The sequence below is a fragment of the Peromyscus maniculatus genome, chromosome 6 (assembly GCF_049852395.1).
Source record: "Peromyscus maniculatus bairdii isolate BWxNUB_F1_BW_parent chromosome 6, HU_Pman_BW_mat_3.1, whole genome shotgun sequence".
NCBI lineage: Eukaryota > Metazoa > Chordata > Mammalia > Rodentia > Cricetidae > Peromyscus > Peromyscus maniculatus.
The window spans coordinates 132,643,704-132,765,599 of NC_134857.1; the positions used below are offsets into that span (position 1 = coordinate 132,643,704).

The following is a 121,896-nucleotide window of genomic DNA, read 5'->3' on the forward strand; positions in this document are numbered from 1 at the left end:
GTATGCTGTGAATGTGTTACTCTGATTGGTCAGGAGACATCACAAATGGATAGTTGGGTTCAAGGGACTGTGTTTTAGTCAAACATGTGCCACTTGCCAGAGAAGGAGGAGATAAAGAGGCAGTCGAGGACCAGTGATGATGTGAAGGGAATGGACAGCAGCAGAGGGTACCAACTAGTGGATGCTGGTGGAGAGCTTACCTTGGGAGACAGTATTATAATAAAACATAAGTTATGGGGAAGCTTGAATGCTAGAAATGTAGATTATATTGGAGTTGCAATTTTTGGTAATAACAAGGTCTAAGACTTTGCATAGAAATGACTGGCTCACATAAGCTGATGGCTACAGTCATGAAGGAAAACAGGCATAGGTCTTAGAAGTTAGGGGACAAGACAGCTCACCTGCACAGCTATGACAGCACCAAAAGTTAAGTTAGCAGTAGTGTTGAAATGGTTGTTTGTCCGTTAGAACTGAAATCTGTGGGTAATTGCAACAAGAAAAGGATATGGCTTGCGCTAGTTAGAAGAAATCATATTCAAAGTCATAGTCTCCGGGAGGAGGGAGGAAATCCTGGTCAGAAGGAAGGGGGCAGCCTCTCATGCTCTGTTCCACTTGCAGGTTTAGTAGTTCAGGGATAGAAAAACAGCCACCACGTGGAAGGGCCCCAGAGAAGAGCTAGGCTTACAGTAAAGCAGGAAGGTGAGAGAAGAGCCTATGCAAATAAGATTCACTGATGATGGACCATGAGCTCTAGAGGGCAACGCCTCCTTCCTCACCCCTGCTTTTGGCTGAGTAGAGAGGCTGTCTTAGGGTTATTATTGCTGTGATGGAACACCAGGACCAAGGCAACTCTTATAAAAGAAGATATTTAATTGGGGTTGGTTTACAGTTTTAGAGATTTAGTCCTGTATCATCATGGTGGGAGCATGGTGACATGCAGGCAGACATGGCGCTGGAGAAGGAGCTCAGGGAGTTTCACACTGGATCCGTAGGCAGCAGTAGGAGAGGGGCTGGGCCTGGCATGGGCTTTGGGACCTCTAAGCTCACCTCCAATGACACCTCCTCCACCAAGGCCACACCTCCTAATCCTTCTCAAGTAGGGCCACTCCCTGATGACTAAACATTCAAGTATATGAGCCCACAGGGGCCATTCTCATTCAAACCACCACAGAGGCTGAGGACAAAGCAATGCCCTTTCAGTGGACATGAATGTTCCAGGTTCAGCAAATCATGAATTTGTGTTAGCAGACTGCTATAAAATGCCTTTGCACCTCAAGGCTGAAGTACTTTGCTATGAGAAGCAGTCAGAACTAATTCCCACATGTGCTATAGGTTCCCGGTAATGAAGGGAAGGGCCTCATCGGAAACAGAGGAGGCCGTGTAGAGGGACAGCGACATTCTTTGATCAGGACTGTTTAGTAAAGAGTTGGGCAGAGCCTTCCTGAACCTCTCATTAAGCCCTGGGTTCGGAAAGCAATTAACGCCGAGTTAGATGAGTGTGTGGGTTCTGGGGACCTTTGGTGGCGCAATGCGGCTGAATTTCAGCTACTCTGCTGAGCGCAGGGTCAAGGTCAAGACTACGTCTTACCCAGTTTCTGCTACCCTCACTTCTAAGTATCTGTTTTCTGAACAGGGTGCTGAGAAAACCAGGGTTGTACAGGTCTCCAATTGATTAATTCTGGCAGTTCTTGGCACAGAAGTACCACGCCACTCTCTTTTTTCTTAATAACTATTCTATGACATTAATACAGAGTGGCAAATGGAGCTAGATTTTCTTCATAATTTTTTTAAAGAAAATATTAGGCTAAATCATCACTACGCTTCACTTATCTTCTTCAGCTGGAATAATGTAATGGATTTTTAAAATCGTTTTCTTCCTTGATGTTACATTTTGGGGGTAAAAACTGATCTTCTGTCCAAGCAATTTCAAAAGCATTTTATTGATTTGTTTCAGGAAGATTTCCATTTTTATATTCTTAGAATAGAAATAAATGATATCTGACTCACTTAGGCAGTATATATTATATTTACTATCTTTCCTAGCCATTACCAGGAAAGCAATAATGAAAATCAATTATATGCAATAAAATGCATCTTTTTTTTTTCTGTTGGCACCCATAGCCTCATGTATAAACCTATGAGGCCATTACATGTTACTTAGGCACAATTTTATCTTCAATTTTTAAAGGACTTTTTGGTGCTTTTATTGGCTCGTATCAAAAGAAAAATATTGTGATTGTTCAAGAATCAAAACTCATGTGGTCAAGGTTGAGGTCAGAGGTGGGGGAGGAGCAGAGGCTCCAGCTGGGGCTGGGCTGGGGCACTGTTTGCAGAACACCCTCCTAGCATGCATAAGGCCCTGGATTCCATTCCCAGAACCCCATAGTCCCCGCAAGGCAGCACATACTTGTAATCCCAGGGTGTGGGAGGTAGAAACAGGAGGATAAAACATTCAAGGTCATCCTCAGATACATTACGAGCTTGAGGCTAGTTTGGGCTACTTGAGACCCTGTCTGAAACTGCAAACAAACTTTCTTTCAAAATATCCAAAAACTCATACATAAAAATAGTGACAATCCTGTTTTTCCTACAACTGAATTTCATTTCATCTCTATCTTGCCTTTGGCAGAAAGCTCTGTCTTTTTGCTTGACGTAAAGGCAAGCCAACACAGTCACATCTCTATCATAGAGGAGTGAGTCCAGCATGCTCTCCTTTCTCCCTTCTCCCCAGAATGGAATGTCATGTTGGGCTGGAGGAGCCACCCTTGGCAAGGTGGCTCAGGTAAGCAGAGAGGCCAGTGTCAGCTCCTGGAGTCAGCTGACGGCTGCACACGCACTCAGATCCACCCAGTCCACGCTGGGATCTCCAGATACGGTCTCTTTGAAGAACTAGGAGACCTTCGGACTAAAGAGTCTTCCTTTGTGCAATTTAATCACTTATGCAAGTTGTGGTAATGGGGAAGTTGGCAACTGTCCCTTACCTTTCTTGTCTTGAAGGAACTCCAGGCTGCTACTGGACTCTGTTCTGTTTCTTCATCTCAGAGAGGCACTAGAAACTTCTGTGAAGCCACTATAGGTTTTCTGCCCCAAATAATAATTTTCTCAGCTGATACATAAGCCAGATCAAGCCAAACTCAAAAGATGTCTCAAATTCATTTTTCAGATCTTGGAATGTTTCTTTCATCTGTTTAATTGTTTTTTCTTGGCTTGATTTGATTTCTTCCCATTTTTTGTTCGTTTTTTTCTTCCATTTCTTTAAGAGAGTTTTTTATTTTCTCTTTAATGGAGTTTTTCATTTCCTCTTTAAGGGAAGTTTTTATTTCCTCTTTAAGAGAGTTTTTCATTTCCTCTTTAAGGGAAGTTTTTATTTCCTCTTTAAGGAAGTTTTTCATTTCCTCTTTAAGGAAAGTTTTTATTTCCTCATTGAGGGAATGTTTTATTTCTTCTTTAAGGGCCTCTATCATCTTCTTAAAGTCATTTTTAGGGTTGATCTCTTCTGTTTCTTCTGTCATGGTATGTTTAGGTCTTGCAGGTGTAGAATCACTAGGTTCTGATGTTGCCATATAGGTCTTTATGGTGTTGCCTGTATTTTTGCACTGGCGTCTACTCATCTTTTCCTCTGTGCGGTGCAGGTGGTGTCTGTGTCTGAGAGTGCCTCTCTTGTTCTAATTTTTAGTCTTGGTTTAGTAGGGGTTCTTGGTTAAATTGGTGCTATTGGGCTGTTTCTTCAGGGACAGCTGATTTCAGTCGGTGAATTATATACTTATGATTCTGGTGATCTGGTTTAGTGACTGGGTAGCGCCTTCTTCTGTGTTCCCAGGTCACGTTTTGTTCATTTGTCAACTCCTCAGCTGATCTTGTTTCTTCAGACTTCAAACTGTAGGCATCTGAATCCTCTCCCAGATGGGTTTCAGCTGAGCAGGGTAGTCTCACCAACACCTCCAAGTTGTTGGGTTTCACAGGATCAGCAGTTGGGCCCTGGGTTGTCCCCAGACTGAGTGTCCAGACTCGCCCTGGTTCCGACCCACAGAGATAGCCTCTTCCCCAGGTGTTGGGGCTAGGGGCGTCCCCGTTCCAAGCTGTGTCCGCCCCTCTCCGTCCCCGGGCCTGTCCACCCCTGTGGCCTGCCGCTGCAGGCCCACCTGCGTCCACTTGTCTCTGCTGCTGGGCCTGTATGTCCCTGTCAGCTGCCGCTGGGTCTGTCTGCCTCTGCGGGCGGCCAACGGGCCTGTACGTCTCTGCTGGCTGCCGCCGCGGGCCTACCTACCTCTGCTTGTCACTGCTACCGGGCCCATCCACCTCTGCAAACTGCCACCGGGCCTGTATCCAAACTCAAAAGATGTAATGACAGTTTTATTGAGGGCAAAGCAATTCCTGGGTGGATTCATTGATCTCAGGGATCAACCACAGAGAAGTCGCATAAGGCAGGGTGGTTTTATAGAGTGTAGGCAAGGGGTGATGATGTGTCTGCCACAAACTGGGTTTTTGCCCAAGTATGGTCAAAAGCTGAGCACTTAGATGGGGACTTGGGCGTCATCTGGGGAGGAAGCTGCAGTGGCCTCCAAGAATTCGGAACTGGGCTTTTGGTGCCTCTCCTTTGTTCAGGGACTCTCTGAGGGGGCGGGGCTTGGAGAGAGAGGGAGACAGGAATGGAGGCTCCAACTGAACAGCCATATGTGGTTTGTTTCCTGAGTTCCAGAGTGGATTAGACACAAGTCTCCTCTAGAGGGCCCTCTTCAGTTCACAGCATAGTCTGCCATCCTCTGAGAGACCAGCTCTTAGAGGGCAAAGGTCTCTCTTAAGACCTTGCTTCCTCTTGGAAGTCTCAGGGGATGACAAGTAGGTGCTGCTTTGGTAGTTTTGGGAAGGGCTCTTGCGTCTCAACTCAATCTAAAACTCAACTGTTTAAAACTCAGGACCAACTGGTTTCTAGAGTCTACTGCCGAATCTGAAAATGGACACTGACTACTTCTCTTTTTAATTTTTATTTACGTTAGACATGTGTACCTCCTTGGCTGCAGGTGTGCCACTTATGTGCAATGCCCACAGACACCAGAAAAATGCATCAGATTCCCTGGTCTGGACTGACAGGTAGTTGTGAACTGCCCAATGTGGGTACTGGGAACTGAACTTAGGTCTTCTGCAAGAACAGCAAGTGTTCTTAACCAATGAGCTATTTGTCCAGCCCTGTTCAATGATTGTGGTGAGATTCTATTTGTGCACCCCAATAAAGCTTATCTGAGGATCAGAGAAAGAAGCCATCCACTATATTAAACATAGAAGTTAGGCAATGGTAGCACATGCCTTTAATCCTAGCATTTGTGAGGCAGAGATCCATCTGGATCTCTATGAGTTCAAGGCCATACTGGGAACAGAGTCAGGCATGGTGGTGCATGCCTTTAATCCCAGCACTAACCATGGAGGTCTGGAAGACAGGAAGTGATGTAGCTGGGTGGGGAGAGGAAGTGAGATGGCAGGGACAGAAAGGCATATAGGTGTGGGTATACAGGAAGTAAGGCCTCTCTTTGGCTGAGGATTTCTAGTGGTAAGAATGTGGCTGGCTTCTTTCTGCTTCCCTGATCTCTCAGTTTTTTAACCCAATATCTGGCTCCAGGTTTGTTTGTTTGTTTTAATTAATAAGACCATTTAGCAGTTCATCTTACGGACTATTTCTTTTGATAGCCTGCTACCCCCGAAGTCAAGGGGTGCCTTGACCAAACAGAGGGGTCCTGAGTGAGGAAGGATGAGGGAATGCTCCAAGGAGGGTCTGAGGAGAGGACTGGAAGAAACCTTGGTCGTGCCTGAAGCCGTTACCCACAGCCTCCACTCTGAGGTGGCAAACGCTGCTGTTTCTTGATTCCTTTTGGAATTCTGTGATAAAGCCTGTCATGACTTTCTTCCTTCCCATGTCTCCACCGTCCGTCTTAGCTTCCCCCCTCCTCTTCCTCCATCCCTGCTTTGCACCAAGCAGAGAAGCTTCAGTTTGGGCTCCTGACTTTTCTTCCCTGCTGGCCTCTGCTCCTCTGAAATTCCACACCTTCCTACCTTCATCTGGAGTATCTGTAGATAGTGGCTGCTGCAGTTCTCACCTCTGCCTTCATACTCCCATGCTGCGGACACATTCCTGCTTGGAGTGAGCACACCTCAAAACAAGACGCCCACAAAGACTTCATCTTTTATTCATGTTTCAAAACCTGCCTCACCTCTCTCTTCACCTCTGTTGAAGGTACGCTCCATCTCCCAGTCACCGTGTCCAACATCCTTTACCATCTTGACTTCTGACTGTCTGAAGCCTATGCCTTATTCCTTTGCAAATGTCTCTGATTTCAACCGTCCCTCCACCTGCTGCCTACCACAGTTTTCTGAGAGTGCTCCCTTTGATGTAAGAACTCCTTGGCTCCCTCTCCGCCTGCCCTGTCCTTCTCCTTTGATCTTTAGCTTACCTGATTTAGCTTTGGGCTTTAGCTCCCAGATTCCATCTGTTTCTTAGAGGGGTGAACAGAGTTTGGACATTATGACGTCCCTCTGACTCTGAGTGTCCTTCAGAATTCTGTTATTCATCCTGTGACCTGGTGATGAAAATTCCGCTTGCCAAGGTTCCCATCTCACCTCTGTGTCACTGGGGACGGGCTTAGATCAGCTTGCCTTGCTGCTTGCAAGCTTGCGCACATGATCTTCAGGTTAATGATTATTTTGTTCTGTTTACTTCTCACTTTCTGGTCCTCAGGGATTCCTCACTGTCTACAAGAGAAGATTAAATACATTGATCCGATTTGAGCCCCTCTGCATTCTGTCAGCCTAGCATTCTGGCTGCATGGCTAACCACAGTCTTAAAAGAATTATGGAGTAAGGAAATGGTCAGTAGCTCCAGGCTCTCATGTGGTAGCATGCATCTATAATCTCACTGCTGGGGAAGCAGAGGTGGGAAGACTCTGGAACTTCCTTTCCACTTAGTCTAGCCACATCAGTGAGCTCCAGGGTCCACGAGATTGTATTAAAAAAAAATAAGGTGATAGAGAAAGAGTAAGATACCTGATGTCCACTTCTGCCCCACCCCATGAACACTTGTATGGATACATGTAACACACACACACACACACACACACACACACACACACACACACACACTTGCAGAATCCTCAGTTATCCTTCTACATGTTCTGATTATTTTCTCTCCAGCACTTCTTGCTTTTGGATATACCTTCTAAGACATCTGAAATAGCATACGCTTGCTTGCACATTCACTCTTGGAAACATACCCTTGTTTAAATTTGAGCTTAAATTACTTCCTGAAGATTTCTCACTGGCTTATTGGTTATTTTTCACTGAAAACACAAATCAATAATAGGAGGTAAAGTAATGGTTTATTATAGTCCTATGGAAGCAGCATGAGATGCCGTGGCACCCTTACAGACCAGCTCCATGTAAGTTTATCATTTGCTACAACAGTCAGTTTGTCAAGATTCTGAGAGGTTTCCGTGAAAACATAAAGATGTTTTTTTTTTTTTTTAATTGTAGAGCAATGGTTGTAAAGACTTCGAGTCCCCAAATTTCCTCCTTTCCCTCAAGTTTCCCATTCCTTGAGTCTGTTGCTAGCCTTTCTCTCTGACTTTCTATGAACCTTGCAATTCTTTGCTTAGCGTCGTCATCAGCCATCCTGTGGGCTCTCTCCTCACCGCATGCTCCCTCTAAGCCTGGCTTTCTATTTCCGTGACCAAACCTAGTGTACAGGTGCTCCCTGAGTGATTCACCACTGCCTTCAAGGGTTCACTTATGAGTCCCAACACTGTTGCCCACTTTTAACCCTTCTGCTAGCTGTCTCATGCAAGAATGCCCAACCCAAAGCCTCTGGGCTTCGTGCAGCCAAGAATATGAACGCAACTCAACAGTAACTCAAAGCATTAAAATTGCGTCGAAAAATTTTAACTTAATTTTCCCATTCTTTAGCATTGTCTACAGATGACAGTACTGTTCCCCAATGTTAAATGGTTGGACACATCTGGTCAACATATGCTTATGGCTTGGAGACTTTCGGTAAGTTGGACTTCAAATGTTCCAAAGTGAATTCACTGCTAGTCTTCACAGTCGGGATTTTCCTCTTCTGTATTCAGCACTTGCAAAAGAAGCTGCATTTTTTCAGCCATCCACTCTGCAATAATCCTCAGCTGCTCCTCCATTTTCTCAGCACCTATTCACACCCTTCCTGAGACCCTTGCAAATCTCATTACACTCTGAGTGATCTCAGACAACTTTCCCATGCTGCTACAAGTCCTGCAAAGTGACTTCTGCTTGATTCTCCAGCCTCAAGTCATGCCACCATTCTCTTCCAAATTCCTCAACTCTAATAGCTCAATTTCAAACCTTATAACACGTTAGGCTTATTGGAATTCTTCACAGCTTGGCTCAGAGATCACCCTTCACAGTCACAATTTGCCCAATTATGGTAGCTTTCTCTCGGTTATTTCCTATTGTTCTCCTCATACCCATTCTTTCTTGCTTCATTCTATTGAAAGAATGGTAGAATGTGCCACTTTGGAATAAGTGTAATTCTGAGCCAACAGCACTTAAAGAAGTAGCAGGTGTAAGGCTCCTTTGATTCCTCCTGTCTCTTCCTGGAGGCCAGAGACAACTCCACTATGAAGGCGCTTTCCCTGTACTTGAAGGGAAGTGACAATCTTAGCTTTTAAAAATTAAATTTAACTAATTGATTTAGTGTGTACATTTTGTGTGTGTGTGTGTGTGTGTGTGTGTGTGTGTGTGTATGTACGCGCATGCGCAAATGGGCATGTGTTTTCTCTGGCCCATGTGTGGATATCAGATAACAACTTGTAGGAGTCAGTTTTCTCTTTCTACCATGTACGTCCTGAGATTCAAACTTAGGTGGTTAGGCTTGGCAAGCAAGCACCTTTCCCACTGACCTGGCTCACCCATCTGGAAAATAATATTTTTGTTATCAAGGACAGGAAGCTTTGGTAGTTAATCTTGATGGCCAGCTGATAGGGTTTAGAATCAGCCAGGTGTGGTGATATTGTGTTCCCCAATATATCAGGCATCCCGGGGTCAGAGAACAGAACAGCCACTAGACAGACATAGAGGCCAGAAAATGGTGGCACTCACATCTTTAATCCTAGCATTCCAGAGGCAGAGATTCACCTGGGTCTCTGTGAGTTCAAGGCCACACTGGAAATGGCCAGGCATGGTGACACACATCTTTAATCCCAAGAAGTGAGCCTTTATTTCCAGGAAGTGATGGCAGAAAGCAGAAAGGTATATAAGTCGTGAGGACCAGGAACTAGAGCTGGTTAAGGTTTTAGGTCTTTGAGCAGCACAGTTCAGCTGAGAGGCATCCAGTCTGAGGAAACTGGATCAGCTGTGGAACTGGCAAGGTGAGGAAGCTGTGGCTTGTTCTGCTTCTCTGATCTTCCAGCATTCACCCATATAACTGGCTTCAGGTTTGATTTTATTAATAAGACATGTTAAGATTCATGCTACAGCCAGGGGACAAATCTCTTGGTATGTTTGTGAGGGTGTTTCCAGAGAAATTTAAATGAGGAGGGAGGACCAGCCCTGGGCTGGAGCCCTGTGCTGAATAAAAAGGACAAATGAAGAGGATCACCAACTCCGTCTGTTGACTAACTGTGGGTAACATACGAAAGTCACCTCATGCTCTTGCTGCCCTGTATTTCTTACGGTCATGATGGAATATGCACATCAACCCAAGAGCCAAAACAAACTCTTGTTTAGATTGTTTTGCTGTGGATACCACTCTATATAAATAAAACACTGATGGCCAGTGACCAGGCAGGAAGTATAGGTGGGACAAAGAGAGAGAGGAGAATTGGGGAAACAGGAAGAAGGAGGAGAGACACTGCAGCCGCCGCCAGGACAAGCAGCATGTGAAGACTCTGGTAAGCCACGAGCCACGTGGCAAGGTATAGATTTATAGAAATGGGTTAATTTAAGATAAAAAAACAGTTAACAAAAAGCCTGCCACGGCCATACAGTTTATAAGTGATATAAGCGTCTGAGTGATTATTTTATAAATGGATTGTGGGACTGAGGGGCTTGGGAAACCTGGAGAGAAGCTCTCCAGCAACATTGTTTCTGTCATGGCAACAAGTAATTGTGGTCAGAAAACTGTGCTGAGGAGGAATTGTGTTGTGATTTGAAAGAAAATGGCCCCCAAAGGGAGTGGCACTATTAGGAAGTGTGGCTTTCTTGGAGTAGGCGTGGCCTTGTTGGAGGAAGTATGTCACTGTGGAGGTGGGCTTTGAGGTCTCATATATGCTCAAGCCACACCTGGTGTCTCAGACCACTTCCTGTTTCCTGTAAGATATGGAAATCTCAGCTTCCTCTCCAGTACCATGTCTGCCTACATGCCTTCATAATCCCAGCCGCCATGCTCTTTTCCATAATGATAATGGACTAAACCTCTGAAAGTATAAGTGAGGCACTCCAATTAAATGTTTTTCTTATAAGAGGTGCCATGGTCATGGTGTCTCTTCACATCAATAGAAACCTACCTAAGACAAGTTGGTTCTTAGGAGTGAGGATGTGGCTATGGTGAGCTTGGCCAGCTGGTGAGGAGTGAGGCTGTGGCTATGGTGAGCTTGGCCAGCTGGTGAGGAGTGAGGGAGGCTATGGTGAGCCTGGCCAGCTGGTGAGGAGTGAGGGAGGCTATGGTGAGCCTGGCCAGCTGGTGAGGAGTGAGGGAGGCTATGGTGAGCCTGGCCAGCTGGTGAGGAGTGAGGGAGGCTATGGTGAGCCTGGCCAGCTGGTGAGGAGTGAGGGAGGCTATGGTGAGCCTGACTAGGTAGTTCCTAGGCCTTTGGAACTGGTTTAGGAGAGGCAGATGGAAGAGTTTGAGGCTGCCAGCAAGAAAAGCCCAAGAATACTGTAAGGAGAGAATACTGGAATGTTCCAGCAGGAGTGCAGAAGACTGGAATGCTTAGCTTGGAACATTTTGAAGGGAAACAGGACTCATTGGGAATGGTAGCAGTGGCCATTCATGCTACATTCTGGTAAAGAACATGTCTGCGTTCTATACCTGTCCTGAGTAACTGAGGCTGAATTCAAAAGTGATGGACTAATTTACACAGTATAGAAAACTGCAAGACAAGATAGCACTCAGAGTGAGACAGACAGACAGACGGACAGAGCCAAAGACACAAAACTGTGAAGTTTGCTGAGGAAAGGGGAGTGTGTGAGTTTAAAGACGCTGACAAGGTGGGCAGAGACAAAGCAGCTGGGCTTGCTGAGGAGAGCAGTGTCTTTAAGGAGAAAACTCACACTTAGCCCTGGGCCACTAGGAAAGTTGGCTTCAGGGCCAGACCCCACCCATCAAAGACCCCAGCTTGTAAAATTTCCAATTCACTTGAAAAGTGAGAGAGTAAACCGAGAATGCTCCAGAGGGGGTTCACTGCTCTAAAAAAGCTGTCCAGGGAATTGCTTCCAGCTTCAGCAGCTGAGATGCACAAAGGGCATTATGACTGAGGCAAAAGGAGCCCAGGTCACATTTGTAGCTAGCAGTAGAACTTGGTAACATCATCCATGTGGTTTTGCAAAATGCAGGCTTCTGAGGCCTGCTGCTGAGGCCAAGGCAGTGTGTGGCAGGGTCAGATTCCCCGCAAGGAGGTCCTGAGAAGCCACTGTGTGAAGCTGGAGAGGTACAGCTCAAGTACAACAGAGACCCAGGCTCAGGCAAGCTGCAGGAAGACAATGGAACTGTCTCAGGAGCGGATACACATGCCTCCGGTGGCAGAATTGGAGGGGCAAGGCTACCCGAGGTTGCGGAGCCCAGATGAGGCCAACTAGAGCCCCAGGCACATGGCATGGAGTTGCAGGGTATGGTGGGGTGCTTATTCGTTTGTTTGTCCTGATGAATTTGGTCTTGCTTTGTGCTAGCCAAAATGGTGAGCTCTAAGTTCAGTGAGAGACATTAACTCAAAACACAGGTAGAAAAGAAATGAAGGAGACTCCTGATGGTGCCCTCTGGCCTTTGTACATGCATGTGCACACAAGGGCCGCAACCCCTCATTTTTCCTTAGTCTACCTTTGCCCGGAATTCTTCCCCCTTCCAAACTAAAAAATTCTAAGTCCTTTTCTCCATTCCAATCCACCATTTCAGTGAAGTCTCCCTCTAATGATAATTATAGCAGTCCTAGGAGAATAATGCTTTATTTATTGAGCCCTTGCTGTATGGTAGACACTTTCCTGAACATTTTTTTTTTAAATACAATTTAACCTTCTTTAACAGCCCCACAAGGAACTGATATTAGTCTGCATATACAAATAAAGAAAAGGGGTTAGAAGGGTTAATGGGATGAACAATTTCTTTGGACTCCAGCAGTTCTCAGACATACCTCCATCGTGACTATAACTCTGTTTCACAGTTACTTATTTGAGTAGTGGCTGTCTGTCTTCCTCCCTGCAGAATGCAGCTAAGACCTGCAGTTTTAGCCTTACACCCACCCTTGATGCTGGCGCAGCATGCTTAGGTGGAGGCTGCTTTTCTCTGCCAGACATGGGTCTCCCCTAAAGTGTCCCAAACCAATTTTAGACAAATTTTCTAATATGTCTAACATTCATCTTGGATCCTTGAAAGTTACTATGTCTGGTGTTTGGGAAATAAATGATTTTAAATTCCTTTTAAAGAAACTATAGAGACAACAATGGTGCATGGGGATGTTGAGATTTCTTTCAGCTATTTGAAAAATCAACTTTGATGTGAAATGATCAAAAGCCTCTACTATAAAGGGAAGCAAAGTATAAGCAAATTTATATTCATTCTATGGCAATGGCACAAAAGAGAAGGAGTTAAAATGCATTTTATTCTTAAATTGATTCTGAGATCTCTATACTAAATGATGCCCCTAAGAATTAAAGTACTTTTTATTTTGTATTATTTGAAACAATGAGGCTGCAGCTTTAGGCATTTACTAACAGAATGACTCTACACGTCTTCCACTGATGGCTCCTTCTCTGTTCAAAGCAGTCTGTTTTTATTGGCAAAAAGCTTCTAAAACAACATATGAAAAAATTAGACTTTTTAAAAAATTATCAATGCTGACAGATAAAATTATAAATTCTATTAAAAATGTAGCTTTGTGAAAATTTTTAGTTTATTTTCTTTCCAGAATATGCCTCTAAAGAGAAAGATGCCAGGTGGTGGAGATTATAAATTAACTATTTTACTATTTCCATGGATTGAAATATTACAACATAAATTGTAGATTTTCTTGAAGTTATTGGGGAAATAAGAACAATGAAAATAGATCCTTTGTGAGTTAAATGAGACTTAGAAGGGCAGTGAAGAGGATTTTGTAGTACAGTTATTTGCTGGACCACTATGGTGAATTTTGTGCCCATAAGCCTTCAATACAGTATTCTATGTGACAGTGATCAAGCTGGGAACCTGCTAAGGATGGGGGATAGGAATCACAATTGAGAATAAAACAAAGACAATATTCACAATTAGCATTAATTGAACGTTTGTGTATCAGATCTGAGGCTTTCTCATGCATATTAACAGGATTTCCTTTAAACCCACAACAATTCCATGGAATCAGCATTTCTGTTATCTCCATTTTCTATGCAGGAAAACCAGAGCAAGGAAGGACTATGTAACTTGTCCAGGGCTTCTCAGGTAGTAATGGCCATGCTGAGAACTAAACTCATGCTGTCTTGACTGCAGGGGCTGCAGACCATCCTGTAAATGACTAGAGACCCATTAGTCTATGGATCTATATTTAACAACTACTAGTAATTAGAAATTTATGATGATCCACAGAAAGAAATTTATGGTGGCAAAGTACAATTCTTGGGTTCAACTTAATTCATGCAACAAACTGGATATCAAGGAAAACATTCTGATTATGGTTGATGACTACTGGTCTTGGAAGGTTTGCACATCTCAAGTGTGCTATTTAGACAATAAAAGTAAATGCACAAGTAGCAAGGTCAAGACCTGAATGAAAAACCAGGAGGTGTTTGGCACAGTGGAGGAAGCTGTGCTGTGGAGATGGTAAAGAAGACACAATCTTTGCGATACTGTCAAAATCTCCAGAAAGGATAGTTTACAGATTCCACAACAACATCACAGTCATTAAAGTTTTCAATGTTTAACCTAAATCTCTCCAATTTCCCTAATCATAAATGATTTATACGTGTTCAAGAAGTGTAACTCTGCAGGGAAATGGTGACATTTGGGTAATTAACTAATTAATCAGAGTAATTCATGGCAAATTTTCTAGGCTAGAGCAGCTGATGAATCTTCCCAGTTTTAAGGAAGAGCCAACCCTAAAGGTCTGGGTCCGGATTACACACTTGGATTCTTCATGCCCATTAACTCTATCTCCCATGTAACTGTTGTTTCTTTGCAACTATTTGTTAGTAAACGTGATCATGAATATTAGTTAGGCACTGAAGCAGAATTTCTTATTCCATCATCATTCTAAAACAAACCATGATCTCATACTTCATGTTAGAGTCCTGTATCCATTATTTCCTTTTTCCTTGATTTAAAAAACTACCATGGCCAAAAGTGACATGAGGGAAAAAGAGTTCATTTTGGCTGACTCTTCCAGAGGGCTAGTCTAGTGGTCAGGAGGACATGTCATGCTGCTAGGAGCAGGGAGGCTGGTTATATTTTTCATCTATACACAGGAAGCAGAAAAGGAGAAGAGGAAGAGGGTGATGTTACAAACCCTCAACACCTTACCCCAGTGATGTACTTCCAACAGCAAAGCTTTACCTCCTAAGGGCTCCATAACCTCCACAAACAGTACAACAGTACCCCCACTGGAGACTAAGTGTTCAAACACATCAGCCTGTGGGAGACAATTCATCTCCGTGCTCTCAATAATCTCTTGGCCTTATCTTGATACAAAATGCATTTAGTTCTCTCTCTCTCTCTCTCTCTCTCTCTCTCTCTCTCTCTCTCTCTCTCTCTCTCTTTCTTTTACTGCGTGTGTGTGTGTGTGTGTGTGTGTGTGTGTGTGTGTGTGTCTTGACAGGGTTTCTTTGTGTAGTCTTGGCTGTCCTAGAACTAGCTCTGTAGACCAGGCTGGCCTTGAACTCACAGACATTGCCTGTCTCTGTCTCCTGAGTGCCAGGGTTAAAGGTGTGCACCACCATGACTGGCCTCAAGGCAATCTCTTAATTTTGACTCCCTGTGAAATTAAAAAACAAAACCAAACTATTTATGTATTTTCACCATACAAAAGGCACAGACACATTACCATTCCAAAAAGGAACAATGGGGGCATAGTGATGGAAGCCTGGACCAAGATGAGACCAAAGTGGTGTAGGACAAACACCATGTCTTGTGGCTCCATGTGCTGTATCTGGGACTTCCGTTTCAAAGGCCTGGATGGTTCTGCCTTGTAGTGGGTATTTGTTCCATCTATGACCTTGGGGTACCAGCTTCTAGGGTGTGGCCTCTTGGCTAGAGTAAAACCTGAAGAGCATGTACAAGGGACCCCTTCTCTCTCTCTCTCTCTCTCTCTCTCTCTCTCTCTCTCTCTCTCTCTCTCTCCTCTCTTTCTCTCTCTCTTTCTCTCTCTCTAGTTCTCGAATGGTGGAGACTGACTCAGGCAGCAGAAAGCAGCATGGGACCAGCTCTCAGCTTTCCAGGACTCTGCGGCGGGTTTGCCCTCTCCTGTGTTAGTGAGTTTTTCTCCTCAATATAATCCCTTAATGTATAATTCCTTTATCAGTTATCTGTGGACTTTCTGCATAATCTGGCACCCAGTGTGGGACAGGTCCAAGATGAGATGGTCTCATTACATATTACACTTTTAGCCAGAACTTCAGATAAATCTTACCCATTACTCTGAGACTGGCTACGAATGTTACAGCTAGTCCTAATGATACTTAACCATTGTTTTAGTTTTTTCACAGGTTCCTACTGAGATATTGGCAACCCCTAGACATCAGGAAGCAATTCTAAGAAAATGATGCCCCCTCTTCCAACAGGTTTTGTTTTCTCAGGGTTATGGATAATTGTCATCTGTTAGGGGTTGGTTATAAATTGTAATAGGGTTGGGGGTGGAACAATAAAGTTAAACTCAGGAATCTCTTTAGGGAAAGAAAAAAGGGGGATAGATAGTATAGGATATTAAGGTAGATTATTGTATCTACTTGTAAACTAATTTAGCAACTATCAGCTTTAGATTTATATGGATTCTTATATACTGATACAAATGTAAGCTGTTTTTCTATTTCTGTGTAAGTTAATTTGTATACTGATACATATTAAGTATATTGCCGTCATATTGTACTATACATTTCTACCTCTGACTAAGATATTTTTGTATATTGTCACAATTTTGAGGTCATTGTCCTTATACTGTACATCTGTTTACAGATAGTTTATTTTTATATAGTGAAGCCTTAGTCCTTGAGTTATTTAGGTTGTTAAGAACTACAGGTTTATAGTCAATCATGCTTATAATAAACATAGTCATGTAGTCAGGTTATCCAGATATACAGAAATGTGTGTCAGATGGATAGGTAATCTTGAAACACTTCATAGACATAGAGAATATGACATTTAAATGTTTTGATAACTTAGAATGCTGTTGACATGAGACATGATTACTCCTGGCAGCACTGATCTACTCCCAAGAGAATGTTGGGCTTCAAAAACACTCCATATGGAAGTTTGTCTTCCTCTTGGCAAAAAAAAAAAAAAAAAAAAAAAAAAATTGGCCTGCTGGGCAAAGAACCACCCTTGCCTTGACTGCTGACAATATGCACACTGTCTTTTCTGGATGAGCAGGACACAAGGAAAAGCAACTGCTGAACCTTGCCAAGACAGGGTAAGACAGTCTTTCAAAATTCCTGTTTCTGAGCCAGGCAGTGGTGGCGCATGCCTTTAATCCCAGTACTTGAGAGGCAGAGGCAGGTGGATCTCTGTGAGTTCGAGGCCAGCCTGGGCTACAGAGTGAGTTTCAGGAAAGGTGCAAAGCTACACAGAGAAACCCTGTCTTGGAAAACCAAAAAAAAAAAAAAAAAAATTCCTGTTTCTGAAAATTGTTTGTTAGATGTTCTAGGCCTATAGCCAAAAGTGAACACCCAATGGTGCTGAGAAACAGAAACATTAGGTGACTATCAGGTGCCGTCTCTGTCAATTCTTGCAATTTTTCAGAAGTCACTGCTTGCACTTCTTGTTTACTCAGGTAATATTATTTTCCTTCTCAGGTCATTGATAGGGTTGAAGACTAGGTAGTTACAGTTACAATCCTCTTGTTTCTTAGCTAAGAACATATTAGGTACTAGAATTAGACTCTTCAGGATAGGACAGCTATTGGAGTAATCTCCATAATTTGCCATCTACCTATGGTCTGGACATTTAATATGTGTTTCTAATTTGATGTTATTCTTGTTGGTTGTATTTCCATTTTTGTTATTATGTTATTACCTTTCCCTTCTTCTGGACAATACTTGATAATCATCCCTGTTGTATATAGTTTTGTATTAGATTTAGAACTTTCTTATTTAGATAAAAGGGGGAGATGTAGTGGGTATTAGTTCTGCCTATGACCTTGGGGTACCAGTTTCTAGAGTGTGGCCTCTTGGCTAGCTTAAAACCTGAAGAGCATGTACAAGGAATCCCTTCTCCCCCCCACCCCCCCAAGTCTTGAATGGTGGAGACTGACTCAGGCAGCAGAAAGCACCTTGGGACCAGCTCTCAGCTTTCCAGGACTTTGTGTCAGATTTGCCTTCTCCTGTGATAGTGAGTTTTTCTCCTCAATATAATCCCTTAATAAATAATTCCTTTATCAGTTATCTGTGGACTTTCTGCATGACTGTAACTGCCTCTCTGGCTTGGCTGCCTGTAACAGAACTGTTCTTGGGTTTGTTTGCATTGTGTGGGTTTTGACAAATATGTACTAAACTGTCTTCACAAATGTATTATCTCAAATCTTCTCACTCCCTAAAATTCTCTCTGTGCCTTGCTCTCTCATCCCTCCTTGCCACTGATCATTTTGTTTTTTGTTTTTGTTTTTCGAGACAGGGTTTCTCTGTGTAGCTTTGCGCCTTTCCTAGAACTCACTCCGTAGCCCAGGCTGGCCTCAAACTCACAGAGATCCGCCTGCCTCTGCCTTCCCAGTGCTGGGATTAAAGGCATGCTCCACCACTGCCAGGCTATTTTTTTAGAACTTCATACCACTGGAATCACACGGTATGCAGCCTTCCCAGTTTGACTTCCTACATGTAGTAATAAATGTTTACGACATTCTAGTAAGCATGAAGAGAATTTCCTCAGCTTCTGCAATGACAGATGAGGTGAAATACTGCTGTGGGATGTTCTGTATGGCAAATGTGTTGCTTTGATTGGTCAATAAATAAAACACTGATTGGCCAGTGGCTAGGCAGGAAGTATAGGCGGGACTAACAGAGAGGAGAAAAAAAAAGAACAGGAAGGCAGAAGGAGTCACTGCCAGCTGCTGCCAGAACAAGCAGCATGTGAAGATGCCAGTAAGCCATGAGCCACGTGGCAAGGTATAGAATTATGGAAATGGATTAATTTAAGCTATAAGAACAGTTAGCAAGAAACCTGCCATGGCCATACAGTTTGTAAGCAATATAAGTCTTTGTGTTTACTTGGTTGGGTCTGAGTAGCTGTGGGACTGGTGTGTGACAAAGATTTGTCCTGACTGTGGGCCAGGCAGGAAAACTCTAGCTACAAAATACCTTTCCACATGCTCACCTGCTGTCAGTTACGGTTGGAATCTGAATCCCCCTGTAGGTAGACCTGTGTTCTGAAGCTAGTTTCCCAGTGTGGGGAGACTGTGGAAACTTTAGGAGGTGGAGTCCGACTGGTAAAAATAGGTCAGTAGGGCAGGTCTCAGAAGGCTGTACCTATCCCTGACTCCAGCCTGCCATCTCTGCCTCCATGTCTCTGCTGTGTAGAGAGTTGAGGCCTCACGCTCTGGCCACAGGGGACTGCTCTGCCATGCTTGTTCCACGTGAGGAATGAAAGCCCTCTGAGACAATGAGCCACAATTAAACTTTATTTCATTTTATATGTATGAGTGTTTTGCCAGCATGTATTTCTGTGCACCACATGCATGCCTTGCATATAAGGACCAGAACAGGGAATTGAATGCCCTGGGACCAGAGCTACAGGTGGTTTTGAGCCATCATGTAGGTGTTGGGAATCAAACCTGGGTTCTCTAGAAGAGCAGCCAGTGCTCTTGACAGCTGAGCCATTTCTCCAGTAACTATTCATTTATTTTGGGAGCAGTGTTGGGATTTGAACCCATTCTTTTGTCTGCTAGACAAGTGCCCAACCAATGTGGTAGTTTGAATAAGAATGGCCCGATAGGCTTAATAATCTGTGAATGCTTAGTCACCAGGGATGACACTATTTGAAAGGATTTTAAGGATTAGGAGGTGTGGCCTTGCAGGAGGAAGTGTGTCAGTAGGGAGTGCATCAGGCTTCAAAAGTCCTCTCCAGGCCCAGTCCCTCTCTTTCAAGGTGCAGATCAGGATATAGCCCCCCCCCCCCACTGCTCCAGTACCGTGTGTGCCCTTGTGGTCCCTGCTGTGATGAATATGGACTAAGCCTCTGAAATCGTAAGCAAACCCTAATTAAATGCTTTCTTTCCTACAAGTTGCCTTCATCATGGTGTCTTTACAGCCACAGAGCAGTAACCAAAACATCCACTAAGCTTCTTAACTAAAATGAAGTGCTGACATGGTGGTTCAGTGGTTAAAGTTGCTACCACATCTGGCAGCCTACGTTCAATCCCCAGAACCCACACAGAGGAAAGAGAGAACCAGCTCCTGTAGGCTGTCCTCTGACCTCCACATGTAGGCCATGGCATCCATTCACATGAATAAATAAATAACAAATAAATAATAAAAGACATTTAAAATAGAGTGATAGAATAATCAAAACATTACTAAGTGAGAAAACTAGAAAATTTTGCATAGAATAATGTTTTAAAAATAAGAAATCAACTATGAAAATGTGTTATTTCCTATTTGCACACAAAAAATATAGGCATTCCATTCTCATTCACTCATGTTATTCATTAGTTATCTACTCTGGGCAAAGAATGTTTTAGGAACCAAGAACACAGGAAGAAATTGATAAACTCCCTGCTCTCACAGAACTTCTAAGTATTGCAGAGAAGGCAGCTATTAAACAGACAATCGCATGGATTATTAATTAATTACATAATGATGAGTTGAATAAAAGGCGGGTACAGGGTGACATCACCATGTGCCAGGGCAGTCTAACCTAGGTCAATGCTTCCTTACAAGCCTTAGCACGGAGCTGAAAGATGAGTGGGAACTTGCAGGGCAAAGACAGGAAATAAAATTTCTATGAAGAGCATATATCATTTTCATCGGAAGATGGCATTTTGAACTTTTTCAAAAGAAATAACTTACATCTCTCCACCCCTTTGTACCTGCAACCCACAGCTGCACGGCACCAGAAGTTTCTTCTCTCTGCTTGCTTTGTGCAAATCAAGTTCAGTGATCAGACATTTTCCTCTCACATTCTAATCCATCAACTGAATGAGGCAGTTAAGATAAGAAATTTAGACTGCAGAACAAAAACCGTAAAATAACATCATGATTGAAGAGTCTCTTTGCCTGGGGCTTGTGTTAGGGAACAGATTTGTGACCTTTGATAGTCAATCCACCAAAAGCTTGTGACATAGCCTTGCTGTTGACCTCGAGGAGAAGCAGGGCCACTGTCTATTCTGGCTGAAGTTCTGTTTTTATAGGTTCAAAGTTAAGGACCACAACAAATGAACAAAGGACAGAGGACAAGAATTATTTTGAAATCCATATAACATGTATCAATAATGGAATTTTCCTCAACTTTCATGAATGAAACAGCTCTCACTGGATGCCAAGGAGTAAGACTCCCCTGTTAAAAGTATTTTATCTCTTTGAAACACTTTTGCTACTGATTTAACCAAGACGTGTTGGCAGTCAATATTTTTCTGAGTGTTAGGAATACAAGGTGAACGAGTTGTTTGCTGCTCTTGGCTTCAAAGCCTTCAGTCTTAGTGCCTTAGGTGCTACAGTAGAAATACATGTGAGATGTGATGGTGTGAAAGTGTACAACTTCTTTGGAATTGCACCTTTGGTGAGGATGGAAGAGGAGCCACCTCCACAACCAACATGCACCAATGGTGAACTTTTTAAAACTTCATTTATTGATATTATTTGTTATTGTTGATGGTGGTGGTAATCGTGTGTGTGTGTGTGTGTGTGTGTGTGTGTGTGTGTGTGTGTGTGTTCTGGTGCGTGCCTGCCCTGATGTAGAAGTTAGATGACAGCTTTCAGGAGTCAGGTCTTTCACTGTAGGTGCCGTGGACTGGTCAGGTCATCAAGTTTGTTTGATGAGCACTTTTGCCCACAAAGCCATCTCATCTGCCACATTCATGAGTTTTATAAGAAAATTTAGAGAGACTATCATCTCTAGGAAAACCAAGAAGAAAAAAAAATAACTAGGTATATTTAATACTTAACCATGCCATGAAAACAATCACCAGATATTCAAGGTGTAAGTACTGTATATGTTTCCTATTGTTACTTAAACAAATAAGCACAAATCAAGAGGCCTAAAACATATGTCCTGTTCTATAGCTCTGTAGTTTAATAAAAGTCCAAATTAGATTGGCAGGATGGCGTAACTGGAGGCTTTGGGAGAATCCAGTTCCTTCTTCCAGAATCTTTTCACAATCCTTGGCTCACAGCCTGTCCCTCTGACTACGGCTTCAGTCTTTGCATGGCTTTTTATCCCTGTTCTTCATCTTTAAGGAGCCCTATGATATGAGTTCCCTCAGTGATTCAATTGTGTCTCCCCTTCTCAATATGCTGAATTTAATCACATCACAAAATCTCCTTTCTCATGTGCTATGTTCTCAGGTTACAGGATCAGTACATACATCTCTCTAGGGAGCCATTGTTCTGCTTGCTAAGACATCCTTACAGCAATTTTCTACAAAGAATGCTCATTCCTCTGTCCCTTCTCCCCCATGTCCTCCTGTGAGGGTGTACTGTTGCTTTTCACTGCTGTTATAAACACACCATGACCAAGGCAAGTTATAAAAGAAGATGGTTTGTGGCTACAGAGGGAGAATCTGCAATGTCAGGGAAGTCATGGCAGCAGGCAGGGGGGACCCCAAACAGAAGCAGAGAGAGCAAACTCTCAGAGCCTTCCCCACCAAGGGGCATGCTGCCTCCAGCAAGGCTGCACCTCCTGAAGATTTCATATCCTCCCCAAATAGCACATCAATTGGAGATCAAGTGTTCAAATACCTGAGCCTATGGGGGCATTTCTCATTTAAACCACCACAGAAGAGGCATTCAGGATGTCTTATAGTTCACAGGACATGGTGTAATTCAAAGAACTGTTAAATGTTCCTGAGATTTCTGAGACTTGCAAAGGATATTTAGAATATGTACAACTGAATAAAAACAAATTAAGAAAAATAAATTGCAGCTGTAGGGAATTCTCAGCTCACGGAGAACTGAATTTTCCATCAGTCACCGTTGTGTTGAGAGAAGTGGCGGCGTCCTGGTTGACATGGGAGGACTTGAACCATTTTCCAGTTGCTAAAGAGCTTGCCATGACTTTATGACCAGGTCACTGTGGCATTTTAGTAGCAACACAAGGTTTCAAAACAGAAGATTTTGAAGGGCAGGTGATCTCCTTTTGCATTATAGTTCAGTCTGCAGCTAATGAGAAGGTCAGATGGAAGTGGGTTATGGCGGAATCACAAACCACTGTTTGGTAGTGCTTTGAAAAGATGGGGGGAGCATTTCAGGCCAAGACAAATGGAACCAAAGCTGATTCACTATCAAAATCAGACTGAGAAATGGTGCAGAACCCAAGCCTGCTTTATTTCTGTTTGCATTTTATTGTATATGTATGATTTCCTTTTATTGGATTTCCTGCTCAAAGAAATATTTTGGCTGTTAGATATGACAACCTTTAGCTAAATACTTTTTATTCTGATTATTATAGCAAATAGATTTGCCTGAGGCAATTAAACTACATGGTAAAAAGTACATTGGAAAATTTCAGAAATTGAGATTGCTCCTTCCTGTGGGATGGTCTTTCTGTACGCTATAAATGTGTGGCTCTCATTGGTTGATAAATGAAGCTATTTTGGCCAATAGCCAGGCAGAATAAGTTTAGGCAGTACATTTAAACTAAAGACAGCAATGCAGGAGGGTGTAGTTGAGAGATGCCAGCCAACCGCCCAAAGAACAGTAAGCCAGGGAACCAGTAAGTCATGGACCATGTGGCAAAAAATAGATTAATAGAAGTGGGTTAATTTAAATGTAAGAGCTAGTTAGTAATAAGCCTGAGCCATTAGCCAAACATTTATAATTAATATAAGTTTCTGAGTGATTATTTGGGAACTGGTGGGCAGAAGATAACCTTCTGATTACAGGTCTTGATTAAACTTATCCCTTCCATACATTTACTTTGTAATGTTTATTTAGTAGTCACAAAAGTATTTTTAATGGATGTATGTGCATTTGTCTTCCAAATTGCTTTAGGTAATATTTAACCCAGACTTTACCCACTCTACTTCCTGTGGTCTCAGTGTTGAAAGAATGGTAGGATGATGCATTCATTTGGACAGGCCAGATAGCCAAAAGATATTGAGTCTTCTCTTGACCTGAGTTTAGTCCCCAGAACCTACATAAAAAGCCAGGTGTGCTGGTATGGTTGCAATCCCAAATGCTGAGAGGCAGGGGCAGGCCGATTGCTGTGGCTGACTGACCAGTCAGTCTATCTAAATTGTCCAGCTCCAAACCAATGAGAGACCCTGTCTCACAAAACAAGGTGGCTCCCGAGGAATGACACCTGTGGATTTTGTCTGGTCTCTGTTACACATGTACATACATGTGCACATGTATCTCTTGCTGTGCACCCACAGACATACACTTGCACAATTACAAATGGATGTATGCATGTGTACCCTTCTAAAATTGGCCTCTCTCTTGTTCCAAAATATAACCCATCACTATGTTCTTTTGGTTGCAATTTACTTTAAAGCCCTTCTTAATTCTCACCATTTTCCATTACCTCTACGTTTAACGCTCTTGTCTAAGCTACAGTTGTCTGGACTGTAGCAGTGGTATTCCAAATGCTCTACTTGTAACCATTCTTCTTTTTGGAACTGGTATGATCACCCCCATTCTGAAGGTTTTCAGGCTCACAGGATACACATCAGAACTCACCCTTGGACCCTCAAAGCCCTGAGGACAGGTGACACAGCCTCCTTAGTAACAGCCTGTGTTTTGTTCTCTGGACTGGAAGTCTGATGCCACTCTAGTAGTCCTCTGCTAAGCTAAACTCCTTTCTACTGTGGAGTGTGCACACTGGTTGTTGTACTTGTTCTGACACTTTCTGTACACATATTTGCTACATTACCACATTAATCTCAGCTTGATTCTTTTCCACTGGGAAACATACTCTGGCTTTTCTTAAGTGCTTAGATCTTCCTCTAGAAATGCCCACCAGTCTTTTATACTCAGTTAAATGCTTCTGTCATCAGTGTCTAGATCCTCTAGGTTGTGAGGTCAGGAACCTGCTCAGTTTATGTTCTTTCTTGTGTTGCCCATGTCAGGCACAATGTATGGTACATAGCTGATGCCCAGTAAATATATTTTGATAGAAAGAATATTACAGCCACGTCCATTATCTACCTACCTACCTGCCTACTTGGTGTAAGTATGTGCATGCATGTGTATTTGTATGTGCATGTACAGGTGTGTGCACACTGTGGAGGCCAGAGGAGGACATTATAGGTCTTCTACCACTTTCCACCTCATCCCCCTGTGTGGTGGTATTGTGTTCACCAAAATATTGTGTACCTTAATAAACTTACCTGGGGTCAGAGAACAGACAAGCCACTAGTTAGGCAGTGATAGCACACGCCTTTAATCCTAGCATTCCAGAGATAGAAATCCCTCTGGATCTCTGTGAGTTCAAGGCCACATTGGAAATAGCCAAGCATGGTGACACACACCTTTAATCCCAGAAAGCCAGCCTTTAATCCCAGGGAGTGGTGGTAGAAAGTAGAAAGATATATAAGGCGTGAGGACCAGAAACTAGAGGATTTGGCTGGTTAAGCATTTGGCCTGGTTAAGCATTCAGGCTATGGAGCAACATAGTTCAGCTGAGATTCATTCCGGATGAGGACTCAGAGGCCTCCAGTCTGAGGAGACAAGACCAGCTGAGGATCTGGCGAGGTGAGATAGCTGTGGTTTGTTCTATCTCTCTGATCTACCAGCATTGACCCCAATAACCTGCCTCAGGTTTGATTTTAATAATAAGAACTTTTAAGAATCCTGCTACACCCCTGGGACAGGGTCTCCCACTGAATTCGGAACTCACTGTTTTGGGCTAGGCCAGTGACCAATGAGTCCCTGAGATCCTTTTCACTCCCCACTTCTTACCCAATGCTGGGGTTACAGGTACATGATGCCTTTCCCAGCTTTTTACCTGGGTGCTAGGGTCTCAACTTAAGTCCTTGTGCTTACACAGCAAGTGCTCTTGCCAACCGAGCCATCTCCTTAACCCCACCGTCATAGTTTTTGTCTTAGTCAGGAATTCTATGGCTGTAAAGAGACACCATGACCATGGCAACTCTTATAAAGAAAAACATGTAATTGGGTGGCTCACAGTTCAGAGGTTTAGTTCATTGTTATCATAGCAGGTAGCATGGCAGCACACAGGCAGACATGGTGCTGAAGAAGAAGCTGAGAGTTCTACATTTTGACCCACAGGAAGTTGTCTGAGATACTGGGTGTAGCATATATGAGACCTCAAAGCTAAGGTCCCACCCCATACTGACAGACTTCCTCCAACAAGTCTATCACTACTCCAACAATGCCATACTTCCTAATAGCACCATTCCCTATGAGCTTATAGCACCAATTACATTCAAACTACTATATTTAATTCCCTGGCTCCCATAAGCTTGTAACAATATCACAATTCAAAATTCATTTAGTTCAACTTCCAAAGTCCCCATAGTTTATCATAATCTCATTAATGTTTTAAATCCAAAGTTAAAATCTCTTCTGAGATTCATGTGATCTCTTAACTGCAATCACCTCTAAAATCAAAGTTAAAAAAAAAAAAGATTGTAGTAGGTCAGACCCATATGGTTGAGGAAATTGGCTCAAACCAGTTGTCAAGGCATGCATATAATGTATTTCCTTATGAGCCAACCTGGAGTCTGCCTGAGGGCCTAGCAACAGGTGCTGTCAGAGTTCCTGATTATCCCTAGCTCATGAGGGGCAACCATGCAATGTCACCAAATTGCTGTCAGGGTTTCTGACCATGTCCAACCAATGAGGGACAACACACAATGTTACCAGATTGGGACACAGCCTAGGTGCTGGGAGGAGGGTATATAAGGCCTTCCCCATTATTGAATAAACAAGTCTGCTGTTTGCCTTCACCTGATTTCTGGTGTCTGTGCCATTGACGCTACACCTTCTCACTTTCTCCACTGAGGGAGCTGTTAGGATCCAGAAACAACAGATCACATACTTCCAACATATAATGACACAGGATATATGTTACTATTCCAAAACTTAGGAAAGGGAGCATAGTCAGGAAATACTGGACCAAAGCAAGATTGAAAACCAGCTGGAAAACTCCAAACTCTGCATCTCCATGTCAAAACGTTCTTCAGATCTCCAACTCCTTTCAGCCTTGTTGACTACAACACACTTCTCTCTCTGGGGCTGGTTCCACTCCCTGTTCACAGCTCTCCTTGGCAGGTGTCCCATGGCTCTGGCATCTCCAACATCTTGGGTTCTCCAAGGCAATCCAGGCTTCAACTTCTCAGCTTCACACAATGGCCTCTCTGAGCCTCCATTCAGGGACATCCCTGCCACATGCCTGGTCACAGTGCCTTTCCTTAGTTGTGGAGGCAAATTCCATAGCCTCTTTCTTCTATCCTTAACTCCAGAACCACCTGGTCCAAGCTGCCAAGTTCTGCTGCTTATTGGGGCTGGAACATGACCCCTCATTCAATTACATCTTCACCAACTTTCTGGTGTTTTTTTTTTTTTTTTTTTTTTTTTTTATAGTTTCTTTCACTGTGGAAGCTTGGCTGTCCAGAAACTGGATCTGTAGACCTGGCTGGCCTCCAACTCATAGATCCATCAACCTCTGCCTTTTGAGGGCTGGGATTAAATGTGTGCACCACCACACCCAGCTCTGAGTTTTTCTTTCATTCCTTTCCATAAGTTGGAAATTTAGCTAGGCGGGATCTTGCCCTGAGATCACCACTCCCTTTATTCCATTTCTTAATCTTTTTTTTTTTTAATCTCTTTGAACACAGGACTTATCTCCATCCCCCTTCCTGGTGCTTCTCTTCTCAAATTTCACATTTTTAATTTTTTTCTTGCTCAGCTTGCTCTTGTTCACTATAAATCTGCATATAAGAGTGGACACTAATAACCATATGACTGAGTCTACACTAGGCTGTTTTGAGATTTCCTCTGTCAATGTAATTTATCCAAATCTCTTCACTTTATCCTCAGGCAGGCTCTTGGGACAAGGGCAAAAAGAAGCCACATTCCTCACCAAAATATCACAAGAACAGTCCCTAGGCAACATACTAAAATTCTTCTCCAAAACCTCTTGAGCCAGGACCTATAGTTTATCAAATCACACTCCGCGCCACTGTCTTCCATGCTCCTACTAGTCTGGCCCATTAAGCAGCACTTAAATCATTCAACTGCTTTTCTAATCCACAGTCCCAAGGTCTATATTCCTTCAAAGAAAAACATGGTCTGGCCTATCACAATAATACCCCAGTCCCTGGTACCAACTTCTTAGTTAGGGTTTCCATTGCTGTTAAGAGACACCATGACCACTCTTATAAAGGAAAACATTTAATTGGGTGGCTTACAGTTTAGAGGTTCAGTCCATTATCATCATGGTGGAACATGGCAGCATGCAGGCAGTCATGGTGCTGGAGAGGAAGCTAAGAGTTCTACATCTTTGATCCACAGGCAACAGGAAGTGGTCTCAGACACTGGGTGTGGCTTGAGCATATATGCCCACCCTCACAGTGACACACTTCCTCCAAGGCCATACTTACTGAAAGGATAAAAACACAGCAAGAGGGGTACCTCCTGGGGGTCCTGCCAAGGTATGCCCCTAAGAGAACATGCCGCGTGAAACAGACTTAGTGTAAGAGGTTTATTGGGGGAGCAGGGCAGGGTGGGGAGGGGGGAGTGAAAGAGTGAAAGCCCATCTAGGAGTGGGTCCATGAGAGAGGTAGACGGACAGACGGATAGACAGATAAAACAGGCAAGAACAGAAAGGCAAGAGAAGGAAGAGAGGACTGTGTCACACACACACTTTTAAGGGGTGTGCATGTCACATAGCCGAAGGTGGGAAGGCACCTGGGGACAGGTGATGGTGTAACCACTTCAGTGTGGAGGCAGGCTGGCCACTGCAGTGGGAACTAAAGCCTACTCCAGCCAAGCTACACCTCCTAATAGTGCCACTGCCTATGAGCTTATGGGGAGCCAACTATGTTCAAACTACCACAGTCTTGATGCCTAAGTAAGAGAGATATATCCTGTACTTGGAAAGCAGAGGTTTGATGAAAAAATAAAAATAAAAATGGAGACCTTCTTCTTCTTCTTCTTCTTCTTCTTCTTCTTCTTCTTCTTCTTCTTCTTCTTCTTCTTCTTCTTCTTCTTCTTCTTCTTCTTCCTCTTCTTCTTCCTCTGTATCTGGTCTGTTTGAGATGCCCCTGGCAGTGTGATCAGCATCTATCCCTGGTGCATAAGCCGGCTTTCTGGATCTCCTTACCTATGGTCGGACACCTTGCTCACCTTTGAGGCAGGGGAGAGGGGCTTGGTCTTGCCTCAACTGAATGTACCAGGCTTTGCTGTCCCCCCAAGGGAGAACTTACCCTTTTGGAAGAGGGGATGGGGGGTGAGTCGGGGGGAGGGTTAGGCTGGAGTGGGGGGAGTGGGAGGAGGAATGAGATGGGGGGATCTGTGGTTGATATGTAAAATGAAAAAAATTTAAAATAAAAACAATGTGGTGATAAACCCGCTAATTTTCAAACAAAACAAACTAGTAACTGCTGCTTCCTACTAATATTACTAATTAATCAAAACATAAAACATGAAAAAGAAATGGAAGAAAACATACTGTAGAGTCAAAAGGCAATTCATGGATTTTTATTAAGACTAAAAAAGTAAAAACAAGTGACAGGAGACTACTTCCTAAATATAACACCAGTAGCACAGACACTGAGAGCAACAATTAATAAATGGGACCTCCTGAAACTGAGAAGCTTCTGTAAGGCAAAGGACACATTAAATAAGACAAAACGACAGCCTACTGAATGGGAAAAGATCTTCACCAACCCCACATCTGACAGAGGTCTGATCTCCAGAATATATAAAGAACTCAAGAAACTAGACATCAAAATGCCAAATAATCCAGTTAAAAAATGGGCTACAGAGCTAAACAGAGAATTCTGAAAGGAACTATCTCAAATGGCCAAGACATCTAAGGAATTGCTCAACATCCTTAGTCATCAGGGAAATGCAAATCAAAACAACACTGCGATACCATCTTACACCTGTCAGAATGGCTAAAATAAAAAACACTGAAGACAGTTTATGTTGGAGAGGATGTGGAGGAGGGGAACACTCCTCCACTGATGGTGGGAGTGCAAACTTGTACAACCACTTTGGAAATCAGTATGGTGGTTTCTCAGAAAATTGGGAATCAATCTTCCCCAAGATCCAGCTATACCAATCTTGGGCATATACCCAAGGAATGCTCAATCATACCACAAGGACACATGCTCAACAATGTTCATAGCAACATTATTTGTAATAGCCCAAAACTGGAAACAACCTAGATGCCCCTCAACTGAAGAATGTATTAAGAAAATGTGGTGCATATACACAATGGAGTATTGCTCAGCAAAAAAAAAAAAAAAAACAAAAAACAAAAAACAAAAACAAAAAACAATGATATCATGAAATTTGCAGGCAAATGGATGGAACTAGAAAATATCATCCTGACTGAGGTAACGCAGACTCAGAAGGACAAATATGGTATGTACTCACTCATAAATGGATACTAGATGTAAATCAAAGGATAACCAGATTACAACCTACAACTTCAGAGAAGCTAGCTAACAAAGAAAACCCAAAGAGGGACACGTGGACCATGTTGGGAAGGCGAAATAGATCAGATTTCCATGAGTAAATTGGGGATGAATGGTGGGCAATGGAGAGTAGGGGATGGAGGATGAAAACATAAGGGAACAGGATGGTTGACCTTGAACAGGGACGGAGTGGAAAGGCAATGAGAGAGATACCATGATAGAGGGAGACATCATGGGGATAGAGAGAAACCGTGTGCTAGGGAAGATCCTAGGAATCCCCAGGAATGACCCCAACATGGATTACTAGAGATAGTGGAGAGGGTGCCTGAACTGAACTGGCTTGCCCCTGTGATCAGATTAGTGAATACCCTGTCATCACAGAGCTTTTCTCCAGTGACTGATGGAAGCAGATGCAGAGATCCACAACCAAACACCAGGCAGAGCTCCAGGAGTCGGGTCAAAGAGAGAGAAGAGGGATTCTATGAGCAAGTACATCACAATCATGATGGGGAAACCTGCAGAGACGACCAAACCAAACTAGTGGGAACTCATGAAAGTTGGATCAATGGCTGTGAGTTTGCATGGGACTGGACTAGGCCCTCTGCATGGCAAGGCAGTTGTGTAGCCTGATCTGCTTGAAGGGACTTTTTGGAGCCCACTACCTATGGGACACCTTGTGCAGCTTTGAGGTCGGGGGGGGGGGGCTTGCCTTCTTAGGCGGGGAGTGGGGACTCGGGGGACGGGAGGAGGAAAGAGGAGGATCTTTGAATGGTATGTAAAATGAATGGAAAAATTTTCTTAATAAAAAAATATAAACAAGTGAAAGTTTTAATAACTTTTATTGTCAAGATAATGAGGCAATCTTTATTATTAAAATAATGAAAGAGGGGCTGGATAGATGGCTCAGAGGTTAAGAGTACTGGCTGCTCTTCCAGAGGTCCTGAGTTCAATTCCCAGCAACCACAACCATCTGTAGTGAGATCTGGTGCCCTCTTCTGGCATGCTGGCATACATGCAGGCAGAATACTGTATACATAATAAATAAATTAAAGTTAAAAAAATAATGTAAGACTAGTGGGACACAAAAGAGAACCTGTACATCTGAATGCATAATGACTATTATAGATGTGCATATGTATTTATTACATAATGAAAACAGATCTAATAAGGATTTTAATAGATGTTGAAAACACCTAATTATAGCTTAATTTTTTCTGATAGTTTTGTGACTATTAAATTTTTAATCACTGATTAGAAAATACAAATAAATAAGACACAGTTTCATATGGAAAATATATTTTAAAAGATGTCATTTTTTTCTCCACGTAATTAATAGATTTTTTTTTTTTAAATGACAACAGTAAAACTACAGTTAGCATTTCTTTTCTGATAGCCTGGGAAAAGTTACAAAATTCGATGGGAAAAGCATTGGTTACAAAAGTTTCTGTGAGGAGTGAAGAGATGGTTAAGAGTGTTGGCTGGTTTTGCAAAGGACGGGGGATTTAGTTTCTAGTACCCATGAGGTTCTAAAACTGTACCATCTGTAACTCTAGTTCCAGAGGATCTGATGTCCACTTCTGACCTCTGCAGGCACTGCACACACATTGTAGGCAAAACATTCATACGCATAAATAAATCTAAAAGTAAAAGCTTTGTGTGTTTGTGTGAAACAAAGGATACTAAAATACTTAGGTCTCTGAGTTCAAATCTAGTCTAGCTCTATACAGCTAGTTTTAGGTCAGGCACGGCTACATGAGACCCTGTCTCAAAAAGACAAGTTAATATTCAAAAAAAGAATAATTAAAATAGCACAGTACTAACCGTAAGATATGTATTTTTATAGAGAACAGAATGACCAGAGATACTGTATTTTGCCCCATCTGTATGGTGTGTGTGTGTATTGCATGGGCCCACTTAGGGAAGGTAGAGGTTGATGTCAGGTGTCATCTACCTCTTTCTGCTGGGATCTCTTGAAGCACCATCTCTCACTGAAACCACAGTTTGTTTGTTTTTTGTTTTTTTTTTTTTTCCCTGCTAGGTTGCGCAGTCGTCAAATCCCAGAGATCACTCTATCATCCTTCGATAAAAGCTTGTTTCATATATAAAGAATTGACAACACCATACAAAAGGGAAATAGCAAATTTTGTGGATTCACAGTTTCTCGTCTTAACTTTAAAAAACTTTCTCCTCAAATATTGTGCCTTACTTTATAAACAAACCTAGAAACACATCTAAGTAAACACTCATCAGTTACATTGTCAAAGCGTTTCTGGAACGAAAAGGGAGGAAGGTGCACGTGTCCTCGCAAAAAATCAAAAACAAAACAAACAAACCAAAAAACCAAAACCAAAACAAAATAAAACGAAAAAAGACTGCTACAAAAACAAAACAAAACAACAAACAAAAAACGACAAAACCAACCCACGCACGCACGGCAGCGCGCTGCTTTACGGCACTCGCCCCGCCCCTCCGCAAGGACGGGGCGTGAGAAGCCAGCAAACATGGCGGCCCCCTGTCTCCTGGGCCTGCCGGTGGCTACCCTGGCCGCCTTGGCGCTCTTGTCCCTCGGCAGCTCCGCCGCTGGTCACGTCGAGGTAGGCATCGGGCCGGTGAGGAGTGAGCCCCGGGAGGACGGTGTGTGGCGGCTGTGCGCGCTCGGACGACCCCGGTCCCGCGTGTGGACTGCCGTGGGGGCGGGCCGGGCCCCCTGACCGGGGTGGGGGACCCGATCCCCTCGGTCTCCGGGCGGTGTCCTCGGCCCGCCCTCCCTCCCCGAGGCCACGGGCGCCCGACTCCTTTCTGATGCAGACCGGCGACCCTCCCACGAAGTGATTTGGAGTTCCAGCATTATTTTCAGAACACTGTCCTGCTGGCCCGGGAGCCCGGGAGTCGGCATTTGAAAAACGAACGCCACGCCAGGGTTTATCTCTCACCTATCTTGCAGCTGTTCCCTAACTGGGCCCGGAGTTATCCCGGCCCTTACTTTGTTCTCTAAGCTGTGGTAGGAATAACTTTTAAAATGCTACCCTGATCGTGCCTCTCAGATGTACCTTAACATTGTCACGACCCACGGGGTCCCCCTTCTTGAAATCTCTTGCTCCCCTCTTTAAATGTCAAGATGTATTAAACTTCAGTTTCTCAAACCATTGGGACCCCTTCCTCTATTGGCTCAGATTTTCTTTGTCTGGATTTGTCTTTCATCTTTTTTTATCCTTTGGGTATTCACCCCAAATGTCACTTAGGTAGGCAGATATTCCCTGACAAAGTCATATCCTCTTGTTACAATTAGACCACATTTGGTGGCTTTGTAGATTGTGTGGTGGGCTCTTTGCTAATGTGTGACTATTCAGCTGGGCAGTAATCTGTTTAAAACAAATAGCCCTGCAGTAGACATCTCCTGCAAGAATAGCTACAGTAATTGAAAACTTGAAAGAAAAACTCAGCGGTGTTTATGGGTGTTTTAGCACATTTTCTTCTTCTGACTGTTGGTATTTAATGTGGTGACCAGTATTAAAGAGTGGTCATATTGCAGAGACCTTAGAGAAGCAGAGGTAGTGTTCTTCGGGTGACCTGGCCAGGGTTAAGGAGAATGGCAGAAGCGCAAGGGTGCTGACTCTGTTTTGGTTGAGGAAGTAGGGAGATGATGTGGTGTCTCATACTTAGGATCAAAGCTATCTTCAGGATACTGTTATCCTCAAAGTGGAACTAAATGTTGAGAGGTTCTTGGCATTACCTTTTCACCTTATATTTTCATTGCACAGAGAGACTATTTTAATAGAGAGATTATCAGAATATAACCTGAATTTTGAAATTTAATGATTTAGTTACAGGTTTTGCATATGATTCTTTTTTATTATGAACTCATCATGAGGCTTCAGTTTCCTGTGAGATACTCGAGCTTTCGTCACTGGCATAAAGTCATGTGAATCATATATTCATTTATTCAAAAATATTTAATCACAATCCACTCTATTCCTAGTTTGGATTACAGTTGTGCATCTACTTGATGAAAGGCCCTATGCCATTGGAACTTAAATTCTGCTGGAAGAGGGGGTTGTAATGTACACAGTAAGTCATTGGTTCTCAAGAAGATGAGAAGCACAGTGGTAAAGAAAGTGGCGGTGTGAGGCTGTGGTTTTAAATGATAACTTGGTTAAATGTTTTAAACAGACAAAGCCCATTCAGAAAGAGTCAAATGTGACTTCTTTGTTTAATTAGTGTCTCAAGCAAGACTGCAGCTTTGATCTCCAGATTTCTAGGTTAGGGCTTTTTTTCTCAGCATCTTAAACTAGGGCTTTTTGTGCTGAAACAGTGTCTTTTAGAAACTACATGAATTAGCATTAATTAATTAACATTAGTTAATTAATTTGTGTTTGTTTATCTGTGTGGGTGTGTTTGTGCTATGGGATGCTGTGGCGGTCAGAAGACAACATATGGGAGTCAGTTCTCTGCCACGTGAGTCCGGCATTGAATGTAGGTCCTCAGACTTGGCTGCAAGCGCCTTTGCCTGCTGAGCCATCTTAAAGTAGTTCCTAGTTTATATTTGGTCATTTTGTTCGTAAGGTCAAATACAATGTCTTCATAAACTGATCGTGACTGCTGTTACAGTTAAAGTCCACGAGTGGCTGGAGAGATGGCTCAGTGGTTAAAAGCACTGGAAGCTTTTCAGAGGACCTAGAGGACCCAGGTTCGGTTCCCAGTTCCTGCGTGGAGGTGCAAAGCCAACTATTACACCAGTCCCGATGCTATCTCCTGACCTTTGTGGACACTAGGCATGCACTTAGTGCACATACATACAGGCAAAACACACATACACATAAATCTAAAGATTATAATAAAAATGCCCATGAATCCTAGATATCGTTTATCACTCTTTATTCTGGGAAATTGCATGTTTTTTAAAATGTGTGTATGTGTGAATCATTTTGCCTTTATTTGGCTTGTAGGATCAAGCAGAACAGTTCTTTAGAAGTGGCCATACAAACAACTGGGCTGTTTTGGTAAGTATGCTCTTTAAAGATATATCTTGCTGCTCATATTAGATATGTATCTCAAAACCTTTGTGAATTAAAATTTTGAAAATTTTGTCTTTTAAAATAAAAATTTTGATAGAAAAAGAAAATCCTCCCCCATCTCCCTCTTCCTCCCTTTCCCATTCTCTGTTCTCTCCCACCCCACCTTGTCTCTCTTTGAGATGGAGTCTTACATAGCCCAGGCTGGCTTCAAACTCACTATGTACCTCAGGCTGGCTTTGAACTGGTGCCTGTGCCTCGCTTCCTGAGTGCTGGGTTTACAGTTGTGTACTACCATATGTAAGTCAGCAATTCTTTTTCTTTTTTTGACTTTTTTTTTTTAAAGTTGACAAATCACTAATATTTCTTACTTTTAATTTTTCTTATAAGAGGTGAATTGTAAGTAAAGACTGCATTTGAGGTACTGTTGTTGAAAGAAACGCTTGCAAAACATAGAATTATTTTAATACTTGAAATGAATAATTCAATTTCTCTGTAGTACTAGTTAATACTCTCCTTAGGATGATTTATACTTGATTTTATGTGTGCAAAAATGATAACTAGAAAATTGAAATCATACAGAAAGATTTAGAAGAAGAAAAGGAGACAGACTAAATACACGTGTGAATTTTACCTCGGCTGACAGGGAGGAATGTTTTCGTGCCCCATATTCCAGAATCCCTATTTAGTGGTACACCTCTCTCTTCATGGAGAAAAGAGAAATATATAGCATAGAGATATATTTTTCTGTATTTATCTATTATTGTTTCTGTAGCTGGGGCTATCCTTAGTTTGTTCTTCTACATTGCCTTGACATAGGCTCTTTCCTTGTTGGTGGTTATATAGGTTTTTATCTTTTCTAAATGCTGTAATGTTTCCTGTGTTTCAATATATCCTTTAGTTTGTGGATGTGAGATACTAAGTTTTTATTATTTTGTTAAGAGTTATGTTGGATGTTTGTTTGTTTTTGAGATTGAAGATCTCACTCTGTAGCCCAGGATGGCCCCAAATGTATATCAGTCCCGCCTCAGCTTTTCCAAAGCTGGGATTGTAAGTGTTCATCTGCTTGAGTGTTCTTAAACATGCATGTTTGTGAGCTTGACTGGGTTTTGCTCAGGAGGATAAATCTCTCAACTTCAGAGTTTGAAGTTGCTTTCCAGGAAGGCTGGGCTTCTCTTTCTGAACTCAACTTGTATTTCATTAGCTTTTTTGATTGCTGGGCTAGAAATTAATGTATGAATTTGCATAGTTTCATTTCTGGACAAGGTTTGCTTCCTGGCCTGGTTTTTCATTACCTTCCATCCCTTGCATAGTGTGAATTAATATCTTTAATATATATGGATTTATGAGTTTGTGCTCTTTATTCCCTAAATAGAATCCACATTTTTAGAACTTTAATAGAATCCATACTTTTTCTGTGCATTGATAATTTTTACTACCAGAGTTTCATTTAACGGCAGATGACTAGGAAAAAGACCAAGTGCTTCGGCAAAAAGCAGAGGCTGTTGACTCTAGAATTTCTGTTGCCGTGAAGAAAATCTGAGGCTAAGTGCATAGAAGAAACACAGGTTTGTTTAGCTCTGATCTCTGGAGGCTGGAAAGTCCACGCACCTGGCGCCAGCCTCTCTGCATCTGCCAGGGCCTTCTCACCGCACCTTTATCCAGCCAGGGACATCACCTGGTGAGGCTGGAAGTTGGCCAGGCTGGATCTTGTTCTTACGAAGCCACGAATGCGTGGGGCCCCGACCTGATGACCTTAGCTAGTCTTCATTACTGCCCAGAGGTCCCACCTCCAAATCTCATCAGTATGTGAAAATGGGGGCTAAATTTTGAATGCATGAAATCTGGGGATCGTTTTTAAATGCTAGCAAGGAACAACTAAGAGAAAGGGTAAGAGGAGAGCGAGGACAGGAAGGGCCAAGAACGGAGCAGAGGCTGCGTCACCACCGTCACCGCATGCTGAAAAAGGAGGAGCACTAGGCACCGGGACTTGTGGGAATCCCGTGGGACTGTAGTGGAGTTGGAGAAATACATCCAAAGTGTAACATGAAGAGAAGGGTAATGGCTTCCCCTCGGCTTCCCAGGGAGCTTGGGCAGGGCTGTTTCCTAAGAGCGTGGGGTTATCTACAGGTCCCTAGAAGTGAAGTGCACTAGTGGTGAATGTTGTGTAACTGCAGTTTTAGTTTGTCCTGTAGAAAAGGATAGCATGGGCTAACCCTGAGAATGATTGCCATCTCAGGAGACCATGGAGGGACTGAACAAGAAGATGTTGAAGACAGAAGAGAGGTTTTCTGTGGCTGCAGAAGCGACAGTTACAGAGACCCAGGCTGTGACACACCGGCCAGACATAAGAGACCACTGGCCAGGAGAGCAAGGCTCTTCAGGAGTGATCCTGAGCAGAGTTCTTGGATGAGGACTGGGGAGCTGCCAGTGTGCAGACAGACCCTCGACGGGCACACGGCTCCCCTTAGGACTTAGAGCTCTTAGCTTAGGCTACACACGCATTCAAGTCTCAGTGACTTGGGTTCCAGATGACGATCAGGGTGACAGAGAAATTCTACTGCACTAGGGAGACCTCAATAAATTGTACTTTCTAAATGAAAAATTATAAAATTTGCCCAGGCCCCATTGAGAGTACCAGGTAGGGGGCAGGGAGATGGCTCAGTTGGTAAAGTGGTCAGATTCCCAGACCCACACAAGAACTGGGCAAGGCAGGGCACTGGGGCTGGGTGGGGGACCAGTATGTCCTTGAAGCTCCCTGACCAGCCAGGTTAGCCAACTCCAGATTCAGCGGGAGGCCCTAATCTCAAAACGTAAGGCGGAGAATGATGGAATGTGACACCTGAACTTGACTCTGGCATGTGACATCTACAGGCCACATCCACCTACTGCACATCTGCCTCTCCATGAACCGCCCCCCCCCAAGTATAAGAAGTGCATCATGCTAGTGCTGTTACTCGTATTTTCCCAAGTCCGTATTTGTTGCCAAGTTTGAGTTAATTTGCTTTTAGTCTTGAGTAGAGGATGAGACAGACAGAGGAGGAAAGTGGGATGCTATTTTGGCTCTGATCTGTTTGATGTAAACATTTTTGCCCCCTTTTGATCAAACAAACAGTGAGGCATTTCCTCCTCACAGGGAGGGAAAACAGTGCTGAAGGATCCAAACTGAAGTCACCCCCACCCCCCACCCCCTGTCACCGTTGCCCTGTAGTGCCTGTGTAGTTCCTTTGTGTCCTTTTAGAAGTTCCCAGGAGGTGCAGTCACGTTGTATTCCACTTCCTCTCTTGAAAAACAAACGGTTTATATGTACACCCATTTGCCGCATGTCATCATGCACTCCAGTTGGTAGATATTTGATAATAAATGGTTTATACAGACACCCCTTTAGTGCATGCTGTAGCTAGAGTTTTCCTGCCTGGCCCACAGTCAGGACAAATCTTTGTCACACACCAGTCCCACAACCGCTCAGACCCAACCAAGTAAACACAGAGACTTATATTGCATACAAACTGTATGACCGTGGCAGGCTTCTTGCTAACTGTTCTTATAGCTTAAATTAATCCATTTCCATAAATCTATACCTTGCCACGTGGCTGGTGGCTTACCGGCGTCTTCACATGCTGTTTGTCCTGGCGGCAGCTGGCAGTGACTCCTTCTGCCTTCCTGTTCTTTCTTTTCTCCTCTCTGTTAGTCCCGCCTATACTTCCAGCCTACCCATGGGCCAATCAGTGTTTTATTTATTGACCAATCAGAGCAACACATTTGCCATACAGACCCTCCCACAGCAGCATGTCCTCATGCACTCTGTTTGGTGAATAATTTATATGAAAAAGTTAATAAAGTTATAAAACTTTATATTATAAAGTTAATAATTTATATGAAATTGGTATTTCCTTGTCTCTATTTTTTCCTGTTAATGTTCTTTATATTCCCTGTTGATTTTCTATTCTCTGATAATTTGCTATTGAAGGTGAGGGCAGTTTCTTACATTTATTAAATAAAGAGCTGACACAAATGGCCTTTGGTTCTGCATAAAGTGCAGTAGAAATATGGGCCTTCATTGTGGTTAATTTCTTATAAATTGTTGTATACATTTTTTTTTTAATTTAAAAACTCCAGTTAGGGAAACAGTTGGCTTTTGCTAGTGATTTTATCTATCTTATTTTGTTTTCTTTTTTTCTTTTTTCTTTTGCTGAGGAATGTTCTATTGGAAAAGTCATGAATACATACCTAAAATGAATGTAAATATGTACATTTTCAGACATACTGAGTTATATATATTTTAATATGGTCAGAAATTTCAGTCTTTTTGTTGCATTCTAGGATGAAAATTCACTCTAAGTATTAAAGAAACCACAACAGCTGTGTAGAGGCAAGAGCTCCTACACTACCTTCATATTTGTTACTTCTACTGTGGTCACAGGCATGTGGCAGGAGGCAGGAGTGTGCATGGGAGATACACTAACTGACCCTAATCTCTCTGTGTATCTCCTAGGAACTAGATTTCCAAAGCTTAGCTTCTGAGCTATAGTTAGATTTCCCTAGTATCTTAAAAATGATTTTTTCTTTGTGTGTGTGTGTGTGTGTGTGTGTGTGTGTGTGTGTGTGTGTGTGTGTGTGTATGGTTTTGTACATGAGTGCACTGCCCATGGGGGCTGGAAGAGGGCAGTGGTTCTCCTGAATCAAGAGTTACAGGTGACTGTGAACTACTTTCCCTGGGTCATGGGAACTGAACTTGGGTCCTCTGCAAGAACAGTAGGTGCTCTTAACAGCGGAGTCATCTCTCCAGACCCTTTTTAGTACCCTTGATATTTCTAGTGATCTTTATTTTAAGTAAAAAATTTGGTTGACTCGTTTGTAGTTTTTGTTCAGTGACTTTATAACAGCTCTTTTCGTGTGTTTATGAAGCCGTCTCGTAAGTTTTCTTTGGTGTCTGTCTCACTTCCCACAGTGAGGGAAAGAATTAAATTGAGAAACAGATACTACATCCTGGAGGGCAGCTGGTTTGTGAGGAGATCATAGGCATTTTCTCTGATCCTAAAGAATTGAATCTTTTAGAAATAGGGATGTTATAGAGGCACAGAAGTGGAGTTGAACTGTGTTTATTTGGTATTTGGTTATATTCTGTGCAGATTGTTTTCTCTTCAGCTGGGTGATCTTTTTATTTAATATGTTACAAAAGCCTCTCTTTAGGGACATTGGTTTTATTGACTGTTCTTTGATGTTTCTAAGCCTGGCTGAAATGCTTTTTTTCAGGCATTTCCATATAGACTTCAAGGGAAATAATCCTGTAATCCACAGTTTGACTCATACAATCATGTAATCGTGTTTTTGTTTTAATTCTAGGTGTGCACATCCCGATTCTGGTTTAATTACCGACATGTTGCAAATACCCTCTCTGTTTATAGAAGCGTCAAGAGGCTAGGCATTCCTGACAGGTAAGCCATCGCCACTAACTTTAACTTGAAACCCAGGGAACACAGCTCTCAGGTGAGTTGCTCTTGAAAGAGGTAAAGAAACCGGATTTCATTTGTTGTTGTTGGCCCTACTGTCCAGTGTAGAGTAGATGTTAACTTAGGACCATGGTGGCAAGTGCACATGAGAGCTATGAAATACCAAGGCAATAGGATTTGATAAGTGTGGTTGTTTAGTGTTGTGTATTAAATGCTTTCCTTAGTATTTTTTGTTTGTTTGTTTTGTTTTGTTCATTTTATTTTTTTTGGGGGGGGTAGGTTACTATTTTTAATCTGAAATCAGAAAAAGGACTGATTGAAAGCTTATTGATTTTTGTTTTGTTTTGTTTTTTTGAGACAGAGTTTCTCTGTGTAGCCTTGGCTATCCTGGAATTTTTCCTGTAAACCAGGCTGGCCTCAAACTCACAGAGATCTGTCTGCCTCTGTCTCTTGAGTGCTGGGATTAAAGGTGTGTGCCTCCACCCAGCAAAAGCTTATTGATTTATTCACCAGATTCTTGGGAAAGCTATAGCCTTAGCTAATGAGGAACAAGAAAAACCAGATAGTAGAAAAGGAAACTAAAAACCCTGACATGAAACTAGTCTGGTGACAGATGCCATGCTGTAATTGCTAGTTCTGGCTCTGTTGTGCTGCTCGGTGGCAGGGATGGCCGTGGGTACTTCCTGTTGCTGCCGCCGCCACCGCCGCCGCCGCCCGCCCGCTGCCCAGACCCAACCTTGGCATTCTCTGTTTGTGCTGTTTCGTGGGAATGCCATGTTGGTAGTAGAGCTTAGATCCACTCTCTGTGCAAGCTGCAAGGACTGTCGAGAGGAGTGTGTGGCGTTGTGTTTTCTCGGTAAAACAGTGGGCTCTACTTTTGCTGGATACCCCTAAAGCAGGACATTTCCTACTCGGAGGGAGGCAGGTACCTCTACCAGACCATGGCTTTGCTTTATTATGGTTAGTTTGGCTTCACTGCTACCAAAGGAGTGACCACAGAAGATACAGCTGTCTCATTTTAAGGCAGATTGATTCAGTGCCCTCGAGGGAGCGGAGCATGTGATGAGCTTTGTAGTGAGACAGGAGTTTGAAGCCTGGCTTTTGGGTAATTTTGTTTGTAACTTCACCAGACAAAGCAAGAGTTTTCCTCATTTATGACATAGTGCTAATATCATGGGACCAGTGCAGGATTCAGACAAAAGAGAGAGATAGAATAAAGCACTGTGGAGGTATAAGGGACACAATACATGGCTCGGGAGACAAAGCTGCTGTGTTCTATGTAAACATCATTTTAGTCTGGAAAACCACAAAAACACACCTCAATACCTGCCTGTATTCCATCTAGAAGTCAAAGCAACCAGATGATATTACTATTTTTAAATTAAGTCTGGAAAGAAGGTTAGCTTATGTAAGTATGCAGGTGTAATTCTTTTTTCTGTCAATGGGTCCTTCTCAGGTAGTCCTTTGGTTTATAACTTTCCCTCTCTGCCCTTAGACTCACTGTGCATGGATTCACCCTCTGCCCAGAGACTCACTGTACATGGATTCACCCTCTGCCCAGAGAGAGACTCACTGTGCATGGATTTACCCTCTGCCCAGAGAGAGACTCACTGTGCATGGTTTCACAGTAGCCTTTACTTTGGAAATATACAGTCATGTTGTGTGAGTCAGTCATTAGGACATGTTGCTATGGTTTGAGTAAGATTTGGAGGGCCCTTGTAGAAATAGAGGATACGCATGTATTTATCTGTATACTGAGTTTGGCAAGTTTGTCCTTGAGTTTCTGAAGGATTTCTTTTGAAGTTAGTTCTGTTTCAGATGCTTGTTTGTAGCTCTATTCATGCAGCCTTTGTTCTAGACAAGAATTGGGGGATTCAGACAATTTTGGTTTCATACTGTTTATTTATTGAACAAAGAGAATTTAACACAAAGATGGTTTTGTCTTTAGCTTAGTATGGTAAATGTTCCTTTATAGTTACAGCATTTATAGTTAGAATTCTTTTAATGTATATTATCTTGCTTTATTGTACAATACGCCGTAGAGATTGGTATAATTATGCATATGATTTGAATACCTAATTAAATCCTAAAAGGTATGTCTGTGTATTGAAAACCGTAACTAGGTGGTCATGGGAACAGTATGAAGTATAACCCTAAGGAACGCCTCTCTGGTTCTGCCTTTTCTCTTTACGAAAGGCTGCTGCTGTCTGGTTTGTCTCTCTCTCTCTCCTATGCCTTCCTGCTGCAGTGTCTCAGCAGACTCTGTAGATGCAGTGCCTGTTGCTCTAACCCCCAAACCTGAAGTCTCCCAAGATCTGACACTTTCACATATTTCCAGAGGGAACTTCCGCACTTGACCTCATGTGATAGACTGCAGGTAAAACACGGGCGTCTATGGAGCATCAGTGGGTTTCCTGTGCAGACCGGGTCCCGTCTACAGGATACTGCAGTGTGTGTTCTGAAATTTGAGCCACTCTCGAGTATTTCCTACTCAAGCTTCACGTGCCTCTGTACTGTGGTAGCTTTTGTTTGTTCCTGCCTCTCATCTCTTTCCTTTCCAGCTCATCCTACACACAGCTGTTAGCTGCCTTCCTCAGACACTGCTTTCATCATTGCCCTCCCACGAGCACTGTGGTGAATCTGTCTGTCTAACAAACCTGGACATTTCTAGCTTCAACTGTTGCTTTGTTAACTCTGACTCACTGTGTTCAATTTCTTAACTTGTTTTGCTCTTTCCGGCCTAATATTTGGTCTTTCATTTCTAATTTTGACCATTTATCCTACCGAATGCCCTGTGTTCGCTTCCCTATTTATATAGTTTTTTTCCCCTTTGTGTAGAGTATTCTATATAAGAAGGTGACTCTGATTTTTGATAATTGACTGATATGCTAAAGCCATTCTAATTAGTTTATAAAAAATTAGTCAATATGTTTATAGCATTAAGTTTTTGTTCCATGATTAGTTTATGCTTTTATTTTATTATGCAGAAAATCATCAGTTTATAATTTTGCGTTATTTGTAAGGAACAAAAGGAGTGGAACTATATAAATCTGTTTTGTAAACAGTTTCTAACATGCTGCCATAGTTATGATCACCATAATTAGCTCATGCCTGTGAATGTTCTTTCTCTTGTCTCCTGTCACTTTCTAACAGTTTTCTCATGCCGCCCTTAAACATGTAAATAATGATATTTGAATGTAGACACTCTACATTCCGAACAATCTGTCCTTCCATTCCCACGTTGGCAGCTGATCCGTCTCACACTCTATGTGATATTCCTGGTGGAGCAGTGTGTAAGATCTTGGGAGGAGCATAGGAAACAGAATGTGCTTTAAGGAGAAATGACCCAGGTAACAGGGACATTTTAGCCACTACCTTCATATTGTTGTGTTTAGAAAATAAAAAGGATCAGTTTGCAAGCCTCAGAAGGGTTTTGTAGAGCACAAGGGAACGTTCTGTCTTGATTTGTAGCTAGATTGACATGTATTGGGTGCTTATTCCTTCACCAGTACCACAGTGTGTCCATTACTGCCACTGTCTTCCCGTCTGGTAACCTGATTTCCTTGCCTTTGTTCTTTAGGATCATCTATTGGTGGACCTTGTCCTTCACATGCTCTTTTCTGTGTGTGGTAATGGGGATGGTACCCATGGCCTGGTAGGCAAATGCTACATCACTGAGCTGTATCTCTCAGCCCTCCTACACTAACTTATTTTCTAAGGGAAGCATAACTATTCAAATAATTCTCTCTCTCTCTCTCTCTCCCCCTCCACCCCTCACCCTCACTCTCTTTTTCTCTCTCTCTGACACACACACACACACACACACACACACACACACACACACACACACACAATGTATTTTGATCCTGTTCAACCCTGTATTAGATATTGTTTCTCTTCCCCTCCCACTGAACCCTTTCTTCCTCAGTAGCCTCCCCCAAATCTACTTTCTTTTTTTGTGACACTTTGAGTTTGATTAAAGTGGCTTGCGTGAGCCAAGGTGGAGGGTTCTATACCAAAGGATGGATCAGCAACTCACCAGTGGCTGTACCATTTAGTAGAATGTCTCTTCTTCCCTCAGCAAACATTCCTAGCCAGTAGTTCCCCAGGGAAGAGTGGGCTGCCTGAGCCCTTCCCTAACCATGACAGGATACTAACAGACTCAGATAATGCAAGGAACTACAGCTTCTGTGACCCAGAAGACAGCAGTTCATAGTGCTCCTCCTCACATCTGCCTCTTACATTCTTTGTCCTTCTTCTGTGATGATGTTCCCTGAGTCTGAATCTTGGAAAGGTGTTCTGGTTAGGATTTTTTTTTTTAATCAAGAGTCATCTGGGAAGGAGAACTTCAATTGAGAAAATGCTTTAATCAGATTGCCAATAGACATGTGTGTAGGATGTTATATTTTCTTTATTAGTAATCGATGTGGGAGGGCCTAGACCACTGTGGGTGGTACTATCTGGGTGAGGTTCTCGGTTGTATAAGAAAGCAGACTGAACAAGCCATGGGGAGCAAGCCCGTAAGGAGAATTCTCTATAGCCCAGTTCTGCCTCCAGATTCCATCCTCGGACCTGCCTCGGCTCCCTCATGATGGACTGGGAGTTGTCAGCCAAATAAACCCTCTCTTTCCCAAGCTGGTTTTGGTCAGTGTTTTATCACTGCAGCAAAAAGAAACTAAAACAAAGGGGGTGATAAAGATGTCCTGTTTAGGGGTGAGCACCCCATATTCACAGATTATCTGCACATTCATCCACTATGAGTTTCTGCAGTGGGTGGTGCCACATAAAGAGAAATTTCCTCTTGGAGTAATTTAAATCAAGAATTAGCCTGACCTTGTTCTGTCAGCTTCTCGATGTCTTCCATCTGTCCTTGACAGAGGGCTTTGTGCTATATTTATTCAATAGCAAATAAAACATGCCTTGTAGTGAACTGGTAGATTAATTACTTCAGAGGGATTTCTGAGTGTTGGACCCTTCCATGCATGAACAGACTTATCTCCACTTAATAACTTGTGGCATTAATTTAATTATGTCTCACAATTTTCAGTTATTTTCTCTTAAGCATCTTTGATACAGTGTTTCTTTCTTGTTCATATTATGAACAGTACCTTTCTCCAAACATGCTTTTCTGACTTGGATTACCATGTGTGCAGTTTGGCTTTTGTGTCTTGTTCTAACAACTTGCTAAACTTTAATGACTTGATGATAAATTAATTTCTGAAAACTATACACAGCTTCTTCCTTAAACATCTTTGTACCTGGGGAGGAAACAGGAGGGATGGAGATGACTGAGTTGGGGGAGGGATGGAGAGGGAGAGCAATGAAAGAGGTCTTGATAGAGGGGCCATTTTGGGTAAGGGAGAAACCTGGTGCTTAGGGAAATTCCCAGGAACCCACAAAGATGACCCCAGCTAAGACTCCTAGCAACAGTGGAGAGGGTGCTTGAACTGGCCTTCCCCTGTAATCAGATTGGTGAATAACCTAACTGTTATCATAAAGCCTTCATTCAGTAACTGATGGAAGCAGATGCAGAGATCCACAGCCAAGCGCTGGGCTGAGCTCCTGGAGTTCAGTTGAAGAGAGGGAGGAGGGATCATATGAGCAAGAGGACATCAAGAGCATGATGGAGAAATCTACAGAGACAGCTGACCCAAGCTAGTGGGAGCTCATGGACTGACAGCTGGGGAGCCTGCATGGGACTGAACTAGGCCCTTTGAAAGTGGGTGACAGTTGTGTGGCTTGATCTGATTGTGGGGCCCCTGGCAGTGGGACCAGGACTTATCCCAGGTACATGAACTGGCTTTTTGGAGCCCATTCCCTATAGTGGGATACCTTACTCAGCCTTAATGCAGAGGGGAGGGGCTGGGCCCTGCCTTAAGTTGGTATGCTAGACTTTGACTACCCAAGGGAGGCCTTATACCCTCTGAGGAGTGGATAGGGGTGGGATGGGGGGAGGTGTGAGGGCCGGGAGAAGGGGAGGGAGGGGGAACTGGGGTTGGTATGTAAAATGGAAAAAAAAATTTAAATTAAAAAAATCTTTGTACCTATAAGTTAAAAGAAAAAAAAGAAGAAAATCTTAAGAATTTCCAAAATTGAAACTTTGGAGTAAAAATTGTCTTTGAAGCCCTCCGAATTTATAGTCCAGTTTGAAATGCTTTTATTTTGAGAACATGTGTCCTTGAGAGGGAAAGTGATTTTTGAGGACAACAGACTGCATGTAGTGGGCCTGGTAGTAGGAGCTGAGCCAAGTGTTTTAATATACCCTGTTGCCCAATTCGTTGTCCAGATAGATGAAGCAATAAAGACGAAGACTAAGTGAATGCGATTAATTAATGCTACAGAGAGATGCTGGGAGGGCTTATGAAGTTCGTGTTTGCACAGACTTGATTTGCTGTCCTGAGCAAAAAAACCACGAAAACTTTGGCTGCCAGTCTTAGGAGCTTTGCTCTGTAATAAACTTTCTGCATGGTTGGCTGCTTTTTCAATGAGAACAACTCAACAAATTATTTTTGTTTTCACTCTGGTACAGTCCTGCTATTACCTACTGGTGTTTTATATCAGTGTTTTAACTTGGTTTTCAGAGCATTTTAATGATCCTATTAAGTAGCCTTATATGATGTTTATTTAATGATTTAAAAAATAAATTTAAGCTCAGAGTTTCCAACTATGTAAAGCTAAGGGTGATATAAGCAGTGAGGCAGCTAGCAGGTGGTTGGGGTTTAGACCCTAGTGTCCAGTGACTTGTTCCAGTTGTTGCTCTGTTAGTGAGTTAGGCCAGACTGGAAAGTGGTGAGCAAGGATGATGACTTTTCTTCAGCGTGATATAAAACCAGCAAAGAGACAATGCAATGAGCATGTGAGCCAAGGAGACGAGCGAGTGGCTCACAGTTCTCGCTCCTCATTGCTCACTGTGGTGCGCAGTCAGCAAGCACAGTGAGAAGTCAGGTTGCACCGAGGAGACCCAGCAGTCCTCAGGAGGATTCCACCTGTCACTTAAGGTAATTCCGTGCTGTGTCTGCTCTAAAGATGTTTCTTAAGTTTCTTTCTTCTGACAATATCATCAGGCTTCAGCGAACCTGGAAACGACCTGTGGATCATGTTTAGTCTTCTTTCATCTTGGGCAAGATCTTCTCTTTCTGTCTTAGTTCCTCATGGATATTGATGGGGTGGGCACTTTTGGTTACCTAAAGCCCAGTTCTGTTTTTTTCTTTGAAGTATCTTGGGTCAGCCTGTCATGTTTTCTAATATAATTGCATTACTTCAGCATTAACAGACTTGGCACTGAGTAATTTAGTTACATTATTACTTTTGGAGTCTTGATGTTGAAGGAAAGGTCATGAAAAGGTGGAAGGGTTAAGCTGTGCTGTTTTCAGTGATGCCTGTTGCCTACTTCCAGATGTGACAGGAGTGTGTCTGTGTAGGCGGCAGAGAGAATATGGAGTAACCACGTCACGTCAGCCCCCAAGTGGAGTCTGATGTTCCACCAACTTGTGTTGGTATAAAAACTACTCTGAGTCCAAATCCCCGCAAGACTTTATTCTTTGTGTACTTTTCCTCTCTGGTGCCAGAGATCAAACACAGGGCCTCTCATGTTCACTAAGTACCCTGTGGCTGCACCCCCATGCTCAGTAATCACCTTGAGACTGCACACCTCCCCGATACTCAGTAAGCACCTTGTGACTGCACACCTCCCCGATACTCAGTAAGCACCTTGTGACAGCACACCTCCCCAATACTCAGTAAGCACCTTGTGACAGCACACCTCCCCCAAGCTTAGTAAGCACCCTGTGGCTGCACACCCCCGTGCTCAGTAAGCACCCTGTGGCTGCAGCCCCACATACCTTGATCTTGATTTCCACTAAGTTGTGTCACATTTTTATGTTTTTCCTTTCCCCATGAATGGATTTCCTGATTCTCTGATGTGTGGTGAAGAAGAAAAACCAGAGCTTGGCTTGTGCTTACTTTCTGGTTATTGCTCTGGAAATCTGTTAAAGGCAAGGTACTTTCTTCATGGTAAAGATATATACTTAATTATGTGACTATAATTAGACTGAGATATGGAAATGGTAAACATTGAGAGGAAAGATAGTGTCTTTGAGCTTCTTAGGGTCATAATTTTTGAATTTTGTTTCTTCGTTTTAAGAACCCAGAAAGCTTACATCTAAGGAATTGTTACATAGGATGTCAGCTCCATCCATGGGCCATTAATGGTTTAAGTGAAAGTGAATGTTCTGCATACCCAGTGTGAACCTTAATACCTCATCCCTGAGCCGTCTCCTGAAGGACCAAGGAAAATAGTTTTGGAAGATTATAATTTCTCCTCCTCTTCCCCTCCATCCCTTCCCTCTCTCCTTCTCTTTCTCCTCCCCACACTTCTCTCTCTCTCTCTCTCTCTCTCTCTCTCTCTCTCTCTCTCTCTCTCTCTCTCTCACACACACACACACACACACACACACACACACACACACACACTCGTGAGTGCTTTCTCACTGGCTCATTCACATGGGCACACATGTGTCTGCTGTCAGCGATGACTAGTGGTCCTGTGTGCTCGGAGCCTCTGCTATTTACAGTGCAGTCTGTAATTCAGCCCAAGTGGGCATAGGTGGCAGGGAGGAGGTGGGGAGTAAATTACAGTCCTTCAAAGGACCTAGGCTTTGATGGAAGTGATGGCAGTGACTCAGAATAAGTCAGACTACCTTGACATGTCACCGTAGAAAGTGGTACTAATTATTTCTAAGAAATTTTGGGGGATTTTTCCTGGAGAATTGATGGCATGTTCTTTTTCTGGCATGTTATATCTGACACTTTGGAGCATTGGGAGGATAGTGAGATTAACATGTATGAATATAATTTGATCTCCTCAGAGCAAAGAAAGATATTTCACAAAATTTTATGTTAATAGTTTCTAAGAATTTGAGTATGAATGAGAAGATATCAAATCATTAGATGTCCTGATGTTAAGTTCTTGTGCTAATCCATTAACTCTCATTTAAATTGTGTCTATGACCAAGGCTTTAGGTCAGGGGATTACTCTGGAAATACAGATTAATCAGCTGTATTACTCTGGAAAACTCCGTATGAATCAAACTTAATTCACTGTGAACTTGAAACTCTCCTGCCCCTGCATTCCTGTTCTAGGCTTGCTGGTGTGCTCTGCACACCCAGATAACCCCAGTGTGCTTCTGAAGTGTAGAAGCCGAGGAAATAAGATCTTTAAGGGATGACTCACTAATATGTTCTTGAAATTTCTTTTCAGAAGAAAAAAGTTCAACCTCATTTTTAAAAATACATATTTCAGCTAATTCTGTCTATATTCCTCTGCTTGTTATTATGCTAAGTAAAGATATTCAAAATACTGCTTTGATTGACTGATCAAGACTTCTGTGTAGTAACTGTACTTACTCAGGAAAGTCCTTCAAGTCCCAGGGATAGCTCTGAATATGAAAGCACCCCAGTGGTGACTATCCTATTTACTGGGCTTTACTGTGGCCAGGCTCAAAGTGTGTCCAAGTGCCTGACCTAATTAGTGTTTTCTAAGCAGTGCAATCAGGAGACTTGTCCAGCTCTTCACCCACAACTCTACTGTCTCTTTTATTTTTAATTTGGTTTATTACATTCACTGTTCAGGATCTTATTAGACGATCAAGATAATATTTGTTTCTCAACTTAAATCAGTTTTCTCTTTTACTGCCTGGAAATAATGTACAGTAGTTAATTGTATACTCTTAGTTCCATTTTTATGCCACATGTAATCCAACCTTTCTATACTCTTATTAAAATGGGGAATCCAAAATTGATAATTAGGATAAAATTTTGTAGCAGTGCTGGAATAAATACTGTGGGATAGTTATGTTACATTCATGTCTATGAATATAGTTATATCACTTAAAATGTTTTGTTGAGTTAACATTTAATTGGAATTAGTCTCTGTCGGGGTTCCCATTCTATATTGTTCCTGCTGAATTTTCTTCTACTTGACATGTATTGTTACATTGACCAGCAGGTCAGTGGCTCAGTGTCCTTCATCTCTAGTGTTTTCTGTATTCTGTCTTATTTAAAAATTAATAAAAGAAGCTGGGAGGATGGTTCAGTGGTTAAAATACTTGCCATGGGACTGGAGTTCAGATTCCCCGGAACCCACATAAATGTGGGGTGAGCATGGTAGCCCACCTGCAATTCCACATGCATGCACACATACATGCTTGTATACCTACATATAGATGCTCGGGTATGTGCAAACATGCACATCTCACACAAATACACATGAGAAGGAGAAAAAGATTTTTTTAAAAAATGATGTGCTATGAGAAGCAGCTATTGAGACTCTCAGCATCTTTATACCTAGAGAAAGCCAGGAGGACCTCTGGATTTTCTTGCTGTTTGAGAATAAAAACAATGACTGAACTCCTGACTTTCCTGCCACCACCTCCCCAGTGCTAGGATGACAGGTGTGTGCCACCATGCCCAGCTTCAGTCTTAGAATAGAGAGTTTGCTAAGACCTGTGGATAGTTCCACTTAGAATTTCAAGGGCCTACATTGTTTTCATTATGTGTTGTGAATAAGTAAACGGTGATAATGAGTATACATCTAATGTAGTCATCTGAGTCAACTAAGTTGTCAATATAAGATGAAACACTTGTTAAATCTTTCTAAATTCAGTTAACAGAATTTCAGGATATTGCCAAGTTGTTGTGTTCACCTTAACCAAATTGGCGATTGACTTAAACTGCTTTCTGGCTGCATGGCCCATGCATGCTACTTAACACTGTAGCTTCGAGGCCTTCAGTGGGATGACAGCACAGAGTTCAGAGAACAATGGACTTGTATTAATGCAGTGCTTGAGGTATACCAGGCACCTCATGAATGCTTGCTGTCGTCTCATTAAACTAAACTGCATTATGCCTTGATCATAGATGAGCATGGAGCTGGCTTGACCCTCATGATAGCATGTTTGCTTTCTTTCTGATACTAATGAGATCCTGTCTGCCATGTGTTTTGAGACTCTCCTTTCTCTCTCATTCTCTGTTTCTCTTCCTCCCCTCTTAAGTTTTCTCTTTCAGAGTCTCTTGTAGCTCACAGTGTCACTAACTTGATATGTAGCTGAGGATGATGTTGAACTCTTGGTTTACTTGCCTCTACCTCCCACATGCTGAGGTTTCGAATGTGCTGCCACGCCTGGCTTTACATTCTTACTTCTAATACTGTCAGTACAAAATAGCTGGTATTATACAGTCTAGGAATGCAAGTAATTCAGAAGAGCCTTGGTGTAGATGTAACCATCTTAATTAAATAAGGAACACAGAGCCAAATGCAGAGTTAAAAGCCCAAGAGGTCAGAGCAGTAGCTAAGAGCTGATACTAAAAACCCTTTCTTACCCTTCACTGCCGCTGCTGTCTTTCCCCTCCAAAAGAGGCCTACTTCCTGTGTATCTGTCTTTTTATTGACTTTCTATTCTGCCTTCTCATTGGTTGTAAACCCAACCACATGACCTCCTCGTCACTGCCTGTCTATACAGACCTCTAGGTCTCTATGATTGGTATTGAGATTAAAGGCACGTGTGCCACCATTTTCTAGACTCTGTATCTAGTGGCTGTTCTGTTCTCTGACCCCAGATAAATTTATTAGGGTGCACAATATTTTGGGGAACATAATACCACCACAGTCTCGGTTGTTAGAGCCATGTTATATTGGTGCTAAGAGATATTAGTTTGGAGATTCTTTATGGTATGGAGGGGGAAGAAAAAACATGAAAACAGATACTTTGAATTCACGCTCCCAAACTGCTGATTTTTAAGTGTTCTAGCAATCATTACACTGAGCTGAAGTGGAGTGCCTGAGTGATGGCCTGTGGGCCAGTGAGCTGGATCAGAGGGGGCTCTGTGGAACCATCAGCTCTTATTCCAGCCCCAAGGAGTAGTGTTGAACAGAACCCCAGCTCCAGTGCTTACAGATTCTCTCCAAGGAAGTACTATTTGATTGTACCATGCCTATAGAATATAAAGCAATTTTAAGGAAAACATTCCAAATAATTTTGAACAGTATCAATTATATGTTTCATTCAGTGAAAACATTTTAATAAGGTAATACCAGTCTATTATAAATAAAATTTTATGTTTTTTTAAATTTCATACTCATATTCCAGATTGATCTGTTTAAAATGTCATTTATACCCATTGGTTACTGGTTCCATTTGGGCTGAGCAATGCTTTCAGTAAGGAATACCCAGCTACCCCAGCAGGACGCACTGGTCCAGTGTCTGGTGAATATAAGAGCAGGAAAAGCACTATTTTAGGTCATCATCCCACCACCATGTTTGTCAAGTTGGATCTCTTCCTTTTTTTATAAAAGAAGTTTTAAAATTCAATTTTATATTGATCATGATTATTAAAAAGTCTACATAGCTTCAATCAGGGTGTTCACTTTAGCTGAGACCAAATATGGTCAGGTCAGAGGTTTCAGAAGTTCACCTTGTGTTTTCCTTTTCATCTGAACAAACAGAAGTCTTGTGAGTGTCAGGCACGGAAAGGCACAAGCACACCTGCTGGCAGGTGAGCGGATGTTATGAAGGTCCCTCAGAATTCTGATTTTACTGACCAGAGAACATGGCTGTAAAAAGCAAAACAGGTCCATCCATTTGCCTGCAGATTTCATGAGGTCATTGTTACTTTACTAATTTCCTGATTTCCACAGTGGCTGTACAAGTTTGCACTCCCACCAACTGTGGAGGAGTGTTCCCCTTACTCCACATCCTCTCCAACATAAGCTGTCATCAGTGGTTTTGATCTTAGCTGTTCTGACAGGTGTAATATGGTATCTCAGTCATTTTGATTTGCATTTCCCTGATGGCTAAGGATGTTGACCACTTCCTTAAATGTCTTTCGGCCTTCTAGATTCTTCTGTTGAGAATTCTTCGTTTATATCTGTACCCCATTTTTTAATTGGATTATTTGGTATTTTGACGTCTACTTTCTTGAGTTCTTTATATATTTTGGAGATCTGGATGGAACTAGAAAGAATCATCCTGAGTGAAGTAATCCAGATCCAGAAAGACAAACATAATATGTACTCACTCATAAGTTGATATATTAGCAAAATAAAGGATAACCAGACTACAATCCACAGCCCCAGAGAAACTAGGTAAAAAGGAGGACCCTAAGAGGGACACACATGGAGGGCCCCAGGAAGGGAAAATAGTTAAGATTTCCTGGGTAAACTGGGAAGGGGGTGTAGAAGGGATGGGGGATGGGAACAGGAGGGACTGAGATGGCCCAGTGAAGGGAAGGACAGAGAGGGAGAACAATGAAAGAGATATCTTGGTAGAGGGAACCATTGGGGGATTAGGGAGAAACCTGGTGCTAGGGAAATCCCCAGGAATTCACAAGGACAACAGCAACTAAGACTCCTAGCAATAATGGAGAGGGTGCCTTAACTTACCTTCCCCTATAATCAGATTAGTGACTACCCTAATTGTCATCATAGAATCTACATCCAGTAATTGTTGGAACCAGATGCAGTGATCCACAATCAAGCACTGGGCTGAGATCCTAATTTTCAGTTGAAGAGAGGGAAGAGGGATTAAAGGAGCAAGTGAAGTCAAGATCACGATGGGAAAACCAGAGACAGCTGACCCAAGGTGGTGGGAGCTCATGGACTCTGGCCTGTCAGCTGGGGAACATGCATGGGACTGAACTAGGCCCTCTGAATGTGGGTGACAGTTGTGTGGCTACATCTATTTGGGGAGCCCCTGGCAGTGGGACCAGGACTAATTCCAGGTGCATGAAATGGCTTTTCGGAACACATTCCCTAGGATGGGATACCTTGTCGGCCTTGACACAGCAGAGAGGTGCTGTGGGATGTTCTGTATGACAAATGTTTTGCTCTGATTGGTCAATAAATAAAATACTGATTGGCCAGTGGCTAGGCAGGAAGTATAGGCGGGACTAACAGAGAGAAGAAAAGAGAGAACAGGAAGGCGGAGAGAGACATTGCCAGCCGCTGCCATAACAAGCAGCATGTGAAGATGCCAGTAAGCCACGAGCCACGTGGCAAGGTATAGATTTATGGAAATGGATTAATTTAAGCTGTAAGACCAGTTAGCAAGAAGCCTGCCACGGCCATACAGTTTGTAAGCAATATAAGTCTCTGTGTTTACTTGGTTGGGTCTGAGTGGCTGTGGGACTGGCAGGTGACAAAGATTTGTCCTGACTGTGGGCAAGGCAGGAAAACTCTAGCTACAGGGAGGGGCTCAGCCTTACCCTCTCTGAGGAGTAGATGGGGGATGGAATGGGGGAGATATGGGGACGGGAGAAGAGGAGGGAGGGGGAACTGGGATTGGTTTGTAAAATGAAAAAAACACTTTAACAACAACAACACAACAGCTTTTTCTATAAATAACCTCAATTTGCTGACTTTCTCTGCCACTTGAGTGCTCACTTTTCTTTACACTTTTCCCACATTACATATGTTTTGTTTTGTGAAGAAGGGTTTGCGGGGACTAGAACAGAGTCAAGTATGAGAGTCGAGTCATCACATGTGCCAGCAGTGACTTCCAAACTGTGAGATGCATTCTCCTGGAGATTGCTTATGTTTGATGAGTTTTGTATTTGTTTTCATAAGTCATAAAGCTCCTTGCTGCTCACAGAAGCTGGTCTTCAGTGTAAATATCTCTCTGTGTCTTGGACCCATACTGGTTGATCTTACTGATCCAGTAAGTGCAGGTTTAAGTCTGTGCTGTAATGCTAGACTGGCCCCAAAGAAAGAAAGACACCATAAGGAGTCAACAAGTCAGCTGTCAGGTTACAGCTGTCACTCAGGGATGCTGATGGGCAAAACTTGCCTGAATACACACCTTGATTGTCCTGAACAACAGGCACTGAGGATTCTTAATTACATATTCTCTAGTAGATTTGTGTGGAGAGACACTGCTATATCATCAAATTATATTTGTAGAGTAGTTGTCCAAATAAAGCAAAAATGAAGTGTAGAACCAGACCTGAAACACCTGTGTTGTTCAGAACACCAGCTGTTTTGTTCCAGGAAGTAGTGTCCTCATCCTCCAAAAGGATTGATGTTTTTAGAGCACTGTTAGTGTGCTGTTCTTCTTAGGACTTAATTCGAAGTTTCCATCTTTAGCCTGTCATTTTATAGGAATTGTAAGCCCAAGTAGTCCATATGTGTGGTTAAATAGTGTTATATAGTCTGTGTGTGTGTGTGTGTGTGTGTGTGTGTGTGTGTGTGTGTGTGTGTGTGTGGTTAAGTGTTGTTATACAAAAGATCAAACACCTGGACTAAGGAAGGATTTTTATTTCATCAGAAAAACAGTTTTGAACATTTTCTAAGCTCTAAGAAACAGTAAATTAGAATGTGTAGTTATACTTCTAAATCTTTGTAATCCATTGTTTTTCAACTTGTTACTCATTTATCTACATTATTGCTACTAAAATTATATTATGATATATTGATTATATTTAATCAATGGTCATAGTATACACAGGCTCAAAATTAGCTCTAAGAAAAACATGGATTAAATGTACTGTGATTGAAATGGCAATCATTTCATTTCATAGACATTAACTCTAAACAAAGCATGGCCTAAAGGAAGATTCACTTTTATATATTTATGTATCAGTTCTGTCTTGTTTAACAAAAATTATGTGATTTATTAATAACTTAATGTAAACTAATGATCTTCCTAAGTTATAAGGAGAAAGAAAACATAGTTTCTACTTTAGAGGAGTAACAGGTGAAGGTCTGTATTTGAGCATGTAGGATTGGACCACTTCCAGAGCAGAAATCCAGCCAATTTTCAAGAAAAATCACAATGTTTCAGTTTTGAATTTTAATGCATTTGGAACATATGCAGCAGAACATTTTCTTCTTGCTGTCTCCTGCTAAACTAATTATGTATACTACCATGCTGGTTTCCCTGTGCTGGGGAGCTCAAGTATACGTAGAACAGAGAATTCTCCTGGTTCATGGTCCTCATTCAGTGGTGGGACCAGTTTCCTCTTCGGTTTTTCAAAAATAAAAATGCTTGGCTCATTTAAATTATTAAGTAGCGACTGTGTATTCCAGGCCTGAGTGTGGTAGCAACCAGGACAGGTACAGATCCGTCTTCTGGCGGCTTGTGTTCCCATGGAGTGGGGACAGAGTGTGATGCAGGTTCCTGATGCATTAGTGTCCTGGAGGCAATAAAGCACACCATGAGATAGAGTGCTGTATTGGGGACCAGAATGATTTGAAGTCTCATTGGCCAGTGGCCTGGGAGGTGTGAAAAGATCAGAAAGGCCAGTGAGGATGAAGCGTTAGGAAAGTGAGCAGTAGGGGTTGAGTCCAGTAGACATTGTCAAGAGCCTCCACTCTAGTCATAACTGGAAGTTTTTAAGTGGAAAGTTTTGACTAATTCATGGTCGGTCACTCTGGAGACTCCACGGGCAGTGAAACAGGGTCGGTTCCGGCAGGACTCCAGAAAGAAGGAGAACCCGGAGGAGACTCATCCCAGCGTCTAGTGGAGAGAGGATGGCGGCTGGAATTCTGGAGGGCTGGGAACTGGCGTGGTGCAGTTTGAATGGGCTCTGTGCCTGGCCACACTGCTTGTACAGGCTCCTGGATGACAAGATTTCATGCTAACATGGCTGAAAGTTCAATTCCTTGAAAGATCATACTTTAGTGAGGACTCTTCCTGTCTTGAGGACGTTAGCTATTCTGAAAAGTTAATGGGCTGGGGGGAAGGGGAGGGGGGCAGGAAGGGAGAGAACAAGGGAATCTGTGGCTGTTATGTAGAACTGAATAGTATTGTAAAATAAAAAAAAAAGTTAAAATGTTTGTCTGCGATAGCTCCTTTAGCTTCTTTTTGTTACATGGAAAGTGCTGACTTAGCCCAGGTTCTGTGGCAAGTTCATGTTTAAATGCCTGTTCTCTGCTTTGAGTTTACCCAACTAATGTATACTATAATGAGAATTAGTTAAGGTTTTTTTAACTGCCTCAATGAAAATTCATGTTTTTTAAATGAGGAAAGGTTGAATAGAATTTCTCTTTGCTATATATGAACTATATGTATTGAACTTTGGGCCTTGTGTAAAGTTTGGGTTTCTGGAATTCTTTTGCTAGTCACATTGTCCTGATGCTTGCCGATGATATGGCGTGCAATGCTCGAAACCCCAAGCCGGCCACAGTGTTCAGCCACAAGAATATGGAGCTCAATGTGTATGGAGATGATGTGGAAGTGGACTACAGAAGCTATGAGGTTCGTTGTCAGAAACTTGGGAAATGTGGTAGTCATCTTCTTTCAACCCTAGCCTCGGTTGTATTGAACTTTGGTGGAATTACTCTGCTTTTGCAGTTCCCACTATGGAAGTAGTGACACATGAGTAAAACTCTTAATGCATAACGTCAGTGACAGTTGTGTCAACTTTTTAACAGGAAATTTCTGGTTTTCATACTTGATCTAAAATGTCAAGTTCAGCATTTTTATTAGGTCTGTGAATTGAGGAAGAACCCCATGATTAATGAAGACGCCCCCTATTGCCCAGTGGTGGACTTGTCCAGTCTGTGGCCTGTGGGCCTTTTTTATCCTAGGATAGTTACAAACATAACCCAACACAGGACTGTAAACTTACAGAAGCATTTTGAGACTTTTTTCTTTTATAAACTCTATTGCAGGGTTCCCAGGCCGACTGTGTAGATGACAGGGTTGTGTTGCAGTGTAAAGGTTAGGCACACACACCTGTTTGACATGAAACCACCTCAAATAAGCTCCCACTGTCTTACACTTACCCAGTTAGAAGTAATCTGCTAGCTAAGACAGGTATTATACTATATTTTCATTCTTAGAAACTTAGTTTTTAATAGTTCAAGACTGTTTGGAATTTGAAGCTGTCCTAGAGAATCCTTTTTTACCGAGCCCACGGAGAGTAGGACACCATCTCTTGTGTGTAGAATTCTTCCACCTCAGTTGTCAGATCACATCTGTCCCAGGCTGCGAGTCCTTTAGACCACATCTTTTGTCTGCGTGTCTTACGTCTAGTGAGACTGCTCGGAAATATCTGTGGATTGAATGTGTATGAATGTTTGACTTCTTACTTATTTGATCATCTGAGAATGTAAAATGGTCCCCTACCTTGTTAGCCAATAAGATTCTATTAAAACCATCAGCATTTTGCTGTATTCTGGGAAAGATTGTAAGCTAAACAGCTTGTGCACATATGTTTATACATGTTTCCCATTCATGATCTAGGGAAAAATCTATTGAAAAAGCTGACTGGATTTTCTGCTTTTTATTTTTTATTTTTGGTTTTTCAAGACAGGGTTGTAGCTTTGCGCCTTTCCTGGAACTCACTTTGGAGACCAGGCTGGCCTCGAACTCACAGAGATCCGCCTGCCTCTGCCTCCCAAGTGCTGGGATTAAAGGCGTGCGCCACCACCGCCCGGCTGATTTTCTGCTTTTTAAAATAAGTATGGAAAATAGATGACTTAGCTGTTAACTTCATATCAGTATTTTTCCCCTACAACTTTAAACATGACTTCAAAGAACCTCAGACACCTAGAAATTCTAAGTTGGGAAGATCTGTTCCAAGTGTGTTTTACAGTTGAAGACATTGCTATGGAAATCTAAGTGACAGGCGCATCCAAAATTAAATATGCATGATTTGGCAGGGGTGGTGGTGGTTGTGGCACTGTCCTCTTCTGTGATTAACCTGTAATTCACTGAGTGGTGGCATAGGCTAGCTGCATGATTGACTAGTTATTCACAAATGTTTGTATTTCATCTCCTCCCAAAGAATTGCCTGTATAAATAAGTCAGTAAACTTTGGGGTCAGTTTTTAACACATAATTGAAAACTCTAAATTGGGAATTAAATTATTTTGCTCCAACATAGCTTTCCTTGTTAGTTTTTAGTACTTAGACTTTTCTTTAGGTCGTGTCTTGCTGTGTAGCCCAGTCTAGCGTTGAGGTTACACTTCTCTTGCCTCAGTGTCCTGTGCCCGCACACCCCGCTCCCCATGCCGGGTCACAGGCACACATACCACATCAGGCCATCTTTTACTTTTAGGAGCAGAGTGACATGAAGGTGCATGCTTAGCTTTAGGAATCTAAAACAAATTGCATAGTTTGTTTTCTGTTTCATTTTCACTTTATGCTTAGTGTAAATGGTGGCAGAGCCTTCTGTCCCGACTGACCGGTCCTAAATAAACCACAAAAGCTTATATTAATTACAGAATGCTTGACCAATAGCTCAGGCTTATTACTAACCAGCTCTTAATTTAAATTAACCCATTTCTATTAATCTATGTATTGCCACGGGGTCTGTGGCTTACTGGTTCTCCAGCATCCTGCTTCTTGGGCGGTTTTGCATTTCTATCGATTCTGCCCCCTTCCTCTGAGTCCTTAGTTGGATTGTTCTGTCTAACCTTATCCTGCCTTGCTATAGGCCCAAACAGTTTTATTATCAACCAGTGAAAGCAACACATATTGACAGTGTACAGAAGGATCATCCCACAGCAGCTGAGTAATACATAGATAGGAGGAATGTTGAGTTTTTTCAGGTTCGATTTCATCAGATTGCTCTTTTTTTTTGAAAAAAAAAAAAAATTCTTATTTTCTTATTTTTTCAGGTAACCGTGGAGAACTTTCTACGGGTATTAACCGGGAGGGTGCCACCTAGTACGCCTCGCTCAAAGCGTCTTCTTTCTGATGACAGAAGCAATATTCTCATTTATATGACAGGTATTTCAGAACTTCAAGACTCCATAGTAGATTATGTTGAAACATGTTGAAATGAAACCCTGTGTACAAATGCTAAAGTTTAACTTTAGCTAAAGTAGTATGGTGTGTAGTTATTTATTCTCATGATACAGAACTACTTGAAATGATATTTAAATGGGATATGGGTTGAGGATCTTTATTCTAGAGTCTGTAATTGTTGCCAACCTGTGCAAATGTCACAAGTAGAAAAATTCCCATCTGATGTCATGTGGCAGGTGAGAGTCAAAATGCAGCTTTTCTCACTGAAAACGGACAAAGTTACCTTCAGACTCTGTGCATAAGAAACCTCAGTTAATTTCCTGTTTATACCTGGGTTCTAGCCCCGGAATGTCTGACTGTGTGGAAACAGGTATTCCATAGCCAGCAGCCTCCTGGTCTCCCACTGTGGATGAGGACAACACACGTTTGTTCGGTTTGTGTTGGCTCCTTGCTCTACACAAAGCTCTCTGTTCTGTTTCCTTTCCTTGCTCTCAGACCGTCGCACCCCACTTCTGGTTTTAGGCTCCTCTTGGTCCTCGTACTCAAGTACTTAATAGAAATTGCAAACCTGTCCCTTCTCTGCTGAACAGTTATAGTCCCAGGTTTTACTGCTGAAGGATTCACTTAGTGTAGAGCTCAGACTTCTTTGTTTTGGTCTGGGGTAGGGTTCGTGTAGGTGAGCATGTTCCCCCAATGTTGTAATTTGTAGGCTAGCCTCAGTTAATGTACTAAACCACACAATTTAGATATTTTACATTTCTTTTCTGGATGTATTGCCATTTTTTGAAAATAACTCCAGCCTTGAAGGAAATTCCAGTGGTTTTAATGTAGAGTCTGAGGCCTTCCTCTTCTGAGCTGCTGCTGCTTGCGTGGGGAGCATGGTTTTTGAGGGTACCATTGTCTCCCTTTGTTCTTGTGTCTTCTGCCCTGCTTTCCGCTACAACAGAAGTCTAGCAGTTGTGGCAGAGAGAAGCAAGCTCACAGTGTCAACGTTTCTGTCCAGGCTTTTACAGGGAAAGGTTGTGGACGTCTGCCACAGAGTGGGATAGCTGTTAGGATTATGATAATTCGATGACGACAGAGCTGATCTCCTGGAGGCTTCTGTACACGTGAACTGTTTTAAGTCACTGCCTCTGCCCCCACTTTCCTCCTCCAGCAGCCGGGGGATTTCGGTGCTGCCGCCCAGAGTCGCCGTGTGGGGTTGTGCAGATCGTCATCCTGGGCACACGGCACTTGGCTTGGTGTTAAGGGGACCTGAGGTCTAGTGTGTTCTGACTGACTTGTGTCGTCTGCTGCAGGGATGTCTCATGGGAAGGAGATACACCTTTACCCGCCAAGGCTTAGTCGCCACTCGCTCCTGTCCCACGGGGCTGGAACTAAAATAGGCCTTTCCTTCCCTCATTGCCCAGAGGAAGGCACCTTTAACAGTCTGCACACGGAGCTGCACCAGCTGGTAACGCACGCGCTCCCTTTATGACTGAGGAAAACGAGGCAGAGATTAAGTTATTTACCTAAAATAGCACAGTCTGTAAGTGGCACAGCGAGTGGCTGAGTCCAGACAGACTGGCTCTTTCTTGTCACCACCCCCTGGTCAGCTCTAATGGACTGTGTTCAGTGTTCAGGGAGAAAAACATCAGTTTTTAGTTGAGAACTGCACTCCCTAGTAATAATAGCATGGAGTGTACACTGAATGAACAGCGCACCAGGGACCAGGCAGTGTTTATAGCTTCTTTCTCACAAAAATGTGAACCATTTTATGGGTAAGATAAATTTCAGACATAGTGGAGGCCAGTGGGCTTATGTAATTGAATAATAGAAAAACTCTTAAAGAATTATACGTACTGTTCTTATGCAGTCTAGCACTCCTTTTTTAGTTTACAGGGAAAATTAAATTTGTTTTCCAGTCTCGATTTTAGGTAAGAAAATAGTATTAAAACATTGCAATAAGTGATGTAACTGTGTATATCTGGATGCATTTATTACTGTATGTATTTCTGTATGTACTAGGAAATATGTGAGTATTGTCTTTTTGGCTTTCTTCAAGGTCATGGGGGAAATGGTTTCTTGAAATTCCAAGATTCTGAAGAAATCACCAACATAGAGCTTGCGGATGCTTTTGAACAGATGTGGCAGAAAAGACGGTAATCAGCAAGTAACTCTTCACTTTATTATTTAACATCTCCCGTATTTCTCCTGCAGTGTGAGGGTTGAACCAGGGCTTGGGCACACCAGGAAAGTGTTCTGGCCTGCGCTACACACCCAGCCCCAAATAAATGACTTCTTATTGCAAGATGCACTAGTAATCACATTTTCCTGTGCGAGATGTATAATTATTTTACATGATTTTCAAATGATTTAGCTTGCCCTAATCATTTCTTCTACCATGAAATTTGTATTTGTTATTTCATTGAACAGAGCCTTGTGAAAGAAAAATTCAGTTATTATTTAACATGAATGAGTTGACTTGAAATATTTTTTATTTATTCAGTTAGTGTTGTGTTTATGTGTGCATTTGTGCACATGCATGTGTGTGCACATGTGTGTATATGTCCTTTTACTGTGTGGGTTGTGGGGACTGACTGAACTCAGGTTGTACATCTTGGTCAGCAGAGTCTTTTCCTGTAGAGCCCTCCCGTTGGCCCTGGCTTTTAAGATGACATTTCATGTCATGTAGCTGTAGGGTGTTCTTGCCGCCCCCACTCCTTACACTCACGACCTTCAGCTTCCTGAGTAGCTGAAGTTACAGATGTGTGCCGCTCGCTACATTAGTTCATTATATTTGGTTCAACCTCACTAAAGTTTCAGAGCACAGGCGAATGCCGCCAGATTCTTCGCCAGAATACAGGTGGAACGTCTTTAGTTCCTGGTGTTCTGAGACCTGATGAGCACAGACTTTCTTGTCTGTTTCTGTCGGCATGCTGACCTTCTGCTCCCTACAAGAGCACTCTGAGGCTTCTCTAGGCCACAGCCCCAAACTCTTCCACACTTTTCCCCCATGTGGCTCTACCTCTCAGTGGCAGGTTTCTTGTTGCTAGGACACGAGGCAAGAATGTTCGGGGAGGAGAGGCTTACTCTGGCCCTCAGTTCTGGAAGGGACGGTCCATCTTGGTCAGGGAGGCACAGTGTGTGGGGCGAGTCGGTTGTCAGTGGCAGGAGCCTGTGGTTGGCCTGTTCGTATCTTGGAGGATGAAGAAGTGGAGACAAGAAGCCAGTACCACAAGTCCCTGAGGGCAGCATTTCTAACTGGTGGCCCTGTGTTGAGAGGCTAGGACCCTGGGCACTGTGGCTGAGCTAACAGAAACAGCTCCCTGGGGTGGACTGTGAGGGTGGCGGCAGGATTTTGATTTGGCCAGTGCTTTCAGATTCTGAACCACAGAGATTTAATATGTCACAGGCTCCTGCCACCACGGATGGAGCCAGTCAGCCACCATGCCTTCCCTTCCATGGAGTGGAATGTAAGTTAAACGGACGCCCTTCGGTTGTATCTGCTGGGATTTTATCCCAGGACGACAGCGACGACAGCGGTGGCACAGACACCTGTCTCAGCGCTTGTCTCCCTCCTGAGTTACAGATCTGCTTTCTGTACATGGCCTGAGTGTGGTGACTGAGGCATACACGCGAATATAGGAAATATGGGCATCATCAGAACCTCTCTACACATATGTGCTGACATACAGAGTTACAGCTCTGTGTGTATGTGTTAAGTTTCCAAGAAAACTTTCATGTCAAGAGTTCTTGAATATCTGTCTGAGTTCTGCATCCTGTGGCCAGGATCAGAGGGCACACAAATGGACACAGCTGCCCTGGGGTGTGCCCAGTGTGCCCTTCTGGAGTGTCTTCATGAGCAGCATTCTTCTTGTAACTTAGCTAGTGAGATGACTCAGGATTACATCATTGAATTATTGGAGAAATGTTAGTGTGCAGTTAACAGTGTGATTCATGTCAGGTTTTGTCACTTTTCTTTCAGCTACAATGAGCTGTTGTTTATTATTGATACTTGCCAAGGTGCATCCATGTATGAGCGGTTTTATTCTCCCAACATCATGGCTTTGGCTAGTAGCCAAGTGGGAGAGGATTCGCTGTCAGTAAGTGTCTGCCCGTTGCTGTTTCTCAAATCACTTCATATGTTTTATGGGTAGATGTGCTGTCCTTGGACTTTATAAACAGGACATTTCGGTATTTTAAACCATGTGTTAAGATGATCCTGTTTGACAGATCCTTTCCCTACTTTGACAGCATCAACCAGACCCTGCCATTGGAGTGCATCTTATGGACAGGTACACATTCTATGTCTTGGAATTTTTGGAAGAGATTAATCCAGCTAGCCAAACTAACATGAATGACCTTGTAAGTATTCCATTCACTTGATTTCAGCATGTTGGTGTGCTAGCTTTAGTGTGATGTGTGCAGTCTCTTCTTCCCAGGATTCCAGGGGTGCTGTCTTTGCATCATGGTGTGGCCTTTTCAACTGTTTTGAATCTACCTTTTTTTTTTTTTAAATTAGTATCTTCTTCCTTTAAAAACCTTCAAAATTATGCTTATCTGTTTGTGTGGGTGTGCATATATGTGTGCATGTATATGCATGTGTGTGCATATGTTTACATATGTGTGCATGTGTGTGCATATGTGCATGTACAGAGGCCAGAGCACAGTCTGAGGGAGTCAGGCTGTGTCCTTCTGTCATGTGGGTCCTGGGGAGGGAACTGAAGTCATCAGGTTTGGTGGCATGTGCCCGTACCTGCTAGGCCATCTTGTTGTCTCCCAGTGTGCCCGTTAGCACGCAGGGCCACAGGCTTTAACCCTGTCACCCTCTTTTCCTGAGGTACTTGGCTACTTGGTTTCATTTGTGTATTATCTCTTACCTGCTAGGTCTATTTAAAACCTGTCTGTTCACCTTTTGAAGTTCTGCCCATTCTGAGTCAAACAATACTCTTCCAGGAAAGCTACCTGACTTCTTCCTTGGAATTTATTTTACCATCTCAGAACTTCCATAGAACTTAATTTCTCATTTGTAACATTTACCACAGCCTGTCTTTTGTTGATTTCAGGCAGTGAGTGAAGTCTTTGTCATTTAATGCGAAGCTCTTGGAAGAGAGACCTTATCCTACATAGTGTTTGTAGACTATAATTCCTAGTAGAGTCTCTTAGTATAACTTGAGTTTAATTAAAATTTCCCTTCTTTCCTGTGCTGATGGGGCCATTTCAATCACAGCAGCTTGAAGTTGCTGTTGAGTTGGCAAAGTAAGAAGCTGCAGATGGTGGTTGTGTGATGACGTCACTCTGTCCACCTGCTTACCCTGTGTCTGTAATTGAAAGTTTTCCTGTGCCCACCCGGCTCTGGTCCTCACGGTCCTGCAGCCACTCAGACCCAAATGAACACACAGATAATAAAGCCACAGAACACATGACAACATATAGATAAAGAGAAATGGACTGAGTTTAAATGTAAGAGCTAGTCAGTGGTAGGCCTGAGCCAATGGCTGAGCAGTTTTAATTAACATAAACTTCTGAGTGATTATTTTATGAGCAGCTGCAGACTGCAGGGTTAGGTGGGACCTGAGGAAAACTTTTAGCTCCACGTGTCTGTTCATCTGCACACACTCGCCTGGTCTTCTTGTCCTGCCCTCCCTGTGCCAGTGTCCTGCCCGCTGTGACCCCTGGCTTAGGACGCTCCTTCAGTGTTCGATCAGTGCCGTCGCTGGCTGTGCACAACATGGGGCGGACACTGCTTCCGCTTTCCTGGAGCTTAGGAACAGAGGGTGACCGAGCAGATGGCTCTCTTCCTACCCTCTGCACTGGGCTCTCTTGAGCAGAATCCTTTGGAGTGAATTTTCAGTATTGAAGGAGTCCTGCCAAATTCTGAGAGCTGCTGCTGTTGGCTGCCAAGTGTGACAGGCATACTTGCTAATACCAATTTGAAGATTGTGTATTTTGATGCTTGTTAAATCCTGATAGGAACTTGAATATTTTTTTTTTTTTCCATCACAGGCAATTTATTTTGTTCTATTCATTCACAGTTAATACAGAAAATACTTGGAAACATTTCCATATAATGTTTGACACAGAAATCATCAAATAGAAGTATACAATGTTGACAGGAGGCAGTACATTTATAATTTATAACCCCAAATGTATTTATAAATTAGAAATGGAAAGATCCAGAAATGAAATTATGAAGGTTCACCAAAGTCATTTAATCTGTCAGTTTCTCATTCATTTTTATGTCTTAATAATATTCTATTGTATGAATAAGCCACATTTTATTTCTCTCCAGTATTTGATAGCTATTTGAGTTGTTTTAACTTTTTTACTATTAGCAACACACTGCTGTAAACCTTCATGTACATGTTTCATAGGTGCACATTTTCAGTAGTTTGAGGATATATTCCTAAGGGTAGAATTGTTGAGTAACAGAGTAACAATGTTTTGCATTTTGACCAACCACCAAACTGTTTTGCCAAAGTGGCACACCATTTTACAATCTCACCAAATCCTTGTTTTTAAGGCTCTGATTTTTGTACAAAAGCATTCAATCATTCTGTCAGACCAAACCAGGAAAAGTAAGCTATAGTTCAGAGCTGTTCTATTCCATTTACTATGCAAAGCCATTCTTGGCGTTTGCAACTCTCAGCCCTTTTGAGTATTCTTGCAGTGTTCACCTTTTCCTCCACCACTTTTTTTTCTTCTTTTTTTTTTTTTCTGGTTTATTTCTATCTATTACAAATGTATAAAAAATCCTCCATCAACCCTGCCGATAGAAGCAGAACCTTGAGAAATATACCTTTGGTTTGCCTCAGAAAAGGAACACATATTGCACTGTAAAGTTTATAAAATTGGCGCAAAACATTGTGGTAATGTTACAATACCAGTTTTAAGAGTTCAGTGACTAATGGGGAGCCGATGGGATACATGCAGAACTGTGAAAGCGATCTCACTTAGCCAGCTGTACACGTAGACTGTAAATCTACATTCAGATCAATTCTGAACTAAAACTATCATCTCAGTTTATCTGTTGAGGTCAACCAGGAAACCCTAGAATATACCTTGATTTTTGCAAAAAACAAAATAGGGGGAGGGGTTTCTTCAGCATTTCAGTCCACGAGTAACAGTATCCTAACAGGCAAAGTGTTTTCTCACTGTCAACATAGAATGAACTGCTGCTGGAGGTCAACTTGGGCTTTAATTTGCATTAGTACTTACATGCATAGTAGTCCAAGTTGTTGATCTCATGACTTTAAAAAGTAACTCTAAAAAAGTAAAATGGTCCTTCTTGGAAGACTAAAGAAAGACATCCAGCCACAGTTGTAGAGAGTCTCATCAAAACAATATACCCTTTTATGGATTATGCCTCAATTAAAAAAAATAGCCCCAAATAAGAAGCAGCTCTGAAAAAGAAAATATAACTTAAGATATTTGAAAAAAACAAGGTGAATACAGGTTCAAAAATAATTAAGATACATTTTCTTAAGACTACCTAGAATTAGGCTTTAAAGAATTCTACCATTTCAAGTTTACCACTAGCTACTAGATACCCATTTACAAACAAGATGTTCACTTTTTTTGTTCCTTTATCGAAAGAAAAATCTACCTTCAGACTATGAGGGTGGTGATGGGGAGGGACTAGAAAACAAAATTCAAACAATCCCATGCAAATATCACATTTTTCAAATGGAAGAACTCCAAACTGCACTAGAAGTTCCAATCACTAAGACACTTTCCATTGAAATGATTTAAGGAACTTGAATATTTAAATAAACTTTTTATAATGCTAATTTCACTTAAAAAATCAACTAATTAATTGATTTTATATCCTGACTACAGCTGCCCTCCCTCTTCTCTTCTTACTCCCTTCCCCTTCCTCATTGCCCCCCCCCCCCATCCACCCCTCTTCTGTATTCGCTCAGAAAGGGGCAGGCCTCCCCTGTGCATCAGCAAAGCATGGCCTATTAAGCTGCCATAAGACCAAGCTCTTATTCAGTCTGGGCAGGGCACTCCAGCGTGAGGAATTGGTTCCCAAGAGCCAGTCAACGCACCAGGGACAGCCCTGCTCCCATTGCAGGGAGGCCCACAAGTCAACCAAGCTGTGCAGCTGTCTCATATATACAGAGGGCCAGGTCACTCATATTCAGGCTCCCTGGTTATTGGTTCAGACTGTGAGCTCCCGTGAGCCAAACTAGCCATTTCTGTGGATTTTCTTTTGATGTCCCTGACCCTGCTAATTTCACTTTTTAAGGAGACAAAACGCTCCACCTTATGTCTCTCCCTTAGGAAAACATGCTTTTCCCTTAGAACTTCTGCTGTCACAGAACCTGAGCACAGCAGCTCCTGTGGCCGTTTATCTCATGTGGGAATGTGACTCACATTTATTCTAAAAATAAAATGCATCACCTGGCTTATAGTGCTTAATTTTAAAATCTTTTTCTCAGTTTTTGGAATGCATGGCATGCCATTTCATAAGTTTAAAATATGTATTGTTCTTTGATGTCTAATAAATTTAAAAACTACTTTTCCCATTGAAATTATGAGAAATAATGAGACTTTTAATTGATTGCAGTATATGTATATACACACATATACACATACACACACACACATATATAAAATCTATCAATCGTCTATCTATCCATACTCCTTATTAATATCTTAACTTGGTTTCTTACTTCCATTTGAAAATTCAATGATGTCTATTTTAATGTCTTTCAATAAGAATGATCCATAAGTGTCAGGTGTGATGGTGCACACCTTTAATCTCAGGACTAGGGAGGCAGAGGCAGGTGGATCTCTGTGACTTTGAGGCCAACCTGGTTCCAGGACAGCCAGGCCTATGTAGAGAGACCCTGTCTCAAACGCACACACATTCATGTATGCATGCATGTGCACACACAAAAAATGATCTGTGGTTATCAATAAGAACTTTTAGGTATAGTGATTTGCTATATCTCTAAGTCATAATAATATTTGTTTTGTTTTCTGTTGGCTAGAGATAAAGTTTGCTGAGGAACTGTGGTCATAGGGCTGTGTAGGGTCCTGGAGGAGCAATAGACTATCTCGTCCCCCTTAAAAGTACACTGTGCCCTGGTGACTTTCCTGTTTTATAGTCTCTGGCACCTCAGGTCATCTTTAGAAGGTGACTGTGAACTCCAGTAAACACTCCTTTTGCTTTTCACAGTGAGTGAGCATGTGTCTGTCCTTGATAATCACTAATGTGGAATGTCACAGGGAAGATTAACACAGAAGTTACTGTGACATCTGTGAGTGGGGAAGTCATGGTTTTCACCTGTCTTTTTGGAGGGACCTTGGTTTCATTTCCACCATGGTTAAACTAGTTTAATTGGTTATAAAGTAGCACATAGTTTCAAAGCAGTAGCAAGAGGTATGCTGTAGGGGGTGATACTTTACCTTCCTGGAGTACAGTAGGGCTCCCCTTTAATCTTCTTTACACCTTGGACTACTGTGGCGCATTGTACCTGACAGTCATGTTAGAGTCAGACGGTACTGTGATGGATTCTGACCAATTTCCTTATAGCACTCTTCGGATGTCTGTATGGCTTCCTTATGTCAGATACTGCAGTAAGAATGAAATGCTAGTCTTAACCCGTCTGTACCTTATCTTTAGAATACACTATAATCTAATGTATTGTTTTACTTGACTTAATAGAAGTTGTTTGTTTATGTGCTTATCACTATTACTAATATTGTTGTTATTGTTTTCAGTTCCAAGTTTGTCCCAAAAGTCTCTGTGTCTCTACTCCTGGACATCGTACTGACCTTTTTCAGCGAGATCCTAAAAATGTCCTGATAACCGATTTCTTTGGAAGTGTTCGGAAAGTGGAAATCACAACCGAGACTCTCAGTCTGCAACGGGATTCACAAGTTGTGGAGAGAAGGTATTCCTCTTAGTTGCTATGTGAATAGAAAGTTCTAGCTCATGGTTTGTGAATTTTTATAAGATGTACTAGGATCCACATTAGTGATTATCAAGGACAGACACATGCTCACTCACTGTGAAAAGCAAAAGGAGTGTTTACTGGAGTTCACAGTCACCTTCTAAAGATGACCTGAAGTGCCAGAGACTATGAAACAGGAAAGTCACCAGGGCACAGTGTACTTTTAAGGGGGACGAGATAGTCTATTGCTCCTCCAGGACCCAAAGTTGGTGTTTGTAAGTAGTTTCGAGTTCCTGTCTGGTCTTCACCCTTCACAAGCTGTATGCTTTTCAGATTGTGGACGGAAGTTGTAAATATGGCTGGGAAACCGTGGTTGTGACTGGATTGTGATGGTTTCCAAAATACAGTATTGGTCATATTGCAGGTTGGGATGTGTTGAGACTTGAGATGTCCACAACAGTCTGTCCTTGGTAATCAGTTAGGGAAGGTGGGAGAGAAGCAGAAGGCAGCTGCAGCTCTGTAGGGCAGGGGTTTATGTGTGTGTTTGTGTGAGAGAAGGTGAAGGAACTTGGTTCAGGTTGGGGGTTTGGAATAATTTATAATGCTCATTTTTTTTTTTTTCTGTAATTATTTTTGAAAGGCAAAACAGAAACTTTTGTGGGAACTATTGCAGTTCCCCTTTCTAGGATGTAACTTGTCCAGTGCTGCCCGATGTCTGGGCAGCTCGTACTGCAGGGCCTTCCCAGATCTCCAGTGGCAGCAGCATGCACTGTTTCCAGGATTTATAGTGGCGGTGCTGAAAGTAATAGAAGCAAGTTAAAGATGCAGGAACGACTTCTCCTGGGAGGACTTGGGCACAATCACACTTCTCGTTTCAGAATTCAAAGCCTTAAGTTGTTTTTTTTTTCAATTTCTTATGACTGTTAGCTTATAAAACTATGAAAGCAGCAGATAACAACAGAAGTAACAATTTTATTAATTTTTTAAATAGCAGCTTTTAAATTACCTTTGTAAAAATTGCTAAACTACACTTTAATACTTTAATGAACTGGATATAATTTGATACACTAACATCATGTCTCTTAGCAGTTGGTTTTAAAATTTCTCAGACTTTAACCTGGAAAGCTGTTCACTCCCATAGAGCCCCCTGAACACTGATGTAATCTCTCTTGGAGACAAGGACGGCTTTGCACTTTGTTTCTCCCAACACTGAACGAACGGTGTGTATTAGTGTTACTGGATGCTGAAGAGGAGTGCAGTGGGATTGTAGTGAGTTTTGTTATGTATTCTGGAAGAGTGGATTTTTGCCTTTTCAGTTTTCTCTGTGTATTTGTTTGAAAGCAGAATTCTTAGTGCTGACAATTGTCTCCGTTTATATCTAAGGATAAAACTAAGCTCCGCAGCTGCATTCCACCGTCTGTTGGCTTAGTGCACCCTCTAGTGTTTGCAAATAGGTTTTATTTAGGGTGTCGCTGTTTACCTGGAGCCCTTATAATGACTGATGTAGACAGGGCATAGTGGTGTGCACTGGTGTCCCTGCCTTCCATCTGTTTGAAAGGTTCAAGCAGGAAGACTGCACCCAAGAATTAGCTATCCCATGCAACATAGCGAGACCCCTCTCAAAAACATTGCTGGTTCCGTCATTCAGCTGACATGAGAATTTCATTCCTGTTTTGCTCCAGGAATTTTTACATGTATAAACAGATATTATCTCATTGTGTGCAGGTGCTATTCACATGCAGATATGAATGACAGTCTATGTAGAGAAGAGTCTGTTCACCAGAAAGTAGATATCACAAAAAACTGGTTTTGTGAAGGAAATACTGGGTGACGTTGTATTATTTACTTTTTCAAATTTTAGACCAGCAATATTAATACAGTGTTACTAAATTCTAGTTACATTTCAAAAAACACTTTCACATAATGGAACAATGCATTACATTGGTTCAGACTGGCTTTTTTATTTTTTATTTTTGTGTAGTCTGAGCATACACCCTTAATCATATAGAATGAAATCATTAGTATACAAAACTAATTGGAATTTTTATGTGTTTTCTGAAACTTAGGCAGGGGAGGGTGTCGTCATGGAGCTCCAGTGAACATAGGAGTGCAGATTGCTCTTTGACTCAGTTTACTTCCTTCAGATAGTGTGTTTTGCCTTTTGTGCTATTTTACTTGTGAAATTTATGTATATTGACCATGGCTATAGTTTTTCATTAAGAAGATCCATTGTATAAACGTATGGGACCTTCAAAGAATAAAATATTATTGAACGAAGGATAATTTACTTAAATGGAATGCCTTTTAATGTATATTTCAGAATTTTGACAAACATTCAGTTGGTATATTCAGTCTGTCATGCTAAGTACTTTATGACTCTTCTCTTAGCCACCTTGACTGTTTCCAGACCCAAGGCCTCCCTTTAATAGACCGGCATGCACATGCAGCCATGCAGTAGAGCTCTTGGCTCTGCCTCGTGTGATAGGCTTGTGTCTGGACAGTTGTGTCAGCAGCACCTGCTGATGGTTACCCCACACACTGCCCATTTACAACAAAGGACCTTTCGCCCCACCCCAGAGTTTGGAGCTATTTAGAAAAAACTGCTGTAGACATTTGCATATAAGCATTAAGATTTCTTTAAATCTGCGTGCATATCTGAGTGTGGGGTTGCTGGCATGGGAACTGCAGGCTTGCTAGGAGACTGTCGTCAGCTGGTCTCCACGCCACCTTCCTTCAGAAGTCTCACAGATGACCACCCACACTCTCACTTGCTCCTGCTGTTCCTTTTAGCTGTTCTGGGTAGGAAAGCTCATGGTGGTTTTAATCTGAATAGTTAATGCCTAAAGATGCTGAGCATACTTTTATTTACTGGCCATTCATTCATCTTTCATAAAGTATCCTTTGAAGTCTTTTGCTCATTTTTAAAATATTGATTTGTTTTTTCATTAAATGTTGACAGTTCTCTGTATGTTCTGGATACAAGTTCTTTTTCAGATACATGAATCACAAAATGTTTTTTCCAGTCTGTGGTCTACCTTTCATTTTGGTTCACTATTGGTTGGTTTATCAACTTTCTCTATGTTTAGTGGCTTCTGGGAGTCATTCTTTGCCTAACCTAAAGTCACAGAGACTTTAAGAAGTTTATAGTTTCAAATTTTTGATTGAACCTCTGTTTATTTTCAGTCAGTTTGTGAATATGATGTGAGTAGTGGTTGAAATTCATTTTGCTTATGAGTCAGCTTGTGAGTTTCTTAAGGGAGCCTGCTGGATTTTGATTGAGATGGGCTTGACTGTTGATTAGGGGAGTATATAGCAACATTGGGTCCTACAGTCTGTGAGCATATCCCAACAGTTATCTGGATAGTTATTTTCTAGGTGATAGTTATACAATTTATTTTTCTAATGATCCCTTGTTTGGGGGTCATATTGACTCTGGTGTTGCTGAACCAGAAACTCCAGAAGATGTCTCTTTTGACCAGATATGGACAGCTTGATTCCACAGTGAAAGTGACTACCACATATATAATTCACCACATGCATTCCAGTGAATGTGTATTTACAGGAATTCAGTCAGAAGTTAGGGGATGTGTTTCATGGAGACACCTGAGTGTTGGATAAATTCATCCGAATATTGTGGAATCTGTGACCACACTGTTCTCTGACTGCTACTCATAGTGAGTAGGTTAGACTGAACCTTGACCCACAGGTCGGGTGAGATGCTCCAGTCACAGCTGACAGGGTTTGTGCCTGACTTGTGCACACTGCATGTGGTGGCTAATGTATTTGCTTCACTACAGCCTTCTATTACCCTCAGCATCTTACTTGGCCATCTGCTTTATTATCTTATGACAGTTTGCCACTCTAGTTATCTCAGAGTCTATTAAAATAGAATGTGAGAAATTAGGTGATTCATTTGATTTATAAAGGCACAGAACTACTATTGAAGTTATCCATTTTGTCATTTTGCAAACATAAAATTCTTATAGCTTCAAAATGCATTGATTGTTTCTTTTTTTTTTTTTTTTTTTTGTTTTTTGAGATAGGTTTCTCTGTGTAGCTTTGCGCCTTTCCTGGATCTTGCTCTATAGCCCAGGCTGGCCTCGAACTCACAGAGATCCGCCTGGCTCTGCTTCCCGAGTGCTGGGATTGAAGGCGAGCGCCACCACCGCCCGGCCTGTTTCGTAAACTTTAGTGATTTATTTTACCCTGTAGAGAGGACTGAAGCATACGTGGAACTGCTCTGAGATTTCTGAGGTGGCAGTGTGTGTGCACAGTGCAGCTCCACGTGTTCCTGTCACGGGAATTCAGCGTGCTCGAGCGGAAGTGGCAAATCTCCTGTGTGCCAGAGTTGCAGACCCCGTGTTCGTTCACATTTCAAACTATATCACAACAAGCGGTTCTTTCTTCAAACGCTAAATGTTAGAGTTAAAAATGTGCAATTGTATTCAATCTAGAAATGGTGTGGTTGTTGATATATCCATGGGGCGCTCAGAGGGTGAGTGTCTGATTTACTCACAAGCGTGCTGACGTTTCTTTTAGACCTTTGCCTCTGTTCCCTGACACTCCTGATTGTCACATTGATTGTGGTACTGCTTCACCCCAGTAAGTTAAGCCTGGGTTAATTTTTTTTTCTGCATGATGGAGGAGGGAATATTACAGCTAAATTACCACCCGGAGTCTGCTCCTGTGTTCAGACCCCTAGCACTCACTCACCAGCCGCATTACCAGGGGAAGACTTCGTGAACTCTTCTTGGTCTCCGTGGCTCAGTCTCATATGGTCTCTCGAGAACTAACTTTGCCTGTGCTTATAAAGTAAAAGCAAGAATTTATGCTTCATGTATTGCTAAGTTGCTTGGTCACATTGGCATTGAGAAGCCGATCACAGGAATGAACAGAAATTCACTTTGGCTGCAGTGGTGTCTGGGCCCCATCCCACCGTTTGTTTAATAATCTATTGTTAATGCCATCTAGTCATTTCCTGTTTGGAGGGCTCCTGTTTGTAGACCTGGATTCTTTGCACCAGAAGTTGGCAGCAGAATTCCATGTTGGCATATGTGTAACAGACCTTTCCAAAAGTACTGGAGGTTGAGGTAGATTGTGGCTTTAAATAAACTGGATGCTTTCATCTCCACCTTGCTGAAAACAGCAGCGATGGACCTCATTTACTTGGCTAAACTGCGTTGCCAACCAGAGATTGAGGGTGAGTTGGTGAGCAGTTAACCGGGGTTATTAAACTAGGATATCTAGTTTTTGATGAGGGCATTGTAAAGTCAGCAAAGTTCTTGTGTTAGTTGGAGCTCTTCTCGCACGGCGCTGTCTCTGCCTGTATCTTGAAGTGTTTTCTCTGCATTTTCTTCTATTGCTTTCAGAGTTTCAGATCGTACAGTGAAGTCTTTGGTCCATTTTCAGTGAAGGGCTGTACAGGGTTGAGAAAGGGCTCCTGTTTCATTTTCCAACGTTTGGATGTCTGCTCCCCAGCCCCGCTTGCTGCCTTTCCCAGGGCTTTGACACTTTTGTCATAGATGTGGTGGCTGTGTCTGTGTGAGTTTATTTCTGGATCCTCTGTTGTCCTTCACTGATCTGTCTGTCTGTTTCTGTGCTAGTGCCTGCCATGCTTTGTCCCCAGTGGGCTGGGGCTGACTCCTCATGTCAGACTCATGTGGTTCAGGATGGCGTAGTTTCCTTCTGGATTCAATTCGTGCTGTGTCCAAATGTACTTTATCTAAATGTGCCTCCATGGGGCCACCCCCGTCTTCCTGCTGTTGCCACGTTTGTGAGCAGAAAATATTTGCAGTAACCAATTGCTAGAAAGTTCCTGTGAACAGGAAGCCCTCAGAGAGCTTCGCCAAGCAAGGAAGAAAGCTCCCGGGAGAAGTCACTAAGGAGCTGAAACCCAAGCGTTCTGAGAAAGTGCCTAAGTCATGTTCATTAGATGACCGAGGTAGACTGATTCTATCTGAGGGCCAGGACCAAGAATTATGGGTCCATGATCTGTCATGCAGTATGTTTTATGTCTTGTATATAGTGCTTATTATTTGCTAGAAAGCATAAGCAACAGCGGCTGATATCCACCTGGACATATCTTTAAAGATGTCCATCATCTTTATGGAGATGATAAATTATTATAAATTTACATACAGAACATAAAGAGCCATGTAAATGATGGCGGGGTAGATCATCATCTTGTTTAATCCTCAAAACAACTGCAGAGTATAGAGCCACTTTACAGATGATTCCAGTGCAGAGGTTAATCACAGAAGCGCTAGCTCTTGGGCTCTTAGCCATTGTGTATACGTGTTCTGACTGCATGTATGCCTGCATGCCAGAAGAGGGCATCAGATCCCATTATGGAGCGTTGTGAGCCACTATATGGTTGCTGGGAATTGGACTCAGGACCTCAGGAAGATTAACCAGTGCTCTTAACTGCTGAGCTGTCTCTCCAGCCCTCAGTCTTTTTCTTAATCATATTAATGATCTAAATGATCTATGTGGCTCCTCAATAGACTCATGTGTTCTAGCTGTGTGATACTTCCTTGTTTTATTTTTTATTATCAAAACTCTGTTTAAACTAACATTATTATTATCAATTAGACAGTACAGCTTAGGGAGGAAATCTTCTTCATAATAATCCACAGGTAAAAATGCCCAGTAGAATGACATGTTTCCATGAGATAAACATGCTACATTACAGGCAGTGGGGATCTCCCCACACCCATTCACACCATACCAGATACCAGAGACAGATGGCAGCAGCAAACGTGTAGACACAGCAGAAGCAAAAGACATTCCGGGGTCTGTGGTCTTGGGGACCTTGCCTAACGGAGAGTCACCAGTCAGGGGATTGCCTCCTGATGTGCTGACACCTTGAACTTCAATTGCCACCTGCTGCTCCTCTGACATGGCCACTAGCAGTGGTGGGTTGATACGGTGGGTTGACACAGATGCTCACCTAGGCTGGGCACTCAGCACTCTGAGCAGCTGTGTGCCTCCACTGACTGCTACCCACCGAAAAAAGAATCTGCCCAAGGCTAGGAGCAGCCCAAATGTATGGGGAAAAGCATAAATGTCAGAAAGCAATTTGACAAATAACAATGAAGGTTCTCCCTGAGGGCCCATGACCTCTCTAGTCATGGGCTTTTAACCAAGGTTATAGTATCAGGCATGAAATTCCTTCCCTCCTGTGGAGCATGCCTCAGATCCCCACAAAAGCCACACCACTAGTGCACAGTGGGAATATCTTGCCTTGCAGGTCAGTACTGTGACAGGCAGTGCCTGGTCTCCCTCAGCAGCCCGTGTAGCACCTTCTGACTGAGCTGTACAGCAGGTAGGAAGTTTCCTGGTCGCATTGAGATTGACTTCTCTACATCTTGCAGCCACAGTGTGTGGTGTCCTCAGGAGTAGGGTCTTTGTGACCTTATGCAGGTAACCAAGGGCAATGGAGATACCTGCAGCTCTCTGACCAGTAACTGAGGGAGGTATCCTACACCCTGTCTGCCATGCAGAGTAGTTGCAATTTATTTTTTCATAAGGTTTCCATATATTGTTACCCTATCTTTGGCCAGCACTCCCCACTTCCCTGTGCTCTTCCCCTCCCCCCACTAAAGTCTTCCTTTCCACTTTGGTTTCATGCACCATCTACTGTGCCCTGTCCCAAAGGCCTCTTTCTAGTTTCCTGGCTTCCATTTGTGCTCAAAGTTAAACACAAGGGAAGCCTTGAAGCTAGAGTCAGCAGGAAGAGTGATCATGCAGGTTGTTTCCTTCTGGACCTCAGTGACTTCACTCCGTTCACTGGGAGAGTTCGTGATTTCCTTTATCCTGTCATGAGTGATAATCTGTTGGGTATATGTACCAGTTTTCCTTTTTTTTTTTTTTAAGATTTGATTTATTTTTAAGTGTGTGTGTGTGTGTTTGTGTCTGTGTGTCTGTGTGTGTGTACATGCGAGTGTCCATGGGCATGTGTTTGCTTGTGCTAATGAGTGTAGGTACCCACAGAGTTCAGAAGAGAGCATCAGGTCCCTAGAGCTGGAGTACAGGTGGTTGTCAGCTGCTTGAACTGGTGCTGGGAACTGGATTTGGGCCTCTGCAAAAGCGATCTATGCTCTTACCTGTCGATTCCTCACTGCAGCCCTTGCGCTTCCTGTTCCGCACGTCTTCATCTGTTGATGGACAGTTGGACAGTAGAGATGTGCAAGTGCCTCTAGAGCAGCCCCCGGAGGCCTTTGGGTGCATGTCCGTGAGCAGGACAGCGGGGTCCTGCCACAGTTCTGGTTCTGCTTTGGGGGCAGTCCTCCAGACAGGTCCAGATGGACACTGCAGTTGACACTCGACACTCCCACTAACAGTGTAGACGTGTTTGTCACTTTGTCCTGATAATGGCCATTCTCTCACTGTTGTGAGATGGGATCTTAAAGTGGTTTTAATCTGCATTTCCCTCATGTTGAGTACCATTAAAAGTGTTTCCTGGCCATCTGTGACTGCTTGACCTTGTTTAAAAAATACAGATAAGGGATAGAAAATTTTCTGTGCCTTTAAATTATATTTTATATGTATATAATCTAATTAATTTACTGTACATAAATAATTTGCTTTCTCTAGTATATATTTTAGTTTCAAGTCATTGTTTTGTGCTGTTTTGTTCAAGGGGTTATACTAAGCATTGGGTTTGGGGTCTGTTTATGGAGTTTCTTCCTAATGTCCTTGGGTTACTCGAGATAATGTGTTTTGAATTATTTATTGATTTTATTTTTAGTATCTATCATAGCACAACATCTCTGCTTTCCTGTTCTTACAGTTATTTTCAATCCTTAGAAGAACGCTTTGGCCTTTACTGCCCAATAAGTTATGCCATTGTGTACATGAATAATTGGATTTCAGCTGGCATTATGGAAGCCAGTTTACTCTTTCTGAGTCAGAGCTGACCTTGTGTGTATGGGCACTGTAAATGATTCTAGAGTTTTGTTCTAGAAGCGCTTGGGTAGCACAGTAAGGAAGATTTTTGTGGTCACTGGACATCTAGGAAAGAGAAAACCAGGACATAAAAGATGGGAATTATAAACTGATTTCACGAGCGTCTCATGTGCCTGCTGTTTTCTTTATCTGCACAGAGTATTTTTAATCAATTTCATGAGTAAACAGACTCTACTTGTCTTGTATCTGAAGGACATTGCTGTTCAGACACAGAACCGTACATAAGAAGGGCACAGCCTTTCTCTGCAGGCGTCCTCCTTTATGAAACGTGTCAGTAGATCTTAGTGAAGGGTCCTCCAAAGAGAACATGGAAAGGATGACCTTTGGAGGAGCCTAGTGTGTAGGATGTAGTTGAGTTTTCCTTTGGGCCTCCGGTTCACAAATAACAACACGGAGACTTATTATTAATTATGAAAGCCTGGCCTTAGCTTAAACTTGTTCCTGACTAGTTCTTGTAACTTCAGTTAACCCATTTCTATTCATCTTCGTCCTGCCACATACTGCCCATCCTGCTTCCTCCATGTCTCCTATCATTGCAGGCCTAGCTTCCTCCTCCTCTCCCCTCTCTCCCCACAAGTCCCACCTACACCTCCTGCTCAGCTGTTGGCCGTTCCGTTTTTTATTACACCAACCACAGCAATACATCTTCACACAGTGTGCAAATATCCCACAACCTAAGATCTCTCAAAATGTTAAATAAAAGGAATGACTTTAAGAAAGAGAACTTAAATGATTTGTAAGAGGAAAAAAATAGGTCTTTTGGGTTTTCAGCCATCTGTAAGTTGAAATGAGCACCTGTGGTTTTCTCAGAGTCATAAACATTAATTAGAGAGCTTGTGTGGTGCATGTATCACTCTTAGGAAAGCGGTGATTCTGTGGGAACAGAAGACATGGCGAGGAGGAGGGTGGAGACACAGTGTCATTGGAGTGTTAGATGTGGAGGGAAAGAAGAAGGCACTTGAAGGTGAGGAGAGGCTTTATGGAAACAAGGGAGCATTTAAAAATAGCACTGTGTCCCACCCTGGGACATTCAATACCTTATTAAAGAAGCTGCAGTCCACTGTGTCTACAGAAGAGGGCGCTCTGGAGCTGAGAATCCTTGTAAGCTAGTTCCTCTCTCTTCCTCCAACTCCAGATAAATTGCCATTACTAATCTCAAGAAAGCTAATATAAATAATCCTCAACAAAAACAGAATCCAGAAAATGGACAAAGTTAATACAAGAATAAAATTAAAAATTGAGATCAGACCTTATTAAATTATATATAATGTATAATTTATATACATCTTGTTATATATGGAGACTCCTTCAGTGAATGAAAACAAAACTAGAGGGAAGGGTTGAAGAGATGGCGGGGTCACTAAAGTGCTTGTCATGCACTAAGTGCCTGAGTTCAATCCCCGGGACCCTCGTAATGAAGCTGGGGTGGTGCTTGTAATCCAGCATTGGTGAGGCAGATACAGGCAAACCTGTGGGGTTCACTGGCCAGCCAGTCTGAGTCCTCAGTAAAACCCAGGCCAGCGAGAGGCTGTCCCCAAAACAAGCTGGACAGCGCCTGCGAATGCCACTTGAGGTCTCCACACGTGCACACATATCACATACATGCACCTGCGCATACATGAACACGGCGGGGGGGGGGGGGGGGATGGAAAGATAATAAAAGGAAAAACATAGGAAGGCCAGATGGCCACCCTGGAATATGAACAACATATGAAACAAGTGTCTGTGTTGTGAAAGAGCACCCAGGGCCAGTCAGTTAAAAAGTCAGGACTGAAAGAGAACAACAGGAATGTCTGAAAGAGAACCTGACTCAACTCTGGGAAGAAATTGACAAAAAAGATAAACATCACCTTAGATGCGAAAACCAAATTACAAGGTACCCAAGGGAAGGTCTCTATTACCAGAAGTTCAGTGAGGGGAAGAAGGACTAGAAATAAAAGAGACAAGAAGGTAACACTGAACCATGAGGGGAAAGAGGGAAAGGAAGCGTGGAGAAGCTCCGTTATATTTAGTTAATGCTTAAAGTAGACAGCCATGGAGAATAAAGAGAAATAACATTAAAAACTGCAACGGACAACTTCTCAGAGCTGAACGGAATTTCTGAGTGGAAAGGTCCTGTCTCTTGTGTACTTGAGAGAAATGGTTAGCCTACCAACCCTCAGGGTTTGTCCATAAAGAGGGAGGAGAAGGCCACCTGGGCCTCCACTAAGAAAGAACAGTACCGAAGTAGTTCAAGTTAGAGGTGCATTCAAGTGAAGGCCGTCGAATTGGAAAGAGCACCCAGCTGGTTCCTGGAAGCAGTGCATGTGTGGAAGAAAACAAGTATTTCCAGGAAGTACAGGAGCAGTTGTTTTAGCTACAAGACATCAGTGAACTAATGAAGCAGTCCCATCATGTGGTACCTGAGCTTCAGTGTGCATCATACACCGAGTATCTTTGAAAGGACGCTGACATTATGTTCAAATAGATCGCTGACAGAGAAGTGTTGGGACATTCAGACGGGAACTGTCAGGATGCTTCAACTTTCAGATAGTTCAGTGGGAAAAATTTAAAAAGCAGAAAATTGCCACACGACTGCAAAAGTATCTCTTCTTCCCATCAACCTTTAGCCGCCTGTAAGTCCCAGGCAGGGGTGGGGTGGGGTCTCCGCCAAGCCTTGCCTGTCCCTGGCAGGGTGTCACAGGGGCAGCTTTGTGACCCTGCTGCAGTCATCGCAGCTGTGTGAGTTTGACCCTGCAGTGCCTGCCATGCTGTGACTGGAGTCGGCCTCCCACACGGTTGCTCCCACCTCCACAGACTCTCCCCTTCTCTGCTTCATCTTCCACAGTGTCCCCACCCTTTGGAGGGCTGTTATAGATGGCCCATCCAAGCTGTCACTTATTCTCTGTCCTCTGACCCGTTCTGAGTCTGTGCAGTCACCGCTGACCACCGGAAAGAGAAGCTTCTCTGACCAAGCCTGTGGTGTGAACATGGCCCCGTAGAAGGGAACAGGATTTTACTTGTGTCTAGCACCAGAAGGAAGTGAGTTCTAAGCTCCAGCCAGGCTTGCGCTATTGCAGCGGCCCTCCCAGAGTGCCTGACCGGTCAGTGTTGAACCCTGAGCGAAGCTGCGTGGCACCGTCTGGCAGTATCAGGCTGGTCAGCAGGGGGAGGTTTCCAGAGCAGCTCTAGCTTGCCCATGTCTCCTGGCCAAAGCCTGTGTATGTTTAGTGGTAGTCTTCCCTACTAGTTATGGTGGGCAGCCAAGAGCTATGACCTGTGTAGTTCAGAGTCCTTGGGAGTGTCCGTGGTCACAAGTCCTGAGAAGTAGCCTGCCACTGGCCCTAGAGTTGTGTTTACAAAGCGGCGGGAGCTTTATTCACCCCCAGACCACCTCCACTCAGAGTATTTAATTGTTCTTTGACTAGCTCATCGAAACACCAGTTTATACCACTGTGGTTGGCATCCCTCCTGTCTTCTGTGCCTTCCATGTGCCTGCTGCTCACCGAGCAAGCCTCCACACTGTCCTGCTTCCCGTTTTAGGTCGCGTGTTCTGCTGTGCCCTGACTTGAAGAATCTTTTTTTCTGTCCTGGATCGCCTTTTACTTTTGTGGGCTCCAACACATTCTCTCTGATACAAATGTATGCATATAAAAATAGCTAGAACTCATGTATGAGAGAGCGGGGTAGGACATTTTTCAGTTTCGTCCATTTTTCCGAAAGCCCCATTATTTCATTAATGGATGAATTAAATTCCATTGTGAATTGGTACCACATTCTCACTATCCATCCTTCAGTAAATGGTGTCTGGGCTGACTGTCTTTCTTTGCTACTGTGAGTAGAACAGCGATGAACATGAATGTGCAGGTATGTGCCCAGGAGTGGTGTAGGTGGGTCATATGGACATTCTAGTGATTGTTTTTAAGAAACCTCCACACTGATTCCCTGGTAGCTGTAGGAGTTACAGGCCCACCGACACCATAGCAGCAGCTGCTGTCTTGATGTTAGCCGCTTCTTGGTGTAGATGGAACCCAGTGATTTAACTAGTGTTTCTCTGGTGGCTAAGGACACTGAGCATGTCACACAGTATTTGTTGGCCATTTGTGCTTCTTTTGAGGACTCTGTTCCATTCTTTAGCCTGTTTAGGTTTTTGAGTTTTCATATGTTTTGGATATTAATCCTCTGTTAGATGCATAGTTGGCAAAGGTTCTCTTCTGTTCTGGAGCCTGCCTCTTCACCTGACTGTTTCTTTTGCTGAATGGTAGTTTTTTAATTTCACGACTGTCCATTTGTCGTTCATTGGCCAGATTTACTCAGCAACAGGAGCACACTCAGGAAGTCTTGGCCTTTGCCAGTATCGTGAGTGTTTTCCCTGCTTTTTCCTTTAGACATTTCAGAGTTTTAGGAAACTCTACCCATGAGCCAGAACCACCCCCCAGCCCCCCTACCTGCATTCCCACCACCCGACTTCTGGCAGTGACTGCCTACTCTCCCCCCACCCCCACCCCACCCCCACCCGACTTCTGGCAGTGACTGCCTACTCTCCCCCCACCCCACCCCCACCCGACTTCTAGCAGTGACTGCCTACTCTCCCCCCACCCCACCCCCACCCGACTTCTGGCAGTGACCGCCTACTCTCCCCCCACCCCCACCCCACCCGACTTCTGGCAGTGACCGCCTACTCTCCCCCCACCCCACCCGACTTCTAGCAGTGACCGCCTACTCTCCCCCCATTCTCACCCCCACCCGACTTCTAGCAGTGACTGCCTACTCTCCCCCCATTCTCACCCCCACCCGACTTCTAGCAGTGACCGCCTACTCTCCCCCCACCCCCACCCCCACCCGACTTCTGGCAGTGACCGCCTACTCTCCCCCCATTCTCACCCCCACCCCCACCCGACTTCTGGCAGTGACCTGCCTCTCCCTAACCAGCACTGGAATCTTTGGCATTCCTGGACTAAGTCAACTGTCTTTACTCTGGGTGCTCCTTAGTCTTGGGCAGATGTTTGTGTTGGCTTGCTCATCAGCCTCCCTCTTGGGAAAGACTCCATAATCCTCATCGTTGTGTCCTTGAATCTTAGGCCAAGCTTATCCCCTATGTTTTCCAGGAAAAGTCAAAGTTTAGGGATTTAAAATCTAATTTTGGTACAGTGATGTAGAATTCACTGGAAAGGGGGTAAAAGAATGGTTCCTTGCAGTTACATCTTACTGTCTAAAATTCAGTATTTATTTCTGAGATGGTCAATAATTTAAAAAAAAATTTATTAGACTACTTGGGAAGATTTTTTTCTCTTTAAAATTTATGATTTCCAGGAAACAGGAGGTGACGAGAGTGATGGAATATATGTACCTGAAAGCAAAAAAGAGACTCCGTGGGAGCAAGGGGTTGGGGATGGGTGAAGGGTAGTGCGGGCCGAAACAAAGGAAAATGATGATACATGTATGAAGTGTCACCATGAAGCTCAGGACTCTGTATGCTAACTAAAAATACTAAGAAAAACATTCTGAAACCTAAAGGAAATCTGTCTGTCTGCATCTTGTAGTTCATACTGTATTAGCATGTGTTGTGTGAATTTTGTATATAATTTTAAATTTAGAATTTAAAGTGGGGCTTATTTCCCACTTACTGAGATAGAAGGTAAGCACTGGGTAAATGGAGAAGCACACCACATAGTTTTCTCTTTGAAGAAGTGAAAACAATGTAGCTGGGTCTTTTAAACAAATTCATACATTTAGAAGGAGTGAGCAGACAGACGGCAGGATTGGAGGTTGGTCAGACAGACAGGAGTAATCACAGGCAGGAGCCAAGACCTGGAGGAGCAGGGCCAGTGGAATGATGCACACGAATGGTTAAAAAGACAGGGATGCCATGCTGAGAAGCCAGCCCTCATGAACAGGGCTCTTTTTTTTAATTGTTATTTTTAAAAGATTTATTTACTTATTATGTATACAGTATGTATACTTGCAGGCCATAAGAGGGCACTAGATCTCACTACAGATGGTGGTGAGCCATCGTGTGGTTGCTGGGAATTGAACTCAGGACCTCTGGAAGAACAACCGGTGTCCTTAACCTCTGAGTCGTCTCTCCAGCCCTGTGAACAGGGTTCTTAAGTGTTAATTCTTGAGTGAAAGTGGGAGACGTGGACAGTAAATGATGCCAGCTAATTTCATCACACAATTACATGTAGTATGAATGCATTCATGGTTTAAATCGGGGTCATTTTATTGGGTAGTTTACCCCAAATTATTAATCAGTATTATTTCCACAAGTTACGGTAGGTCTGTGATAAGCACATTTCAGAGTTACGTAGTTATCTGCTGTTCGCCATGGGCACCTGTCTGATGTGTCTTCTGATTGCTTTCCAGTTATGAGGAAGACAGGACGGTGGAGGAGCTCACAGAACCTCTCAAGTATGCTGAGCAGCTCCCAGTGGCTCAGATAATACACCAGGTTTGTCTCCGTTTGATTCTTTTGAAAGAAACAAGATTTGTACTCTCAGAAGGTAATTGCTTTCATTAGGTTTTTCAGAATCAGTGTGTTCCGGGTAAACGGCATTGTGGACCCCTTCTTCCTGCTTGGGCTTTGCCCTAACAGTGAACATCCCCACCTGAAACCCAGTCCCGAAGACGACTTAGGGTGTCATGCTGTAGCTCTTACATAAGACCTAAGACTCGGGGTAATCAAAATGACCTCCTACACATTCCTAAATGTCAGAAAACGTCATTTTAAACCACTGTCTGTGGTCTTTGTTCACAAGGAGAAAGCTCACAATGAGCCATTAGTGTCATTTCGTAGAGCGGCTAAGGACGGGAACATGTCTCCCCTGCTCTCTTCAACCTCCCCACCATCAACTGTTGTGAGGTGTAATTCTCAATGCCACGTGGGCATTTTGTTCATTTCCAGTTATAACGACTGTCATCCTTCTATGTCGTGATCATCTGAGAGAAGACAGAGTTGTTAGCACAAAGCTTAGATTTTGTACTGTGGTTGTGACAGCAGAGACCATCTGCCTGCCTAGGCCAGAAGCAAATGACTTTCAACAGCTGTTGACTGGCATGTAGACCTAGAAGATTCTTCAGCTCCTAGAGATTGGTGGAAACACCAAGCAGCCTTGAGTGTCAGGACTCCTCAGAGTTGCTGTGGATATCATTACTAGGAGTTTTTCCAGTATTGTTTGTTCAATTGGGAATTTTGGTTTAGTGTCTGTGGGTTGTTAATAGTGCCAGTTTGAGTTTATTTAAAGGAAAGAGGCTTTTAATTGAAAAAATTCCAATATATAGATAAAATTCAGTTTTAAAATTCTGCATGAATCTTAAAAATGGTTAGAAATCTGCCCCCCTGGGGTGCTCATCTGTATATGGTAATCAAGTCCAGTTTATATGTCAGGGATTCCCAGGTTGACAGAGCTTAAGTGACCTAACAGTCTGCAAATGTCACATTTAAAATTCTGTCTTCATGCCTGACTCTCAGCATAAATGAATTAACCTGCAGAGGAGACAGCAAGTCAATACGTTCTTACAGTGAGAGTGCACACTGAAACAGTGTGCTTCGCTCGGAATAGGTAAACAGGATCTGCCCAGAGCCGGTCACCTGGAATAAAACCTGACCACAGAAGCAGGAATTAACCTTTAAGGCGGCTGACCACTTGAAATGTCAGAAATGTTTTTATAATGTGAAGGAACCAGTAAATTGTCCGCTTTCTGTAACCACTGTTTTGTAGTTAAACACTGTTTGAGTTCAAGGTAAACCATTTGACCCAGGAGAAAATTTTAGGTTGTGGGTTTTTTCTAGTATAAGAGAGATGGTATTGATTGAACAATAAATTATAAACAGTATAATTAAAAATCTGAATGATCTATCATAAAAATCTCAATTTTTAAGAAATTTTGCATGGTAGGAGTTAATTTTTGTAAGTTAAGGTGGAGGCAGGAAAGGCCCTGTCAGCAGCAGACGTGCCGTCCTACCTCGCTTTTCCTTTTGTGGCAGCTCTGTAACAGAAACGGCCGACTTGCACTCTCCGGCAGGTTCACTTAGGAAGGGGTCACTTGATGTAGGCGGACTTTTCTTCCCTGCCCACAGTTCCTAAGTAATCGACATGGAAACTTAATATTAATTGTAATTGCTCAGCTTATTAGGAACTAGCTCTTACAATTTCAATGAACCCATTTCTTTTAATCTACATTCTGCCACGAGACGCGTAGCATTTACCTCTGTAGCATGTCTTGCTTCCTCTCTGTCAACATATATTCACACAGTGTAAAGGAATATTCCACAATTTGTCTTAGAGTTTTTAAAAAGATTTTATTATTCTTGATTATATTTATGTCCCTGTGTGTCTGTGTGTGAGTATGTGCACGTGAGTACCGGTCAGAAGAGGGTGTCTGATCCCATGGAGCTTTTCTAGATATAGACATGGCACAGATACCAGGATGATGACGGCCCCTATGAACAGGACACAGGCTGGGATTGGTGGGTTTCCTGGTGACCTGGATGAAGTTATGAACTAGAGGTCCCATGCTCTGAAGAACCCACACCTACATCAAATGTTCTGCAAAGGCTGCATGACTGAAGTTATTGTGGGAGGCTGGGGTGTTGCAGATCTAGAGCTGGATTATCTTGGCTGTGTTTGGCTCTCTTACTAGCCATTCATTGCCCATCTGTGTCTGACCTACTGCCCTGGGACTGTGAAGAAACCCTCTGGGAAGTAATAGTCTAACAGACCCTTAGCGTCCAGCAAAACTGAAACCATAAATGTAGAATATTTTCCATGACATAAGGGGCCACCAGCTTAGAAGACAAATGCTTTTAAGAGGGCCTCACAGTGAGTTGCTGGGGATGTGACTCAGTAGAGAGAGTTTGCTGTGTGGGCACAGCACCTCCGTGCCCCAGCAACGTTGAAGGAGGAGAGGAGAGTCAATTGAACAATATACAAGAACTCTTGAGAGTTCCTTAGAGACTGAATGCCATCTCAGTGCAGTGGGCAGTGAATGAAAGAGCCGCAGATGCCAAGAGTGCACTCTGTGAATTCAGTCAGAGTGGTTAGTGCCCATCAGATGGCCAGACTAGAGGCCTGTTTGGGAGGAGGGCTGAGGAGATGGTGCTGTGCATAACAATCCTCGATTCCCAAGTATGAGGACAGATTTCAAATCCCACCTCAGCACCTCAGGGATTTGCTGGGCACCAGTGTAGAGACACCCCATTTCAGGAGAGTGAGGCAGAGTGACAGGCAAGAAACCCGGTGTCCTCTTCTGGCCTCTGTGAGTGTACCCATGGACACACAGACCCCCGACCCCCGACCCCACACACAAATAAAATAAAGTCACATGTACCCATGGATACACATACTCCCACATACAAATAAAATAAAACCACACTTTTTTTTTTCCCCTCGAGACATGGTTTCTCCCTGTAGTTTTGGTACCTGTCCTGAATCTTGCTCTGTAGACCAGGTTGGCCTCAAACTCACAGAGATCTGCCTGACTTTACCTCCCGAGTGCTGGGATTAAAGGCATGTGCCACCGCCACCTGGCTAACATCACACTTTTGAACTCAGTTTGACAGTTTCTGAGAAGGTTAAGCATAGTTATCATATGACCCAGTGATTCCAGCATTGGCATAGGCCCAAGAGACTTAAGGACAAGGATCCATACAGAGACAGATGTTCATTGCAGCAGCAGCCTATGAATAAATGGTAGGTAGAAACAGCCCAAACACAGAACAGCTGGGTGATCAGGTCAACAGAATACAGCATACCCAAAAAGAAGAATAGTATTGAGCAATATAAAAAAGGACTGAGGTGCATATTACCCGTGGCATGGATCCACCTCATCAGGTGTGAACGTCATACTGTGAAAGAGGTCAGACAGAATGTCCAGCAACGCCGTATCTGTAGATCTGGGGCAGGGCATGATGTTCCCTGGACATAGGGTTTCTCTTTTGGAGTAATAGAAATATTCTAAACATAATGGTGATTACTGCACAGCTCTATAAACCACTGAATTTAAATAGGTGAATGCTGTGGTGTATTTATGTATTTAATACAGATATTTGAAAAGTTAAAAGCACCAGTTTCTTGCAGAGATGCCAGGAAACAAGGTATGTGACCCTCTGCTGCCCTTCTTGAATGCCACCAAGTAACTTCATAAGTGATGTGCTCATGAGACCCTGTGCAGTGATGTGCCTGCCCCACACTCACCAGTCCATGGCACACTGGGAACACACATTACACACTCACTGTGGCCAAGGCACATTGGGAACACACACTGTAACACTCACTGGGACGACATCACACTGGGAACACACATTGTGGCCATGGCACTCTGGGAACACACGCTACAATACACATACGCTGACGTAGGAGACAGGACTTTCAGATCCAGAACTCAGTAGAGCAAATGGGGTTTTCTTTGTCTTTCTCTTTCTTAAATAATTGAATTTTATTTTTTTTATCAACTACATGCTCTTTTCTTTCTCTCTGTTTCTGCCCTCAGAAAGTTTAATCTAGCTGCTTGTAGATGAAGTCACTTAAGCCCTGACTCTTCTCCATCTCTTTTCTGCTCTTTCTAGGATGATGGGTCACAGTGCAGGTAATAAGGTATGGCTGACACAGCTTCACAGCACACGAGATTCGGTGTCTCTCCTGCTGACATGCACCGTTAGACATGGCTTAGTCCTGGTAACCACTGATGCAGTATGCACAGCACATCTGGAAATACTTGTCATTTCTCTGTCTGTGGTTGCGTAGCTGGTGAAGGTAGTGAGTAGTGTAGGTAACTGGAGTGTCATGGTGGAATCAAGAATCATCTGGGAGATGGACCTCTGGCGTGCCTGTTGGGGTCATCCTGCCTGACATTCTCTGGATGGGATCCTAGGCTCTCTAAGTAGAGAAATGGAAGTGAGCAGTAGCCCTGACTGTAGATACCATGTGACCAGCTGCCTGCAGCTCCCTGCTGTGACTTCTCCCCAGTAATGCTGGGTACCTGGATTCTGGGCCGGAATAAATGCTTTTGAGTATTTCATCACAGCAGCTTTTGCAGCAGAGATGAGGAAGAGCCCCCTTGCTGCTGTTGGCTGGCGATGGCTGCCCCTCTATCTTCAGGCTTCTCACTTCTCTTCCTTCCCTCTCCACATTTCCTTCTGTCTGAGACTTTAAACCCACCACTTCCCTGTCTTCCTAAATGCTGTTGAGGGAGTAAGTGTTTTGTGAGAACTCTTGTTGAGGAATTAAACAGCATGTTGAACGCATAGCAACACCGCATGCTTGGTGCCCACTGCTTACTGCTTTCAGGCTTCTTTCCCACCGACTGAGTCATGCACGGGCTTAAGGGACCTCTCCAGCCACCAAGGGCCTTATGCCAATCTTGCTGTGGTACTTTCGTAGCCAACAGTGGTGGTGTTTATCAACATTTGTGAGAGAGCTTGCAAACTGTAGCGTTCATATGCTAACAGTCTGGTGGTACTTTGGGAAATAGGAATTGGAGTTGCTGGTGAAGGGACATTGCTCTGTAAAGCACAAACCCTTTAGGAATTTGGTAAGCTCACAGTGCATGGACATTATGGAGAAACAGCAGGAAAGTATGGACAGAGAAAGTAGTCTCTGACCCTGTGTGCCGATGTTGACATTCTCTGTTCAGGGACTGTCACTTGTTCTGTTTACAAGAAGAAAGCCCATTGTTGGGACATTAGCGAGAGGAGTGGGTGTGTTTCGTGTTTAAGTAAACTTCATAGTTGTCCTGCAGGTGCTGGTTTGAAAATCAAACCACTTTTTAAAAGGTAGTGTGGATTTTGAATTAAGATTTAAAATTTATGAACATAATATGGTATTTTATTGAATGTAAATGCTATTTTCTTTGTAAATGCAATCACTGACAAATGAGCTAGATAACATTTTTGGCAGTTAATAGGTTTGTTTCACTTTAATTTGTGAGCATGAAAAGTTGATTAGCACCATGTAGAGCTTATTAATTATAAAATAATGACAATTAGTGATTTGAAAATTAGTCAGACATAAAAGTCTTCAAAAAGAGAACTATCTTTGTAATTAGGAATATCTATTCATCTCAAATGCAACTTCTTAAAAAAACTAACTTGGGAATAAAGTATTTCAGAAATGACAAGTCTGTGCTGAGTGAGTGTCCAAGCCTACTGTTAGGTGAACCTTTCTTTAGTTTCATCCAGTGGAGCATGCCCGTTAATTTTTGTAGAGGAACCAATTTTAAGTATTCCTCACACACACTAAGATATTTGGCCCAGTGTTTTTTAGATATAGACGGTGGCACAAATACCAGGATGATGACGGCCCCTATGAACAGGACACATACGGCTGGGATTGGTGGGTTTCCTGGTGACCTGGATGAAGTTATGAACTAGAGGTCCCATGCTCTGAAGAACCCACACCTACATCAAATGTTCTGCAAAGGCTGCATGACTGAAGTTATTGTGGGAGGCTGGGGTGTTGCAGATCTAGAGCTGGATTATCTTGGCTGTGTTTGGCTCTCTTACTAGCCATTCATTGCCCATCTGTGTCTGACCTACTGCCCTGGGACTGTGAAGAAACCCTCTGGGAAGTAATAGTCTAACAGACCTCTAGCATACAATAACCCTGAAGCTAGGAACGTTATTGGACAGCATCTGACAGGGCCTATGTCAGAGATTACCCACCTCACCATGACCCACGCGCCTGCTGCTTCCACTAAAGGAACCCTCATGGAGTGACTATCAGAGTGGAACATGGAGCTTGCAGTGACCCAGGACTTGGTCAGTCTCATTTGGCTCCACATAAACTGTCTTTCAGCAAGGGCCTGAGATTTGTGGAAAGATGATAAATTATCTATTGACCTTGACAATACTGAGGGACCTTTAAATTGTCTTCTATTGCATAGGAAGGGGTAGTGAAATGATGTTATGAGTGAAAGCTGCATTCAAGTATATTTTGCAGTTCAGTTAGCTCATGCAGTCATCACGTAGGTGTAATCTGTGCTCTCGGTCATTACACAGGTGTGATCTGTGATCTCGGTCATCACGTAGGTGTAATCTGTGATCTCGGTCATCACGTAGGTGTAACACTCCTTCAGTGGCTTGTTTGATCAGTGTCTGTGATCTCAGTCCATAGCAGGACTGGTCCACTGTACTGTGAGTGCCAGGAAGGTGTGGCACGAGTCAGTGACTACTGTGGACTGAATTGAAGCTTTGTTTCTGCTGACTGTTCCTTCCACCTGAGAATGGTAGCCGCCCCAGCATGGCTGCCCCAGTGTACCTGTATTAACCATGGATGTGCCCATGTGGTTGAAACAGCGTCATTAAAGGCTCGATGCATATGTGGGAGGGTTGAGATGTCCAGAGGTGATGCCGAGACTCCAGGTGCTAAGGTAATCTCTCCCTTGATTTGGGTCCTTTTACTAAGTGGTGGGTTCTGTGCTGTTATGAGGACCCAGAGACTGAAGCGAGCACAGCATATCGGACGTTCCATGTCGGGGACCCGATCACCCCACTGTGGACAGTACCTGACACCTCCCCTCCTGTGCTTTGTCCGTATCCTAGCACCTCAGGATAGCTTCCTACAGATCCTGTATTTTGGTCAGAGTAGTGCGTGTTAGTTCTCCTCAGACAAGGGTCTTCCCAGCATACTTAGTTCAGTGTCCTGGGCATCTGCCGACACTCTGTGGGGACAGAACTGCTCCTGACACCACAGGATATTTAACACTGGCTGTAGGTAGCACTGCTTAGTCTGGACACCCTCTCTCTGAATTGGCTCCCTGCACGGAGGGCAGAACCACGCAGATACAGGGCTGGTACAGGGAATTCCTTCCAGTGTCTGCCCATAGAATCTTTCATTTTATAACCCAGCTTCTCAATCTTGTCGTTCTAAACTAGGGACCAGAGCAGTGACTCAGTAGTCAAAAGAGCTTGCCCCTGAAGCCTGGTGGTCTGTTGGATTCCCCAAACCCATGGTGGAAAGAGAGAACTGACTTCCAAAAGTTATTCTCTGGCAGCTGGTTGTGTGTGCGCCTGCACATGTGTGTCTGCACACACAGACAATAATAAGATTTTAAATGTGTAGTTCAGTCTCTTCCTTGTCTGTGTCACACAGTGCAGTGAACTCTGCAGTTCTAGCTCCTGCCATTATATGACACGGATAAGGGCAGATTTTCAGACCTTCTGTTCCTCTTTGTTCTTTATTTTATTCTGCTGTAGCTATTTTGGTATTTTAATGTTTTCTTCTATTCCAGTGAAGCCTCCCACACTGGAGCTAAACTCTGCTAAAGGTTGACTGAAATGCCTCGAGTTGCAGGTCTCTCGTACCTTCTTTTTGAAGTGTGTCTCTTGAATTATTGATGTCTGGAAACTCATCAAAAGGGAACCAAATCCATATCACTCACGCTGTCTGGGATGGGCTTGGATTGCTCTGTAATCTTGCAGACTCTTCCTAGCCATGCAGCTTAAACACTGAAGTGGAGTGAAAAATAATACACGGATCGTTTCTTTTCATTGAAATCACAGACTCATGCCTGTGTACTGCTCGTGAACACCAGACAGGAGTTTTTACTCCCTCCTCCATGTCGGAGCCCGGTGCCCATTCCTGACAGTGTTGCTTCCCTAGAATAAATGAGCCGTAACAGTTCTGGAGATAGTAATCCAGGTTTCAGTAGTGGTGTCTCATCAACCTGATGCAGTTCTAAAATTTTTTTAGTTTGTCCATAAATTTGTCATCATATCTCTTTCATGTGTTATTTTTATTAAAAATTAAAATTTGAACTCGGCGGTAGTGGTGCACACCTTTAATCCCAGCAGAGCCAGGCAGATCTCTGTGAGTTCGAGGCCAGCCTGGTCTACAGAGTGAGTTCCAGGACAACCAGAGCTACACAGAGAAACCCTGTCTTGAAAAACCAAAAATAAATAAAATTTGGAGCCTCACCTACTTTTTTTTAAGTTTTCTAGAACAAAAGGCATTCCTGTTTCCACTAAATTTGTAATGATTGAAAAAAATAAGAATAGTTGATATTAATGAAGAAAGAGTAGAGTTCTCTTTTCCTCTTCTCTGCCTTCCTTCCTTTCTCTCCTCCTTCCTCGATGTTCATCTACAGTTAGCTTTTAATTCCCCCATAGTCTACCTGGAAGTGTCTCATTTACATCTTCTACCCCATTTCTTTTGTGCAGTAGATAATCGCCACCACCACCACCACCACCACCGCCTCCTCCTCCTCCTCTTCCTCCTGTTTCTCCCCCTTCTGCTTGCTGTTCCTTCTCTTCTCCTCCTCACCATCAGAAAATAAATAGTACCATTAAAGAAGGTTCAGTTACATGTAAGTAAAGTCACTTTAGTAGTCTGCTTGAGGTCTTATAAACAGCAAAGTCAGGCTTGGGTCCGGGTCATGTGACTCCAGAGTCAGTGTTCTTGACTACTATGTAGTGCTCCCTCCCGATCAACACTTATAATTGTTTTCAAACAAGTCTTTCCCTCAGAAAATCAGGCCGTTGTGAATTGTAAGCAGGTGTAGTTCCCGGGACAGTTAACTGAAAGCACGTTTTGGTAGAATTCTCTCTGCATTCTTCAGCGGATGAGGATTCATTTATTTGAAAGCCTGGCTAAACAGAGCCACTCTAGAAGACCTATGCCTGGTTTCCTTCTCCACCCTAACAGACAAATAGAATCAGTCATGGGGGAGGTGCCAAAGAATTGATAAGGGATGAAGGCGCTGAAGAGCCTTGCTCACTTAGAATTTCACCTGTGGATGACTCGCTGGCGTTTGGATTACCCAGTACTGTTCCAGGAGTCAGTGTTCAGTCACGGCAGTTGAATGGTCATGGGGTTTCACAGATTCGGTGAGCGGTCCGGGCAGCACACCCTCTGCTTGTGTCCGGTTGTCCAAAGACACCGTCTCTCTCCATAAAACCGCCCATCAAGAGAATGTTGAAGCTGTGACTCATGACTCATTGCAGAGTGCCTGTACTGATCGTCTGTCCCCACAACTGTGTGCATTCTCATGGCAAGTGGGATATCCAAGTTGTCAGAGAAATGAATGTCAAAAATCTCAGATCATTAACTTACCTGAGTGGACCCTGGATATTTGAAAATTAGTGACACACAGCTAAAACATTAAGTAACAAAAACAGCTAGTGAAATATACATTTCTTCCACAAGTTACTTAAGAGTTTGTCACGTTTATAAAGCAAACATCCCAAATGAGTATCAGCCATTTGACCCCATGCATTGATTTGAACATTAGATACTCGGTCATAATTACTTCACTCCTTTATATTCCAGTTCCATCATTTTAGTCACAAGACAAAAGGCTTTCACAGCAGATTTTTGCTGCTTCTTCTCAGAATATATATATATATATATATATATATATGCTTTTAGATACAGTAAAGGCTTATTAAAATGTTCATAATTTAATTCATTTATTAATAGAAACCATGGTGCAGTCATGATGGCAGTTATAAATTGACTTTTGATCTTTTAACAGTTGGTTATAATTTTATAAATATGCCAAATAGAAGGAATATTTTCTTCATTTTACCAAGTGCATCAGCTAGCAGAGAAGCCCAGTGCTGTCACCACCGAGGCGACCATGTGCAGTGTTTGAGGGGGTCTTGGCTCGTGGGCCACATTTGCTCAGTGAACAGCACTGAAGCAGAGGGTCATTTTCTACCCCCAGCAAACAGAGACAGGGCTCTCTGGCACTTCACTAGACCAAGAATGTCTAAAAGAAAAGTCCAGTCAAGAAAGCAGACCCAGAACACAGCTTCCTGCCTTCTGCTTCCGGTGGACAGGTTGTAACCTGCAGTCTAATTAGGTAATAGTGACCAAAGGCAAACAAGCCAGTCCGTCGATGCTTTAGCAGTTGCTTTCGTTGTTATATGCCCATCTTTAGGAACTTGACCCGCCACATTCATCAAAATTGTTCCTGAAGTATTGGAAAAGAGAACACAGAGCACCGGGACTCCCCTCGTGTGAGCAGAACCCCGGTCCCAGAGGCAGTAAAACATGGTTCCCTTTGGCTTCGTGCCCTGGCCGTGGGGGTGTTGCTGGCATGCCACAGAAGGAAGTGATGTAGCTGGGGCATTTCTCCGTCACCGAAAGGGGGTGGGGTGGAATGAGCATTCTTCCTGATAAAAGCTGAGGCTATTATTTATGGTAAATGATAGAAAAGTCCTGTTTTATATGAAAAGGGTCCAGTGTCTCTGGTTACAGAAATTTGACAGTCAGGATTCACTTACATCTCATTGTACCAATCGCATTAGGGTTAATATGTCACTGCTTTCAGTCACCTCTGATCATCATTTCTGGTAATTTTTAGAGAAGCCCCGGTTTTCTTTTGAGGATCATTTCACTTTATATTCAGCTGCTTTATCTGATCAGGGTTTTCAGTTTTCCTGTTTTCTGTGTGCGCCTTTTTACACTTTCCAGTGCTCTGAATTTCCTAAGACAAACTAATGCCCACATAGTTTGATTTCATAGAATTGGTGGGTTTCTGATGTAAGATGTGCCAGTAGACATCTTAATCTTATGAAGTACATTCATCAACCTTTAGGTAGTTATTCAGCCTATAACATTGCTAGAAATAGGTGATAATTATAAATGGATAGGTTAGGTGCTAATTAATTTTTCCCTTCCTGCAAAATAGCACTGTGTACTATAATTAAAATTATAAAGCTTGTGGTGGAGCTTATTTGAAATGTCAGCAGTTGATATCTTAGAACTGTCAGACTTTGTAGTTTGCTTCTCTCCTGGCCATTTTGGCTGACATAATAAAGTAATAGTTGTGGTCTACTGTGAATATTATCTTGCATGTTCAGCTACCACTGAAATAGAAAGGGCCGTATCAGAGCATTGTTGCAGACTGTTACCCACAGAGAAGCTCTCGGTCCATGGGAAGAACCATTATGAATATGGGTAGAAATAATTATAATATTTGTTTTTATTGTAAAGATATGCTAAACACTTTCATAATGACTGCTGTGACTAACAGTTACTCCTTTTATTAAAAATGCTTTGTTGAACTTTATATGAAAAGGGATTCAGTCTGTGATCGTTTTTTGATGCAAGCAAATAGAGTTCCAAAAAATTAATTTGACTGAAATTAAATTGTTTCTCCCATGAATGGCTTCATTTAAGCACAGGGGGAGGCTTTGTGATTTGTTCTGCAGACTGTGTATCTCAAAAGAGAATACCCCAGGATTCAGACATTAAAACTTGAAAGCTTTGGGAGGATCTCCTGGGAAACCCACAGTGAAGAAGTTATAAAAATTCTGCCTAAAACCAGGAAGTTGGAGTTTAACTGTGTTTAAACTAGAGAGTAGCAGAAGCCATTACAGTGACTTAAGACACATCCCCTCGACTAGTTTCCGCTCAGGAGCTCTCCAGCTGGCAGCGAGCTTTACTTGTGACGTGTGCTAGGTTTCTTGTGGTATGCTTAACATTTGGTTTTTGGTTTTTGTTTTTCTCAGGGGAAATGAGTTGTGGTAGTTTAGGCAATTGACTTTTTTACCAAGGTGAGAAAATTTCTTCATGCTTTGAAATGCCAAGATGAAGTAATGGTGTGCACCATGCTGCTTTTCCCCCGAGAATCCTATCCCCGTTGGCGGCTCTAGAGTCTGTAAGGTCTGTCCTCTCCTTGGCTGTCGTAGACTGTCCTGTCTAGGTAGGAAAGCCCACTCCTTTCCCTCCGGTGTTGCTGGAAAGTCTTTCTTCTATCTAATGTCTCCGGTACTTTCTGGCCTTCACTCTAGTGAAACATAAACGTCCAAACCTGATTCTGTCCCATCTGCAGCTGTTTGAAGGGCTCCCTGCTCTCCGCTCGCGGAGTGTCTAAAGGGAAACATTACTGCAGTGTTCAAAGAGCAGACCTTTGGCGTGAATCTGGACTAGGTGCAAAGGAAATTTTGCTAATAATCATTTTGTCATGTTGGATGATTTCTTTGCCTCTAGTCTTCTTCTTTTTAATTTGTAAAATGACATTAAATTGAGAACTGGTACAAGATAATTTATGGGGAGCACATAGCACATCCTTGACACTCAACAAATACTGGTTCTGGACTAACACTGACACTTTTTCTTTCCTCTTTTAACAAAAAATTGTGTTGTTAGGCTGTAGGACAAGTTACAGTGACGATGTTCTCAGAATGACTGAATAACTGCCCAAGTATTAAGAGAGAGACTAGGCTAGCCCCTATCCCCGCCTCGCCCATTTTGACTGGCAGGAAGTTGTTATGCCTGCTGGAGAGCAGAGTGAAATAGAGGAGACGCTCTGCAGATTTCTTGGGGAATTTAAGTATCAAATTCTTTTTAGTAGCTTCTTGCTGCCCAGCAGTGCTGAAATCCTTTTGAGAAGAAAGTAGTTGCAGTCCTTCTTCCCGGGGGCTTTTACGAAGGACTGTTGCTTCTACCTGCTGGTATTTTGCACGTCACTGTTTACATGTTGGTCTGTTCCACTGCATTGTTAGGTAGGTTCAAGGATCTGATCTGGTTATACCTGGAGCATAACCAGTGCCTGGTGTGGTAGATACTCAGACTGTATTTGTTAAATGGGTGGTTGAAATAGTAAACCATTGGTGTAGGTATCTGATTGCTAAACTGGGTGTAATCACAAACATTCACATAATGCATCAAGAGAACGTGTTGTCACATGCGCTCATCCGTTCTGCTTGTCTGAGGCTCAGAGCCTGAGCTTTGTGTATACAATGTTGAGTTTCATGCTTTCCTCGCGAGGGTAGGCTCTGCCTTTAAGTGAGTGTCAACTGTGTGGATGGGGGGCCTGCCTTACTGCTCTGTGTTTGCCCCATCCGCTCTTCCTTCTCTTTCCTTGTCTCTCCACTTTGATTTGGATTGTGCCGTTTGCACTGCGTCTGATTTCCACTAGTGTTTTATACTAGTGCTTTATCAGTGAATCTACTTCACTGCTCTGGACTTGCACTGCGCATCCTGACTCTATCACAGTCTGCTTTATTTTCTTGTGTGCGTGCGTGCGTGTGTGCGTGTGTGCGTGAATGGAGACCAGAGGACAACTTCAGATGTGTCTTCAGGAAGGCCCTCCATCTCCTCTGAGACAGGGTTCCCCATTTGCCTGAATCTTGCCAGTTAGGTTAGGCTAGTAAGCCAGAGACCCCATGGCTCCTCCTGTCTTTGCCTCTCCCCCAGTGCTGGGAAAACAAGCCCAAGCTTTGTGACATGGGTTTTGGAGCTTGAACTCAGGTCTGTGCACTCACAAGGCAAGCACACCACCAACTTGCCCTGTCCCCAGGCCCCACAGTCGACTTCACATAATATTGTGTACACGTATGCTGTAGGAAGTCTGTATGCTGTAGGTACACGTATGCTGTAGGTACACGTATGCTGTAGGAAGTCTGTATGCCCGGCCCTTTGTTCTTTGTGCTGTTCTGAGCACCACAACGTTTGCTTTTAAATAGCCAGTTGTGTATTTTAAGTGTTTAAAACAAGGGCAGCATTTTTATTTGTGCACCCGTCTCACTTCCACCCTCCTTCCTCCCCGGTGTGGGAGTCCACCTCAGCCTTCTGCCCGAATGGCTCCTCTACCGCCTTCCTGCAGTGCGGGTCTGTCATCCGAGTTCCCGAAGCTCAGCCCTTTTCTGTCCCTCTTACTAGAAAGGTACTTCCCATCTGGTCCATTTTCTCTAGAGTGCTAAGTTAATAGCTTTACTGTGTTTTCCACATTCTGACGCTATCCTTTCTCTTGGCTGGGATTCAGTGGAACTTGGTTTACAGGCTTGGGATACGTCATGGCTGGAGTTCGCCAACCCTGCTTCTTCTCGCTGCCTGTCCTTTCTCCTCACTTTTCACATGGATTCTGATGTCCCATTGTGTGGTCTTCTCTGTTTTCTTGGTGTTAGGTGTACAGATTTGAAATCGAAGAACTTCAGCCACAATTTTAGGTCTTTTCCTCTGCATTTGGGAATTGGTGTGCAAATGTGACTGTTTGCCCTGTCACTAGGCTGGGTTCTTGAAAGTGTGCTGTTGCTCAGGATAGGTTCTCAATACTGTGCCCGTTCCTCAGCACACAGGCCCTCTCTCTCTGATACCGCCCTCCCACATGCAGTTCGCTGATCCTGTCTAGTGTATTCTCATTTCATAGGATGTTTTAATGGCACAATGGTCTGTGCTTACCACCTACTGCATTCTTTAAAGCACATGTGCATTGTAAGTGCCGTCTATATGTATGTAGTCTTTTCATGAAGGAAGTGTAAATTCCTGTGAAAGTAAACTACAGACAACAAACAGCCAACCAAAGTGCATACTGTGTGAATGTATAAACTGTTCACACTGTTAAAGGCGGTGCGTTCTTACTCCTTTTCTCGAAAACTAAGGCTTATCAGGCCCTTTTCCACAGACAAAAGACTAACTGTCGCATCTTGGATAACAGCTTTTTTCCTTTATTGAAATGGATTCTCTTTTCTTACATAATTTATCCTGATTATAATTTTCCCTCCCAATATTCTAGATTCTCCCCCCTTCCCTTCCATCCAGATCCTCCCCCTTTCTGCCTCTCATTAGAAAAGAAACAAGTTTCTATGGGATAATAATAAAATAAAATGTAATATAACAAGGTAAAATAAAAATGAACACATCTGAATTGTACAAAACAAAACAAACAGAAGGAAAAGAGTCCAAGAGAAGGCATATAAAAACAGAGACCCACTCGTTGGCACACTCAAGAACCCCGTAAAAACACTAAACTGGTAGCCATAATATATATGCAAAGGACTTATAGGGTAAAAAGAGAGAAGAAAATGTATAAATAAAATAAAAATAATAAGATAAATAACAAACAAGGAAAAGCTCCAACACAATGTTATGAGACAAGAAACAAGATGGCATTGAGTATGTTTTCTGTTGGCCACTACTGCTGGGAATGTGGCCTCCCCAAAGAGTACTCGGGTTCCCCAGGGAGACTCCCTTGGAGAACACTAAATTTTTATTTGCAAGTGGTTACCAATTGGAGATAGCTTTTGGTTAGGGATGGGGGCCTGTGTCCACTTCACCTTCCAGCTCTAGAGTCCCCTTTGGTACAGATCCATGCATGGTGCAGGCCATGTGCATGCTGCCTTGGTCTCTGAGAGTTCGAATAAGCTTTGATCCTGTTGATTTAGAGACCTTGTTTCCTTGGTGTTCTCCATTTCTTCTGGCTCTTATATGCTTTCCCCTCTTCCCTGGGTTCCCTGACCCCTGAGGGGAGGGGTTTGATGAATGTATCCATTTAGGGCGGAGTGTTGTGAAGTCTCTCACTCTCTGCATAGTGTCTGGCTGTGGTCTCTGTGTTTGTTCCCATCTGCTGCAGGAGGAAGCTTCTCTGATGACGGCTGAGGTTGGCACTGATCTGCTTCTCTGTTGGGAGTGGCTTGTGGATTCCCAGAGAGTGCCAGCTGGAGTCGGGGGCTGCTTCCCTGACCAGAGTGCCATATGTCTTATTTTTAACCTCAGGAAATCTTGCATGGTCTTATTTGTGTATTCTGTTTCTCTTCCCAGATGTTCATGTTTTCCTTTACACCCAGTTTCAAGTGTATGTTTTAAGTTCCTTGTTCACGAAATCCCTCCTCTCTCCATGTATAGTTTTCTCTTGTGGTGGTTTGAATAAGACTGACCCCCAAAGGCTCGTGTATTTGAATGCTTGGTCATCAGGGAGTGGCACTACTGGGGGCGATTAGGAGGTGTGGCCTTGTTGGAGTACACATGGCTTTGTTGAAGAAAGTGTGACTGGGGGGATGGGCTTTGGGATTTCAAAAGCCCAAGCCAGGCCCAGTGACTCTCTTTTCCTGCTGCCTGTGTATGGAATGCTCAGCTACCATGTCTGCCCGCATACCATCATGCTCTCCACCACGAGGATAATGGGCTAAACCTCTGGAACTGTGCCAGCCCCAATTCCGTGCTTTCCTTTAGGAGAATTGTCCTGGTCATGGTGTCTTCACAGCAGTGGAACACTGACTGTGACACTTGGATATGATATTTGATCAAGATCTCAGAGAGTAGGAATGGAAAATACAAAGTCACAATGGAGCATTTCATTTTTATGTGTTTGTCTCAGAGAACAAGTATCAAATTTGATAGTTTTATTTCCTATCAATTTATTTTTCTGCAAGTGTATCCATTAATTTGTATTGCTTTATAACAAATGGTGATTTGCAGCCATCATTTTCCAGGAGTCTGGTCCTGGCTCATCTGAGTCTCCTGTTTGGGAGCTTCAGTCAGGGTAGCAACCAGTGACATGCAGAAGCCCTGGGTCATCTTCCATGTTGACTGGATAGCTCTCCATGTCACCTGAAGGATTCGGGGCCTTGCTCTGTGTCTAGGGGTTTCTGCCCTTCTGCTGTTCCCTGTTCTCTCCACACTCTGCAGTGTGGCTCTCAGTCTCCAATACCCAGGGAGCATCCAGGCCCCTTCTAACATGTCTGTGTCTTTGACTTCTCTGTCTGACATCTAGACCATCTCATAGGTCAGACCCTTCTTTCCATTGGCTTTACTTCATCCCAGTGGCCTTCCTTTTGATTAGAGACCGTCAGTCACCCCTCAGAATCCTTCTCTTTGCTTTACGATGCAGCTGCTCACAGGGTCCTGCTCTCAGGCCCCGTCCTTGCCCTAGAACCAATTGCTCTACACGGAGTGGGAATCGTGGGGTTGTCTTACAAGCCTGCCTGCTGTGGTTTTCCTTACATATGAATATAATTTAAAGACTAATCATGGGGCTGGAGAGATGGCTCAGCAATTAAGAACACTGGCTGCTTTTCCAGGGATCCTGGTTCCATTCCGAGGACCCACATGGTGACTCACAGCAGTCTGCAGCTCCAGTCCCAGGGAATCCAACAACCTCTTCGGGTCTCTGTGGGCACTGCATGTATATGCAGTGTCCAGAGATACAGGGAGGCAAAACACTCACACATTAAAACATTTTTTAAAAAGGAATATAAGTTAGGTAAATGTAAAGGTATAGATATATTAGTAATACTAATAAACTATATTAAATAGATAGTAGAAACCAATTATTTTCTGAATTGTAACTGTAACCTTGGTAGATAACCTTGTTTTATAATTTTGTTTCTCTAGAGTATAGTATAATTAACTCTCATTATTCTTAGAAAAGGATCTCAGTGAAATTTTGGTAATTTTCCCTTTGCTTCGCAATAAATATGTATAATTTCAAAAATCCTGTTTCTTTACATAAATTTAATACTGAGATCTGTACTCTCTTCAAGTGTTTTGAAGTTATATGGTAATGTTCTTGCAACACGAAAGGGGGCGTGAATGCTGTTCACAGTTCTAAGTGCAGTGTTGCTTAGCTACCTAGCCCTGTACTAGGAAATACTAGGCATTTTGATAATTGGTAGCCCTTAAGCTTCTGAGTGTCGGTTCCTGACACACAGTGGTTTTATGTAAGCCCTTCACCTTTGTATTGTAGATGTTATTGTGAGAGGTTAAACAAAAGAGGAGTGTATTTAACAGCAGTCAGTAGAGTACCTTAACTATATAAAATCAGTCATTTTAGGAAACGCTTTAATGGATACAAGTGAAATTATAAAAAATATTTTAATATGAGCTTGCTTCAAATACAGCTGTACTACAAAATGCAATAATTATACTGATCCTTCACTTGGCTGTAAGGAAAAATCATTGGAGGATGTCTAAAATATCATGTATAGTTTGTATTAAAATAGCAAAATTGTTATGGCAGGAATAGCGTTGAACACACGCTGGAAGTGCACTCTGGGGCCAGGCTGCTGTCTGGTAGGTAGCATATCTGGAGTGGAGTGCTGTGGAATGCTCCTGCTAGTGAGAAGAGAGTAAGGGAAGCGTCTGCTTTTGTTCTCCCACCACCTCTCTGTCGTGTGTGTGCATGCACATAGGTTTTCATGCATGTAGAGGTCAAGGCTGATGGCAATCATCCTCCATTGCTTTCCTACCTCAGTACTCACATGTAGGTCAAGTCTAGCTAAGCAGCTTGCTCTGAGGGTTCCTGTCTGTGCCTTCAGAGGCGGGAGTTACAGGTGGGCACACCCAGCATCACTTGGGTCTCTGGGGATCCGAACTCCAGGCCCCACATTTGCATGGCAAGTGTTTTACCCATTGAGCCATTTCCACAGCCAGGAGACTCTTAATGCAGGTTTTTCTGTGTATTCCCCTTCCCTGCCTCACATAACATTTGTACCCCTTTATAGACCTATAAATACACTATGCATATACATACCCTATACATAGACTTTCTTAAAAGTACAAATAAATATGAGATGATCAGTACCCACCTATAATCTTGCTTCTTCCAGAAAAGCAGAACTAAGGTATTAATATATTTCTCTTCTTTTGAATATTTGTTACAGAATTATAGGCCATATTTCATGTTTAATTTTCATATTGTTTTAACTTCTTTATCATAGGATAGGAATCTTAAATCATTAAAATTGTATGCAGGCATGTTGGTGGCTGTGTACTACCCGGGCACAGTCTGCTTAGGTTGTTTGCTGGAGTTTATGGAGGAGAGAAGACTGGAAATGGTGTAAACCTTTGTCAGCACTTCTGAGTTCCTTTACTATGATTCCTAGGGGAAGAAAAAACATTTAAAGGTCTACAGCTAAAGCTGACCTTGTTAATTAACATTTACTAGTTCAGTTTTAAACAGCACAACATTTACATATTGTTTTTCTGACAGGGAGAGTTTTCAAATGTGAATTAGCTCTTTATAGTTTTGTGAAAACTTTTATTCCCATCTCATTTATTGATAAACCCTGTGCTTTGTGAATTTGGAGGAAAACTTCATGAGTTTTATTTCCTTTTCTGTCATATTTCCCTTTTAATTTTATTTCTATACTTCATAAAATGTGGATATTTCAGAAATTTATTTTCATTCTATACCTTTATTTTCATTCATTATAGTGGGGCTTATACATCTCTTTACTGTGCATATTTTTCTACATTTTATCTCCTTTGTCTTCTGTATTTATATTTAACTATAAATCATGTACAGTATATTTTGGTGTTTCTAGTGTTGATTTAACTCAGTGTTGAGTATGTGAAAACAGTGCTCCCTTCCCATTGATTTGTGATAGTTCTTCTATCTATAAATTCTTTCTTTTACATTTATATAACATTTATTATAGGAAGTTGTTACAGTCATTTTATTTCATTAATATTAGTAATCTATTACTGTGTAGTTTATTGATTAAACTTTGTGATAAGAATGTATGTATAGAAAAGTGAGTTCAGTACTGACTATGGACTCAGGTATCTGCTGGGTCTAGGAACCTGTCTCTCACAGATGAGGGTGACGGGACTATGGTAAACCTTTGTTGTTGTTAGTCATTGAGGTTTGTGAAAACGATTTGGTGATTTCATGCCTGAACACAATGTATCTGGGTTATAGCCACCTTCTACTACACCCTCCCAATCCTCTCTCACCTGTAAACCTTAGTTGCCTGTTTCTGTTCTCATGTGTTCACCTTTCTGGCTTTGTGTCAACACTGCATTATTGGCTAGCATTATCCTTTTTTCCTTCAGAGCTTATCCCTCTCTGTAGACTAATGTAATTGTTTCCCTGACATCTCATGCCATAGGCATCCCTATCTGCCTTATGTTTTAAAATTGCCAGTGTAAATGAAAATAAAATTTATTCTCTTACTTTTACTGATGTGATTGATGGCTACTGATTTTAAAAAGAATATTTCAAGTATGAACTCTTCTCAATAGTTATTTGAGATGAGTTTATATACTTTGTTATATGTGTAAATAGCCTCAAATGAAAGTTTACTTTTCTTTCCCAGGAGTTGTGTCTGGATTGGCCAGTGAGAATAGAGTGATATTAATAAAACCTTAACAGTAGATATTCTCATCACAGAAAAGTGAAATTCACAGTAAAGAAAAACTATAATTAGTGCTCCATCGAATTGGAAGTGGCAGTGGAGAACAGTCATCCATCATTATCTAATTAGATGATAACCACACTGTCAGCTTACTTACCAAGGGTCAGGAGCAGAGGTCTGGGAGACGTTTCTTCTTCCAGCAGGGGGCAGCATCTGACTGTCACCAGTGGGTCCCCTTGCCTTCATATGGTGGGGAGAGAAGCATTAGAAAGTGTACCTGGAGACAACAGAGCAAGGATTTTATTCTGGGACTTAAACACTGTCCAGTGAGGCAGGACATTCTGAGGTCTTGGCTTTGTGATCTTACTTCTGACTAGATTTCTCACTCTAGGAAGGTCAGCGATGATCTTGGCAGAGCTCACCCATCTTAGAAGAGTTGGTGGTGGAGCGAGATCAGTCAGTTCCCTCGGGCCCTCGTTATGTACACCTGGTTGTGGAAAGCTGAAGCTACAGGTGATCAGTGGGAGTCTTTTTATTATGACTTTAAGAGCCAAGATTTTCCTCTCTCACTAAGTGTCACCTCTGTGGTTATTTTTTTCGTGGCTTTTGATGCATAATAAACCACTCCACAAATTAGTGACTAAAACCCTGATTGTTTGTCGAGGGCATAGTTCTGCAGGTTGGCAGTTTGGGCTGAATTCATCTGGAGAGTCCTTTGTTCTCCCTGGCCTGCCTGAGGTGAGCGAGGTGGCCTGGCTGTGCTTTGGCTACAGAGATGGCTGTTCTCCACTTTTCCCCCAGAAGCTTGGGCTTTCTCGTGATTGCAGCAGGTGTCTAAGAGAGCACAGGAGCAAGCAAAACCTCCCGGCGTCACACTGTGTTGTGTTCCTAACCAAGAGCAGTCTCTGGACCAGCCTATTCCAGCAGCAGGCATGCAGAGACATCCCCCCTGCCCCAGCCTGACAGTCAAATCCAAGGCCTTCCTTACACATCCTGGGCAAATGCCTACCACTGACCTACATCCCCGCAGACGCCCCTCCTTATATGACCTGCTAGAAAGCCAGGGGATGAAAACCCGGGGTCACAGTGTTCCTCCCTAGCCTGTGTGGGGCTTAGTTTTACTCTTAGGAAATTATGCCGCTGGCTTCCTTTTGAGCTCAGCCTGTTGTCTTTGTTTTCTTCCTCATAGATCAGTGGTTCTCAGCCTTCCTAATACTGTGACTCTTTAATACGTTTCCTCATGTTGTGGTGATCCCAGACCATAAAATTATTTTGTTGCTACTTCATAACTGTAATTCTGCCACTGTTGTGAATTATAATGTAAACATCTGTGTTTCCTGATGATCTTAGGGGACCCTGTGAAAGGGCTTGTTCAACCCTCAAACGGTTGCGACCATACAGGTTGACAACCACTGTTTTAGATAATTCTTGTATTTTCTATTTTTTTGCTCATTTTTATTAAAATTCATACTGAATATTAATTTCCTGAATTATATTGTGGTTCCTTATGAAATTTTATTTAGAAGTATCTTCCCTGCATCTTCAGGATGTATCTCTTTTTCAGTGGGTGGGCCATTTTTCTTCATAATTTTCTTCATGGTTTTCTCTTTATTCTGTTTTATTTGTTACTATTGGGGGCCCATGTGCTGCCACACACATTGTGCTCACAGGACGACGTGCAGGGCACCCATTCTCACCGTCTCCTTTGCTCTGGCACGGTTCCCTGTTGTCTGTGCTGCGGTGGGCATAGTCCAGGTTAAGTAGCCCACCAGGCTCCAGCGGACTCTCCTGTCTCCACGTCCCCCTGGCTGCGGGAGTTCTGGGTTTCAGCAGAGTGTGGGTGTTTCTTTGTGCCCTAGTGTGAATGTCCTCTTAAATCTGTGTCCAACGGTTGGATTTTACTGCTCCCAGGGTCTGGCAGGCAGCAGTGGAACTAAACCAGGGTCCTCTGCTGCCTGCCACTCACGCATGCTTTGGGTGCCTTAGAGAAGTTGAAATGGGTAGGAAAAACCACACTCCTTCCAGGCAGGGCTGACAGGGCTGATGCTGTATTTCCCCTGGAAGATAACTTACACATGGATGTCTGTTCCTCTGTCTAGATGAAATCTACGTGTCTGAATATTCTAGAATGTCAGTACCCTCTGCAGTGTCCCGTGGGTTCTGGGTGTTGTGTGTAAATGGACATATGACAAGCCGTGCTGCTCGGGAGCTTGAGCTGCCTCGTAGATCCAGCTGTCCACTGCAGAAATGGCAGGCAGGAAGACAGCGGCCTTCATGCCCTTCTCGGCAGGGCCGCATTTCTCATGGCCAAGCCGTCCTCAGCATAGCGAGTGGCCCCCGTCCCCTTGTGTCCTAGGGTTTAGGACTTGCAGACAGGGCAGACACGTGGGTCTCCTGGGGAAGTTAACTGGATCTGGGAGGAGGTGTGGTGTAGTTCTGTGCCTTTGCATAGGGTTGTGGTGAGGAGGCGGAGAAGGGCTGCATCGAGTCACACACCTTCTTAACTTAGTCCAAAGTCAGTTTAATGAATGGATTTTCCACATTTTACCAAACAGATGTACCAAATGCATAGTAAGTTAAAACTGTCACTGCAAATGGTGGGATTCGAAAGCTGAGATTTGCTGCTTTTGTTGGTTTGTGCCGTGTTTTATGATTGTGCGAGTGTATGTGCGCACATACATGAAGTCCGTCCCGTCGTCGTCGTCCCCCCCCCCATCTTCTACTGTTCCTGTCAAAGCTTCCTCTGGAGGAACCCTAGGCCCCGCTTCCTCTCTGGTCCCCTGTCCACAGGCTGAAGGACCAGGAGCTCAACTCACCGGGCTCCCTTTGGGAAGAGCACATCACAACCGTCACGGGTAGTTGTTGAGTCTTTGGAGGAATGGTAGTTACTTACAGAGATGCTGTTTTCGCGTACATTGACTTCACTTTGGCGACCGTTTCTGGCCTCAGAGCATAAGATTGAAATTGAATGCCGGGGAAACCGTATCATCAGAAGTCCTTTCCCCAGCTGCAGAATTAGTTTGCTCTTGACTACTTGTTGTTTCTCTGATCTTCTGGTGGAACTGAACTCACACCCTGGAATCACCCCCTGGGCCCTTTCAGCACCAAAGCTGCTAATCTGATTTATAGAAGGATTCTCTGGGTCCTACTGCCCCTGGTGAGTTTACCCTAGTGCTGAATTTTGAATAGTTGTTTAATTTTCCTAGGAGAGTAATGTGTGTGTGCTTTCAAATGTCCTATGAATCAGAGACCCCAGTTCACCTGCAGGCTGTGTGAGGTGTTCTGCTGTACTGGGAGCTGTAACCTGCTCGGTGTGTGGAAGAGAATGAAGCCTTGTGAGGCTTCCATAATCTTTTCAATTATTTGACTGCTAGCAAAGGACAATGATGGGCAGAGCAACAATCATGCTTAGTTAACACGTTAGTCTTTCTGTGACATTGATATTACCTACGTTCATCATAACTGCTTTATATTAATCATTCTAGACCTTTGAGAGAAAAAAATTAGTTTTGCATGGTGTGAAGAGACCATGACTTCTAAGAATTCTAATGGTTGAGTGGTCTGAGAATTGCTGCACTTAAAATTTCATTTGATGCATTACATAGGTGAGCAAACCCATCAAATAGTCTTTGTGTGTATGAGTGTGTGCGTGTGTGGGTGTGTGCGTGCACACCTCTGAGTGCGTGTGTGCGTGTGTGCACACATGTGTGTGCTTGTGCACATGTGTACATGTGTACACATTCATGTGTAATGTGTGTGTGTGTGTGTGTGTGTGTGTGTGTGTGTGTGTGTGTGTGTTGCTGGGGCATGAACCCAGGGCTTATGTTTAAACCCATGTTAGGCAGGTGTTTAAACACAGCTACAGCTCAAACCCCTGTTAGATACTTGTAGTAGAAAGTAAATAGGAAAATTACATTTTAAATTTTTTTATTTCATTTGTTCTATACATTTCTTTCTGAGACAAGATCTTACTATGTAGCCCAGGTTACCTTGGAATTTGCTATGTAGGCCAGGCCAGCCTCAAATTCCTGCTTTTGCTTCCTGAGTGCCAGGAACAGATATATAACACTATTGCCAACTTTGGATTTAATATTCTTGGATCAGATATTAGAGACCTTTCTGGAAGAAGACTGTAGGAACAGACAAAGGAATGAAATTGGAATGTACCAGTAAACTATTATCAGTTTACTTCATGTTAAATAGTTGATTAAAAACTCTTAAAACTTATCATGATCCAAATGAAAATAGGAAAGCTTTTGTTGTTTTAGTTTGATGAATTAATTCAAACTAACAGAAGTTGATTCCCATTTTGTAGCTGTTACTGTCCTGGCCAACATTAAGTAAGTTGACACATAGAGACATACTAGTCCCACACACCTCCAGTTACAGGGCCAGAATGCAGCTGTTGAAGACACAGCAATGGTCTTTTCTAAACAGGTACACATGAAGAGCTGAGGCTCTCCTCCATGGGTGTGTTGGAGAAGAGCTATACAGTGACTCTAGATCCGTGGTTCCCAACCTGTGGGCCACGACCCCTTTGTGGGTCAAAGGACCCTTTCACAGGGGTTGCCAAAGACCATCAAAAAACACAGATATTTACATTATGATTCGTAACAGTAGCAAAATTACAGTTATGAGGTAGCAATGAAAATAATCTTATGGTCAGGGAGCTGTATTACAGGTCAGACATTAGGAAGGTTGAGAACCCCAGTCTAGATAGAGGCGCACACGACACAGCTGTGGACTGTGGGGTTGTGTTAGAGAAAAGGTGGACCTCAGCAGGTTGTCATGGAGATAGGCAAGAACGGTAACTGAAGGGTGGGCAGGAGGGGGTGGGACCTCAGCTTTGTGAGAGTTCAGCTGGGAACTGTCTGGGGGCTAGCATCGTTTGGTCCGTGCGTTTTGAGGAAGCACGCCAGGGTAAGGGTATTCTCTGGGGAGGGAAGCCATGACCAAGGTCACCTGCCGCCGGACAGGTGGCTGCTGCTGCTGCTGCTCCTGCTGGGGTGAACGTGGGGTTGATTGAGTGTGATGTGTGAGTGCTTCCTCTCAGCAGCACGGCCCTCGTGGACCATAGTTCCACAGGAAAGAGGAGGCACAGAAAACTGAACCCAACGAAGAAATAAACAGTGACAGGCTCTTCCCTGCGGAGTAAGTCGAGGGGAGGTCACACCGGTGTCACACTGGTGTCACACTGGTGGTCACACCGGTGGTCGCACCGGTGTCCGCATGGTGGTCACACTGGTGGTCACACTGGTGTTACACTGGTATCGCACTGGCGGTCACACTGGTGTCGCACTGGCGGTCACACTGGTGTCACACTAGTGTTACATTGGTGGTCGCACTAGTGGTCACACTGGTGTCGCGCTGGCGGTGGCGTTGGGGCTCAGGGCAGAGCCCTCGGAGGAGCTGGCCTTTGTCAGCAGTCAGCCCTCCTCCTGATAGTTCTCTCATTTGACGTCTTTCCCACTGTTGCTGTCCCAGTGTTCATCCAAACCCGCCCTCTTACAACAGCACCAGGCACTTTCTCTTTCCCACCGCATTGACTTTACCCGCTGCTGCGTTCTCCATCTGCTCTTAAGCCGGCTGTGTTGTCCTTGTTTTGCAGAAACCGAAGCCGAAAGATTGGCACCCTCCCGGCGGCTTCATCCTGGGACTGTGGGCGCTCATTCTCATGGTCTTCTTTAAGACCTATGGAATCAAGCACATGAAGTTCATCTTTTAGACCCAAGGATGCATGAAGAACAAAGGAGAACTGCAGCCTTGGATAAAAACATGGGTTTTCATGGTTTTAAATATGTTGCTTTTGTGTAAATTTGGGAAGAAATTAGGAAAAATGAGTTTAGTGAACTTTTGACTTTGTCATTTAAAAGATATTGTTAATGTACTTGTTTATTGGCCATTAAATGTGATTTTCATTGTGTTTGTGCATGTGTGTGTTAGAAACTGTGGGACAATGACATTGGAAAATACTGATTGATTCTTTTTATCCTCTTTTCATTGTAAAAGTAAGAATTGTGAAGGTATTAACTACCACTAAAAGAGGTAACTGTTAATAGTTTTTGTGTGTTCTCTTGCTCTTTTTATTTATGCACCTGTTTCCCCAAAGCCCAGCTCATACAGAACCATTTCATAATCTTTTTGTTTTTACCACATATTATTAACCTTTTCCTCCTCCTTGGATATTCTTCAAGAATCCTTTGTGAGCCAGACATGGAGGTACTTACCTATAGTCCAAAATGCTCAGGAGGCTGAGTTGAGAAGATCATTTGAGCCCTCAGGATTGAAGGTCAGCCTGGACAACAAACAAAAGAAAATACAAAAACACCATGGTATGTGTTCTGTGGACATGTAGTGTTCATATGATGATCTACTGTTGGACCCTGACCTTGTTTATTCATTCCAGACTGTACCACTGACTCCTAGCCATTCCTGGGATTCTGCAGGTTTAATTGCTAGTGAAAATGAAAGCAAGGACTTGGGTAGATGTCCATCTAGGAAATTTGAGCCTTTGAGAATTTCTTGTGTTAAGTGCTCAGAGAAACATGCCCTTTTATTTTTCATTTCTAAGCATTCTGTGAGCTTCTAGTATTGTATCTTCTTCAATTTTTGTCCTGAAAAAAACAGACTGCTAACTAGCTGGATCTTTGCTTTCCCTGAGGACAGCCCCATAACCTGGATGACGTGCATGGGGTGTGCACATGCACTTATGGCCCTGATCCTGTACGGCACTGAGTATCCCTTTGTACTCCATAGGATGTAGGAGTTCACACCCCACACTGTCTCTTCTAGAATGTCAATCATCTCTACAATTTTTCTGTGATGGAAGGAGGGCTGAATTTGTGTTTTGTGGTCAATCTCAGAAACTCCTTTCCCTTTCAAACCTTGACATCCTGGGGTGGCACTGGGGTGGGAATGTGCCTGTGGGTTTAGTGTTCATGTCTGAGGGGATACTTTACACATTTTATCCAAGAACCTGCATGCATCTGTTTTCTTTACAAAGGTGGTTTTTTTTGTTTTGTTTTGTTTATCTTAATTATTGGTAACAATAAAGAAAACTTATGCAGTAAAGACTTTAGAACAGTGGTTCTTAACCTGTGGGTCGCCACCCCTGGCATGTTGAATGACCCTTTCCCAGGGGTCACCTCAGACCATCAGATGTTTACATCAAGATTCATAACAGTAGCAAAACCACAGTTACAAAGTTGCAATGAAAATAGTTTTATGATTGGGGGTCAACACAACATGAGGAACTGTATTAAAAAGTCACATCATTAGGAAAGTTGAGAACCACTGCTCTAGAATTAATAACCCACAGAGTCTCTTTACCTTTTAGCACTTAAAATCTTGTTGTTATAAGCAAAATTTATGCTTTCACAGGCAAAAGATTCTCACCTCCCTGACTAGTGCAAGTAATATTGGGGTTTCTTTAGCTCTGAGTCTTTATTTTATTTTATTTTATTTTATTTATTTATTTTTTTGGTTTTTTGAGACAGGGTTTCTCTGCGTAGCTTTGTGCCTTTCCTGGAACTCGCTTTGTAGATCAGCCTGGCCTCAAACTCACAGAGATCTGCCTGCCTCTGCCTCCTGAGTGCTGGGATTAAAGGTGTGCGCCACCACCACCCAGCAAGTCTTTATTTTAATTGACATTTTTATTGGTGTGCTATGTAAGAAAATAAAAGGAAATTTTTATCTGCCTGCATAAAGAAGCATCCTTGTGAGCACCGAAAGGGAGGGACACACAGAGTGGCCAGTAGGTAGCAGGAAGAGCCAATCTGATCATGTCTCCATCAGACCACACACAAGGTCATGGAGAACATGTTGGGTGGAGGAAGAGGAACATAGGCCTGAGGATTGCTCTTGAGCCAGAGTCATTTAGTCTGAATGTAAAGAAACACATCCTTGTAGATGTAACCAATCGTCTTATTAAAATAAGAAACACAGAGCCAAGGTAAAAGAGAAAGCCGAGAGGTCAGAGCTCAGAGATAAAATCTTACCTCCTGCAGTGCTCCTAGCTTCCCCGAGAGAGGGAGGTACTTCCTGTGTCCCTGTTTAAATAATCTTTCTGTTCTGCCTTCTCATTGGTTGTAAACCCAACCACATGACTGCCTCATCACTGCCTGTAAGTACCGCCCTCCAGGTCTTAAAGGCGTATGTCTCCAATACTGGCTGTATCCCTGAACACACAGAAATCTACCTAGCTCTTCTAACCACCACGCTCTTACTATGGCTCTAATAGCTCTGACCCCAGGGCAACTTTATTTATTAACATAAAATTAAAATCACATTTCAGTACAAATAAAATATCACCACATTTCCCCTTTTCTATTTTAATAAAAAGAAAAAAGGCAAAAGGTTATAACTAACAAAAGAAAAACTATATACAAAAGTACAATAACTATATACAATATATACAAGTAACAAATACCTAAACGATGTATTTGACAAATCAGAAAATAATTCCCTTATCTATCCTATTTTAGTAAGTCCAAAATGTATCTAATTCACTTTCTATCCTAATTAATCTTCAACTATAACTAACTAATCTTCAACTCCCTCAGAGACCCAAGAAGGAAATAATATTAGCTAACAAAAATAAAAACAAGAAGTGCACAAAAGCAACTTCCAAAAATTTTGTGAGTTGACAGAAACAGCCAGCTGCCTGGACAGTCACCTGAGGTTTCTCCACAGTGTTGGGGCATCATCTTCAGCCTATAGGCTTATCGTATCTGACAGACTCATTTGTGAAGTAGGTTGTACACAAGGTCAACAGTTCAACCTCACATTGGGTGAGAGCAGTCCATGTACCAGAAACACCTGAATTCCACTAGTGTCATGTCATGATTCAGGATTTTAAATTCTGGAAATTGTTGATGGTTTTTGAATTCAGCTGTCCATTCTTCTTGGCTGTGTATATATGGCTTCATCTAAGCATCCCCTTCTCCACATCCCTCTATTAAATGCCAGTCTACTATTGAGAGGCGTGAGCTTTCAGTTGCTGTTCCATTGCACAACAGAAGCCATCGGCCCACTGCCTGTTCAGCTGCCTTCGAAGAAAAGGGTACTGTACCTTTTCCAGATTGTGAAGGCGACTTCAGGGATGGTGCCATATTGTCCTGGCCTCAGAAGATGCCGTCTGATAAAGCCATAACCACACTTGTTTTGGCAGGAATCGGTAGTCCTTTGTTTCGTGTTCTGTCTGTCCATTTTGTCCTGTTGATACGAGGATACTTTGTTGTCCAGTGGCTAACTTTTGCCACAATGAAAATTAACTCCATATACAGTTTCTTCAATGCCCATATTTTCTCTGAAGTAGATTGGTACTGCCAGGAGCCGACATGTCTCAAAAAAGAAAAATTTCTAAGTTATTAAAACATTTTAAATGCCATATTCTGTAGATCTCTGAAGGGTTTGAAGATGACCTGTCTAAAATACATCTGCTCAATTTTTAAAACATATCTAATATGACTACAATTTCTATTGTAATGTCTAACTACTAACTTTCATTTCTTTATATCCTAATAGTTGGTAATAATGTAAAGTATTTAAAATTAGTAATTGTCTTTTTCTTTTCTTTTCTTTCTTTCTTTCTTTCTTTTTTTTTTTTAAACAAGAACCTTAAATCTAATCTCCTTTGCTTAGCCTTTTCCTAACCCTTGACAACTTGTAACCAACCCCCCTAAACAATGAAAATTATCCCAGACCCAAAACCCATTAAAAGAACCAAAAAAACCACCCGCCCCACACCACTTCTTTGGCAATGTGGGTGTCATATTCTTAAAATTGCTTCCTGCTGGGTATGGGCGAAGTTATCTTTATCCTGAAAGAAAAATTTAGGTTAATTGTCAAATTCTAGGGAAGGTAACTATATCCTTCATTATTATCCAGTCTGTGTATAAAGCCAAAGTTCAGGGTTTATCTCAAGTCCTTATTCAAGTAGTCTTTGAGACTGGATCATCTCAGCTAGTCATCTCAAAATTGTTCTGAGCACCTTGTAGTTCAAAGCTGATCTGTAGATGATGTTTGTCAGCTTATTGATATTATTATTGTCCACGTGGAATTGTTGTTGTTGTTGTTGTGGTGGGGCCCCATCTTCTTTCCGGAGACTTCAGTTGATGTTAGGCCTGGCCGTGATTTCCTGCAGAAAACTGATAAGAGACTCGAACACAAAGACATATATATGCAGCTAACTGAAGCCTTTTTTCTAGAATTAGTTAGTACTCTATATGACCATTCATATCTTAACAAAGTTTAAAATGTATATATATATTAATCTTGTAAATTTTGATATAAAATTTATACTTTAAGAAAAGTTTAAAGAATCAGAATAGAATCAAAGAGTTGAGATTAGTAATAGAATAGTCCCTTAATTAATTTGGCTTTTGTCCTGTCCCATAGCAGAAAATGGCTCTTTCTGGCATGATACAGGGAGTTTGCATTTTCCTTTTAACAACATGCTTGAGTTTAAAGAAGGAGAGAGCCATTCTCCAACTCCAAAGTCAGCTTTAAAGTTTAATTGAACTGGGACTATTAGAAAACCAATAGTGTTAAATCTTTAGAGAAAAGCAGAAACAAACATTTAAGAAGACATAAATTTTTTTTAGATAATATATACCCATACACCGTTTCACTCCGTTTCCTGGGATAGATGATTTGTCCCTTTTCTTCAGTTGTCTCATTTGTCTTGTGTTCTTCAGATTCCTTAACCTTCATCCTCCTAAAAGACAAAAACAAAAACCTTCCCCCAAGACTAATTTTGGGGATGTTCCTTTTTGGCAAGTTATTATCTGATTAAATGAAAAGACATGTGTTATAGGTACAAGTTAGTTTAAATTGGATGTTCATGCTGATTGATGAACTATCACCTCCTCTAATTAAGAGGTTTTTCTTGTTCAAATCGAACCTTTATCAATTTTGATGGTATCCACAGCTTATCTTCTCCTGTAGAAACAAAAGCAAAACCTCGTCCCCAACGTAATACATACCCTGGCTTCCATTCTGAGGTCAGCACATCCTTAAAGTATATAGGCTGATTTAATTCTGTAGTTTTTTCTATTATCCAATGTCTCTCTGCAGCTGTTGTTCCTTTCTCATTGGCATTCAGAAAATTCAAAGTTAATAGAGCATTATGCAGTCTATTTCTGGGGGTTTTTGTTACTCCTTTCTGTTTATTTAGCATATCCTTTAGAGTTCTGTTTGACCTTTCTATAACTGCTTGACCTGTAGGATTATGTGGTATACCTGTAATATGCTTTATTTTGTAATAATCAAAAAACTGTTTCATTTTAACAGAGACATATGATGGAGCATTGTCAGTTTTGATTTGTGCAGGTATACCCATGATGGCCATAACTTCTAGCAAATGAGTGATTACAGAATCAGCTTTTTCAGAACTCAAAGCAGTTGCCCATTGAAATCCTGAATAAGTATCAATGGTGTGGTGTACATATTTCAATTTTCCAAATTCTGCAAAGTGAAACACATCCATCTGCCAGATTTCATTCCTCTGAGTACCCTTTGGGTTACATCCTGCTGGTAATGGTGTTTGATTATAGAAGGAACAAGTAGGACATTTTTTTACTATTTCTTTGGCTTGTTGCCAGGTTATGGGAAAATCCTTTTTTAAACCTTTACTATTGACATGATGTTTTTTATGAAATTCTGAGGCCTCCAGCACATTTCCTACCAATAATTTATCAATCTCATCATTGCCTTGTGCTAGAGGGCCTGGCAGACCAGTATGAGATCGGATGTGAGTTATATATAAAGGATGATTCCTTTTCCTGATTGTATCTTGTAATTGAATAAATAGTGAAGTTAATTCTGAAGCATCAGGGATAAATTCTGCAGTCTCAATATGTAATACCACTCTTTCAGCATACTGAGAGTCAGTTACTATGTTGAGAGGTTCTGAAAAATCCATTAATACCAACAGAATAGCATACAATTCTGATTTTTGCACTGAATTATAAGGACTTTGTACCACTTTACTTAAATTTTCTGATTTGTAACCTGCCTTTCCTTGTTTGTTGGCATCTGTATAAAATGTACGAACTCCAGATATGGGTTTTTGCCGTACAATTCGAGGCAAGATCCAATCAGCTCTCTTTATAAAATCAATTCTGTTGCTTTTGGGATATTTGCTGTTAATTTCTCCCAAAAAAATTACTGCAAGCTCTTTGCCAAGGTTCACTTTCTGTCCATAATTTTTCAATGTCCTCCTTAGTTAAAGGTACGACAATTTCTGCTGGGTCTATTCCTGCTAATTGACGAAGTCTCAATTTTCCTTTCCAAATCAAGTCAGAGATTTTTTCCCCATAAGTTTTTAATTTTTTATTTGGTTTATTTGGTAAAAATATCCATTCCAATATAATATCTTCCCTCTGCATTAATATTCCAGTAGGGGAATGCCTAGAAGGTAAAATAACCAAAATGCAATCCAGCTTTGGATCAATACGATCCATGTGCCCTTCATGTACTTTCTTTTCTACCAAGGCCAATTCTTTCTCAGCTTCAGGTGATAATTCTCTTGGACTATTTAAGTCCTTGTCACCTTCTAAGGTTTTGAACAAATTAGTCAGTTCATCATTTTTTACCCCAACAATAGTTCGTAGATGAGAAATATCTCCAAATAATCTTTGAAAGTCATTAAGAGTCTGTAGTCTATCTCTCCTAATTTGCACCTTTTGGGGTCTAATTTTTTGTAGCTCTATTTTATATCCTAAATAATTAATAGAATCTCCTCTTTGTATCTTTTCAGGAGCAATTTGTAATCCCCAGCAAGGCAAAATTTTCTTTACTTCTTCAAACATTCTTTCTAAAGTATCTGCATTTGAGTCAGCTAGTAAAATATCATCCATATAATGATAAATTATAGATTTAGGAAATTTTTTACGTATCACTTCCAATGGCTGTTGTACAAAATATTGGCACAGAGTTGGGCTATTTAACATTCCCTGTGGGAGGACCCTCCATTGAAATCTTTTAACCGGTTGAGAATTATTATAAGTAGGCACTGTGAAAGCAAATCTTTCTTTGTCTTTTTCTTGTAAGGGTATTGAAAAGAAACAGTCTTTTAAATCAATAACTATGAGAGGCCATCCTTTTGGTAACAGAGTAGGCAAAGGAATTCCAGATTGTAGAGAGCCCATCGGCTGAATTACTTTGTTAATTGCTCTAAGGTCTGTTACCATTCTCCATTTACCAGATTTCTTTTTAATAACAAATACAGGAGAATTCCAAGGGCTGGTTGACTGTTCAATATGCTGAGCATTTAGCTGTTCTTCTACCAGCTCTTCTAAAGCCTGGAGTTTCTCTGCTGTTAAAGGCCATTGCTGAACCCATACAGGCTTGTCTGTTAACCATTTTAAAGGTAGAGCTGTTGGTATTTTTGGAGGATTATCAGTTGTTGTGCCCTGTTCCTGTATAATATGGATGGCTGGTGACCACTCAAAATAATGCCTTCTAATATTTCTCTCAGAAACATGTGCTAGTTTATGATTTGTTTCTGAGATTGGAGGGATTTTAATCTGAGTATTCCATTGTTGCAACAAGTCTCGACCCCACAGGTTCATAGCTATGTTAGCGACATATGGTTTTAATTTTCCTCTCTGTCCTTCTGGACCTATACATTCGAGCCATCTTGCACTCTGTTTCACTCCAGATAATGTCCCAATTCCTAACAGTTGAACGTTTACCTCTTGAAGAGGCCAAGCTGGATGCCAAAATTCTGGTGCAATTATGGTAATGTCCGCACCTGTGTCTACCAGACCAGACAACAAAACACCATTTATTTTTATCGTTAATTTTGGTCTCTGTTCATTAATAGAAGTTTGCCAAAAAATTTTCTTTATGTTTTCTCCTGAATTTTCTATTCTCTCTTTTTCATCATCCTGACCAGCATGATTTATTCCAATAGTCATTTGGTTATTTAATCGCTCAGAGCAGGGATTTCCTCTACAGCTGCAGGAAAGGTTTGAACTGGTTTTGCTATGGGGGCCTGCATGAGGCCCCTCCGGGAGTTTCCCGAAAGCTGAGGCAAAGGATTACCCTGTCTGTCCTTTGTTGATCTACATTCGTTGGTCCAGTGTTTTCCCTTACCACACCTTCTGCATACTCCAGAAGGAAGGGGCATTCTGTTGCCATTGTTCCTTGAAGAAACATTGCTTCTAGGAATGACCTGTTTACAGTCCCTTTTAAAATGTCCTTGCTTTCCACACCCAAAACATCTAACACTCCTCAAACCTTTTGAAATTACTTCTCCTACCCACGTATCATGCTCATCAACCTCAACATTAATTGTTTCTCTAATCCAATCTTCCAAAGGTGCAGATCTTGCCCTTAACGGCCTGATTATTCTTTTGCATGCTGCATTCGCATTCTCAAATGCCAAAGCTTCAATTATTGCCTTACTAGCTTCTGATCCTGAGACCATTCTGTTTACTGCTGAAGCCAGTCTTTCTAAAAAATCTGTGAAAGATTCTTTTGGGCCTTGCATAACCTTTGTGAATGACTCAGGTTTTTTTCCTGGTTCATCAACTCTGTCCCATGCATTCAAGGCTGCCATTCAACATAAAATTACGGTTTGAACATCATATAAACATTGTGTTTGTATTGAAGCATATTGGCCTTCTCCAATAAGCTGATCCTGACAAACTTGTATTCCTTTATCCCTCCATTGTGTTTCTACGTTTCTAGCTTCCTCCTTAAACCACGTTAGAAATTGAATTCTCTGGCTGGGTTCCAGAACAGCTTGTGCAAGGTCCCGCCAGTCCTGTGGTATAATCCTATTATATGTTGACCAAGAGTTTAACATTTGCTTTACATATGGGGAATGCATGCCATAAGATACTATTGCCTCCTTAAACCTTTTAAAATCCATCAGTTCAATTGGAGCCCAGATATTTTGTGTAGCCATTTGATCAGGCATCTGCTGTACGGTTACAGGATAAATTAAGGATGACTGTGTGAAAACAGGCTTTCTTTCTGTAACCTTATGATCCAAACTTGAACCAACTTCACTGTTAAAATTAACAGGTTTTTCTAAAGCTGTTATCCTGGCACTTAAATCGACTATCTTTTTAAATAGTAAAATGAGAATAAGCATGGTGATAAACTGCATAATTCCCATAATACTAATCTTTTCATATAGTTGTTCCATTGTCAGACTGCCTAAAATTTCAAACAAAACCCAATTTTCTTCCAATGTACACAGGAAACCCATTTTTTTAAATGTGGAAAAAATTTGTCTTTAAATAGTTTCCTTTATGACTTACCAAATCTGCGTAGAACAGTAGAAATCCGAGTGAATTTCAAAAGAGCCACCTAGTGTCCTAGGTGTGAATCCAGAGAGAGAGAGAGAGAGAGAGAGCGAGAGAGAGAGAGAGAGAGAGAGAGAGAGAGAGAGAGAAACAGAGAGACAGAGAGAAAGCAAAAGCAAAAGTGAAAGTGAAAGTGAAAGTGAAAGCGAAGGGGTAGCCGGCTAAAGCTTAAAGCCAGCCACTTGTTCCCTCTTGAGCCGAGTCAAGGCTTGGCTTTACAGGCAGGGGCCCTGTTTAGCAGGGCAGGCCTGAGTTGTTTGTAGCACTGGCTTTAAGCAAGCAGCTCACAGTCCAACCTGAGCCCAAGCAGACCTGGGCCGGGGCTAGGGAGCCGGCTGCTCCGGCTAGGGAGCCGGCCCCAAGCAGTTTTTAATGGATTCTTGTCACGTTGGGCGCCAGATGTAGATGTAACCAATCGTCTTATTAAAATAAGAAACACAGAGCCAAGGTAAAAGAGAAAGCCGAGAGGTCAGAGCTCAGAGATAAAATCTTACCTCCTGCAGTGCTCCTAGCTTCCCCGAGAGAGGGAGGTACTTCCTGTGTCCCTGTTTAAATAATCTTTCTGTT

General features: G+C 42.6%; 1 protein-coding gene across 1 annotated transcript; it reads left to right on the forward strand.

Annotated features, from left to right (window-relative positions):
* The first annotated feature begins 32,618 nt into the window (after positions 1-32,618).
* Positions 32,619-112,065, forward strand: Pigk (phosphatidylinositol glycan anchor biosynthesis class K). Its single transcript, XM_006989510.4, has 11 exons — positions 32,619-32,755; positions 35,108-35,161; positions 40,520-40,611; positions 57,740-57,875; positions 60,244-60,355; positions 62,418-62,514; positions 64,341-64,458; positions 64,610-64,720; positions 70,088-70,260; positions 85,573-85,657; positions 111,618-112,065. Exons 1-11 carry the CDS (start codon positions 32,663-32,665, stop codon positions 111,732-111,734), a joined length of 1,188 nt encoding a protein of 395 aa, XP_006989572.1. The 5' UTR covers positions 32,619-32,662; the 3' UTR covers positions 111,735-112,065.
* Positions 112,066-121,896: the final 9,831 nt, after the last annotated feature.

Excerpts from the sequence above, each read along its gene's own strand:
- Pigk (XM_006989510.4), top strand. The coding sequence starts at position 32,663 with ATGGCGGCCCCCTGTCTCCTGGGCCTGCCGGTGGCTACCCTGGCCGCC. Across the intron at positions 32,756-35,107 it reads CCGCCGCTGGTCACGTCGAG|GATCAAGCAGAACAGTTCTT; the intron begins GTAGGCATCGGG and ends TTTGGCTTGTAG. Across the intron at positions 60,356-62,417 it reads TATTCTCATTTATATGACAG|GTCATGGGGGAAATGGTTTC; the intron begins GTATTTCAGAAC and ends GCTTTCTTCAAG.